The following is a 136,287-nucleotide window of genomic DNA, read 5'->3' on the forward strand; positions in this document are numbered from 1 at the left end:
GGGTTACAAAAAGATTGATGCTTGTCCAAATCACTGCATATTTCAACACGTTACACATGCCCGCCCCGTAACGATGATGGAGAACAAGTAACTGTAGCTGACAAGCTGTCGATATTTCAACCACTTAGGCATGCATTTGGTAGTTGCCGATCAAGGCTATTGACAGATCGAGAGCAAGATGCAGCACACATCTATATTCTTTTTAATTGTTCAGCGATCGACCCATACACCGAGTAAGTATATGTATATGCAACTCAATTATAAATCCTTTTATGTTCTATATGTGGATACATGGCTCGGTAATATAAGTATTTGTGGTTTGCAGACGATTTGATCTGGAGTTGCAAAGCAAAGTTTCACATCTCACTAATGCAGAAGTACAAAAAGAACGTGAAACTAAGTTTGTGGAGTGGTTGAAACAGTTGGTAAAGAAGCTAACATAAATTTTGTACTTATAAACAACACTAAGTTACTTAATTGATCGTGATCACAATAATTGTTTATGTTTGTGCGTAGGTTCGCCATGGTGATGTTAAAGATCAAGGAATATGTGATTTAGAAAATGGTCCGACCAAAGTTGTGCAATGCTACAACGGGTATATCGTAAATGGTTATCGATTCCATACAAAAGACTACGGTATAAACAAATCAACGATAAATAGTGGCGTGTGTGTCAAGGGTAGCAGCTACGGTGAAAATGAACATGATTACTACGGTGTTATAGAGAAAATAATGGAGTTGACTTACTTAGGCATGAATAACAGGGTTACGGTATTCAAGTGTCATTGGTTTGATCCAACTGCAACAAGACTCGACAAAGCTTCAGGCATTGTGGAGGTGAATCATAAATCTAGGTTTGGAACATATGAACCATTCATATTAGCCTCGCAAGCTCAACAAGTTTATTATACTTCATATCCGAGTATAAAAAAGTCAGATAGAAATGAATGGTGGGCAGTTTGCAAGGTGAAATCCAAACTATACCCCGAGTATGATCAGTTACAGGAAGATGAGTTAGCTGAAGACAGTGATTACTATCAATCAGATGATGTCTGTGACTTCGCTTATGGTCACGATGTTGCGCATGATATGCATGTCATATCTCCATTGGCTGATGAAACATTCATAGAGGAATGTGATCCAAATGATGTACCAAGTGGATGGGCAAACAATGAAGAAGAAGAAGAAGAAGAAGAAGAAGAAGAAAGTCAAACTAGTGACGAGGAAGAATTCTCAAGCTAGTGAGCAAAATCTTATACTACAAACCTTTATTTAAATGCATTGTAATACTTGATATGAGTTGTATTGCAATACTTGGTGTGAATGATTAAAAATTTTATTTCAATGTATTGTAATACTTGATACGAATGATTCGAATGCATTGTAATACTTGATGTGAATGATTTCAATTATCTGAATATATTATAATTTATGCAATTAACGAATGATTTGAATTAGTGCAATACTTGATGTCAATGATTTGAATTATTTGAATGCATTGTAATGCTTGATGTGAATGACTTGAATGCATTGTAATACTTGATGTGAATTATTTGAATGTATTGTATGACATATGTTATTTGTTAGAATATGGTTCGTGGAGGTTATAGTGGTCGCTCATCCAGTAATAGCCAGGCTCAACCTTCATCTTCACGGGCTCCTGTGATAGGTATATCATATAACTAATTAGATGCTTGATTAGTTCAAATGCACATTCTGAGAACTTGGTGTGTATTTTTTTACAGATGATGTTGCGCCTGTACACGACCCACCTACACCAGTTGATCGCACAAGTCAACAGCCAACACAGGAAACAGGGTCTTCTCAGGCTGGCACAAGAAGACTCATTCGAATAGTGTATATCGATAATCGACCGTAAGTATTTTGTTTTCAATTATTGCATATCTTTTACATATTTTATATTGATATTTACTGTGTAACAATTCATGTGCAGCATGAGGTTTGAGCCACAAGAAGTAGTACGGGAGATTAGGAATTCACTTCTTCAACATCTACCAGGACCAGTTGCTCAATGGAAAGAGTACCCAAAGGAGGTGTTAGACAGATTGTGGTCCTCATTCATGGTATACAGTTGTTCCTCATAGTTAATGTGTTTCATATTTAAGTTATTTAAGCAATGTCTACTAACTTTCTGAAAATATTTGTAGGCTTCGAATCGCTTTGCAACTACGGTGGAAGAAAATAATGCAAGGAAGGTGTGGCAGAAGGTGGCTGCCAATCGATTTGCAGACATGCTGCACACTATGAAGACTGCAGCAAAAAAAACATCTGGCGTAGTAGATGATCCATTACTGTGGAAGGGCCATGGTCCTATTACTATCAGGAGAGATTACTGGGATGAAATGTGCGATATGTGGGCGGGAGATGCATTTAAAAATCGCTCTGCGAAGGCTTCACAAAATCGATCGAAGATGCCCGAAGCCCATCTACACACAGGTGGATCTAAGACATTTGGGAGCCACCTAAAGAAAATGGTAACTCATCAATATATAATATTAATTTTATAAGTATTGTTGCAAATTTGTGTACTAAATCTTTTGTCATTTAACTTCGCAGGAAGCAGAAAAAGGAGGCAGTGTACCATATAAGGATGTGTTTGTAGAAACACATAAACGGAAGACCACGGGAGTCTTCGTATCAGAGAAGGCGAGAACGACAACGGTATGTATTAATTCTATTAATAATCATTGCAATATATATGCAAGTCATCATAATGTTATCATTAATTATTAATGAATACTTTAAACATTATTTTGTAGGAGGCATATGAGCAACAGATGGTAGAGCGATATGGCGAAGACGCTACTCAGCATCCATCATTTGATCCTACAGCATGGGTGACTGCAGCAGGTGAACCCAAAAAAGGTCGCGTGTTCGGGTTTGGGAGTAATATGAACACTTCACCAGTTATTGGTTCTTCCAGTTACGGCTCACCGACTTCTTGCGCCGACATAAGCTCCAAGCAGCCGACTATTCTTTCCGGTGATGATGTACGCGAGATCATTAATGAATCACTGAATAACTACTTCCAATACACCGTCGCCCCCTTTCTCCGAAATGAGATCAAGGCCGCTGTTCAGGATAGGGGATCTTCGATTCCAGGTCCCTCTCAGGTATAATCACATATATAGTTTTTTTGACTGTCTTAAAGCACATCTGAGCATGGTAGAATCACATATAGAGTTTTTCTAGATGCCTTAGAACACATATGAACATGCTATAATCACATATTCAATTTTTTTACTGCCTTAGCACACATATGAGCATGATAGAATCACATATAAAGTTGCTTTGCCTGCCTTAGAGCACATATGAGCATGCTATATTCACATATTCAATTTTTTGACTGCCTTAGCACACATACGAGCATGATCGAATCACATATATAGTTTTTTGCCTGCCTTAAAGCACATCTGAGCATGGTAGAATCACATATAGAGTTTTTTTATATGCCTTAGAACACATATGAACATGCTATAATCACATATTCAATTTTTTGACTGCCTTAGCACACATATGAGCATGATAGAATCACATATATATATATTTAACTTTTTGTCTGTCTTAGAGCACATATGAGCATGATAGAATCACATATAAAGTTTTTTTGATTGCATTAGAACACATAAGCATGCTATAATCACATATTCAGTTTTTTTACTGCCTAAGAACACATATGAGCATATTATAATCACATATTATGTTTTTTGACTGCCTTAGCACACATATGAGCATGCTATAATAACATATAGAGTTTTTTAACTGCCTTAGAACACATATGAACATGTTATATATCATTTATGATAGAATCACATATAAAATTTTTGGCTTTGCCTGCCTTAGAGCACATATGAGCATGCTATATTCACATATTCAATTTTTTGACTGCCTTAGCACATATACGAGCATGATCGAATCACATATATAGTTTTTTGCCTGCCTTAAAGCACATCTGAGCATGGTAGAATCACATATAGAGTTTTTTTATATGCCTTAGAACACATATGAACATGCTATAATCACATATTCAATTTTTTGACTGCCTTAGCACACATATGAGCATGATAGAATCATATATAGAGTTTTTTTATTGCCTTAGATCACACATGAGCACATGATAGAATCACATATAGTGTGTAATTTATTTCATTATATTTTGTTTATCAATACTGACTGTTCTTTTCTTGTGTAGGCTGCTAGCGATAATCAGGGTAGTGGAGCTGAAGGGACAGATAAAGACAATGAACAAGAAGACGCACAAAATCTTGGCGATGATTAGAGGACTGTGTTGAAGAAGTTCTATTTTTTTTATTTTTCCTAATTGTAATTGTTGAATTGTAAATAATTAAACTTCTTAGTTTTAAGGTGGAACGATTAATTATTATAGATACTTGTTATATGAATTTTTTTGTGTGGTTTGTTTTTTATTTACAGGAAATATAAATTGTACAGGAAATATAAATTGTACAGTTCTCGGTAATTATTTTTTAAATAAATTTTTTTTTTATTTTTTTTCGTTTTTGCGACGGATTAGCGACGGATGATTCCGTCGCTATTCATATTAATCTAGCGACGGCTTAGCGACGGAATTAAATCCGTCGCCACGCCGTGGTCGCCGTTTAGTACCGGCGGATTGGCGACGGAATATAGCGCTCGTTATTCCGTCGCAATTAGCGACGGACTTGGCGACGAAATTATTTCGTCGCCAGTTAGCGTCGAAATATTCGCGACGTAAGCATACTGTCGCCGCGTTGTCGCTAATCCGTCGCTAACATGGTTAGCGACGGAATGTGGTCGTCGCTAATCTACTGCTTTGTTGTAGTGTGATATCTACTCACCAACCCTACTGCATAACATATGTCGGATCGGGTGCACATCATTAGGTACATTAGGCTGCCTACTGCACTGGAGTAAGGGACTTTGGACATAGCTTCTATTTCTTTTGACTCATTTGGATACATCTTAAGACTTAAATCATTCCCTTTTGCAATAGGAGTATCTATGAGTTTATAATCTTGCATATGAAATTGTTCTAAGACCTTCTTTATATATAACTCTTGTGAAAGAGAAAGAAGTTTTTTTGAATGATTTCTCTTAATCTCTATTCCCAGCATAAAGCATGCTTCACCCATGTCTTTCATTTCAAAATGAATAGACAATCATTCTTTAATGGTTTTCAGAAACTCTAAATGATTACTAGCCAATAAAATATTATCCACATATAGAGTTAGGATTACAAATTTTTGACTTTGACGCTTAAGATAAACATAGTGGTCCTCATCAATCATGACAAAATCATTGCACATGATGGTCTCATGAAATCTTAAATACCACTGTCTGGATGACTGCTTCAATCCATAAATGGATCGTTTGAGCTTGCATACTTTGCGCTCAAATCCAGCAGTAACAAACCCCTCGAGTTGTTCCATATATATCTCTTCATCCAGTTTTCTATTTAGGAATGTTGTCTTAACGTCCATTTGATGTAATTCTAAATCCATATGTGACACTATGGCTAACAAAAGGCGAATAGAGGTCAATTTGACCACATGAGAGAATGTCTCTTCATAGTCTATCCCTGTCATCTGTGTGTATCTTTTAGCAACCAAATGAGCTTTGTATCGCTCGATAGATCCATCGACATTCCTCTTAATATTGAGAACCCATTTGCTCCCAATAGGTTTTCTTCCTTTTGAAAGATTAACAAGGTCTCAAACCTCATTTGATGCCATGGATTTCATTTCCTCTTCTATTGCTTTACGCCATTCATCCCTTTTTGAACAAGACAGAGCATCTTTAACACTCTTAGGTATCTCATCATCTTGGGGCATGACCACAAAGGCTTCTCCTTCGATTTGAAATCTTTGGCAATGAATTTTTTTTCTTAAACTCTTTCGAGTTGCCAGATCTTCTTCAAAATCGATATTCATTTGAGTATTACTCCCACTATCCAATAGTGGTATAGACACATCCTCTTGTGTCTCTAAAACATGATCAATCTCTTTAGACTGATCAATATCATCCAATTCATAGAATTAAAAATTACGCTCTATCTCTCCTCTTTTTGGAAAATCACTCTCAATAAATATGACATCTCTCAAATCTATCTCAGAAATACTCCCATCTGTATTCTCTCCTAAGAATACATATCCTTTTGAATGTTCACAGTATCTTATAAAGATACATTTCTTTCCCCTAGGACCCAATTTTTCATATTGATGGGAAAGATCATGGACATATGCAGCAAACCCCTAAGGTCTGAGATAAGTTAAATCAGGCTTTCTACCTATCCATAATTTATAGGGAGTTGAAGAAATAGATTTAGTTGGTACACGATTTAATACATGGGCTGCAGTCAACAAACAACTACCCCAAAAGGAAATGAGTAAATTTGTCTGCGCCATCATGGACCTGACCATCTATAAGAGGGTTCTATTTCTCCTTTCCGCAACACCATTTTGTTGCGGAGTTTGAGGAGTAGTCAATTGTCTATCTATCCCTTTATCATCACATAATTCCTTAAATTGTTCGGATAGATATTTACATCCACGATCTGTTCTCAAGGCCTTGATTCTACAATCAAGTTGATTCTCTACTATGTTCATAAAGGATCTGAAGTAATTCAATGCTTCAGATTTATGTGAAATTAAATACACATGGCTAAGTCGTGTATAATCATCAATAAAAGTAATGAAATAAGAGGCTTCATGCCTCGTTGCCACATTCATTGGTCCACATATATCGGAAGGAATTAATTGAAGATGATAGGTTGTTCTAATTGCCTTTCCAAAAGGCAATGGAGTTGCTTTCCCAGCAAGACAATGCTCATATATAGGTATTTCAATCTTCGCATAGGATCCCAAAAGACCCTCCCGTGCGAGTCTTTCCATTCTCTTTTGCCCTATATGTCCAAGTCGAGCATGCCATATAGATACATCCATATTCATATTACTAGCAGTAGAAACAAGAGAAAAACATTCATTACTCACATTCAAATTTTTAAGTTCAGTGTCCAACACATAGAAATCATTCATCAAGAAACCAGAAGCAACTAAAGTATGTCCACAAAAGATGTCAACATTGACATCTCCAAACACAAGTTTATAGTTTAACATAGACAAAGCAAAAACTGAAATCAAATTTCGTTGAATCTCTAGAACATGCAGAACATCATATAATAATAAAGAGCGCCCTTCTCGCAAATCCAATTTGCAAGTCCCAATCCCTTTGACTTCTGCTTTAGTGTTGTTCCCCAGAAACAACCACTTCTAACCAGATGACATCTTCCTCTATTCGATGAAGTTTGTACGATCTTTGGTCACATAGTCAGTGGCTCCTGAGTCTACAATCTACATAGGATTAGATTCAATAATTAGTGCACAACTACAAACATTTGCACACAGGAGTTTTAAGAGAATGTACCTTCTCCTGCTCATAACATTCACGAGCATAGTGACCCAAATTGCCACACTTAAAATATTTTGCATTTGCCTTATTTTTCTTGCTACCACGCTTCCCAGAGCACTGATAAGGCTTCTTTTTGTTCTCTTTGTCTTGTCCCTTCTTGTCACCCTTCTTGAACTTCCCTGGTCCATAAAATTTCTTCTTAAAAGATTTTTGCTTCTTCGAACTTTCTGCCATATATGCTCTCATGCTAGATTGTTGAGCCGCTTTAAGGCAGTCATTTTCTAGCTCTACATGACAGGCAATATCATCGAAAGTCTTAATACTCTCGTTATGAGTCATATTAATTTTCATATGCTCTCAACTGTGTGGCAGAGAGCGAATCACAGCCTGGACCTGTTGTTTATTTGTAAGGGTATGTCCTGCACTATTGAGCTTTCTTATCATATTTGTCATCTCCCTGAGATGTTGGCTCATAGTGTGTTGATGATACTTTTTGTAGGAATCGAACCTGATGATCAGCCTTCTAAGCTTTGTGACTGATGTTCTCCCAAACTTATCTTTAAGGGTCATCCACATCTGTTGAGCAGTCTTATAATGCTCAAATTGACACATTATGTCATCCTGCATAGAACATAACATGGTGACACATGCAACAGTATTCATGCACTTTCATTTCTCATAGGTCTTCATGTCCCTACGAGATTCTGCCCCATTACCAATTTCAGGTCGTTCCACAGTATGGTTGAGAGCCTCCAAGGCCTCAGCCTCCTTCAGTGTAAACTGAATCTTTTTATGCCATATATCATAGTTATCACCGTTCAGTTTCTCAAGTTGTGCTAAATCCATTATGGATTTATTTGGTGCAGCTATGTCCTTAAAAAGAAAAAAAAATATGTGCAACTATGTTATTCATGCAAGTTATGATCTAAGCATTAGCACATCTATATGCAGTCATAATCACACGATTAGATAACATATAGTTTTTCATAGGGTGTGAAATCAAAAGATCACTATGTTCACAATCATCTCCCACTTTCCCTAAGATGATTATATTTACCTACACGTGGAGTAAGTACTTCCAAAGTACTTCAAATTTCTCATCAAATCAACATGATTACATCATTTTCATTCACATTCATGAATAAAAAAAATTAATAAATAAAATTATTACTCGGACCCGCTCCGGGTATCCCGGCCTAGTAGTGGTTTAACCAAGGGGAGTTACGGCTCCAGCCGTTCCCCCAAAAAAAATTCTGGCCCAATCGCAATTCCCTAGCTTGTGGCTGGGGGGGGCAGGCCTGTGGCCTGTGCCGCAGGGTCAAGGGCAAGGCTGCCTGCGGCCTGTGCCGCAAGGCTGGGGCTAGGCCTGCGGCCTGTGCCGCAGGGCCAAGGCTTAACCTGCGGCCTGTGCCGCAGCATCTGGCCCAAGGTCGGGCCTGCGCCGCAACTGCCCTTCTAGTTGCAGGCCCATCATGCCGGGCTGGCCCATGCCCAGCCCACGCCCTGGCCTAAAACCTTGGCCCTAACCCATCCCATGGCGTGCGTTCACCATGAACCTCCAATGATCCCGGCCACTTGCACACGGGGATATATCCGCAAGCAAAACGGCATCCAAAAACCAAATGCTTTGATACCAATATAGGGTTTAAAGCATACATTTTCATTGAAGCAGAAGCGGAAACCCGGATCGGTGATGATCGTTTTGCTCAACGAATGCGTGCCCTCACTTGGAGAGAACGACGATTCCACGAGTCCAAATGCCCACTGTGTTGAACCACCAGAAAGACAATTTTTACCGTCTTCTTCTTCTTCTTTTCATTGTGCAGAGATCTAAACACTCACTGTGCACATTCATCCACTGTGCATGGTTTTTCGATTTTTGTTGAGATCCCTCTCAATCACCACCAGTGTACATAGCCTCTCTCTTTCTCTGTTTTACTGTATATACACTGCTACAGTGTCTCCTTCCCTGGGTCTCACACAAAATGAGAGTCCTCAGAAGATGGGGAGGTGGGTCCTCAAATGGTGGGCCAGGCCCGGATCTAGCCCATCATGGGCGGACCCAGTACCCAACCCAACAACATCATAAGCTAAACTGAGCATTTACAGGAATACCATTACCACGAGTCTACGATTGACATGGATGGATTTGCATTGATTATGATGGTCAGGAGACATGGTTTGATTTGCGTATGTGTGCACATACGTGCATGTAGGTGCATATGTGATGTCTGTTGTGAGTGTGTGTGTTGTTGAACTTTATAGGAAATTATGAGGCTAAGGGTACATTTGCTTTGGTTACCAGGATAAGCAATCACAGCTGAGAATCCAAAAGCTACAACTGTTGGCCACAAGGTCAGTCTTGTGACCAACTCTGACAGGATTCAGGGAGAAAGCATTCTCAAGCGAGAATTACAATCACAACTTACACTTTCTCATCTTTCAATAAATTTGAGAAAATGTTGATTGTGATTTGTGATCACAGAAAGCTGAGAAAATCCAAGAATCACAAGGTGCTGTAAACATGCCCCAAAACACAATTCTGAGAGCAGGACTACACAGAAGTCAGAAACTGGACTAAAATTGTTCATCTTGAGTATGGTTTATTCATAAACTGGACCTTTTCCCTGCATAGAAATGATTCAGGTCCAACACATCCAAAACATGTGTTGGTTCAACATAAGTACCAAATACTTCAATCATCAACCTGTACCTATAGTAGTCTCAATTTAGCAAATTATTATAAATAGTTTCCCAAGCTGGTATGGTCTAGACGCCTTATCTGGCATGTGTGCCTATGGGAAATTGCATTGAAAAATACAAAGAAATTTCTCAATTAATCCTACATTTCTGGGGAAATGTGTACATCCAACATGGGTAAGTGGACACAACCCAACGAGGCAGCTTGCACTCAGCTTTTAAGAGAGGGTTTTGGCTGTGGAGGAATCTGGCGATCCTGATGGTCGCCTCCCAAACAGAGACGTAAAGTTGCTTCACCTATAAAGTATGTTGTTTCCTTTATCCTTCTTGCCATGAAAATGTTTTAAATTTAACTTTTTTACCCATTTTCTTTCTCTCGTTAGATGGATGGATGGTAAACAAGATGCTTGGTTAATCTTTCTATAACTTCCTCAACCGTAAGTAGTATAGAAATGTATTTGTTTGATTTTACTTTTTTTTTCATACATATGTAATTAAAAATATTCCTTTTTGTTCAGCTCGAGTTGTGCTCGTCTCTGCAGGTAGGCTCGAGGTGAACATATTTAAGTAATAATTTTTTTTAAATTATAAACTCCCACATAAACAGCTAACAGTAGGGATGGCAGTGGGGCGGGGCGGGGGACAAGGTTTCCACCCCCGCCCCGCCTCAAAATTTTATCCTCCACCCCCGCCCCGCCTCCGCGGCGGAGATGGATTTTATCCTCCACCCCCGCCTCCATCCCCGTTTCATACCCTTCATCCCCGGTCCAAACGGGGATGAGGCGGGGCGGGGCGGGGATATTGCGGGGAAAAGTGGTCGGGGCGGGGTTGGGGTGGGGATCGTGGCGGGGACGGGGCGGGGCGGGGAAAAGTGCACGTCCACCCCCGCCCCGCCTCCGCGGCGGGGATGGATTTTATCCTCCATCCCCGTTTCATACCCTTCATCCCCGGTCCAAACGGGGCGAGGCGGGGCGGGGCCCCGCTTTCCCCGGTCCACTGCCATCCCTAGCTAACAGCTAACCCAATTGAGTAAAACTTTTTTCCGTTTTCTATTCAACAAAAAATGCACATATGCCTGAAGGGACTTTTTCTGTTTTCTGTAAAGTCCGATCAATGAATGCCCATATGCTTGAACTAAATTCGTATATTATCACATTGAATCAAGTTTAATCGGGCTCGACTCTTTTATTCACTCGGACGAGTTCAAGCCGAGCTTAAGTGGACTCAGCCCGAACCGAGCTCCCAGCTCATTGTGCAGCACTAGGTATTTTCTTTATAAAAATATAGAAAGCATAAAGACGGTGAAAGGGGTATCAGAAACTCACCCATCGGTAAGGTTATCAAGATCAAAGCCCTTAATTCACCAACTTCTGTCAAAGCATCTCTCCATTCCTTCACAGTCTCCTTTTTCGAATTTCTTTTCATGGTTCCTGAATGCGGCCTGGAAAGTCCCTCTCTGGTGCCAGACATCTGAAGGATCAACGTGGTCGAAGACGGGAATGATCTTCTTGTTGCATTGGACCATCTTGGCCAGCTCCATCAAGCACCACCTTGATTCAGCGTAACTCCGAGAGATGATGGGTATGCAGATGGACGATCCCTCGATGGCAACCCACAGATGCTCCTGAATCCTCCCACCACTTTCCAATCTCTCCTCGTCCATGAACGTATAGACTCCCTTCTGCTCCAGAGCAGCATAGAGGTGCCCTATGAAACCTTTGCGGGTGTCCTCTCTCCTGAAACTTAGGAAGACTTCATATTCCATTGAAGAAGAAGCAGCAGGAGACCCCCCCTCTCATGGAATTCATGATTAAGCCAAGTATTGAGATGAATGAAGAGGGCGGTAGATGATCATTTTATAAAGGAGATTCTTAGAAAGAAGGGGTGAGCCAAAGAGTCAAGGCAGCATTTTCTTGGTAACGAACAGAAACCAAAAGGCCCGGGCAGCATCTTCTTGGTAATTGCTGAGAATCTAATAAAGGACAACTTTAAGTTCTTGAATCAGCCACTACATAATTGAAAAGCCAGGGGGTAGGCCCACACCAAAATTGATTAGATCTGGCTTGGTTGGTATAGGGTAGGGCCCTAAATCCTGGTCTAGGTGTGCTACTGAGGGCACACAATTTTACGAAACTATTGAGCTGGAAATTATAGCCTGCTTTTGAGTTCAAAAACTCTTTTGCAGCCTACAACAATATTGTATTTAGGGTTAGAGACAAGTGCCCAAGCACTAATATGTTGATATTCATTGAGTTCTTCATCTAAGGCCAAACGGCAATTAGGATCCTAGGGGGCTTGAGTAAAGGTGGTAAGTGTGTAGCGGGAGGAAAGAGAATGAAACAGAACAGATTGGTTTTGGCCTGTTTCCCATCTTAGACCTGGTGATCAGAGTGAGTGCATTTGCTTGACACAATTTAGGAAGGTCAACTACCAAACAATTGGTAGATGAAGATAACTGACAAGTAGATCAGATTTGAGGTGTTGGGTTTAGAAGGAGAGGATAGAAGAGAAAGTGATATTAGCTAATTGATGAGAAATATTTCAAGCTCTTGAAATCTTATTCGTCAATTCATCTAGTCCTTTTCTTCAAATATTACTATGTTTTTTGTTGCATTGTTCTTAACCTTAGACAAGCAGCTTATGCTTGCCTTAAAATTGTCCACAAATTATAGATTGTAGTCAACCCCACAACTTGCCATAACATGCATTGAGGCTTCTCTCTTGATTTTTCCCATTATTACTAGGTTTACAACATTGCTTTCTGCCATCAAAACTTTCTAGCATATAATAGATTTTCAATGAGGGAATGAACCGGGATTCCCAGAGAACCAAGAAGTTCAGATATTGATTTGTCCATAGAAACTGTTCGATATTTGTTGATGGTTATTAAAGATGCAAACGATTGGGGTTCAAGTTATAGATCTGAGCAATTTTGAGTTCATTTTAATTGGATCCAGTAAGTAAATCTAGGTTCAAATATTGATCAGCTCATATTCAATTGTAGCATTCTTACATTTGAGTCCAGCTTAAAATCTGACAAGATCTGAGCTGATTATACGTTGGATGTATTAAGGCATATACTCTATTTGGATTTATAGATCTAAGTTGAAATCTGATTACTGTTAAAAAAAAAAAAGAGACAAATGGAGCATATAATAATACCTTCAATTTATGTGCGTCGGCCTATTATTGACCTACGACCAAGATGAAGGGCACTCTCGCTTTTTCAATCTTGATTGAGAGTGATAGATCTACAGTTATAAAGATGTATTGGGATACAATCACTCATCCAGATCTACAAAAATCATGGGATCTGATTGACATGGTTTACGAAAATGGTGTACGAAAATAGGAGAATACAACTGTCAAGAAGTCTTTCTCAATCTGTCAATCTTGAAATAAAGATCACCTTATCAACATATTAGATCTGGAAGATTCCACACTAGTCTGGATTGGACTTTAGTTCTTTGGATCTGGATCATATAATTCTACATGCCCTCTCAAGCTTATCTCCAGATATTTTGTCTCTAATATAGTAGAATCTTGGCCTAGGGAGAGGTTTTGTAAGAATATTTTGCCAAGTTGCTTTAAGAAGAAAAATTTTCACTTCTATCTCTTGTTTTGCAACCTTTTTCTTGACAAAATGGTAGTCGATCTCAATATATTTGGTTCTGGCATGGTAACGAGATTGGCAGCCACGTAAGTGGCTTTCACTATAACAATGAAGTTTGATTATGAGTTGTCCCCAACTCTTTTACTATGACATTTAACCACATCAACTTTGACACTGCTCTTACAAATGCTCCATATTTAGCTTTAGTGCTCAAATAGGGATGGCAGTGGACTGGGGAGGGGGCGGGAGACAAGGTCTCCACCCTCGCCCCGTTTCAAAATCCGGACCTCCATCCTGCATGGGTTTGGATTTTAACCTCCATCCCCATTTTATGTTCACCATCTCCAGTTCAAATGGGGCAAGGTGGGGCAGGTCCCCCTTTTCCCTCGGTCCATTAACATCCCTAAAGAAGGATTGGGGACAGGTTGGGCAGGGCAAGGCCAGGATTGGGACGGGGACGGGGTGGGGTAGGGAAAAGCATAAGTCCATTCCCGCCTTCATCCCTGTAGGGGTTTTGATTTTAACCTTCATCCCCGCCTCTATCCCGGTTTCATGTCCTCCATCCCCGGTTCAAACAGGGCGAAAAGGGGCAGGGCCCAATTTCTCCCCGGTCCACAGCCATCCCTATGCTCAAATGGGCTACTGTATGTTGTTTATTAGAGCTCCGAAACAATATGTTGCATCCCACAAATGTAAGGTAATTGTTGATTTCCTATCACCTGGACCACCATTTGTTGATTTTGAAAACCTCTACTAGTATTTCTCTCTATCACGACCTTTAAAATTATTTTGCACATCCTTTGCCCCTTTAAGAAAAGGAGGCAATGGATGTGTATTCAATTTGTTGAGGTTGTTTATTGTTCAACATTTGCAACCATTTTTTCTTTTTTTGGATATTCAAGCTGGGGTTAGTCCAACGCCTACCAGTTGCATTAGAACATTAATCACAAATTACATTCAAAGGGAAACCAGTCCGGTGGTTTATCCTTCCAACATCTATCAGAACCCTGGACCCCAAGCTGTTCAAGGTGTATCAAAATGTTGATACACTCTCTCTCGATGTCAATTGATCCTTTCAAACTTCAAGAAGAAATCTATAATACTAACATCTAGCAAATGACAGTCGGTTCTTCCTTCCAGTGCATTCTTCATCAACTTCACCACGTCCTTTCTAGAGCTCCCCACAATCCAGGATCTCCTTCCACCAAACCCACTCTGTAATCTTCACACTCGATTGCTGCACCAGGCAACCAATCTTCAAAAACTTGTCCTCATTCCTTAAGGTGTAACACACACGCCATACATGTGTATATCTGCTAAAAATCGGTAGCTTCATCCAGCCTGCAGGAGCGGGGCACCACCTATTGGCCTATATCCAACTAAGACAGATCAGATGAGGTGAATGACACATGAGAGGCAGTAGAATATCTTTAATTCTATTCATAATGCTGCTACACTGACTTTAACTGTAGCTTTCTCTCCCTATCAGCATGTCCGGTCAGGTTATCAGGGACACGTGGCCAAAATGTCATATATTCCTATGACATAGCTTCAACCTTTTCAGGAGTGTCCAGTCTTAAGATTCGAAGCTGCATCTCCATGTTAACAGTCAACACCCTTACCATTGTGCCAAGTAATTTCGTCTGTCTTCATTAGGAGATGATTATCAATGGGAGGAGGTGGTATTCGACGATCTCAAAGACTTATGTCTAAATAGATGAATAATGTCATAAGAGTTTACTAGCTTCTCCTAGCTCCCTTAGTTAATACGTTTTTCATGTGTTCACAGTTTATTATTATTAGTTGGCTCACATAAGATTTAGCTGGGATAGCAGACTGCATTGTTGATGCAGAAGCGGAGCAACGTGAAGTTCGGGTAAAAGATTCATTTGGATCCAGTTTAAGTTTGTTTAAGTTTTGTATTTTATTTAGATTGTGCTTGGATTTCCAATCTACTCAAAATCCGTCATAGGACTAGAGTTTTCTTTTCAAGTATAAATACTTTATCTTGGAGTTTTATAATTTGTCTTTTATAATGTATTATTCTAAACTTGGTTGATTCTTCCTCTTCTCTAAACCCTTTTCCCACATAATTTAATAGTGTAGTCGTAGTTCGTAGTTTGGTAGATTTTAGTGAATCAGGCAATCGATTGTCTTAGCCGAGAGATCTCAGGTTCAAATGCCATTGGGTAATAGGCCTCAGCCTTGGCTAATAAAGTCGACAAAAAAATTACTAACACCAGCTTGGATATATTATGAAAAGAAAAAGAACGGTCGAGATGATTTTATGTGCACGGTAGTTTTGTCATATTTGAAGTAATGAATGTACATGAAAATCACCATCTACGGCATCCATGGTCTTCGACAAGGTGACTCTTTGTTGCTCCTCTTTCTCATTGTCATGTAAGCCCTCACTTTCATGATTGATTTCATGATCGATGATGGGCCGTTCATTGGTGTGGAGTTGTGGGGACTTCCTATACATCTTTTTTGCCAATAATATTTTTATCTTTAGCAAGGTCACCGAATCAAACATAGGTCACCGAATCAAACATAGCAAACTTGTGGGTATTGCTGTGTATGTTTTTCGAGCTATTCGGATCATCTATCAATGGCTTCAAGTCAAGCTTTGTTGCTTTTAATGGAGGGGAGGAAACCGCGTTATTTGCATCCTACCATTTTTGGATGCTAAGTAGGTGTACTTCCTCTCAAGTACCTTGGTCTTCCACTCCAATGAATCACAAGAGATAAATTTTGGAAAGATGTTGATGACAAAATTCTTTCAAAAATGAATTCTTGAGTTGGTTTCAATCTTGCCATCGTGGGAAGGGTGATGCTCACGAAGCATGTGCTTGCTTCATTTTGTGCAAATCTTTCACATCCCAAACAAGACAATAAAAAGGATCAATAGAGCTTTCCAAATCTTCATTTGGTATGGGAAAGTACAAAAAGAAAAAAATCTTGGTGTCTTGCGATATCGTTACTCTAAGCAAAGATAGGGTGATTTGGAAATTCCAGAAGTAGGTAGATGAAACAAGGGCTTTATTAATAAAATGGATTTGGTTAATCTTAACCATCAACAAGCCATGGACGATAGTTTTTAAGCACAAAATATGAGCTCCTTGCTGGTTGTGGGAATGGTGTGGGGGTTCAAAATGTGTTGGAGGATCGGAAATTTGGAAAGGGATGATGAAGATCATTCCTGAATTTCTTGAAGCATTTTTTGTGGAAATGGCTCCAAAACGAGATTTATGAAGGATGCATGGCATTAAGAAGGGTGTTTGAAAGATCTATATCCTGCCCTTTATTGGGCTTCTCGAGATAAAGAAGAACCAAAATCATTTTTTTGGGACCAAATCCATGTTTGGGGTATCCAATTGGGGCGTAATCCTTCTCCTCAAATGTTCCATGAGTGGATGGATCTAATGAGAAAATTGTCTACATTAAGGCTTAATGATTCAATGAATTCCTTGTGTTGAAAATACTCCAATGATGGTGCTTTTATCATTGGCTCATGCTATGAGTTGCTCAGTCATCCAACCATGCTTTGGATGCCCACCAAAGCGGTGCGGGACATAACATTTCCAATCCATGGATCTATGAACGCTTGAATGATTCTATATAATCGGTTGCTCACCCAGCAAGTGCTCAAATCTAGAAGTATTCATATTGCAAGCATGCGTACTATTTGCAAAAGGGAAGAGTCTAAATTACATTTATTTTGGGAGTGAGAAGCCATTAAAGAGTGCTTAGCATTGAATTGCCAAGCACAGAACATGGACACCAGATTATACCTACAAAACTCTTGCCCTTATTATTTCATCGTGCTATACATACACTATTCAAACACCTATAAGGATGAACGCTTTATTATAGATATCTCATATCAGATCGTCTTCCTAATAGCTAGAAAATAAAGGATTCCGTTGCTGAAGGTGCCACATCTATATCGTCATCATCGTCATCTCCATCATTTTCAACGATGAACAGCTTCAAACTCTTCTCTCTAACAGCAAACCGCATTGAGTAATACATGCTATCATCATATGCAGTTTCCCACAGAGACTTCATCCCAATCATGGTGTGAGTTTACTAAGACAAAACGAGAAGCAAAACCTGTGAGTTGCATAAGATGGGGGCACCCTAGCTTCATACGTACTTATAGTGAGGGGGATCACTGCTGTTCCTTCTGTACATTCTTGAAATGGGAAAGGCATGGCTGGTGAGATGGCACGTGCTGGTCCACACACGTGTGCTTGCAGGGGATTCACTTGAGGGGAGCTCATGGAGGGAGGTGGCATACACGTTGGGCATGTGGAGACAACAGCTCTTGCACGCTCAATCCTTTGTTTAAGGGATGCCATATAGGATGGTCAAGGTGTGAGTCAACATGTCTTTGACTATGCAATGGCCGTGCCTTCTGTACTTCATTTTGAAGTAGGGATTTATTGTTAATGGTCGGCATCGGGTCCAGTGCGCGGCCCAGGCAGCCCAAACCTGATAAGAGTTGGCCAGCCATGCCCCCACTAATAAATGGGTTATGACGTGATCAGGTAGGGCCAAAATAAAATCATGTTTGAGCCCGTACCGACCCATCCCATTTATTGATCATGCTTCACAGGACCAAGAGTCTGACTCGGGCCTGCCAGGCCTTAACAGTAGGGCTGGTAAACCAGATGAGCCACTCGCAGCTCAGCTCATGTTAGAGTCAAAGAGCTTGCCCCAAGGCCAGCAGGGCTTGGCACAACAAGCGTGTCTATGTGATTATTTAAGAAAAGATTAAAGGGAAGTGGCTCTCTTTGAATATCGCCAGTTATTCATAGCAAATAGCATTGATTTTTTTTATAGGGAAAAATTTCATTTGAGGCTCAATCATTTGCCCTTAATTTAAAAAATGAGACTCACTTTTCTGAAGTTTCTAGTACGTGTCACGGCAGGTTTCCTAAAAACTGTAGAGTAGAGACCTCAGGTTAACCTCTAACATCCTTAGAGATGTCCATGAATGGGATTTTATCCAATATCTACCAAATTTGATTCCATTTAGTTGCATTTGGTAAACCAAGAACATATCCCATCATAATGGGATGCGTATGTGGTTTTGATTTTTTCTACAAATCTGACAAATATCCAAATTTGACGGAAATCCAAATTCGTTTATATGTAAAAAGGTGAAACTGGTACGAGCTTCACCATCGCAGTCTGAATATGAATCTGTTTAGCTAACATCTGATTAGTTGAATATGATATTGAACCAGAATTACTAATTCTCTCATGCTTCTCACATGTTTCTTCCCTGCTTCCCTACATTATTCTTATAGGCTTCTTTCACACTTCTTTTTTTGTTTTTCATGTGATTCCTTTCACGCTTCTCTCTCACTTCTCATGTACCTTCTTTAAATTGGCAACTATCATTTTTAGATTTTGAAAAAAAAAATTTACACAAAATCGCAAAATTTAAGAATAATTATTTTTATTTTAGTTTTAGTTTTTATTTCTTTCTCATTTGATCCTTTATCACTTTCTCTTTTATTACTATTTTTTCTTTTAAATTGATTATTCTTCTTATAAATTTTAAAATATCTCGCTTATCACTTTTGCTTTTCATTGCATTTCTGGCTTTTGCTTCCCAGCCTGGTAACCATGTATTGGCCACATCCGATCTGAATCCAAACCATTTATATTCCTAGAAAACCTGATCCTTTAAAGTTTTCTATATTGTCCTTCAGAGTTGAAAATTGTTTCTTTACATTCGCAGAAAGTGGTAGTGTAAGGGTAGGTATAACTACATATCTTCATTCAATGTAAAGTGGTGCAGATAGTGTCAAAAAGAGTGGTGAGGTTATTTGGTAGGAGAAGATTTCTACAAGGAGAAATTCACACTGAACTAGACAGATGGGGCAAAGTTCAGTTTGAGAACAGAAATATATCAGACGTGTCTGATATCGTTCCAAGTGGTGATCAGGGGCTTGGGGATTTATGAAATAGAATGGTGTCTCATCAAGAGACGATTAATTAGTCTCGAACATAATTGCTGGTATTCTCAGTCTCATTAGAGAGAAAGTGATTCCTTTGTTTAAAGATGTGAGCCACAATATTCATTTGATGGTATTATCATCATTTGACCCAATTTAACTGAGATTTAACCTGAATTAATGATCAATGGTAAGAGTAGGTCAAGATCAGGCTGTTTTAAACAAAAAGATAGGCCCATATCAGGAAATTCAGAAACATGAGAGACTCTTTTGGGACTATGAGCAAAAGTTTGGCTCCTAAATGGAATTTTCCCTTACAACTTGTCCTGGGTCACCTACTGTATATAACTCTATCCGCAAAACCTGATTGCTTTTTGAAAGTCTCATAATAGCATAAAATAGATTAACATTTGAGCACTATTCAGAATGAGTGCTCCATATCTGGCAAAACATTGAAACTGGATCTCAGCTCACGCTTGTAATCTTTTAATTGGATCTCAACCTTTTTAGGAAGAAAAAAAAATAAGAGACCTCAAACTTAAGCAGCAGTACACAAACAATAAGCAAGCAATCGTGCAATACAAAAAAACAATCTACAACAAAATCAGAAAATCCACAATAAGCTTCTCTGCAGCAAACAAATGACTCCAGAACGCACACAATACTGTAAATTTATTACAACTAAATCACACCTATTAACTGTGTCCGTGAAACTTGTGAATGGAATGGCTCCATACACAAGTACACCACACTGGAAATTTATTACAACTGCAAACAACTCTAACTAAATCACACCGGCAAACTCTCTGGGTGAAATTTGTCCTTCAAAAAGCATCCTAACAGGATCAGACACCAACATGCTCTCTAGAAGCAATATACCTTTTATATGGGATATGAAACACTAAACCAACCAGGCTACATGAGCCATGCAACCTGCTATACAGTATTTGATCTTATGATGGTGGTGGTGCCAAGAAAGGAATTGGATCGAGGAAACTGGAACTTGGGAATGGAAGGGAACGTGGGTATGAAAGGGATAGAAGGAATCGAGGGAATCTTGGTGATTGGGGGCAGAGATGTTGGCAAGGGTGGGATGGTAGGGATGGTTGTGGGCATGGTTGGCAATGGTAAGGTTGGCTGACAGCGTAGGGATTGAAGGTGTAGAGAAATGAAGATAACAAAAAAATATTCGCAGAAACAATATAGGATCTAACAAAGGCACAATCAAATTACAATATAAAGGTTTACGTGTAGGTTCGGTCAACACGACCTACGTCTACGGGGCACAAAGAGAATATTTCACTATAATAAGAGTAGAGAGTACAATGCCCAATAGCTGAACTAAAGCTAAAGAGAATAACAACAAAGAAATCACAAAAAAAGAGGGATACAAGATTACCTCTCGGTTGCACAACCCGAGTCAAAACCCACACCACAACCAACACATCTCTCTGAAGATCAATGTGTGGTAACGAACCTTCTTCCCTCATTTTCTTCTCTCTACTCTTTCTCTTCTACTTCTTTTCTCTCTGCACACTGTCACTCTGCTCACAACACTCTACACTTGCTCACAGCCACTGCACTCCTTTTATAAATAGCATAGAGCCTTCTAGACTCGTTTCAGAAACCGAAGAGATTTTAGCCCTTCAACTTCTTCTACGTTAATGAGAAGTAGTGGATGGCTATTTCACTTTTCCACATCATTAATGGAGGGATAGGGTTGGCCCTTCAACTTCTCCTAAGTTAATGTAAGTGGCGAGCAGCAGTGTCATTTCAACACTGAACAAGCAGAAGGATACAATGATGGTTAATTAAGAGGAAGAGAGAGTTGTGAGCCATGGCTAAGATGGGAGTTGAGCTACTGCCTTTTGCAATTACTTGAGTCCCTGAATATGAGATGAGCATTAGTGGAGCATTGGGGTTGGTATTTATAGATGTGTAAGTGATGAATGAAACAATGTGGTTGGCATATTTAGGTTAGCTTGGTAGTTTACCTTCCTACCAAAACTGTTAGTCAAGTCAACCATGAGTTTTGCCACCACCACCAACACATCCGACTCCCTCAATCAGTACTTTGCTTATAAATAATGAGCATGCCTCTTCTACTTCTACTCTATATTGAAAAACGCCATCAGTCGGGAGGGTAGTAAGACTTGAGTTTTTATCCATCTTCAATTGGCTGAATTGACAGGAGGGCGGCATGTGAATGGCGTTTGCTAAGGTTTTCTTCAATTTCAATTACCTAGCCTACGTTAATTAATAGGTATACTGATAAATAGCTCATTGAATAGGAATCTTGCCTAATTTGGCTAAGGTTTACATGTGGGTGCCCCACCAAGCCGAACTGCCACGCAGCGCATACTCTCTCTCTCTCTCTCTCTCTCTCTATATATATATATATATATATATATAAGAGAAAAGTTTTAAATGATCGATCATTTAATCGATGGCATTCTCTAACTACAGAGTTCTATCGAGTTGTTCATCTACAGGACTTTACATATTGGATTTTTATTATTCATTTAGTGAGCAACATGTCTTAGATTATAAATGTTTGATGTTTAGATTTATTTTTGAAAGTACTAAAATTCAACTGCTCATAATACTTTGTGTTGTAAAGTTTTAAATGCATTATGAGCCATCGATTTTTAAGCATATTTTTTATTAAATAAATTATAAAGAACAAATATATGAAATTGATTGATGAGATGCTTAATCATCGGAGAAGAAGAGCCGTCCAATCGTTGTTGGTTGTAGATTTTTTCCTTCCCTCTCTATATATTTATATATATAAGCATTTACTGCAATGCTCATATCGTTCAACTAACCAACCTACACATGAAGTAGAATGCTCAATAAGCTGAAAAGAGTATTTTTTTTAACGGAAAGGACATGATTTAATATATTGTATCTCAGTGGGGTCCTGTGTCAACCTGAAGGCTCAGGATCATATCCCACTGACGCATGAGGGCTACGATTGCTTTATCACGGTTGAAGCACTTAAGGTTGGGTAGTCATGTTCTCAGCATGGAGGTTTACCTCACAAAGAGGCGAGCCTACTAAGTGACCCAGTTCTCAATGAGGGTTTAACTTCGTCATAAGAAAAATGTAGATCAGTTTATGTTGCCAAGAGCTCCACTCAACTAGTAGGAAGAACTAATGAATGTCACCAAATTTGATGGGATGCCAGGAGTTCAACCTTCATGAATGCACATCCTTTACCACGAGGCTGAATTGTGGGCTCTCCATGGTGGGCAAGGGCCGGGCCCTAGATTTTATGCCAATAAACTTGGTAAGCAAGACCGTTTTTCCTTATTTAAAAAAAATGCCATTTGTAAGACCGTTTTTCCTTATTTTTCAAAAAAAAAATGCCGTTTGTCAAAGTACATTTTTCCAATTAGAGACAAATCTACTAGCTGGATGGTTAAGTCGCTCATAACCAGGAGTCAAATCCTGCAGAAGTTTCATATATATATATATATATATATATATATATATATATATATATATATATATATATAGAGAGAGAGAGAGAGAGAGAGAGAGAGAGAGAGGTGCTTGGGGAGTACCTACTCAATCATATATAGAGAGAGAGGAATTGGTTTCTCCCAATCGTCTATAAAGTGTGAACAGTATTGATTTTTCATATTTCAAGCCTTTGATGAATCAGACCCCATGGATGTGTTATCTATTTGCTAAGACTCGACTATTGAGTTATGTTTTTTTTTAAATAAATATAATTTTATGAGCTTTCAATTTAAATTTTATAAAAAAATCATTGACATTGAATTTTGAATCCTTATAAAAAGCTGGTAACATGTTATAATTGAATGTTTCAAAAGCCGATTCTTACTGAGCATACCATGTAGATCACATCTGTAAGATTTGATTCTAAACATGGTATCAAAAAATAAAAACTTGAGACCATTCACACCCTCCTACCATTAGGAAGAACCAATATATATATATATATATATATATATATATATATATAGATATAGATATATTCTTTAACGAGTGTATTCGTATTGTCGTTGATCAATTTCACGATGAGTACTGTTTTACCCTATGACTCTCTTGTTCTAAAGTCCAATTTCAAAGGTCAAAACATTGTCCAGCGTAGGCATTGACAATGGACTTCTTGTGCTGACCTGACCGGGATAGAGGGGCCTTTACCTGTGTGTGTGCATATGGGTAGCACCCTTTTAGGTTAGATAGAGAGTTAATGCAATAGTATGTAAGCCCGAAACATATCCGACTTTTGTGGGCCCTGCTAATGTACATAACTCTACCAACCGAACTGGATTGCTTTTTGAAAGTCCCACAGTTGCATAAAGTAGAGAAGCATTTGAGCACCATTCAGTATCTGATAAAACACTGTAACTTGATCTCAGCTATCTCTTGTATTTTTCTAACTACATCTCAAACCTTTTTTTTTCCTTTTTTAGAAAAAGGAAAAGGTGATCTCAAACTTACGAGGAAGTACACAACAATGAGCAATAAATCACCCCGTATAAGAAAACAATCTGACAGAAAAATCAACAATAAGCTTCTCTATAGCAAACCAATGGCACCACATACTGGAAATTTATTACATCTGCAAACAAGTCTAACTAAATCACACCGGCAAACTGTCTCCGTGAAATTTGTCCTCCAAAAGCATCATAACAGGATGAGATGATACCACCAACATGCTCTCCCAACAGCAATATACCTTTTATTATGGGATATGAAACACTAAACCAACCAAGCCACCTGAGCCATGCAACCTGCTATACAGTATTGATCTTATGATGGGGGTGGTGCCAAGAAAGGAATTGGAGGAAACTGGAACTTTGGAATGGAAGGGAATGTGGGTATGAAAGGGATAGAAGGAATCTAGGGGATTGATGGGATTGACGGCAAAGGAGGCATGGAAGGCAGAGATGTTGGCAAGGGCGGGATGGTGGGGATGGTTGTGGGCATGGTTGGCAATGGTAAGGTTGGAAGAGGAAGCGTTGGATTTGGCAGTGTAGGGATTAAAGGAAGACCTGGGTTTGGCAGTGTAGGGATCGAAGGCAGACCTGGAATGACTGGCTGCGCTGTTGGTGCAGGTGTCTGCAGTAAGTGGCGAGCAGCAGCTACCATTTCAGTGGTGAACAAGCAGAAGGATACAATGATGGTTAAGAGGAAGACAGAGTTATGAGCCATGGCTAAGATGAGAGTTGTACTGCCTTTTGCAATTACTTGAGCCCCTGAATATGAGATGAGCATTGGGGTTGGTATTTATAGATGTGTAAGTGATGAATGGAGCAATGTTCTCCTTAGTGGTTGGCCTATTTAGTTTAGCTTGGTAGCTTACCTTCCTACCCAAACTCTGTGTTTTGCCACTACCACCAAAACATAGGACTTCTCCAATCATTACTTTTGCTTATATATGCAAGTATTCTTGATTAGTTAATCAAGTTTTTGATGCAATATACTGTTGGTTTTTCATTGAGCTAAAAACACTTTTAAACATAAAAAAATGTTTAAACTGATACATGTTTTCTACTAAATAAAGCATAATGATCACATCTATGAATTTAAATTAAACAAAAAACACAGGAAAGCATGAGTCTATCATTTCCAACATTTTTTTTGCAATTCCAAACTAGAAACAAATGAAATTGAAAACTTTACTCATACGTAATATAAGTAGGTACTATGTGTCGTCATATCTTGAGTAAGCATGCATGCGGCTTGTGTAAACCATGGGCCCCCCTCTTTCTACAAGAGTAAAATAACTTATGAACAGAACTTTCTTCCATACGAATTTCATGAGGGTGAGGGTCTCGTACTTTCTTACTTTTGAACGTGGAAAAGCATGAAAATCGATTTCTATAAACACCTAATATTTGATTGGGCATAAAGGCAAGTTACAAGCGTTGACAAAACAATTGATGGTAGAACATGAATTTAGTTGTTGATGTTAATAGTAACCAATTAATCCATCCGTGTCACCAGCAAGTGGTTGTGAAGGTGTTGAGTTGAAAACCCCTGATCAACCCCATCCCCCCACCCCCACCCCCCCGTTTGGTGCACTGGTGTGTCCGTAGCTTTCAAAGGCGGGTCAGGTAAGGCAGAGTGGTCGTGGGGTTTTCCTTCACTTCAGTTAAGGTTCCTTGTTATAAAAAAAAAATAGTAACCAGTTAATCAAGTTTTGTTTTAAGCAATGTTGTCAGTCGGTTTTTGAACTAACTAATTTCCCGAAGAAAATCTTGAATTCATCTGAATCAAATCTAATCGGTTTGAATCAGTCCATTGAAAAAACAAGTTTTTAAAAAAAATAAAAACATATAATTGTAGAGACCAAAATTTTATGATGCTCAATTGCTAATAACTTTCGAGATAAATGTTTACAGGTGTACCCAACAAGAATTGGACACCCTCACACAGATGGCAGAACAAACTGTCATCTGCAACGGGACCACAGAACAGACCGTCGTCCATTACTAGATGGCAGAACGAGAATGTCGCCTGTTGCTAGATGGCAAAACACGGAGTGTTGTTCGCTATGGGACAGCACCATCAGTTCGTCGTCCGTTGTACCGAACACGTGGATAAGCCTCTAGGCTTATCCCAATCATCGTGCATGTCTTTCGGGGTTGGAGGACTCTTCTTGAATGATTTTTCATGCAGGAAGACTCTCCTAGATGAGTAATCCATATTTCATACTGAACTCTATAAATAAGAACTCACCCCTATATCTTGAACATTTGAAAATTATTAGAAAATCTGGAAGCTAGATCTAGATACCCACGTACTAGCCTTGCAAAAACACATCAACCTATGCCTTGCCAGTATGTTGTCCAAATTTCATCGAAGAGCACTCATGTATACATGAATCGCTAATAGACAAAAAAGAGCTTGAACGATAAAACAAACCTTCGAGTCTGAAAAAGGTATTTTTCCATATCTCTAATCAATTCATTTCAAATTTTTTTAAGCTTTAGACTAAGTGTTTATATGCATTTTTATCTTTGATTTGCATACTGGAATCTGTGGTTGCATAATTCGATCTAGATTGAGAAACTTTCCCTGTCTTTACCTTCCCGTTAGAAGAAGGACGATCAGAGCTTGCAAGAGTGTCCCCTACAATTTTAAAGAGGATTTCACAAATTCGGGTAAGTCTCATCTTTCCCAACTTCAAATATTTTTATCAACAATTTTTGGCGACCGAGATGGATGCCATACTTTTTCTTAATTGTTATAACTAGAATTGCATCATGGGAAGGTTTTGAGACCTAACGGGCCTGAAATTTTCATTTGTTAGGTTTTATCTTTGTCCAGATAGGAAACCCTATTTTATCGTCCACTGAGCTTTGGTCTTTCGCTGAGCTTTGCCCAACTGCTGACTGTCGTTGACTGAGCTTTGGTCATCCGCTAACCACCAAATCATCGTCCGCTATGTTTAGTTGTTTGGTTTCTGTCGTCTAAAGACCCTCGTGTCTGCATGTTTGGTCGTTCATTGTTGGACATCAGCGTTCGCAGACCCTAACATCTACAGGTTTTGTCGTCCACTGATAGGCAGTAATGTCTGCAGACCCTTGCATCTGCAGTTTTTGTCATTCGTTGATAGACAGTGTTGTCAGTAGACCCTCGTATATGTAAGTTCAATCGTCCGTTGAGAGACAGTGCCCATGTGAATCAATTGTTTGGAGTATAATGAAATACCTAATCTAAGACCCAAAAACTTTAAATCCAATTAACCCCAGAATGACCACCTCTAGAGAGTCTCATGTACGGAAAGTCACCCCATATTATGCAAAACATCATATTTGATTAAGATCCTAAAAAATGGCACATACTAACATCCCAGATGAGTTTATGGACGTCCAAAAAAGGGGAAAGGCCCTAATGTTTTTGGAGTCTAATTCACATCAGTACCCTCATCAATCTCATAAAGTCCCCCAAACGAGTTACGAGATGGGTAATTCTAGCATGAATGAGTCTACCAAAAGACGAATCCCCAAAACCTTGTATTTAAAAGTTTGGTTCAAAGAATAGCACACCCATCAGTCTCATAAAGTTCTTCATACGGGTTACGAGATGGATAGCTTTAATACAGGTAAGTTCACAAGAAGACGAACCCCTAGGACCTCGCATTTCAAAGCCCAGTCCAAGTAAGAGGATATACTAGTACAAGCTAGATGAAAGATAGAAAGGATAGAAGAGAAGATGAGAGAGATCCAACAACAGTTGAGACAGGAATAGGCAAAAGATGAAAAAAGATCCCAAAGAGTCCAATCATCAGAACATGAAAAGGCATGGTCTGATAGAGAGATTAGAAGGACCAGATGAACTCTTGATCCACAAGAGAATAGAGAGTACAACCAGTAGGAAGAGAACCAAGTATCTGATATAGAAAGGTAAGTCCACATATCTAGGTTGATCCATATAGTCCAAACCATGTCATCAGAAGCGGACAGAAAGATCAAATCATTGGAAGACATAGTCCAAAGCTTAACCTCGAGAATGAGATACATGGACATGGATTGAAGAAAATACTCCATGGATGAATTCCTTCCAGGAGCATACAATGATGAAGATAATGAGACCCCTCTAAAATTCTTAAGATTTAGTAGAAAGGGAGACTCAATGACTCACGTGTCGTTATTCATAGGAAGTATGGTCAAATATCGAAACAACGATAGTAGACTAATTAATTGGTTCCCCAGAAGCCTGAAAGAAGAGGTGTGAGAATGGTTTGCCACCCTGAACCTCCAAAACATTAGAGAATTCAAGCGGATCATAAATTTCTTCATAGAAATATTTAGATTTAATGTTGAGACCTTTCCTACCATAAGTTAGCTTTATGACTTGAAGCAGAAGAAAGATGAAAGCACCCATGAATTCATCAACTGATGGTGGTCCATGGCCAATATAATGAAAGAACAGATCGCTAACTCTTATGCCCTAGTCATAGTTATGAACAACTTCTTTGAGCATCTACGAAGCCTCATCAACATACCTAAGGTTAAAATATATGTTGAACTTATCAAGAAGGCTGCCGCCTTTGAGGTAGGCATCTGAAGAGGAGTGTATGATGGGTTCATGAAGCACAACAGGATCAACAATGTCTACAGAAAGTCGGACACATCCAAAGGTTAGGTTAACACTGTCAAAGGCCACCAGAAGTAGGGCAATAAGGGTCAAAAGGCAAGCAAGCAAATAACTACGCCAAAAAAGGCAAACACAAATGAAACTAGATATGGTGAAAACCTAAAATAAACTAAGGAGAGAGTGTTCTCTAAGTTCCAACAAGCTCAATCAGGCATTCTAGATCGCCTATTGAAGGAAGGTTTGGTGAAGTTATCCGAGGTATCAAACCCACCACAAATGAAAGGAAACGACCTGGCTGAATATTAACAATACCACAAAGCTATGGGGAACGACACCGATGAATTTTTTATTCTTTGACATGTCATTTAAAACAACATTGAAAGTGGTGACCTCCTCATAAACCAATAGCAAAAAAAGTCTGCAAAGAACGAGGGCGTAAACCACAATAAAGAGGAAGAAGTCCAAGACTGTGAACCCAGAGATGAATGGTTTCTGAAATGGGTCAGCGAGCACAGAGCATCAACCAACAGCATGGTATGCATTCCTTGTCATCTCATATAGTGGCAGTTTCTGTCAGTATGCTACCAAGGGGGCATGAAAGTACAAAAAAGATATTACCTAAGAAAGAAGAAATTCTAGGGACGTCCCTCAGATAACTGTGATTCGCCTGGACCCACCAGATGATTATACCAGGGTCTCCTCTCTTGTATTATATAAAAAAGATCACATCCTATAAAAGTCCTTGTTCTCTTACTCAAGAAAAAAAAAGTCTAGGAGACAAGGCGAACCAAATAAAAAAGGGCACACCATTATTCTTTCACCAAATCATCTCTCAACCCAAATGCCCCAAGCACAAGAAGAGGATAGATGATTCTAAGTTTAGAGGTCACTGTCAGGACAAACAAGTCTCTAAATGCCTAAGGATTGTATAGAAACCAGCACAGCATCACCGAGTCACTCTCAGCCACACCCAAAGTGGCAACCCAATGTCTAAGCTATAAAGGGCCTAAACAGAAAATGGGCAAAAAGGAAAAGCTCACATGGGTCCTAAATGAGTGTTTCATAAATTAATCAACAATTGTTAGCTCAGTAGAGAGGCCCATCACATCATAGAATATAGAACTCAACCTGGGACAGAAAAAGCTACAAGGAAGCCTAGACTTCTTCATCTCTCCTTCAGTAAAAGGAAGACACCGGCCTCAGAACGTAGCAACAAAAAGTCAAGGCAAAGCCACAATGGTATAGAAGAAAAGAGATATCTCGCATGAGTCACCATCCCACGGCCCCAAGTAAGCCTTCAAAACCTAGACTTTATATATAGTCTTTTTCAAAAATCCAAAAAAAAAATACAAAAGCTTTGAAAATCTAAAAAAATTTAAAATATTCCAAAAATATAAAAAATGCAAAAAGCCAAAAAAATCCAAAAATGTTTTCTTCTTCTAGGGTCCAAGTTATCATCTTCGTTGCAGAATCATATTATTCTTGTTGACAAGTCTAAAGAAGCCTTTGTCATACCTCTTTCTTTGTTTTCTGTAGTCATTTTGAACAATGTCTTTTTGTCCAAATCATGTCCATGTCAAAGGAGTTTGAACATATGCAAAAACTTAGAAATTGGACATTACAAAGTCATTTCAAAGTCTAAATCTTTTAAGCAAAAAAGAACTTCTAGTACTCAAGCATACAAACAATAGCTCTCGAACTGACTCGACCTCATTCGACGAGATCCAAATGGTTTTGAAAACCCGGTTTAACTCTAAACACTAGCCTGACCACGTTTGGCGGGACCCATAATAGTCTCTACATTAAAGTTGTCCTGGACACTAGCCTGACCTCATTCGGTGAGACCATAAAACGCTCTCCACACCCTAGTTGTCTTTAAACTTATCTGACCTCGTTCAGCAAGACCCAAAATTGTCTTGATAGTCCAGTTCACCTTGACTCCAACACTCATAGGAGGAGGATAGCCTCATTATGATGTTAGGCATATCACTGAAAGATTATTAAAAGTCAATGATCTTGTCCCAAAACAGATCTAGCTTTTTTCAAGATGGACATTCCTACAAGTATATCCCTGCACATGAGAGTCTACCATATGAGTCATTCAAATCTTAGGGAGGATAAGATAGCAATATAGTGAGGCTAAGGTATTTTAATTCAAAGATTCTGGCCTATGAGTCTATATTAATGAATTACAGGAGCACGAGATTATTATCGATGCATGAATGTAGATCCAATGGAAACCCACTTAGACAACCAACTCTCTGTAAAAAAAGGTTGGGTATTGAATACCTTCAATGCTAATCAGTTTCATAGGTTGGTCTCGTGAGGATCCTTTTCTTTTATCTTGATGAAAAAAAGTAAAAAAAAAAAGAGAGAGAAAAAAAAAGAAATCAATACTTACCTCTGGTCTATGGCATGGTGGCAAACTTCAGTCATATGATTGTTTTAGGGTAAAGGTTGGAATGAAAAGTGAGAGCTAGGAGAAAGCCAATATTTACCTCTAAACCTATGACAAGGTGGCAAGCTTCAGTCATATAGCCTTTGGAGGCAGAAGTTTGATAGCTAAGGGCATTTTCCTTGGACCGAAAAGTCATGAAACTCATAATTGTCAAACCTCAGGTCAAAGGATGGCAAAAGTGAGGAATAATTGTCCTTCAAGCTAATGACAATGACTCTAAAAAATTCACTTAGGGACAAGAGGTGTACTTGAATGCATTCTCATCAAGTCTTAGTGGAGACCATCAAACCTAACAGAAATGCCTTGAAACTTAATCCCATATCCCTATAACTAGTCACTTAAAAACTAAGGCAGAATTAGAGAAAAAAAATATTAGTGAAGAAAAGTGTTACTATCTTAGACCAATCTGAGAAAAGAAAAGTTTAAAGTGTAGCAATATCAAGTTCAAGAATCAACTTGTTAGAAAGATTTTAAATTTTAAAAAAAAAGCAAAAAACGATGACCTTATATAATCAATCATTCATGGTTGTCATAGGCTACCAACATTATTTGAAATGCATGAACTTCACTACATATCATAAAAGTTTATTGCATACATCAAAGAGTCTAGTCATATGGATCTTGAGTTTAAGAAGTACACAGAAAGATTTAGCTTTCTTTGGCGCTACCCAGCTGAAGTATAGCTGACTCCTCTCACTGGAGTAGGAAGTCTTACGTCTAAATTGATCATCTTAAGAAGGATATATCCACCCTAAGACCTTACTGGGGCAACCCCACCCTATCAATCAACCCACAAAAGGTGTAAAACTCTTTATGTTTACCCCCACAAATTCTCAAAAACATAATTATTAAAATGCATCAAAAATTAAAATGGACCTAAAAGGCATGAAAGAGCGCTACATTTCTCTTATGCTATCCTTGCCCGAAATATGACATTTTCTCTTTCTACTAAAAATAAAATATTTTTCTAGTATTAACACTGACCTCGCTCGGCAGGACCACCAAAATGGTCTTGACAATCCAATCATCTACAAATTGGCCTAACCTCACTCGATAAGGTCATAAACAGTCTCAAAAGCCTGGTTCACCTTTTAACATTGGCATCGACCTCACTTAGTAAGACCACCAAAATGATCTTGGCAATCAAGTTATCATTGTCTCCTCAATTCAGTTTGAGCCCATCCTTGCAGTCCAGACATGAAGTTGAAGAGTTTGTCCTCCTCGGACATGTTCTTGATATCAAGCATGAGCGAAGAGAATTGCTTGACATATTTCCGGACAGAACCAACCTGCTTCAAGTTTCTTAGAGTGTTCCTTGCCACCCATGTCGTGTTGCTGGGCAGGAACTGCTCCTTCATCTCCTAAACAAGGTCCTCCCATGAGGATATAGTTGGACGGTCAGTCTCCCCTGACCGGGTGCCACCAAAGTTTGGCATCTTCGGTTAGGTACATACTGGTGATGGAAACCTTCTCAGCATCCAATATCTTGATGCTCTTGAAATAATGGTCCATGTTCTACAAGAAATTCTCCAGCTCTTTGGTATTGCGCACACCCATGAATGTCTTGGGTTCCTACACCTTGATCTTCCTCATCCCAGTGATTGTCGAATGGCTGAGTAGAGTCAATTTTAAAAGCCTTACTTCGTCCCCCATGGACTTGACGTTATTATGCACCGTGGTCAAAGATAGAGTCTCTTCGTGAGACTCCTCAGATTTCTCTTCCCAGGACTCATCCAGACATCAATTTCAGCCATTCAGGTCTCCAAAATCGTCAAGTGAGTGCCCATGCGTTGTGATCGGAGACAACAACATTCAATCGATCCTCCAGATTCCTATCTTTTCTGATGTCTTGCTTGACATGGCAAGGAATCAGGCTTTGATACCACTTGTCACAAGGTCAAATTTTTATCTTGAAATTTGTCTTGTGTCGGTACGAGGATAACTGCGACCTCGTTCAGCCTCTCGATAACAGAAGACTCTCTTTGAGACAAGCTGAAGGTAAGGGACAGCAGGGAATAACAGGCAACAACCACTCTTGTATTACTCTCACATAGAATATAATTTCTCGAGTCTAGCTTGCTTCCTTTTGCAATGCTCAGACCTTACATATTTATAGTGTATAAGGGTCATGACCCCCAAGCACCAACTGATGTCATCCTTGCACATCTTCGGGTCGGTACCCTTTCAGTTATTGCAACCCCTCATAGTTATGGCACTGAGCCTTAAACCACTTTTGGTCGCAGCCCTTTGCAAATGTGAATGCCTCCTCGTCGCATGCCGTCAACCACTTTCGACCGCACCCATGTGTCGCTCCCTCCCAGCTCACCTATATAGGTGCCCGAAAGTGTTGCCATGTGACATACTGCAGTTGTGTCTCAGCTCCACTGCTATGTCGCTTTATTAAGGGCCTGACAAGCCTCCCCTACCAAATGAATCAGATGCCCTCATTGAGTTGATCTTTTTTAGGTAGGCCTGGATCAAATCCTCAAATTTCTATAGAGTAGTGTCATTCTCCCAAGTTGCTTCCTCTATCGAGAGTCCTTTTCATTTGACTAGAAAGTAGGTCATCTGGTTCTTCTTGCTTTGGCCATCCACCCTTCTGTTCATGATGAACTTAGCTTGCTTCTGAAATTGTGTTTATATGTTTGGTGGAGCACGTCGTGGCACCATCCGAAAGGGTTTCTCTGAGTCTTCATGGTACTCCTTGAGAAAATTAACATTGAACACTGGATGTACCTTAATCCTTTCTGAAAGTTTTAGCCTGTAAGACGAGCGCCTAATCTGCTTTGTTACCCAAAAAAGCCCATCATAACGAGGAATGAGTCCTTTGTGCACCGTCTTCCTTAGGATCCTTTTCCAAATCTGGGAAGTGAGTTTCAGCAATACTCGCTTTTTATGAAGTTGTTAAGGAAGACTCCCCAAATGAAAGAATAACCGGAGGACCTACTTCCTAATCAAATGGAAATGACTCCTAATAGAGGAAGCAACTTTGGAGAAGGACACTACTCTATGGAAGTTTGAGGATTTGATCCAAGCCTACCTAAAAAAGATCAACCTAACGAGAGTGTCAGATTAATCTAGTGGGGGAGGCTTGTCAGACCCTCAATAAAGCGGCATAGTTGTGGAGCTGAGACACAACTACAATAGGTCGTGTGGTAACGCTCTTGGGCAGTTGTGCAGGTGAACTGAGAGGGCGCGACACGCGGGTACGGTTGAAAGCGTGCGGCGAGGAGGCGCCCGAGCTCGCAAATGGGTGCGACCAAAAGCGGTTGAGGACTCAGTGCCATAGCTATGAGGGGGTATGGTAACTGAAAGGGTATCGACCCGAAGAGGTGAAAGGATAGCGCCAGTTGGTGCTTGGGGGTCATGACCCTTGTACACTATAAATATGTAAGGTTTGGGCATTACAAAAGGAAGGAAGCCAGACTTAGAAAATTATATTCTATGTGAGAGTAATACAAGAGAAGGTGTATGTTATTCCCTGGTGTCCCTTACCTTCGACTTGTCTCAAATACAGTCTTCTGCTACCGAGAGGCTGAACAAAGTTGCGGTGATCCTCGTGTTGGCACAAGGAAATTTAAGAGAAAAATTTGACCTTTAGAGCAGGAATGAATGTTGCACAAGGTCAGGTTTTCTGATAATTTTCACATGGGCCTATAACCCACAGGTCCCAGGTTCCTTGCCATGTCAAGCAAGACATCGGAAAGGATAGGAATCCTGGAGGAGCGATTGGATGTTGTCGTCTTCAATCACGCCGCATTGGGCACTCGCTTGACAATTTTGGAGACCCAAATGACTGAAATTGATGTCTGGATGAAGTCCTGAGAAGAGAAATTTGAGGAATCTCACGAAGAGACTCCATCTCTGACCACAGTGCAGAATGATGTCAAGTCCATGGGGGAGGAAGTAGGGCTTCTAAAATTGGCTCTACTCAGCCATTTGGCAGGCATTGAGATGAGGAAGATCAAAGTATAAGAACCCAAGGCATTCACGGGTGTGCGCAATGCCAAAGAGCTGGAGAATTTCTTGTGGGACATGGACCATTATTTCAAGAGCATCAAGACACCAGATGCTGAGAAGGTTGCCATCACCAGTATATACCTAACCGAGGATGCCAAACTCTGGTGGCACACCCGGTCAGGGGAGACTGGTCGTCCAACCATATCCTCATGGGAGGACCTTGTTTGGGAGATGAAGGAGCAGTTCCTACCCAGTAACATGACATGGGTGGCGAGGAACGCTCTGAGAAACTTGAAGCAAATTGGTTCTATTCGAGAACATGTCAAGCAATTTTCTTCGCTCATGCTTGACATCAACATGTCTGAGGAGGACAAACTCTTCAACTTCATGTTTGGACTGCAAGGATGGGCTCAGAATGAATTGAGTTGACAAGGAGTGAAAGATCTCCAGGTGGCAGTAGCGACGGTTGATGCACTCATCGACTACAAGGTGGCATCGTCTGGCTCGAATGACCAAGATGCCAAAGGCAAGTCCAAAGAGAAGGGCAAAAGCAAGGGAAAATATGAAAAGAAGCCCAAAGAAGATGGTGGATCCAAAAAGACAAATAAGAGTCAGAAGAAGGCTTTCGACTGCTACATCTGTGAAGGACCTCACTTTGCCCAAAACTGCCCAAAGAAGGAGAAACTAAATGCTCTTATGAGCGAGAAAGAACCCATAGGGAAAGCCAGTGTGAATCCACTCCAACTTCTCAATACGTTGAGAAAGGAGACTGTGTGGAATGAGCTAATCTATGTGGAGGCAAAGATCATTGAGAGACTAGTAAAGGCTATGGTCGATACTGGGGTGACCCATAACTTTATCTCTGCAGAAGAGGTGAAGGCTTTCGGCTTGTCGCTATCCAAGGACGAAAGCTGAGTGAAGGTGGTTAACACCCAAGCATTGTAGATCAGATGCACTACTCATGTCCAACTGCAAGTTAGGGAATGGGTTGGCGGTTGTTGTCGAATGGCGATGCAACTGGATGACTTCCAGGTTATCTTGGGGATAAAATCCTTGACAAGGAATGTGGTCATCATCATGCCGCATCTAAAGAGCATCTTCATCACAGGGACAGGGATGCCTTGTCTTGTTCGGGGCTTGAAAGAGAACCCGGTCGTGGGCTTGGTGTCAGCTCTACAACTCAGGGATGGAGTCCGAAAAGGGCTTCCTACCTATGTAGCGACACTGATAGAAGAAGATGGACCGGGCAGTGCGAAGCAACCAGATGAGGTGGTCGGCATTCTGCAGGACTATGCGGATGTGATGCCGAGTGAGTTTCCAAAGAAGCTTCCTAAAAAGCGAGATATTGACCACCTGATCGATATGGTTTCAGGAGTACTTCCACCAGCCCAAATGCCTTACAAGATGCCTCCTCCACATTTGGCTGAGTTGCGGTGACAACTCGATCAGTTGCTAGATTCTGAATTTATAAGGCCAAGCAAGGCACCGTATGGGACGACTGTGTTGTTCCAAAAGAAACAAGATGGATCCCTTCAGATGTGTGTTGATTATCGTACTCTTAACAAGGTGACCATCAAAAATAAGTATATGGTGCCTAACATTGAAGATATGTTTGATTGCTTGGGTAAGGCACGATACTTCTCAAAGATGGACCTACGGTCGGGATATTATCAAGTCAGGATAGCCGAGGGTGATGAACCAAAAACCACCTGTGTAACTCGGTATGGGTATTTTGAGTTCCTTGTAATGCCCTTCGGGCTGACAAATGCTCCTACAACTTTCTACACCCTAATGAATAATATCTTTCAAGAGTACCTCGATGTGTTCATGGTGGTGTATCTTGATGACATTGTGGTCTATAGTCAATCTCTTGAGGAACATAAGAATCACTTGCAAATGGTCCTGACAAAACTGTGGGAGAATGAACTCTATCTCAAGTGGGAGAAATATGAGTTTGCAAGGAAGGAAATCCACTTTCTTGGGCACATTATTGGAGAAGGCACAATAAAGATGGATCCACAAAAGATTCAGGCCATTACGGACTGGCCAAAACCACAGAAGTGCTTGGAACTACGGTCGTTCCTTGGCCTTATGAACTATTATCGCAAGTTCATGAAGAGCTACTCTAAAAAGATGGTGGCTCTTATAGAGCTGCTCAGAAAAGACAAGATCTGGGATTGGTCTGCTGAATGCCAGGAGGCATTCACTAAGTTGAAGAGGGCGGTAACGTTAAAATCCATCATTCATCTGCCAAATTTTGGGAAGGCTTTTAAAGTTCACACCAATGCATCAAACTTTGCAATTGGAGGGGTGCTGGTCCAGGAGGGACACACAATTGCCTTTGAGAGTCGAAAACTTAATGATATAAAGATGAGGTATTTTGTTCATGAGAAAGAGATGACGACGGTGGTACATTGCCTACGAACATGGAGGCACTACTTGTTGGGATCTAAGTTCATCATCTGGACAAACAATGTTGCTACAAGTTGCTTTGCGACTCATAAGAAGTTGACGCCTAAACAGGCCAGATGGCAAGATTTCTTAGCAGAGTTTGACTTTGACTTGCAGTATAAGCCAAGGAAGAAAAACTTGGTTGATGATGCTTTGAGCTGCAAGGAGGAATCTGAGGTGGTTGTCGCTTCAATCACTCAAGTATCTGGAGATATCTTGCAGAGTTTGAAGGAAGAAACACAGAAGAATCTAATCATTATCCACTTGCTTAAACAAGTTGAGGAGGGTATGACAAGGCGGTTCTGGATAGAGGATGGTCTTCTATATGCTAAAGAAAGGTGGCCCTATGTGCCTAACAGTGGCGGCTTGTGAAGGCTGTTACTAAAAGCGGTGCATAACACCCCTTGGGCAGGGCATCCCGGATAGGAGCGCACGATGGCTCTCCTATCATCTAGTTATTACTGGCCGAGGATGGAAGATGACATTGACTTATATGTCAGGACTTGTCTTGTACGCCAGCAAGACAAGACAGAGAGGAAAAAGTTGTTGGGTTGCTGGAACCCCTACCGATGTCGACCAAACCATGGGAGAGTATATCAATGGATTTCATGCCTGGATTACCCAAGGTGGAAGGGTTTACATCTATTATGGTCGTAGTGGACAGGTTTTCAAAGTATGCAACATTCATTCCTGCTCCAAAGGAATGCACAACGGAGATTACTGCATAATTCTTCTTGAAACATATTGTGAAGTACTGGGGATTGCCGCTAAATATTATAAGTGATCATGATGCACAATTCATAGGGAGGTTTTGGACAACCTTATTTGAAACGATGGGCTCCACACTCAACTTCTCGACAAGCAATCATCCACAAATAGATGGTCATACGGAACATATTAATGCCTTGCTGGAGGAATATCTCAGGCATTATATGCTGGCCAACCAACAAAATTGGGTGGATTTGTTGGACATTGCTCAATTTTGCTATAATCTATAACAGACCTCGACGACTAGTCAGAGTCTGTTCGAGTTGGCGATTGGACAACAACCCTTCACTCCTTATGAGATAGTGAAGCAGAAGGACCAGGGTCGTTGTCCTGCGGCATACTGGTTCGCAAGAGTGTGGCATGAAAGGATAGAGGAGACACAAGATTGTTTGGCAAGCGCCAACCGGCAGATGAAAAAGTAGGCAGACGAGAGGCATTGACCACTTGAATTCTGAGTTGGGGATAGAGTATTGTTGAAACTCACTCACGAGATTTGGAAAAAGATCCTAAGGAAGACGACATACAAAGGACTCATTCCTCATTATGATGGGCCTTTAAGGGTAACCAAGCGAATTGGTTGCTTGCCTTACAGGTTAGAACTTCCAGAAAGGATCAAGGTACATCAAGTGTTCAATGTTAGTTTTCTCAAGGAGTACCATGAAGACTCGGAGGAACCCTCGCAGATGGTGCCACAACGTGCTCCACCAAACATACAGACACAGTTTTGGAAGCAAGCTGAGTTCATCATGGACAGAAGGGTGGATGGCCAAAGCAAAAAAAAACGGAGGACCTACTTCCTAGTCAAATGGAAAGGACTCCCGATAGAGAAAGCAACTTGGGAGAAGAACACTACTCTATGGCAGTTTGAGGATTTGATCCAGGCCTACCTAAAAAAGATCAATCCGACGAGGGCGTTGGATTCATCTGGTGGGGGAGGCTTGTCAGACCCTCAATAAGGCGACATATCAATGGAGCTGAGACACAACTGCAGTAGATCGTGCGGTAACACTTCCGGGCACCTGCGCAGGTGAGCTGGGAGGGCGTGGCACACGGGTGCGATCGAAAATGGTTAACGGCATGCGGTGAGGAGGCATTCGTGTTCGCAAAGGGGTGCGACCAAAAGCGGTTGAAGGCTCAGTGCCATAGCTATGAGGGGGTGTGGTAACTGAAAGGGTACCGGTCCGAAGAGGTGCAAGGATGGTGTCAGTTGGTGCTTGGGGTCACGACCCTTGTACACTATAAATATGTAAGGTCTGAGCATTGAAAAAGGAAGCAAACCAGACTCAGAAAATTGCATTCTATGTGAGAGTAATATAAGAGTGGGTGTTGCCCATTATTCCCTGGTGTCCCTTACCTTCAGCTTGTCTCAAAGAGACTCTTTCGCTACCGAAAGACCAAACGAGGTCGCGGTGATCCTCGTGCCGGCACAAGGCAAATTTCAGGAGCAAAATTTGACCTTGTGACAAGTGGTATCCCTATAATAACACGTCTACCTATGCCTTGCTGGTACGTTGTTCTGACTCCATATTGAAGAGTACTCATGTATACATGAAGAGCTAACAGACAGAAATGAGCTTGAACGATAAAACAAATCTTCGAGTCTAAAAATATATTCTTTCAGATCCCTAATCTACTTATTTCAATTTTATTTAGTCTTTGGATTAGGTATTTATATATGTTTTTAGCTTTGATTCGTATATTGGAATCTGGGGCAGCACAATTCGAGCTACGGAGATTGAGAAACCCACCCTGTCTTTACCTTCCTTTCAATCCAAGGATGGTCGAAGTTTGCAAAGGCATCCCCTATGATTTCAAAGAGAATTTCACGAATTTGGGTAAGTCCCATCTTTTTCAACTTCAAATATTTTTATCAACACACACACACACACACACACACACACACACACACACACACACATATATATGAGCACTTTTATGGTAGCACCATACCACCATAGCTTATGGTGGCACACACTTTATTTATATAGATCCAAGCTCCAAAAGCAAAATCCAACCATTGGATCATGTTTAGCATATGCAATTTACTACTTTCATGTGTCAAAGTTGTCTCAAATATGATGTTTTATACTATTTTTAAACCACCCTTATTTTCACGAGTTGTGAGCCATTGATTTTTACCATCGCAAAAAATAAACTATTCTGACATATTAAACATGATAAAACCTTCTCATATAGTAAACAAATCATGCTAAACACATCTGTATAGTTAGATTAACCATTTAGTGGCTAGATCTATGCAAACAGGAGTGTGTACCACTATATGATCTCATGGTACAAAACTACCATGTATAGTCCACATATATATGTCTGTGGATTCAAGCCCAGCTCAGTCCAAATACCAATTACATATCCAAACCAATGTCCCTTCCTATCTAAAACTACACAATAGCATGCATTATAAAAACTTGAAAAAAGGCCCACACGAGCAGCACACCTTGTTAGATGGATCGGCTTAAAACATTCAAGTTGAAAATGATATCACAAGTTTGATGCCTAAGTGTGCATCCCTTGCCACAAAGTCGATGCTAACAGGAAACGAACCTCAGTGGGCAGAAGGCACATAACGAAATAGGGCCACGGTTAACTTGGCACCTCTCAGCCTGCAACAAGATGTCCAAACCAAAGCAATGGCTTCTTCCTTTTACTGAAAAAGGAAATCCAAAGAAAAGAAGCCAATACACATCTTTCAATTCTCAGACGAGCATACTTGAATTAATGAAGCACAATTACAACGGAATCATTTTCAATTTTTGCTCCCAAGCTCAACGTTTTGGCAATGTGTAATCCACCAAGTTGTTTGACAAGATCCAGTGAGTGGATGTCATTCACTAGATGCAATCAGTGGGTCCCAAGCACAGTTATGTTTCTAAAGATTCTTACGTGATGCCTGATCCGAAGGCTATGAGCCCATTACAAGGACAAACTCAACCGCGCCATCAGTTTTCTTCACTTCTTCCAATAGAATCAATTTGAAACCCATTACCTCCGGAATGAGCAAGATGCAGCCTTAATGTTACATCCCAATTCCTAAAGCATGGGGTTGAATCAAGTTTTGCCTTTGAGCAAAAGCAAATCTACCAAAAGGTTAGACTAGAAGAATCACATAAACCAATTTTTTCTCTTTATAAATAGCACCAGAGTCTAATAAGATCCAAGAGGAGACCATAGACGTGGAGAAGTTGGTCCTGTTTAGATGATCTTTACATACAAATCCAGCTTTCCATTTAAATATGTAGTTCTAAAAAGTCACCATCACATGCAAAAATAATACAGCATTAAAAGCTGGTAAGATGTAACGAGTAGGATAAACAATGAAGGGATTATGTACAGATAATTCAATCAAATTTCTTGTGCTTCATATTCCCTTTGGGTATTTTGCTCAGAACACCTGCATCCAACTTCTTGTAATTGCGCTGAAGCTCTCCCAATGCACTGTAAATAAACCCATCAACTTGATATTCGTATCTTTCATACAGCACCGGCAAGGTGTGAGCAGCAACAAACCCTGCTCAATTTCAAGACATGGTTTAGAACATGGATCACATGAACAGTTCAGATGTGACAGTAATAGTGGCAAACATTAACATTATTATATCAATGTTTGTTAGTGATAGTAGTACACAAGGGCCCAAAATATACAAATTTGTCCTGGGAGTAGTCAAGAGCTGTACAGAAAATCGATCCAAGCTATGAATTATCCTAAACATTCTCCACTGGGGACACCATAGACCAGTGGCTTCCAAGCTCTGAATTATCAGATGAAATCATGAAGAATCTCATAGAAAATGAAATTGTAGCTTCCAGCCTTCCCTGGTCCAGCAAGACTAATACTTTATGTGCTCATCCCAACCCCTGCTTTATATTTTCCATCTGGATCAGCACTTCATGTTTAAAGCTAGACCTGGTCGAGCCACTAACGGACTTGGAATGCTCACCTTTAATGTATTGTTAAAATCGGTCTGAATCGGCCGATTCAGATCAAATCGGCCCTTAGCCAATTCAAAAGGGGCCAATTCACGTGTTATTTCAATTCATTTTTTAATAATTTTTACGGTTTTTTGCAAATTGGTCCCTGCCTTGCACGACGATTTGCAAAATAGTCCCTGCCTTAGGTCATTTTCCAAATCGATCCTCGCCTTTCTCACCACCAGAAAGTAGAGATGCACAAATTAGCATGTGACTAAGGCCATGAAAAATGCAACTCAGGACCAAAGCAAACCATGATGTACCCAAAAGTGCAGTATAATGAGTTTAGCATCTGATTGTTAGACCAATTAATGGGGCACATTAGATGAAGTATCAATCATGGGGTTTTCATTTCAAATCTGCATCTGTAGTAATAGGCACTGATCTAACCCTGCTTGCAAAGAAGAAAACAGAGACAAGGAAAGCTACAATATGTTGCTCATTTCATAGAGAAATTTAAGTTTTATCTGATCTATACTTTTAACATTTGAACGGCCCTGGGGTTAGATGATATAGCCCAAGATAGATTAAATAGGAGAGAGAGGAACCAAAGAAAAGGAAAGACACAATATCATAGAAAAACTAACAAAATGCAAACATAGTGTAACAGCCAAAGTCGAAGCTCTTGATTGTTAAGAATGATGATCAGTTCCCCAGTATCGTTAGAGAATACTCAGGTTGAGTTACCACTGAATGGAATTTGTTCCAGCCGAAACCCCCCATTAAGCAAGATGACAGAAATCAAAGATTATTGAAATAACATGGATAAGTAAATAAGTTTCCAAAAGCTAATTAATATGATGATGCAGAAGGGAAAAGGTTCTTACCTACATAAATTACAGTAAGAAAATTAAACCACGTTCCAATTATGGCGGCAACCAACAAGCTTGCAACAACCTAAAGAAAGATTTTTCAAATTTCAGATTGCACAATAATATTAAAAGGTGGAACCCATAGATGCTGAAGGCAATAGCAAACAAAAAAGTTCTTGAGAAAAATAAACCTGGAAAGCATAAGAACCTGTATATCGAAATGGAAACATGTCGCCCAGCCAATAACTTTATGATGCCTCCATTGGAGACACTTCTACAAGTTTTACTTAAAAGCAACTCATCCCTAGCAACAGATAGACCTCAGAGAAAGAACAAGGCCATCAAGCCAATGTTTGCATTGAGGAGAGGCCATAACCAACAGTTTTATTTGTAAAGCTAAAAACTCAAATGAAATATGATTTAGAATGAGATCTACACCATGAAAAATGCTAAACAAAAATAAGATCTGTGTTACATGGACACTCCTAAAAAGGCATCGCACTCATATCAACACATGAGCACTTGGACACAGCTTCTACTGTCCCAAGTGTGGCCAACTGCACCCGGGTCCATTTCTGTCTGAAACTGGACTCAGCCAACCCTGGCCAAGTCTAGTTTCGCCTGCAATTTATATGCACTCATGTTTCTTGAATTGCTGTGTCACACCCATTTGTGATAGAACAATATATGAAGGTATAAACAAGCAGTCCAACTTGAACTGAACATGTGAAAAAGCAAACAGAGACCAGTGGCACATAATGTGAATTAGCATCAGGTTTACTTAATTTGGCCCAGTCAATACTCTGGTTTCAATTAAACAAGCAGATTCCTGCTTCACTTATCCCTTCCTTAAATAACTGAATAGCTTAAATAAGGGAAATTAAAAAACACATAAGAATGCTACTACATGCATATATCCATCCATCATCTAGGAAAGTTTTAGCAGACAGTGAATATTATACCAGAATAAACTGCTTCAAATTTCTTCCAGTTGCAACATCTTGAAGAAACTCCAAAAACCGGTTAACTTCAGTTCCAACAAAAACAGCTATGTTCACAAATAGCTCCTTAGGCAAAACAATACGAGGGACTTGTGATCGAGACCTGTGAAGATAAAAAAAATTAATCAAAGGTGCATAGTTCAGTATTATACTTCTTTGGAGATGTTAAAATATTTTAATAAAAATACTTATGATAATGATAGAAATGGCTTTACCTGTTAACCAACCCAGAAGCGTTGGACCATAGAAATAGAATACACATACCAATGACTAGCCCAAAGCAGATGAGTGATAGCAAGTGATAATCAAGCCATTCAAATAGAACCCAGATAGCTGTAGCACTAGTCAGCACCCCAACAGAGATCTTCTTGTTCCGCCATAATAAGACATCTGCAGCTGTTTGCTCCAGCAAATGAGCAAAGGAAAATCAGCAGAAGACCACTGTAATGACTAGGGTAAATAGTTGAACAGAAAAAGTAGCTTACATTTGCCACCCCCAAGGAGGTTGTGGACTGGCTTCTCACGTCCAAAAAGTCTATTACACTGAGACTTTACTGCATTATCTTCCTCAAAAAAGCTTACTGATTTCTGCTTAGGAACATTCTCTGCAATAGTTTCTACTATGCTATTCAAGAAGTTCTCAGCAGCGCTACTCGAGAATTCAGGCATCCTTGTATCTTTAATTAAACTATAGAATAACAATTCACTTAAATGTCAAATGTCGATAAGAGTATTAAATTAGAAGGTAAAAGTTCCAAAGACATGCTTTACAATGCATATATTAAAAGAAAAAAGAACATTTTGGTAGGAAAAGAACACAAACGGCAAGGAACAGGATACAAAATTAGCATCTTTGTAAGCAAGAATACAAAATGAAAAATCCTGCCAGTGACCCTCTGAGGCCACTTCAGAAGACTTGTAATAATTAAAATGATTGATAGCCCAAAAAAAAACAAAAGCGGCCATCTTATAATCTAAGAAAACAGCTGACATCCAAAGCCAAACACAGAAAAGAAAAGAGACATGAATCAGTCAATGTCCATGTAAAATGATAATAGTGAGGTTTTTGTTTCGAAGGAAGACAACCATAACACATCTAGAATGAGGTCTCACAAGCTAATTTCTTGTTTAACTCATCCATTATGATCAAGCAGATTTCTAACATGATCAACTTTAAAAGCCGTACTTGAAGAAAGCAAAATGTGAGTCTTGAATTGAAAAGCACATATTTCATTGTAGATGGTGAGGATAAAACAACTTCATCCTATGAAGCATTACTTATTGGAAAAAAAACAGAAATTAAAATGACCAAATTATACCTGACTTAAATTCCTTTGTTGGAGATGAACTAATGATTATCTATTTATTAATACTTTCTCTCATATTACTAAAGAAATTAAACCAAGAACTTCCAGATGTACAAGAGAAATAAAAATCGAAGTTTGTTGTTACTTTAGTTTTTCTACATGTAAGTTTACAAGTTCTGTCCTTAACATCCATTTCATACAAAGAATTTCCAAAATGACAGTCATACGATCTATCACATAGCAAACTACGAAGCAGATTTATAGAAGCGGCTGATAATCACATAACAGGGTTTGTGCAAAGAAACTCCAATCTTACTGAACAAGTTCTTGTGCAAAGAGAATTTAATGTCACATGGAAATGGGAAATGGATACGGAAACAGGATATGACAGATTTGGATCGTACAAACGGCAATTTCTGTAAAACAGGATTTGGGTATATATATATATATATTGGATACTAATGAAGGTACGAACTAATGAGTACAAATCACTTTTTTCTTCAAAAATTTCCAATTTTTTGTAGATCAAATGTTACGGATGTGATCCACATGGTTTTTTTTAGTAAGAAACTTGTTTTGAATCATGTGATTTTGACAAGTAATTAGGTTTTTAAAAGGGTCCAAAAATCAATGGCCCACAATGTGCCAAAATTTCATAACTCAAAAGATCACATTTTTACATAAGAAAAACACAATCAAAGGCTTGATCCTTAGCAAACAAACCATGTTGAACACATCTATGTGGTTAGATTGAGTCGATACAACTTGCACCTATAATTTCTAGCTCATTAGTTTTGTACCTTCATTAGTTTTGTACCTTCATTAGTTGCCAATATTAACCCTATATGTGTGTGTGTGTGTGCAAGAGAGAGAGAGAGAGAGAGAGAGAGAGAGAGAGAGAGAGATGTTGTTGATGATAGTGGCAGACTGGATTTAAGTGGTCTGGTCGGAGGTGCAAACTTGTTCCACAATGGAGTCAATTGTTTTTAGCTTTAATTTGATAGTGTTTGACCAACAGTTTAGCCTAAAATGATGGTCAAATGAGTCAAATATGGTTGTAGACAAAAAAAGGGTAAGAGTTTATGAGAGCCTTAACCAAATAATATTCTCTAGTTGAGACAAAAATGAGTTGAATACGGTTAAATCATGCTGGATACGGTTTGACCATATCAAAGCCATATCCATCCGGCACATGTACAATGGCCAAAAGGGTGTATCCCTGTGATATAGATTTTAATCAAAATGTAACACAGACACTTCTAAAAGGTCAATGAACCCCGCACCATCCCACAAGGGCTCCACTCATCTGGTAGGGGCAACTTGTAAATGTCACAAAGTTGACGGGATGTCACAAGTTCAAAACCCATGGGTGGCATCCCTTGCCACAAGGTCGCTGGGTGTACTCCCTGGGGGGCAGGGAGGACCTCAAGGGTTTTACCAACCGACGCCTAGCCAATGTTTGGAGGGGGCTGTGAGTTCCCTTGGATTATCCAATATATATCCGCAACCCACATCCAAGTTTTTTTAAACTGTCATGTCACCCTTTCATGCCTGAACTAGCATCCGCACTTATGTGACAAATTTTAATCTTCATCAAACAATCTGCTCAATTTGAACAGCAGTCATATATACCAAATGGTTAGCAACAAGTGAAATAGGGCAACTACAGAGCCAATGAAACACCATGTTCTGATCCCAGGTGAAAAGATTGGTCTCCTCCTGCCCCACTTACAAAAAAAAACTCTCGTCACATAAGATCTCTAATTTCTATATGGTCTAGATCCCAAAACAATGGAGAATGCCCTCTAGAGGCATAAGGCCACCTTGGCAAGCAGAACCAACCAGTTTGGATCATGTCAGTTTCTAGATCATCCAGGTGAAGGCTACAACAATCTCTACACTGACACTGCGGCATATGCAAAGAATCCTTTATAACAGTTAATGCTTCGGAAAAAAAGCTGTGGAACGACCCATGAAGTACTGTATATAGCCCATTTCATTCTCCAAATTATCTACATAATTGTGACACAGTTTCAATTCCAAAATCATGCTAAATATTACCAAAAAGAAACCTCAAGTTTTCAAGGTCTCACCATGTTGAAATTTGAACCTTTTATCCACACATCCTGACCAAGTAATCAACTATTTAGTCAAAGTGAAGGTTACAAGCCATTGGAAGACAAAAATATAACTGGAGGTTTTGTCCATAGGATCCTCGTTTCTTCAGCTTGGACATGAAATTAACATAATTAAATCGAAGAAAGCACAATATTTAGAATATCTCAATTCAACTAAAATCGTCACTTTTTACACTAAATAATCTGATGTTCAGCAAAAACAAGCTTGAGACCCACTGCAATTGGCAAGTGGCGACCGATTTATCCTCCTAAGCATCCTAAACAGTTACAAAAGGTCATTGTTGCAGGGTTTTTTCCTACTACAAACCTAAAAATGTGTTTATCATAGCTTATTTACTTAAAACATGCTTTGATCAAATCGATTTTCTTATGATAAAGTCTTAATGCTCCTCTCAGAAGAAATCAATAAAGGTTTTAATGCAATATGAGAAATTGGTCTTCATCTCTCTGAAGACACATATAATCATGAAAATAGCTACACGAAAGCTAAATTCAGATTCAGCAAAACCCAAGCTACAATCTATCCATGCTGTTTACCAACTGGGGCTTTTCAGCACTTATTTCTCAAATTTGATCCTGCAGATGTGTTCTGCATGGTCCATTTGCTAGGAAACTCCACTTGGATTATGCTTTTCTAAAAAAAAAAAAGGAATTTTGGACCATTGATTTTCAAACTCTATAAAAACCTAACGACATGTTGTAATAGGACAATATTTGAGCAGATTGTTATAAGCTCGTGCTTGTAGAACACATTCATACAGTCAGATTTAAAAAAAAAAAAAAAGGAACCCTCAAAAATCCGGTAGCCTACTCAAACCCACAATCTTCGCCCCTATCGGGCCACATTTGAGCTGAAATAAATATCTGAACAAAACTAAAGGAAAATAACAGAAACGCATTATGGCATGGACTGTAAATTACGGCATCCACTCAAAGAAACCAAAAGACAGCAGAGAACAAGCTCCAATAAGCGACAATAACTCCGATTTAATATGAATCTTCACTCTAACCTCGTGTTTTCATCCTCAGTTGAACTTTTCCAAAGAAAAAAATGGAAAGAAAGGCAAAAGTACGCGATATGCAGGGCTTTCTAATATGATTCAAGCATAATACAAGACACATCTGTAGTAAGATTCAAGCTTTATATGTTCACCTACGCTCGAAGAATAAAGGTCCTTGCAAAAATCAAGTCCCAAACACGAGAAAAGAGAACGCATCCGATCAAAACCTTACTTAGCCATATATTCAGCACAAACAAAAGCGTAAAACGTAAAAACATCAAACAAAACGTGAAACCAGCAACATCCCCCGGAGGATCCTAACCCAAAATCCTGACCTTATGCTCGAACAATCAAACTCTACGAGAACTTCACCGATCAAACCCCCCCGTTGTTCACCTCATCCTCGCACACATCAGCTCAAAATCTCAAATCAACAAGAACAGAATATAAAGAAAGGAATGATCAAAATCACAAAAAAAAAAAAAAAAAAACTTTCCACGAGATTTCAACCCCAAAAAAACAGCACTCTTAGCACAAGCGAAAGACGAAACGTTTCAGGTTTTTATGGAAATCCAAGCGCCGAACCTTTAGAATCTTTGTCCTTTTGCTTAGTGTACGTACTCTTTGGATATTAAAGAATTCAAAAAAAATCACAAAGAGAGAGAGAGAAGACTCACCGTGGACGACGACGACGACGAGAGAGAGAGAGAACGTAAATTTTGGAAGGAGAGAGAGAACGGCGCCGATTCTTAGACAGAGAAAGCTGGGGTTACGCTCATTTTCAGACAGAGAAATCGGATGGCCACGATGTCAGCATGAGCAAAAACGCTCATTTTCAGCATGACCTGATCTGCTTCCGACCCCTACCAGTTATACAACCATATACCATTGGGATTCGAACTTGCAACGTCCCAACAGAAGGTGACGTGCACTAACTGCTCCTTTCAGACAAGCGGAAGCCCCGTTGGTAGAACGGCGTCGATCCTCGCGAGGGAATAAACGAAACGTGAAATCTGAGAGGGTGCCGTTTGAAAATTTGTTTACCTGAACACCCTTAGATATTTTCATAATGACCTCCGTATCCCTCCACCCACTCCGTCAGGTCTCGAGGCTGAATGCTGTAATTTCTTGCTTCGATAGCAGGTAACTCTGCAGACAGTGATGTCATTGTATAAGCCAAAACTATATCCCATTATAATCGGATCCAGATATGATTCTAAATTTGCTATTGAATCCAACTGATATTTAGATATAGAAATATTTGGATATCTAATGAGTTCTTCTCCGTTTAAATTTAAATATTCTTTTGTCTGATTAGGCAGTCTCCAATTATAGTCAGATGATGTAAACCAAAATCGTGTCCAATTATAATTGGAGTTAGATATGCTTTTGAGTTTTGCTACTGAATCCAATGAAGATTCTGATTAAGGGATATCTGTATCCCTTTACAAATAAAAATTTTGAATATGATAATGAGTTTCCAACTCTTGTCAGTCCATATCCAATTAATCAGCTATGGTGTCTTGACTGTATCAGACCCGAATCCAAACCGTTTACAGCCTAGTCATTATGGCTTAAATTGGAAAAAAATGTGTGATTCTTCGACAATAGGTAGCAAGTTGTACAGTTCAAAAATATAAAATGTACCATTTTATTTACATTTCCAACAAAAAGAACATTAACTTAATGCATACAAATGCTGGTTTAGGAGTGATGCAAATATGCCAAATGGGTTTTTTGAGTCTTTTTCATTTTTTTTAAAATTCTGACTGGGTAGATGTAATCTACCTGCTTGATTTTATAGAGATCAGCACTTTAAGCATGGGGTTTTTATAAGGGTTAAAAACTAACAGTCTTTTTTTTCTCAAAAACACAAGATCAGGATGTTGATTCCTAGTAAATCGACCATGGGGAATGCATTTATGGTCAGAATCTTGAAAAAACACCAAAAAAGCAAAGAAACCCATTTACCATGTTTCATTTACAATATTTGCATCTCTCGTTTAGCATGTTCAAAAATGGTTTTAAAACCCGGTGACTCGGCACTTGGCTCGTCCTTGGTGACTTGTGACTCGATCGGGTCAACTCGACTCGGCCTGATCATGTTAAGTTTATATTTTATATAAAATATATAAATATATATACTATGTATATTTTATAGTATGTTATCAATATATTAAATATAATATGCATTATATGATCTTTTTTATAATATTTAATGTATAATATTATTAATGCATGTATAACTATATTTTTATATATAATATTTATATTTTATTTTATATAATATATGTAATTATGTATAAAATATATCATATATGTTTATATACATGACTCGGCTGAGTCATGGGCAAACTCGGCCAAGTCATGCTAAAACTCGGTTGACTCGTCCGAGTTTTGTATACAGATGAGTTGTACTAGATTTTGACCCAATACTTGGACGATCCAGGCTGAGTCAACCCCGAGTTGACCCAGTGAGTTTTCAAACTATGTGTTAAACCGGCAAAAGACCCAACTCCACACTATTTAACTGATATTCTGCCCCTGAGGAATATTAGTTAGATAAGCTATTGGGACATAAAATTTCATTTATCTATTTTATTATTTTATTTGTAAACAAGCAGCAGGAATCCACAGAAAGAAAAGGTTATGGGGCTATATGGGTCCCCCTCAGCCTCAACATTTTTTGGATCACTCCTCATTTTACTGGTGGGAAAGGATTTCAATAATTAATGCATTGAAAGGAAACATTTATCACACAAGAAACATGCCCCACAAAAAAGGTGATACTTTAAGGCCGTTGTCTTATATATTAAGTAGTTCTATGCATATGGCGCCATGTAAGCCACCTTCTCAAGCTATGAATATTAGGGGAATCAATGGATCCAGATCTAATAGGAAGAAAGTTCGGTAACAGAGGGCCAGTTAAGAATTCGGGTCAGGTTCATAGTTCTCCTCATATTTTAAATCAAAATAACTTTTTTACCCTTAGTTGTCCAGATTTAATGAAAATTACTCTTTTACCCTTAGTTGTAATTCAAGTAGGTTGGCTATTGCTGCCTTCTAAGGGCTTGTTTGATGGTGTCCCTTGTGTCATATGGAATGATGCTGTAAAAAAAAAAGGATGTGATGGACACGTAGAATGTGTCCGCCATGTCTGTTTTCACAATAATTTTTGTTTGACCCCCTATTACGGTGAAAACATCGACACGGGAGACCCTTTAAAAAAAGACAGGAGGAGTGGGGTCCCCCAACACTCATTTATCTCTCTCTCTCTCTCTCTCTCTCTCTCTCTCTCTCTCTCTCTCTCTTTCTCTCTTTCCTAAGAGGCAAGGGGCGTCAGACATATCCAACTTCAGGCCGATTTCGGTAATGGGTGCTCTATATCGCATTATATCTAAGGTGTTGGTTAATCGATTGCGCGCTGTCATTGATCAACTTGTTTCTCCGAACCAGGGTGCTTTTATTCCAGGTCGAAGTTTGCAAGGATCTTTTATTTGTGCAACTGAGCTTCTTCACTCTTTACAGTCGACTGGATCACCGCACTTCATGCTAAAATTGGATTTTCACAAGGCTTATGACAGTCTGGCATGGGATTTTCTGATTGAATCTCTAACAAATATGGGGTTCGGCAACCGGTTTATTGCATGGGTTAAGGAGCTGGTCACGAAATCAGTGTCGTCGGTGTGCATCAACGGAATGAGAGGGGAAAAATTCAAGTTGGCTAAAGGCGTGCGACAGGGTTGTCCCCTAGCCCCCATCCTTTTTAATATCGCGGCAGAGGGTTTACCTATTCTCATGAAAAGGGCAGAACAAACAGGTTTCTTGAATCCGTTGAGCATTCCTGGTTTTGTTGGTCACACAATTGAATATGCAGATGATACTTTAATATTTGGACATGCGAATGTTAATCAAATGTCCAGGTTGTGCTTTATTATTAAAGTCTTCGCTGCAATTTCAGGGCTTCGCCTGAACGAGAGTAAGTGTGCTCTGGTCTTACTCAATGCTGACCCTCTTCTCCAATCGGCTGCTACAAGGATCTTCAACTGCCCAATATCCGACCTTCCTGTCAATTTCTTGGGTCTATTGTTGCACTCTCTGCAGCCAGCAGGAACTTCTACTTGGATGTCTACCATAGAGCGGGTGCAAGGGAGATTGCAGGCTTGAAAGGCTCGATATTTATCTTTTGCGGGACGAGTGACGCTCATTCACCATGTTTTAGCCAGATTACCAGAGTTTCGAATGAGCATGTCTATTATACCGACGATAGTAGAGCAGACGATTAACCGTTTGCTTTCGCACTTCCTTTGGTCTGGGAATGTGTCGCACAAAAAGTACTTGCTTGTTTCTTGGCAACAGATCGTTCTCCCGAGGCAGCGAGGCGGCTTGGAGATTCCAGCTCTGAGAAAGAGGAGCATCGTTTTAGTCTTTAAGTGGGCTTGGGAAGCTTCCACATCTCAATCTTCTTGGGCTACGTTTGTTAGGCAAAAATATGGTAGTCTGCATGAATCCCTTCTTTCCACACCCAGTTCAGTGTGTCACTCGCCCCTCTGGCTGGAGTGGTGGAAGACACTTCGATCCTTCAGTGGCAGAGATCTTAGGCCGGTCCATGGCCTGCCATGGCTTCACTGGGCCATGGTGAACGGAGATAGGTTCTCCATTAAGCAAGTTTACCATTCCTTGTTGCCGTCCGGGATGGACTGGTTTCTCAGTGATTGTATGTGGGGTAAGGGGCCAGCTCCAAGAGCAAAAGCTTTGGCGTGGCTTGTGGCTCTAGATCGTATTCAAACCCAAATTAATGTCAGGAAATGGGGGATTCAATTTCCAAGCATGTGCGTTCTTTGCGAGAAGGCTGTAGAGGACACGACTCACCTATTTTGGCTCTGCCCGGTCATTCTAGACTTATTTTTTCAAACTTGGGGTGCGCCACCTGTTCAAACTCGTCCGTGCTCCATTATTCGGGACCTCTTGCTTGGTCCCAGGATTGTACGACACAAAAAAATGGAGATTATTGTGGCGGGTTTGGTTGCTTTCAGCATGGTGGGTCATATGGACCGAAAGAAACGACATCTTTTTCAGGGGCATCAAATTCGATTTCGGAAGGCTTCGGCAACGGGTCATGTCTGATGTGTATCTGGCTCTTAAGTTACATAGTAGGGGGAAGGGGCTGATCGGCTTGTACTCTGATCTCTGCACAATCACCATCTAGATTGTGGTTGTTTTGCTCTTATGTTTCTCTTTTGTCTCTCCCATCCAATATTATGTTGGATGTATTTTGGTAATGTTGAATGGTGAATGTTCTCTCTCTCTCTCTCTCTCTCTCTCTCTCTCTTGCAGTCAGGCGGCGAAGCCATGAGGCCAGTGAGGTCAGGCAGCATCGAAGGTCAGTGGTACTACTCGTGAAGCGAGTAGTGAATGCCTTTTCTTCTTCATTTTTTGTTCTTGTTAAAAAAAAATTGAATGAGGAAAGATGGGACTTACCTGGATTCACAAAAGTCCTTTATGAAATTGTGGGGATACCATATACAAGTCTTGATCATCCTTTGCCTGATGGGAAGGTAGGATTCAGACAAGTTCTTTATCTTTGTGACCTGAATTGCATCATCGAGATACTCAAGTATACAATAAAGATCAAAGTTTACTAGTATATATACTTAAAATAATAAAAATTGAAATAAAAGAATGAATACAAGAGAATAAAAAAAAAATCTATCTTTTCAAACTCGAAAGTTCGTTTAGCTTTTAGGCTTTTTTTTAGTCTAATAGCACCTCCACGTAGGTATGATGATTGCTGAAATAACATCTACAACACATTTGTGTAGGTATGGCAGCTTGAGAGAGAGAGAGAGAGTAATGACAATGCTAGGGTTTGTTCTCTCTAAGGTCACTGCTGAGACAAATAAATTCTAAATGACTAGATTCTACGGGAAGGCCCCTATTTATAGTTTTTCGAGTGAGATATAGATCATGGAGTTTTCGAATTCATATATGAGTGTGTCTCAAATGTGGATAGAGCTCAATCCAAAAGAGTCTTCCTTCTTAAAAGTTTCATCCAAAAGGAGTTCTCTTTCTTGAAAATCGTGTATAAAGGAACTGGATAAGATAAGATCTAGTGAGGATAAGTCAAATAGCCTATCCTCTCGCTCAAGGGGCAGGATGGCAGAGCAGATTAGTCATCCCAAGCAGGGACAACCAAACAAATAGTCATCCCATAGGTGAGACGGCCAAACCAAGCATCGTCCCAAGATGGTATGACACTAGTTGCGGTCGTCCTTGGGTATGTGCTAAGGGAGAGGGTCATCCTGGATAAGGGGATAAAGGGACTAGACGGCGGCGGTATTATCGTTCATATCCCAATGCGAAGACACAGGGGGTCGGATGGTGAGTGTGAGGTCATCTAGGTCCCAAGTGTGGAGACATAAGGGGCCAGACGACGGGTGTGTCATCGTCTAAGTCCCAAATGGGAGGTGAGAGAAGGCCAGACGATGAGTTTACTGTCATCCAGATCTCGACTGCAGAGAGAGAGGGATGTCAAACAATGATGTTGTTGTCATTCGAGTCCAGTTGGGCCATCGGATGACAGGGCTGCCAGAGTCCAAATCCTGGTTGCAGAGAGAGAGGGTTGTTGGTAGGCAGGGCTACCATCGTCTGGATCTTGATCGTGGAGAGAGAGGGCTGCCAAACGGCGGGAATGCCACCATCTGGGGGCCTACTTGGGACAAACTGGGGTCAAACGACAGTGGGTATGTCATCGTCTGAGATAAGTCCAAGATGACGAAATGTTGGTCTAGATAGGAGCATGACACAAAGTGTGCCATCTCCGAACAAGACCCAAAGTTTTGGGCATTTTGGAAAATTTTGAGTGCTTATAGTTCTTCTCTCTTTGTCTATCTCCCATCTTCGTCTTCTTCGTTCTTTATTCTTCTTCTTCTTCTTCTTTTTCTTATTTTCCGTTCTTTGTTCTTCTTCTTAGGTCATTTTTAGGTATTTTTTCATTAATTAGTGTTTTTATTTTCATTGATTAGAGTTTTTTTCTTTGATTTTCATTAATTAAGATTTTTTACTTTGATTTTTATTGATTAGGGATTTGAATCAAATTTCTTAAATCAGAGCTTTTTGTAGTTAATTTGATTATGATTTTCTTTGATTAGGGCTTTGAATCAAATTTTTTAAATTAGGATTTTTTATAATTAATTAGATTAAGATTTTCTTTGAATTGATTAGAAATTTTTTATTTTCTATTATTAGTGCTTTAAATAAAAAATTTAATTAATACTTTTTATAGTTAATTTGATTAGGGCTAGGTTTTTTTATTTTTCTTTGATTACGGTTTGAATTAAGGTTTTTTATTTAATTTATGGCTTATTTTTCTTATAGTTTAGGGTTTTTTTGTTTATTTATGATTTATTTTCATGCATTTTATTTTATTTTTATTTAATAAGGATTGATAATTTTATTTTTATAGTTAATTTGATTTTAGGGTTTGATATTTTATGATAAACTTTTATAATTATATGGAATATGTCATTGATTAAATCATTTATATATCAAAAAAATATTAATTTTTTTTTCTCAAATTACTCAAATTAATTTTTTTTTTTTAGTTTTTACATCCAATCTAATATTTATATCCAGGGCTAAAATCCATAATGTATTTGTTAAAATACTCATGGTTTGGTAGATCGAGTTGTACTATCCAAAATGAGGTTATCTAGCCCATTATTCATATGTACACAACCTAAAACAAACATTGGACACAAGAAGCACAAATTTTGTTAAAAGACTCATATGGTTTGGCAGATCAAGTAGTATGATCCAAAACGAAGTTATCCGACCAATTATTCGTGTGCAAACAACGTGAAACAAATGTTGGACAGAAGAAGCACAACTTCTTGTCTGGTCGAAACAAACGATGAATTAGTGAAGTTGTTACATAATAGACAGAATGGGAGTTATGTCTGTTATGTTCGTTCATTCTTTCCAATTTGGGATGAGCCATCAAACAAGCCCTAAGGGTGTAACTGGTTGACTATACATGACTTGATGTACCGAACCAATATTGGTGGACCTCATGTGGGTTTGGGTTGGTTTAAAATATAGACTCATAGTTAAAATGTGTCGGATCTTGGGTTTTGCAAATGAATACCCAAACTCGAACAGACTCGATTCAATTATGTACTCAAATCCAAATAGTTCTTAATTTTTAAAACCGAACCAACCTGAACCTAATCCGATTATGTAACCAAACTCACTTTGTACCCAAACTGTTTATACACTTAAACTCGAACTGACCCATACCTGACCAACAATATACCTGAACCGACCAATACCCGAACCCGCTTAGCTGAAGAGACAACCATTCTGATTTGGGATTCCTTTGGAAGCTAGGATACATAAGTTCGCTATAAAGATCATGTTTTCCTGAATCATATCAAAATCTCACTCGGACATGCACAGAGAGATCCAATGAGCTTGTTTGCTGGGTCTTAGAGGAGTATGGATCAGGTGAAATTAATGTGATTGCACAAAAAATGTGCTGCCCCGTCTCCTTGCATGACACGTCCAATTCAGTTCTGTTTTTTTGGTGCAATCACATCACACCTGGTTCCTTCCTCGCGTCTTGAATACATGGATCTTAGCATACTTTTATTTCTAAATTAGAGTTGGATGCAATCGGATGTCGCTACAAGTAAATTTTAGATATAGGAGTTCTAACTTCTAAGGCTTAAGCATGTGCAATTTATCCAAGCGATCTCTTCACAAGGGCTCTGCTCATCTGCTAGGGGCAACTTGTGAACATCGCTTAGCTGAAGGGACTTCATGAGTTCGAAACCCACAGGTGTGCATCTCTTGCCGTGTTATCCAAATAAAAGAAAAAAGAAAATCCAACATCATCCATACACATACCAAAACTAGTTAGGGCTGCTAAATGAATGTCACAAATATTGCACTGTTCAATCTTTACTTGTTTTGATCAAAGTCAGCCGGAGTATGAGACCACCCTACCCTATCTTGAGCTCGAGTGAAGCTTAAGCTGGCCCATTACAAGCATGACCTGAGCTCAAGCCAGCTCATTTGAAAAGGCACTACAAGATATTTTGTCAGTAAAGATAGGTCTACATCAGCCTATAAAGCCTTTACTGGCGCTACTTTTGCAGGGTCGGTAAAAATGTCTTTTCTGAAAAGACCATACTTTGCGCCAGTAATCTTAACTTTTTTTTGCTCATTTTAAACCCAAAAAAGTGCTCTTTCGCGCCAGTATAACCCACTTTATTGGATCATTTTTTGCACCAGTAAACATAGCTTTTTTGGAGCATTTTAAGGCCAAAAAAAGTTGTTTTCTGGTGCATATTTTGCGTCAGTAAAACCCACTTTTGGGAGAAGATCTCTCAAGCTGTTTACATCTTTTTCTCGCTAATTGTTCACATAAACTCAAAATAATTGTTTTTAAGCAATGAGATAAAGTTCAAACGTCATGTGGCTGTGTTGCATTTTTTTTTTATTGATAGCTGAGTTATGCTTAGCAATTATGTTATAAAATATATACATATTCAATTTTACGAGTCCATATATATGAGCTTATACCAGTCATGCCAAGATGAACAGCCATCGTTACCAAAATCATTATGATCTAAATATAAGCTCATTTAGAGTCCAAATTAGCTAATTCAAGAGCGATGAGCATCTCGGTTCATATAACACACCATCTAAACCCTTGAGATCCCTGTTGCTCACCAGGGAGTACTAGTATACTCAGCTTGAACCTTGAAGCAAAGGATGCCCCCAGTTGGCTTCAAACCCATGACATCCCATCAACCTGGTGACATTCACAAATCGCTCCTGCCAGATGAATGCAGCCGTTGTTTGGCCAGTTCTGAAGTGTTTTATCATAATTATCTGACCCATTTTAGCCACACTTCAAATGCAATCTAAGAATCCAGAAACTCTTCTTTTTTATTCAACATTCCAACTAGAGGATTCCTGATGGCACTTCAGGTGCACTCTGAGTTTGTTTGGATACACCAACTTATATAAAAAAAATAAAAATAAAAATAAAAAGTTGGGAATTTACCTTTTGGTAACACAAATTCCCAGCTTATCCTGAATTTCCGGATAAGTGGTCAAGTCCAAATACAAATCAAAATCGTCCACCAAGATTTGTTGTTTTGTGAAAGAAAAGAAAAATATAATAGGGACTAAAGCACAAACTTTGATTGTTCAAACTAAGGAAAAGGTTATACTGATAAGTAACTGAGGCGATGTTGGGAAATGGTACTTGGAGTGAGTATATGAATTTGGAAAAACCGCTGTCAACTCCTGGATTTGGCAAGCTGCCACCTCTTGGATATTTGAGGTCAGGTGCAATGTGATTGCACGCTTTAAGTGTGCTGCTGCACCTGATCACCCACCATCTCTGGGATACAGCTTGTCAGTTGTGGGGCCTGCATCTTTGGTATACAGTCTGTCAGCGAGACCCAACAACAGATGGTAGGTGATCACTAAAACTGTAAAATCACATTACACCTGATCTTCCCTCCCTCTAAGAGGTGATAGTTACCAAAACCAAAATAGAAGGGTGAGACAGTCTCACCTCATCCCTCAAATGCATAAACTACTTGGCCAATATCATTCTCTCAAGCGGTTACCACCAAAGTAATTTGACTAATTAAGTTTTTACCAAAAGCATAAACTCTCAACTAGAATTGCCAGTCGAGGAAGTGAGAGCGGGAAGCAAGACACTTCTAAAATTTTAGGAAGTAAGAAGCACGAGAGGACTTAGAAGCGAACCTAAAATCATCTCATAAGCGAGATGAAAAGCAAAGAGGAAACAAAGAGAGAAGCAACCTAAGATTCGAGTGAGAAGCAAATAGAAATCAAGTTTTTCTGATATCGAGCACAAAAAATTGTTAAAAGCTCCAAGCCTCAAAAAAAAAAAAAACTCACTTCATGATATTGAGAAGCGAGTAGGAAGCCAGTGGGAAGCGGGCTTCCCATAAATGGGAAGCATGCTTCTCATTTAAAAGGGTCTCTTCTCCGCTTGTTTTCGAGGAAGCACGCCAAGTCCTATAGCGTTTCCGATAACCCTTCCCAACCCAGGCCAAGTCACCACACAGCTTATAAAACTCGGTCAAAGGAGCCAAAAAAAAACTTCACACGAATCATCAAGCACCAATCCCCATAATCTGAGCTACTATTAAGGCAATTGGAATCTCCCAACCTTCAGTTGTTTTAGTCCCTCAACTCATCACAACAAAATTTCTAAGGGCTTGGAAAAGATTAGGAAATTCTTCTACCCTTTTTGTCCAATCACATATAGACATATGCATCCCATAGGAAACACACAAAAGCGATTTTGCAATAAGCTTCCAATATACAAAACCTTCATACATGCGACAATGGCTGGTTGCTCAAGCAAGGCTGAAGGAAGAAGCAGTGCTCTCAACAAACCTCCTAGCACCCTTGAACCATCTCTTGTCACCTGCTTGGGCCTTGCATATGTAGAGCTTGCCGTCGTACACAGTTGCATTGATGAGTTGGTGCTTGCCACCTTCATCGCCGTCTGCGGTCCGCGTCAATATGGCAAGAGAGTAGAACTGCTTGCCACCGATGACTGGAGTGGATGATTCTAAGATGTTTGCAGCTGCAACAGCATCACTATCAAACCCACCCTACCATTTTGATTGCCAATACAAACATGTAAGTGCCAAAATATAAGGTAGAAGACAGCTACAAACACTTGGAATGAACTTTGAATGAGTGTGATTAATTAGGGATGTCAACGGGTCGGACATGGGTCAGATCTAGGCATTACCGAATCTGACCTAATCGGATTCGGAGTCGATGGAAAAAGATAAAACTGAATCTGGATCCGACTAGCTTAAAATCCATATTTACAATTAATCGTGTTCGGGTCCTAGTCAGATTAAGTTTTAATTGGATTCTGGTTTTAATGCAAAACTCAATACGGAACCTGAATCCGAATTTTAATCAGATCCAGTTTTGGTGACCGAATCCAACTAATCAGATTCGGATTACATTCGACCCATTGACATACCTAAGTGTGACAAACATCAGTGTTGTTTAGAGAAAAAATATAAGATTTTAGTAAGCAAGCCGATGAAAAAGGTAATAAATGCTTCTAATTGTTTGATTTTTCATTTGTAAAAATGTGATTTTTACTTTTTTTTATTTTTTTTCCCGATATTTTGCTGATAAAGATGCGAGAAAAACAAAGATGCCCATTTTTCTCATAAGAAAAAGATAACATTTTAAACTTTTCCCATTTTAAACTTTTGCCACTGCTCAGAATGAAAGTCGGCTTTAGAAAGCAAATAATCTTTGTTTTTTAGAACATAATAGTTTTTTTTATTAAAACCATATTAAACCTGCAAGTGACGATAATTCGCAGCAGTAGAACAGATAAGAGAAAGAAAATCATTAATGGAAATACATTTTGTATATAATTTTGACAAGAAAATGGGAGCAACACTTAAAGCCATGCAGGTGAAGATCACAGAAACACAAACACACATCCAGAGAGCGAGAGAGAGAGATAGGTACTCCATTCTATCAGTTGTGTTCTTACCTCAGAATTAGTCTTGCCAAAGTAGGCCTGTTTCCCTAGAAGATAATCAACCTGCATAAAACACATAAGGTTAATACTATATATGTGGTTATCCTCAAAGACGCTTTTTGCTTTTCTACTAAGCTCTGTTTAGAACCATTAGACAAATCAGTTATTTTCATAGGAAAAACCAGTCACTTGAAAAATACCAAGAGATATTTCTCTAGTGTGAGTGAAACATAAGGTATTATATGCAGGAATTGGCTAGAGCATATTCAACCAAGAAGCATCATTTCAGTGCATTAGTCTCCTTTTTGAGCTTAGAATTGGACCTTACATGATGATAGCCAGCTCTCTTTGGTAGTTATATATACAAGTAAATTATCTCATTTTCTTATTTATAAGCCAGAGAAACCGCACCCGAGCATGGAGACACAGTCACTGTCCTGGGCGCGTAAATGGATCGGATTCGGGTTGGATGTAGTTAATACCAAATCTGATTAATCAGATGTTCCCTAAACAGATATATTTAGATTCACATAGTAAAAAAATCATATCAAATCCAATTTTTTATATGTAATCAGATTTTGATATCCATCAAATCCATATACCTGTCAGATTCAGCAGCAAAAATCATAATCAGATATGGTTTTAGCTTACCAAATCTGACTAAACACGATCGGATTCAGTCAGATATGGGATAAAATCCGATCTTTTGACATCCCTATGAACTTTTTTCTGGCTAAGCAACATTGATTGATTTTTCTGTCTACCTTGGATAGGAACTCCTCAGGGGAACCATAGTCTGCTATGCCCTTCTTGTCCGTGGGGGTGACCATCACTGAAACATTGCTGTTGGAATCGAAGTTGTCTTCATATCTAAGGACCTGACCAGGGTACTCCACCTCCTTGCTGGGGTTCCACTTTGAGGGAACCTGAAGCTTGAACCCATCCCCATTGTATGGCAAGAAATCTGTGTTTGTCTTTGGTTTCCCAAACACGTTGGCTGCATTTTTGTAGTGCATTAAACCAAAGTTAGCACTTGATGTCGATTATGAAATGGCAATCATGGTGATGATGCAAAGACAACAAATGTGTGTATACATTGACACAGATGTGATTCGAGTCAGGTCCAAAGTTTATCAGGCGCTTGTCTTTTTTTCTATGACGAGGAATTTAAGAGAGAGAAAACTCCTGATGGGGCCCCACAACCACTTTGCCTTACGTGACCCACCTCTGAAAGCTATGGACACACCGGTGCACCAACAGGGCTTGATCGGGGTCTTCAACTCAACACCTTCACAACCACCCCGGAATCTGGACGGCTTTACATTGGAATCAACAATATCTAAATTCTATTTAGACAATTCTACATGTCAACAATGTTGTCAGTATCGGCCCTGAATCATTTGGCCACCGTTTCAGCTATAATCGACCGATATCAATACTCAAGCGAATTGTTCTGTATCGGCCCAAAAATAATAAAAAATTATTATGTGTCAATCATAATGTGACATGTGTTAAAACTATTAAAATAATATTAACAATTATTTTTTGGTATTTTTTTACATTTATTAAAAAATAACTGATTCAGGCTTGCATCGGATCTATTTTCTGCCATGCATATCGGCTAATAGAGGCTGATGCGCACCTTACTGATAACATTGCATGACAATACACAATGATGAGAGGGAAATAATCAAATTTCTAAACATATGAATTAGGATTCTTGAGGGTCTCGGGATAACAAATCAAGATTCCCACATAAAGGAATCAGGATTCACATGACTAGGAATCAGAATTCTCAAAGTTGGGAATATGGATTCCTGATGCCATGGGAATCAGCATTCCCATCATTAGGAATCATGATTCCTGACCGATACCGTTTTCTCCTCCCCTCAATCGTGCTTCTCATGAATCATACGCGATTCCAACAACTATGATCGTAGGAAATTACCAGCTTCACCATAGGCAGCATCAGCAGGGGAGACCTTGGTGCCAACAGCAGCAGCACCAACGAGCAGAGTGAGTGCCAAACGGCGAGAAAGCCCAGCACTCTCTTCCTCCTCGTTGGAGCTCTTCTCTGCCTTGCATACCACAAGAGCAGGCCTGAAGGGTGGTGCACTTGGGGTCCTTGCAGACTGGACCTTGGTCCTAGCTGAGGGTGCAATGTGGTGAAGGAAGCAAGCAGTTGAGGCCATTCTCCCTACTCTGACAGTTTTAGTCTGTCAACGAACAGCCAAAGGATGTCAAGGAAATAAGAAAAAAGCCTTTTAAGGGATCCTGGATTTTGGATGGGGAATGAATGAAGGTTATAGGGGATGAGGTTGGATAAGGGGGTGTTTAAGTGAGGTTCTCATTGGACCACGTGGATTTCCATGAATTGGATTGGTAGTATGCTAATAGCATACCCTCTTGATGCAAAGAAAATGATCTGCATGCCTATGCTTAGTTGTAGATGTGGTTGGAGGAGTCAGCACTGTGGGATTGTGCTTACCTGCTTGGTCCCACCACGTCCATCCATTTTCGAGATGGATGGCCAGAAAACCTCAACATGGGGCCCAATTCTAGATACTTCAACTGAAACATTTGGAGTATTTGCAATGCTCCGTGATTCAAGATTTTTTTCCTGAAAACAATTTCTTTAATTTATTGCAAATTTTTTTTGGCCAAGAAAATCGAAAATTTGTGACTATGCCTCATGATTTTTTACCACCGATTTGCCTCCTATCCGAACACACCTTGTGGCGCTTTGTTTTAGATTCCAAAAGCCTAAGAAATTTCTTAGAATATGCAACAAACCATGTCAATGCACACCATTCAAACATTCATTTACGTGCCTTTCCACATGCACCCGAGTAATGGGGAGCTCGATAGAAACCCTTTTACACTGCCATACCAACATTGTCTATATCAAGAGCTGAAGTGTCTGTGTGGCATCGTTTTTCTGCTTTTCCTTCTTGTGGTTGGTTAGGTCAGGTTAGTCTATCATCCTTCCATTGAGAATGACAAAATGTTTTAGGAGGTGAACACGGATCTCATCATTTGAAATAGGATGGGTTTTATCATACATTCAATCTTAGCCATCCGATCAATAGCTGTAACCCATCCTATTTGGCATCCGTTTCCTCCGGAGGTCGATTAGAGATAGAGAGGTCAGAGTGCTTTTCTTGAGAGACTCAATGAGAAGTCTGACCGTCGTCAGAAATGCACAAGACCAAATCCATTTGATTTTCAAAAAGGAACATTAGCCCTTAACTACATTTTATGCTTACACCCGATAAAATTTTAGTCTAATTTTCAATTAGCTACCAAAGTTTGACCAAGGCTACATAGAATCAATGAGGAATAACAATATCGAACTTCACGCTATTTACTAAGTATTAGCTTGGGTTGCTCATATACAACTGCTTAGGGCCTGTTTTGGGATAGGTAGCTGGGATGGGCGTTTATGGAGTTTATGCATTTGAGAAAGTGGTAGCTGCCAAATCCATCCTTTAGTGTAAATACAAAGGAGAAAGGGCCTCACTTCCCATCCCAAATGCATAAACGCCCATACTAACACCGAGATTTCAAACGGAACCATCATGGGCGTTTGACCAAGATTTTGCCACGAGAACACCAAATGCATAAACACCCATCCCAGCGCCGAGATTCCAAACAGGCCCTTAATGTCTTTACATAATCTCACAAACATACTTGGCTGAACCATTTTAGCCATACATCAGCTGTTATATATCTTAAAATATTTTGTATACATTTTCTAAATGAAAATACACAGATCAAGTACTTTTGAGATTTCATGGATGGATTTAGGCTTCCATTTCGACCAAACGATCCAAATTGGCCCAACTATATATATATATATATATATATATATATATATATATATATATATATATATATATATATATATATATATAATTGGGTCAAATTTTAGTACCCCCAAATGGTTTTGATATATGACCAAATGGCAGCAATGCTTGTAAGGTGGGATAAGCTGAAAAGCAGAGAGAGAGAGTAGCATAGCCAGGTCTTTTGTGAAGAAGGTGGGTAATATTTGGCAACTGCAAAATGAAGAAGTGTTTTTTTAGGATAAAGGAAAACATTTTATTAATCAAAGTTGTGTCGATGAGGAGTCGACCAATAACATTTCCATGATTTGTTGTTTTCATTCATCCTCACATAGGCTTATATTTTTTACTATATAAGAGAGGGAGGTATATAAGGGAGGGAGGGAGAGGAACTGCCCTTCTATCCCAACCCTGCATTGGCTTGCTTTATCTTCCACACAAACTTTTTGTCCCTCTCCTGCTACCCATTCCAACTACTACAGCATGGATTCTTCTTGGCTCCTCTTATCTTTCATCTCCTGTCTCACCTTGGATGCATCCGCCCTTCGCCCCATTTCAACGTACATGTTGGCCAATACTGCATAGTACCCCCCTTCCTCTGGTTTCAGTAAGATCAACTGTTTCAAGACATGTTGTGCCATCTGGGCGTTGCCATTGATCCTGCAAGCACCAAACAATGCTCCCCACACTTCGTCATTGCAGGGAATGGGCATGCTCTTTACAAGCCTGTATGCGTCCTCGGCTCGACCAAGAAGATCCACCATGCACCCATAATGCTCGATCCCCGCCTCAATGCCATAGTCCTCCTTCATGCTTTCGAAATGCCGTCGTCCCTCGTCCACCGATACGCAGTGAGTGCACGCAGATAGAACCGCCAGAAACGTCACCCCGTCCGGCCTCGCTCCGGTTTCCTTCATCCTCTCAAACAGCGCGACGGCATCGTCGCTTCTTCCATGCACCGCAAGGGCGGATATCATCGAATTCCACGTGATCAAACTGCGGCGCGGCATCCCATCGAACACCGCCCGCGCTAGTTCGATGCATCCGCATTTGGCGTACATATCAATCAGAGCATTGCAAAGTGAAATCATCCACCCGAACCCATTCTCTTCGATGTAACGATGGAGGCCCAAGCCGAGTTCGAGGTCTCCCGTACTCGAACAAGCAGAGATCACGCTGATCATGGTAATTTCATCCGGCCTGACACCCGTGGATTGCATCTGATGAAACAACTCGAGTGCCTCCTTGGGTAACTTCGATCTCGCGTAGCCATTGATCATAGCCGTCCAAGAGACGACATCCCTCTACGGCATGTCATCGAATGTTCCAGGTCATCTGCTTTCACATAACCAAAAACTAAATCATACCAAGAAACCACGTGTGGCTCGCGCATTTCATCAAACAGCTTGTGTGCAGAAGACACAAGCCCATTAACAGCATTCAGATGAACCAAACCGTTCTGCAGGTAAATGTAGAACTGAAACCCAGACTTGATAACTTGTACTTGAATTTCTTCTCCTTCAGAGACGGCCGAGACCATCCTGGAGCAGGCCTTGAGAACGAAACGGAAAGTGATGCCATCCGCACCAACAGAATTCTGCTTCATTAGTTTGAAAACAGAGATGGTTTCTGTCGGAGTTTTCCTCAGAGCGTAACCCTTGATCATGGTATTGTAGAAGACGACGTTGGGGTCATGGAGGAGGTTGAAGATGAGCCTTGCGTAGTGGATATCGCCCCGCGTCGAAGTGGCGGAGAAGGTGAGGAGCTTGGCCATGACGAGGGCGATAGGGTGATGGAGTTGGTGCCTGAACAAGCGAAGCGACCATGGATGTGCTTGAGAATGGTGCATGCTGATGCACAAAGTCTGTACCAGTGAAGCCAGTGTCAGCTCTACTGTTTGCAGGGCCTGCCGCACCACCATTACCCTCACGATCCCTTTGCTCTGTCCAGCCCACCATGATGGTTGGCGTTTTCCTTGCAGAAAATACCTTTTCTAAGTAGTGAAATTTTGGTATATTTACGTTTGTTATATTTCAGAATCACCAAAAAAAACTTGAATCCACTCCGTATTCCAGTGATTCGAAAGTCGATGCCCATCAAATAGATCATAAACTATACGGTTAGATTCACATAATAAAATACGAGCAATATGTTATTGCTCATTTCAACTTATTGGTATGCTACAGGATCCAGTGACATCCTATAACATTTGTGCAGAAAAAAGTAAAATACAAAATAAAACATCAGTGCATCTGGATGCAAAACAAATTGCATAATTTTCTAAAACAAGCATTTCATCCCTATCAATTGCAAAATGTGTGTGAAGCCTCCTTTATTATTAAATAAGCCTCCAGTGATGCATATTTTGATTCATGTATACACCTCTATATTTGTCTATATCTTCAATAAACAGGAAGGGCTCGGCTTAGGCTTAGCTTCTCCTTCACAAAGGGAGTTGATTCGACTCCCCAAGACTGCTAAATTTTTGCAGTTGACATGATTCTTGCGAGAAGCAGAATCTGGAAATTTTAGATCAGCTGTATCTATCCAAAGCTAGTCTAATCTATAAAGCTGCACAAGTTCAAGGATGCTCTCATAGGCTGTCTTCATGGTGATGCAGAAACAAACCTGAAACCATGTTTCTATGATTCAGGCTTGCTCTACCATTGTCAAAACACACCCTAAATCCCTGTTGTTGAGATCCTTCAGGCTAATGTCATTAAAATCTGTTTAGTAAGTGAATCGATTTTATAAAAGAATGATAAAATCATTACCAATCGAATCAGATCATTTTTCCTATCCTATCCTATCAAAGATTGATTTTTTATTTAATTTTACTATTTATGAACATACCTTTTAAGCATGAGAATGAATCCACTGGGTTCTGATTCGGGCCAATTCTACTGATTCAACAAAAAAATCAGCCGATTTTTGAAGAGGGCCAAATTGACTCCTGTATTGTTTTGACAAAGAGCTGACTTGATTTGAATCAGCCGATTCAAAATGATTTTAACAACATTGCGCCTAGCTAGAGGAGAAGGTGCATGTGCTCCCCGGTGAGCAGAGGGACATCAAAGGTTTTACCAACCAGAGGCCAGCCAACGTAAGGTCGGCGATCAGAGGGTGGTTCCCTTGATCTAGCCAGAAAAAAAAACAATAGATTAGGTAGTTTCCCTTGATCTAGCCAGAAAAAAAAAACAATAAAAACAAAAGCAGTTTTACCAATACTTTAGGAACCTCGCATATTTGCTTTCGGAACGGACACATCATACACAGAGTGAGAAGCAAAGTAGCACCACAAATATTGGTGAAAAGAGAAATAGCACTAACCAAATTCATCATATATTTATTTCATTGATATTGTATAGTTGGCTCAAGAAAGGTAAATGCTGCACAAATTCAGGACAACATTTTCACTACGACAAGCACATTTTCAGATGTCAACTAAAACCTCACAGAGGTGAGGAGGAAATGAAAAAAGTTATGGGGCGAAAGTAGATGGAGGCAACGGCAGTGAATGAATCACAGGGATGTCAAGTGGTGTAGCAGAAGAAGCCGGAGAAATGGTGATCAATGGTTTATCACCACCCCATTGTGCTAAAGCCTGCCTGTTTCCACCAAACGCTCCCCCGAGTCTGCGAGCCTCTGCTGCAAATGTTGACAAAGATATGATCAGCAACAACAAACACATGAACCCCTTAGCCATCGTTATCTCAGCAACACAAGTTTGTCCGAGAAACCTGAACAAGGTTGAATGAAAATAATGGCTCAGCATATGCAGGTATTTATAGGAATCCGAAAGAGCCAAGAGGGAGTCAGTTACTGCATTCTTAGTGGTGTTGGACATTTGGCAATTTCTACCACCGTCTTCACTTTTGCAGAGGTCAGAAGAGCTAAAAAAACAAGGGTGGTCATTACCGTGCCCTTTAGAATTTGCAGAACGATTATTGTGGTGTTACGTGAGTTTATAGATAATGTAGTTGAGGTCCATAGGAAGGGGGATAGGATTATACTTATTAGATTAGTAGTAGGTACAGATATTATTAATTTTATTACTGTTTATGCACCTCAAGTCGGTTTAGACGATTCCATTAAGCGGCAATTTTGGAAAGATTTAGGCGAAGTAGTATAAGGGATATCTCATGGAGAAAAGATTTTCATCGGCGGAGACCTTAATGGACATGTAGGCATTAGTAGGGATGAATTTGAGAGTATCCATGGAGGCTATGGTATAGGAGAAAAAAACGAAAGTGGAGAAAGGATTTTAGATTTTGGTTTGTCCTATGAATTGATCTTAGCCAACATGTGGTTTAGGAAAATGAAGTCTCACCTAGTAACATTTAAAAGTGGGGTTAATAAGAGTCAGATAGATTTTTTCCTACTCAGAAAGAGAGATAGGGGTTGTTGCATCGATTGTAAGGTTATACCGGGAGAAAGTGTAGCTACACAATATAGAGTCTTAATTTTAGATCTTAAAATTAGAAAATGCCACAAAAGGGATAAACATAGGATAGATCCTAGAATTAAGTGGTGGGCACTGAAAGAAGCTAAACAAGGAATGTTTGTAGAACATGTAGCTAAGAAAGCTAATTGGTGTCTCGAGGAGGATGCAGAATCAATGTGAAATAAGATAGCGGGTTGCATGCGAAAGGTGGCGAAGGAGGTTTGCGGTGTATCGCTAGGTAAGGATACATCATGGTGGAATGAAGATGTCAAATTAGCTATTAAGGTTAAAAAAGAGTGTTATAGAAATCTAAGTAAGAGTTGGGATAATGAGAATTTGGAGAAGTATATGGTAGCAAAGAAGGAAGCTAAAAAAGTAGTTCGACACGCGAGGGATAAGATATATAAGGAGGTCTATGACAAGTTGGATACCAAGGAGGGCGAAAAGGATATTTATAGGCTTGCAAAGATGAGAGATATGAAATCGAGGGAGCTGAGTATGGTTAGATGTATCAAAGATGAAGCACAAAGGGTTTTAGTTAAAGATGAGGAGATTAAGGAGAGATGGAAAGATTATTTTGATAAGCTATTTAATGGAAGTCATGCCCAAGATCTTGGAGACTTCTTCATTCTTTTTCAGGAGATGAATCGTGACTTCGTGCACAAGATTCAAAAGAAAGAAATTGCAGAGGCTTTGAAGAATATGAAATCCAGAAAGGCAGTTGGCCCGGATGGTATACCTATTGAGGCTTGAAAATGCTTGGGTGAGAAAGGTTTAGTATGGTTGGCAGATCTTTTTAACAAGATTTGGAGGACAAATAAGATGTCTAATGAGTAGAGGAAGAGTATTTTGGTGCCTCTCTATAAGAATAAGGGTGATATACAAGATTGCATAAACTATCGTGGTATAAAACTCATGAGTCATACTATGAAACTTTGGGAGAGGGTGATTGAGTATAGGTTAAGTAAGGTTGCCATGATATCAGAGAATCAATTTGGTTTTATTCCTGGAAGATCAACTATGGAAGCTATACATCTTCTTAGACAACTTATTGAAAGATATAGAGAAGAGAACAAAGATTTGCCTATGATTTTTATTGATTTAGAGAAGGCATACGATAGAGTACTTAGGGATGTTCTCTGGTGGACAATGATGAAGAAAGGTATTTCTCTCAATTAGTACATTAGTATAATTAAAGATATGTACGAAGGAGTAGTAAATAATGTCCGCACTTGTGGAGGGGTGACAAACAATTTTCCTATAATGGTTGGGTTACATCAAGGATCTGCATTAGGCCCTTTCCTTTTTGCTATAGTGATAGATGAACTTACGAGATCAATTCAAGAGAATGTTCCATGGTGTATGTTGTTTACTGATGATATTGTTTTGATTGATAAGTCTAGAGCTGGGGTTAATGCTAAGTTAGAATTATGGAGACAAACTTTGGAAGCAAGAGGTTTTACGTTGAGTAAGAGTAAGACAAAATATATGGAATGTCAGTTTAGTAAGCAACGAAGTAGTGATGAGAGTGTAGTGAAGCTTGGTGAGCAAGAAATAGCAGTGGATGACTGTTTCAAATATTTGGGATCTATCATTCAAAAGAATGGAGAAATTGATGGAGATATAAATCATAGGATTAAGGTTGGGTGGATGAAATGGAAAAGTGCAACTGGAGTGTTGTGCGATCGTAGAATGCCATTGCGGTTAAAGGGGAAGTTTTATAGGACGATAATTAGACCCGCTTTACTATATGGTACGGAATGTTGGGCTGCCAAGAGACATCATTTTCAAAAAATGAGTGTAACTGAGATGCTTATGCTTCGATGGATGTGTGGAAATACACTAAAAGATAAGATTCAGAACGAGGAAATACGTAAGAAGGTAGGCGTTGCATCCATTGAAAATAAGATAAGTGAGAATCGTTTACGATGGTTTGGGCATATTCGGCGAAGGCCTGATGATGCTTCGGTTAGAAGGATGGAGAAATGGGAAAATATATTAGCTAAAAGAGGTCGGGGTAGGCCTAAGAAGACTTGGATGGAGATGATAAGAAAGGATATGAATGCTTTGAACCTCACTGAGGACATGACATTGGATAGAAATGATCGGAGGAGAAGGATTCATGTGGAGGACCCAAAATGATTTTCTTTTTGGTTCATATCGTCGACCCCAATTGTTTGGGATGAAGGCGTTGTTGTTGTTGTAAAGACATTCTGTAATTTTCACCACCGTCTTCACTCTACATTGTTAAGAATTCGGTTTCCAAGGGGAATGGTGCATGCACCGTGCAATCTCATAAATATTCTCAAAAGTATTACCTGAAAATTAAAATGAAAACTAAAATAAACAAAATCAAGTAACGAGATGTCATAGTGTAAAGTGTTAGAAGAATTGGTTATGCTAAAGATAGTAACAAGACAGATCACGATCAGCCTTGTCATCCTGGGACTGACAATCGTATCCTCAATTCCAACAATAATCATAAGGAAACTGTCAAGCAAAATCGAATCCACGATTTCAAAAATATCAAAACTGAAAGTAATCAAATGAGTATCGATAAATCTAGCAGGACTGAGCTATGCAAATCTATCGTTAAGATTTAGGTTATTTTTGGGTTGTGCCTATTTTGCATTGTATTTAAGTTGTTCTTAGCTTTCAATAATATATATATATGAGGATTGTTTGGGCCGTTGACGTAGGTTCTTATTGAACTGAACCACGTTATTTCCTGTGTCCTCTCTTCTGCTCTTTCTTTTCTATATGGTATCAGATACAGTTGGTTCCCTGATTTTTCACTATGTCATCTTCAAACCAATTTCCTTACCCTTTGACTCTTAATGTGTCGAACTTTGTTTCTTTAAAACTGAATCAGGACAACTATCTTTTGTGGAAGACGCAGATCTTGGCACTCATTGAAAGCCAGGACCTTCAAGGTTTTATAATAGGAGAAGTTCAAACTCTATCATAGTTTTTTCTTGAAGATAATGGAACGTCGACCAAAGGGGATGTCAATCATGTCTTTGTTCTGTGGCGTAAATCTAATCGTCTCCTTAAAGGGTGGATAACTAGCACCCTGTCTGAAAGTGTATTGAGACTTGTCGTCGATTTAGACACATCTCGAGACATTTGGAACGCTCTTCTTGAGTCTTTTGCTCAAGAATCTCTAGAGTGTGAGTTTCACCTAACTCAACTCTTAACCTCCTTGAAGAAAAATGATGATCCTCTTTCTCAATATGTCAAAAAATTCAAGAGCATATATGACGACCTCTCTGCTATTGGAAAACCAGTTTAAGATAGAGCTCGAGTCTTTTGGCTTCTTCAAGGATTAGGAGAAGGATATGAATCCTTTGTCACCAATATGTTAAAGCCGCCAATTCCTTTATATAAGGATGTTGTTCCCCTTCTTCAGAGCTTCGACACTCGACATAAGATTCAGGTCAATCCTCCCTATATGGCCATGTTCAATTAAAGAGGAGGCGGTCGGCGAGGCCGTGGTGGCCAATTTTTTACCCGCAGGTGAGGTTTCAATCAATTCAAAGGCAATTCTGAGCAATCTTCTAAGCCTAAGGACGATAAGAAAAGTAAGGAAATCATTGTCTGCCAGATTTGTAGAAAGTGATACCACTCGGTCATCAAATGTTTTGAACGTTTCAACCATGCCTATCAAGCTGAATCCTCTTATACGGCTCTTGCTTCCATGACCCATGCTGATAATCAGGATACTGAGTGGTTCGCCGATACAGGAGCATCAGCTCACATGACAAGCAATCAAGGTAAAATTCAAAACTTACATCCCTATCATGGTAAAGATGTTATTATGATCGACTATGATAAATATATGTGCATTTCGCATGTCGAGGAAGCCTCAATCGGTACTTCAAAAATGCCTATTCCTCTGAACAATGTTCTTTATGTTCTTGAGTTAAAGAAGGATTTACTTTCAGTTAGTTAACTCACTAAAGATATGTCTTATAACTTTGAATTTTCTGCTACTGGTTGTGTCATAAAGGACAAGAAAATGGGGCAGATAATAGCGCAGGGGAATAAAAGAAGAGGACTCTATTCCTTTCATGGAGATGTAGTAGCCTTATTTTCTGGTCGATTTAAGCGTGTTTCAGCTAAAGCTTGGCATGAGCGCCTCGGGCATCCACACATGGTAATCGTGCAACGCCTTCAGAAGAATAATTTTATTGATGCTATTTCTCAAATAGATAAGCATTTTCTTTGTTCTAGTTGCCAAATGAGAAAATCGTGTAGACTCCCTTTTATGGATCATGATCATGTTAGTTAAGAACCTTTTGAAAAAAAATATTATGACGTGTGGGGACCTACCCTCGTGATCTCCCATCTCAAATATAAGTTTTATGTTATCTTTGTTGATGATTTTAGTAGATTTACTTGGCTTTATCCGATGAAAAAGAAGTCATATTTTTTTTAATGTTTCTCTCACTTTAATTCCTATGTTGAAAGGTAGTATGGCAAACACATTAAAATATTCCAATCAGATGGGGTTGGAGAATTCGCTAGCAAAAGATTTTCTACTATTCTCAGAAGCATGGGTGTCAAACAACAATTTTCTTGCCCCCACACCCAACAACAAAATGGGGTGGCCGAAAGGAAACATAAAAATATAGTTGAGCTTGGATTGACAATGCTTGTTCATGCTAACGTCCCTAAGAGTTTTTGGTTTGAAGCTTTTAGTTCAGCAGTTTTCCTAATCAATTGGTTACCTCATCAACTCTTCAAATGATTTCACCATATCAGAAGTTGAATCATTAGCAATCAGATTACTCTTTTCTCTAAGTTTTTGAGTGCAGGTGTTTTCCTTATTTAAGGGACTATGCCAAGAATAAATTTGACCCGAGATCTCTTCCTTGTGTTTTTCTTGGCTATAGTGCTTATCACAACGGATATATTTGTTTGTATCCTAGAACTGAACGATTTTATATTTCTTGACATGTGTTTGATGAAAGCACTTTTCCTTATCAAAGTTCTTCCTCTCTTTATGATAAAAGCACCACTGAGATAGATTATTGTACTTTCAATGATATGGACTGTTGGCAGATTTATGATTCCTCTTCATGTGATACGGACATTGCCTATACAGATCCTTGGCGTACCAACCGTGGGGATGTTGAAGCTTCCAATGATCACATAAGCCGATCGATTTTCCAAGCTCGCAATACTGTTGAAGATATTGAGCCTATCGTTGATCAAGGATCACAACTTAACGATGAGACCAACTTGGAAAATGAAAGATCAACTCACCATGCTTCCAATGATCCTAACCCAGATGTTCCTAAACTATCACTTCCTTCCATTCCAGATGAGAATGAAAACTTACCCACTCAAGGGTCCATTGAAAAACCAAACAGAAGCAATCAGTCCACCATTGCTCATGAAAATTCTATCACCCCTCCTCGAAGCGTGGTAACTAGATCTATGACAGGTATTTATAATCCCAATGCTAAATATGCCAACTTGCATGAACTTTATCAAAGTATACCCAAAGAACCCACGAGTGTTCAGGAGGCATTATCTCACCTTGGGTGAAAAAAAACTATGGACGAGGAAATGCAAGCCCTCTAGTCCAATAACATCTGGGAGCTTGTTCAATCAACCCCAGACATGAATATTGTTGGATCTCGTTGGGTCTTTAAAACAAAATTGAAGGTAGACAGGACTCTTGAAAAACTGAAGGTACATCTTGTCGCAAAGGGTTTCACCGAGGTAGCAGGCTTCGATTTCCAACATACTTTCTCACCTGTTATCCGACCTAATAGTATTCAGATAATTCTCTCAGTTGCTACGGTTAAAAGATGGAGTATTCGACAACTTGACATTAAAAATACCTTCTTGCATGGTTCTCTCTCAGAAGAGGTTTTCATGAGACAACCAGTTGGATACACTACAAGAAACCTGTGGATTAGCGACAACCTAAATCCGTCGCTAATCCGACGCTAATTCGTCGCTAAACGGTTTAGCGACGGATTAGCGTCGGATTAGCGATGAATAACTTTCATCGCGAATTTTTCGACGCTAAGTAGTGACAGAACTTATCCGTCGCTACTGTCGTCGCTAATTTGCGACGGATTAGCGACGGACATGATCCATCGCTAGTCCTTCGCTATTTTAAATTAGCGATGGATAATCTCCGTCGCTAATCCGTCGTTAAATTTTTAAAAAAAATTAAAAAAAAAATTGCTCTCTGCCGACGTGTTCTCCGGCAGGAAACAATTTTTTTTGCACAGGCGGGTTCCGGCGTCGGGATGCTCTTCCGCAGCGAGCCAATCACGGCGGACGGCCTCAGGCGAGGAAGCGGCAGGACGGGCGGTGGAGACCGGCGAGGGACACCGCCGGGAGGAGGAGAATGGCACGGGGGAGAGGTAGCGTGAGGAGGAGACCGGCGAGGGGCACCGCCGAGAGGAAGAGGACGACGCGAGGGAGAGGTAGCGGGAGGAGGAGGACGGTCTGGGGGCCGACGCCAATCACGATCGGAAGGCCTCAGGCGAGGGAGAGGCAGGACGGGCGGTGGAGACCGGCGAGGGGCACCGCCGGGAGGAGGAGGATGGCGCGCAGAGGAGAGTTAGCGGGAGGAGGAGGACGGTTCGGGGGCCGACGCCAGTCACGCTCGGAGGGCCTCAGGCGAGGGAGAGGTAGGACGGGCAGTGGAGACCGGAGAGGGGCACCGCCGGGAGGAGGAGGAGGACGGCGCGAGGGAGAGGTAGCAGGAGGAGGAGGACACTCGGAGGGTTGCTGCGCATCGTCAGAGGAAGGGCGATTTAAATCAAACGGGGGGGGGGGGGGGGGGAAGGAGGGAGGGAAAATTTCGCGCCTCAGGCGGGATGGTTTAAATCGAAAATTAACGACGGATTTAGCGAGGGAATTTTTCCGTCGCTAATCCGTCGCTAATTAGTATTTTTTTGTAGTGTTTTGGCGACAGAAAATTTTTGTCGCTAATTCATCGCTAAGTAGCGACGGATTTAGCGAGGGAAATATTTCCGTCGCTACGTTTGCAAATATTTCAAATGTTAGCGACAAATAGTTTTCTTTCGCTAATCCGTCGCTACTTTGCGACGGATTTTTTCCGTCGCAAATATCCGTCGCTAATTAGCATTTTTCTTGTAGTGATATGAGGATGTTATTCATCCCAATTACGTTTGCAAATTATCTTGAGCCATCTATGGGCTCAAGCAGGCTTCATGAGCCTGGTTTTCCTGACTAAGCACATTTCTCCTGGATTATGGATTTTGTGTCAGTCAAGTTGATCCCTCTATGTTCATATATCATGAATCCGAAGCCATTTTGGTTCTCTTAATTTATGTTGATGATATGGTCTTGACTGGAAGTGATTCTAACCTCTTAAAAAAGTTTGTCAAAAGTCTTCAACAAGAATTCTCTATTAAAGACTTTGGAAAGCTTCACTACTTTCTTGGGATAGAGGTCAATTAGAAGGAGAGTGGACTTCTTTTAAGTCAAACAAAATACGCTACAGACATTCTTGAAAAGGCAAAAGTGATTGATTGCAAGCCTTGTCGAACTCCTATGAGTGAGAAATACAAGGATATTAAACAAGGAGATCCCTTTTGTGATCCTACTTTTTACAGGAAAATTGTTGGATCCTTGCAATATTTAACACTCACAAAGCCAGAATTATCCTTCGTTGTTAACTATGTCAGACAATTTATACATGAACCTCTTGATAGCCATTATCAAATTGTTAAGAGAATCCTTTGATATGTTAAAGGAACCATTGATTTTGGGTTGCATATAATATCTCAAAGTTCTCTCAAGTTATATGACTTATCAGATTCTGATTGGGTTGGGTGTCAAATCACAAGGAGGTCTACATCTGGATTCTGTGTATTCTTGTGGGGCAACTGTGTGTCTTGGAGCACCAAAAAGCAAAGGACCGTGGCTCGATCAAGTGTTGAGGCTGAGTATCGAGCCATGGCCTCGACAACAACAGAAATGACATGGTTGCAACTTATTCTTAAATACCTTGGAGTTCGAATTTTAAAAGTTCCTATACTTCATTGTGACAATATGAGTGCGATTCATATGACAGCCAACCCTATTTTTCATAACAGATCCAAGCACATACAAATTGATTTTCACTATGTGCGAGAAAAGGTGGTTGAAGGGCAACTAGCTACAAAGTTCATCAGATCTCAATATCAATTAGCATACGTCTTTACTAAATCTTTCGGTGAAAGGCAATTTGAACAACTCAGAAGCAATCTCGGTCTGTGCAGATGACTCAATTTGAGGGCGATTGTTAGAAGAATTGGTTATTTTAATGATAGTAACAAGACCGATCACAATCAGCCTTGTCATCCTAGGAATGACAACTGTATCCTCCATTCCAACAATAATCATAAGGAAACTGTCAAGCAAAATTGAATTCACGATTTTAGGAATATCAAAACTGAAAGTAATCAAATGAGTATCGATAAATCTGGCAGAACCGAGCTATGCAAATCTATCGTTAAGATTTAGGTTATTTGCGGGTTGTGCCTATCTTGCATTGTATTTAAGTTGTTCTTGGCTTTCAATGATATATATATATATATATATATATATATATATATATATATATATATATATATATATATATATATATATATATATATATATATATATATGTGTGTGTGTGTGTGAGGATTGTTTGGGTCGTGGATGTAGGTTCTTATTGAACTGAACCACGTTATTTCCTATGTCCTCTCTTATGCTCTTTCTTTTCTATATAAAGTACCTTTTATATATCTCAAAATACCCTTAACCAGCTGAAAGTGAAATACCGAAATATACTGACAAACAAAGTTGATGCCATACGATGAATCCGGTCGAGTGATGGATACTACATACTACCAACAAGACTTTGGTAATAGCGAACATCTTCAAATGGAACAAAATTATGAGGCACATGTGCTCGGTCGACTATAGGTGTTAAAATCGGCTTACAGTCTTTCATCAAAAATATCAAATGCGTAAATCTAAGAAAATGCCTTAAATACCCAAGAAATGGTGATCACCAAGATCTTTTATATCTAACACTTTACTCAATTGTTGATTGGTGTATGCCAAGAAGTGTTGATTGCATAATAACAAATATATGCAGCCTCTGGAGCATCGACAGATGAAAAGTGAGGATTCTGTAACGCTGAAAAAAATCCTATAGCTAAGAGAAAGGTTTTGAAACTATTGAACCATCTTCAAGAAGATTGCCGAAGGCCATATAATATCCATTGAAGTTTACAAACATGATTAGGTTTAGATAGATCACAAAACTCAGGTGGTTGGTCCATGTAAACAGGTTCTTCATGAGAGCCAATAAGGAAGGTGTTCTTGATGTCAAGCTGACAGATCGGGCATGAAGCGACAAGAGCAATAGACACGAATGGTTGTAGGCTTGAAGATGGGAAGAAGGTTTCAATAAAATCGACACCCAGTAACTAGGTAAACCCATTTGCGATAAGACGAACTTAAAGTCTATCTAAGGTTTCATCAACATGAAGCTTGGTCTTGAATACCCATTTACAACCAACAATATTCATGTTGGGTTGTCTAGGGCCAAGGGTCCAAGTTTGGGTTTGAGAAAGGGCTTTCATTTCATCTTGCATGGCTTCTGACTAGGGATGGCAGTGGGGCAGGGGACAAGGTCTCCACCCCCGCCCCGCCTCAAGATTTTATCCTCCACCCCCGGCGGGGATGGATTTTATCCTCCACCCCCGCCTTCATCCCCGTTTTATGTCCTCCATCCCCGGTTCAAACGGGGATGAGGCAGGGCGGGGCAGGGATATTGCGGGGAAAAGTGGTCGGGGCGGGGTTGGGGCGGGGATGAGGCAGGGATCGTGGCGGGGCGGGGAAAAGTGCATGTCCATCCCCGGATGGGGATGGATTTTAACCTTCGTCCCCGCCTCCATCCCTGTTTCATACCCTTCATCCCCGGTCCAAATGGGGCGAGGCGGGGCGGGGCCCCGCTTTCCCCCAGTCCACTGCCATCCCTACTTCTGACTAGCCTGGATGAGCGAGAACGGTTTTGATATTTTTTGGCTCATTTGAGAATATGCAACTCGGCAAGGAAGTATTTGGGGTTAGGTTTAACGATGTCTACTTTGGCTCGGGTGACCATGATGGGTATTGGACGTGGTTGGAGCGGAGGAATTAGAGAGTGGGGATGGCAGCCTGACTCGATGGTATGGCCTATTTGAATGGTGGTCGACTGATCTGAATTTGATGCATTAGGGTTGGGGGTGTCGGCATGGATTTCTTTGTTCACTCTGCTTGGGCTTGGTTCCACAAGTGCGGGTAGCAGCTCGTGTGTGCTAGTGAAATTCTAATGATCAATATGCCTTACGATCTGCTCATCATGTCACCATTTAGATGGATCTACATCATTCAACCAGTTATCTTTGAATTGGAAACAACTTTCATAAAAAACAATACACGTCCAGTTTCAACATAAAAACAACGATATCCCTTATAGTTGTCACTATAACCCAAAAAGATGCATGACATTGATCAGAGTGATAATTTATTTTTGGCATAATCACGCGAGGAAAACACCTTGAGCCAAAGACACGTAAATAATCATATGTTGGTTTCTTATGATAAAGCTTTTCATATGGAGAAGTCATATGCAAAACTAAGCTGGGAAGACGATTTAGAAGTCAAACTGCCGCAAAAAATGCCTCAACCTAAAATTTTATAGGTAAGCCAACATAAAGAATCATAGCAAGGCCCAGCTCAACAATACTACGATGCTTCCTCTCAGCACGTCTGTTTTGCTCGGGCGTGTGCGAGCAAGATATATTGTAATGAATTTCATTCTCTCAAATATGCTTGGAATTCATTACTCACGAATTCACTGCCATCATCAGATTGGAAAGTTCTAATAGAGCCTTTGAATCAATTTGACACCAATTTTTGAAACTCACAAAATCGATTAAAAAAATCATACTTGAGTTATAATGGATATATCAAATTGTATCTAAAAAAATTATCAACCATAATGGCATAGTACTTAAATCCTTGATGAGAGGTTTCAGAGGGCTGGTCCCCAAATGTCAAAATGGACTTTCTCAAATAACTCGCTACAAGTTTTTTCAAAACTTTGAAAAGAAAGGCGACATTATTATGCCATGAGACAACGGTTACAAATGCTTTTATTTTTGCTACCACAAAAAGAAATAAAGTTTTTATTATGCAAAAAATAAACTATATCCATGCTAAGGTGTCCCAATCAATGATGTCAATCATCTTTTCTCACAGTACATTGCCTATTAGAGAAAAAATGTCATCTATGTAGGCTCCAAGATGTAAAGGTCACCACTCCTACGCTCTGAAGCTATCACTCTCTTGGTCATCTTGTTCTTTATCAAAAATTGATCATTATGAAACTCAAAGAATACATTTTAATCAGATATCAATTAACTAACAAATAAGAGATTTTTCTTCATATTTGGAATAACCAAAACATTTTTCAAACAAAGCTTTTCTGAGCCGATCCTTAGATCTGCCGTACCAATGCGAGTAATTGAGAATCTTGCTCCGTTACCGACCGTGATTCTTTCATGGCCAAAATACTTGTAGAGGTTACGAAATATGCAAAAATCAAGCTTGCACTTGTAATGAGAAACCAAGCATGGTCCTAGTTATCTGAAATAGTCATGGCTGCTAGGGCTTGAGGGATATCTTCAGCTTGGTACATCTGGTTGAACCTATGATAACACTTGATTGCAGTGTGATTTGGCTTCAAGCAAATTTGGCATACCATGTTCTTATCTTTCTATTAGTTACCTTACTTATTTTGATGATTTTGGTTATTTGGGGCTGCTAGGTTGAATTTTTATTCATCTAGCAAGATTATTGGTTTCCCATTTGTGAGAACCCTAGGCCTCAGGTCGAAAATTGAACTTGAAAACCCCCTCTTCTATTATTTTGATTTTGGTCCTAGCATAGGTGGCTCATGAAGGCCACGTTTTGATAAGGCCGATTCTCTTGATCAGGAGTCTGAAGATACTTAAAAGTCTCATGAGATTGCAGCAAAGAGACTAGTTTCTTGTAGGTGGGGACTGATGGCTTCATCATGGAGATAACGAAGGTTGAAGCCTTGTCTGAAGCCGTTTAAAAGAGAGTACTTTGGACCTATTATCGACGGGCTTCTTGATGGCTGTAAGCTCATCACAAGTGTTCTTGAAGGTGGCAATATATTCTGATAAAGATAAATTACCTTTGTGAAAGATCTACAACTTTTGAAGGAGATCACACTCACGCTCTTGCAAGTCGAGAGCAAACACCTCTCTCAATGTTGACCACACTTGAGCTGCAGTGTCAAGGTCAACGATGAAACTAAGTAATTCTTTGAAAAGAGTACCGGTTATCCACCCTCTCAACAACCAATCTGATTTCCTCCATGCAGTGAAATCAGGATTTTCAAATTGCACTCTACTAATGTCGACCACATATTGCTATGGACCAGACGTCATTGATTATTAACCCTTGAAGATCTTGACTTTCAATTAGACCCAAGAGCTGAGTTTGCCAAAGGAGGTAATTGGTATGTGTCAGCTTGAGAGATACAAAGTTTGCAACGTTTAACGTTGCGGGGTATTGGAACTTGGTAGAGTGAGTGGTGGAGGATGCGGCAGCCATGGATAAGAGACCGAACCAACTGCACGACAAAGCTCTAATACTATAAATGAGTTCTCGACTCATTCGGAAGGAATCGAGAATGAATATAGAGGGGGAAGAGATGAAAAAGAGAGAACACGATGATGTAAGTGGTTCGGCTAGAATGACTACGTCCACGGGTGATTTGAGCTTCTTCTTCTTAATCAGGTCAAATGGCACCATTACAGGTTTTTATGCTCCTTCTGGAGTCACCATAAGGATAGAGTCCTGATTTACATTCTTTCTTATCTAAACACATTTCCTTCTTTATTGGACTCCCTGTTATCTTACTAACAGTCTTCCTTTCTTGGCAGGTAGTAATATTTGGTGGATAAGATCGAGTCTCCAGCTGCTGCGAGTTATCTTGAAGATCACGTTAAGGATCAACGTGATCTTGCTGCAATTGGCTAACGGCTTCAGCTGTGGATGAGGATCAAATGTGTTGCATTTGGCTAACGTCTTCAGCTATAGATAAGGATCCAATAGTGGATCGGTTAATAGACATTTTGTGACCATGATGCATGAATTGCCACGGTTTGCATCAGTCTTATTTCCAAATCTTGTGGGGCCAACGTTGAAGGAAAAATGAATTCTTGAGGTAATCATCTCTTTCCACAGTGGTGTGAGAGGGAAGCAGCTTAGTCCAGACTGAGTCCATCATTATCATTATTCTTCTCTATTGTTCATCATTATCACTTCATTGTTCTTGAAGGTGGCAATATTATTCTTCTCTATTGACGACAAGAACAAGAAACACAAAGTCCAAAAACAACAATGAAATGATAATGATGATCTAACTATTATCAGAATATAGCAAACCAATTAGTATTACTAACAAACAAATCAGTATCAACAGTTACAAAACATATGCTTCATTCTTTACAACAAAACTTTCAACAAAAGTCACAGACCAGACAAAACAACAAAACAATATATCAAGAAAATGAGGGAAAAAAGCTATCGATACATGATCTTTTGTGCAAAAGTGTTATCAAACACAGTTTTAGAAATCACAGAAATGGGGATGTTTAAGACGTGTCCATGGCTTCCATACATCCCAATCCTTCCGAAGCTTGCAACTGTGCTGTTCATTGTGGCATTCATAAACACTGTCAGATTCTGCGTCTGTCCGCTTGCTATGAAAAACTGAGTCGGAATTATGGCAACTGATACTCCAAAAGGAGCACTACAACTGATTTTATAAGTCTCATCACCAGCAATGTTCGTCACCATTCTATGAATAGCTACAGACTGGTTCAGTCTCGCTACTGTAATAGAAGGTAAGTTGAGGTCTGTTGCAGCCATGGTGTTGAGCCCACAAGTCTGGCCTGTGTAGTTCAACACAACTGGGCCAGATCCGTTGATACCACAAAGAAAAGAGAAGAAATCATCATAGCCTGGAAAGACAAGCAGCAGCAGTAGAGAAAAGCTTGTTAATATTGTCGTCCTTCAGCGAGCATCAACAAGTAAGCTCATAAAACATAATTTGCCAAGAAATAGGCATAACTAGTTTTCTAACCATTCTTTACAACAAAAGGCATATAATGAAAACTAAATTATTTGATGTTACTTTCAAAAGAAAACTAATTTTTTTATGCATTTGCTGCTACTCAAGCTGCATTAAACAAAGTGATGGATGACGTGACACAGTGGCACTCTTTTCAGTAGGTTGACGGGAGTCAATATCACCGAACTATCAGATAAACTAAATACACCTGCTTTATCACTTGATGAGTGTTGCAGTTGAATCATAGTTCAATGAATAGTAAGGATTTCTCCATTCACTACAAGATCATACGGGACCTCTCAGGTGAGTTCATAATTTCTTAAAGTGCTGAGTAGCAAAGAATCAAACAATTTAATTGATCTTGATCCAAAAAAAAAAAAAACCTTTTAGTGGATTCATGCATAAATCAAGGAATGCCCATAACTTGACCGTCAAAGCTTTGGCTCTATACACAATGTACCAAGCACATCTTTGCTTGAGGTTGAGTTTGCTCTGACAGCCACCTTAGAGGTTTGGCTCAGCTAAGCATGTGCCAAGACAAGCCAGGTAAAATTCATTTATTTAAAAGAGAAAATGTATCCCCAAAGTTGACAGAAAGAATGGGAATGGAACCTGTGACCTCTTAACTGTAAATCCAAGGGCATATCACTACACCAACAATAATTTTGCACACACACAGACCATAACTGGCTGAGAAGAACCCATGCAAAGCTCAGGCTCAGCTTGTTTAATGGATAATGCAAGATTTGGCTCAAGCCTGGCTGATTGAGCTCCAAACACATGATTTCATACATGAACACCTACAACTAGACATGCTAGGAGAAAAGCCGTCAACAGTTTCACATTGGCAAATACAAAGAAACTTACTGGCATCAAAGATCAGACCAGGGTCCAAAGCAGCAGTCACATTGACAAAACCACTACCCATATCAAAAGGAGTAGCAGGAGACTGGCTTAAATCTGGATTGGTGTAAGTATGTTGTGCCATTATTGGACCTCCTTGCTTGTCATAAAGGGATGCAGTAGTAGAGAGTGCAGATGCTATGGCTGAAGGACTAAAACTAGGGAACTTCTGCTTGATCAGAGCAGCAAGCCCTGCAATGTGGGGTGTAGCCATGCTTGTGCCCGATATCATTGCAAAACTTTCACCTGATGTAACAAAATGTTTGAATGAAGTTAGACAAACCACCTGAATTTACAAATTCCCATGGCTAAGAAAACATGGATGATACCTCCAAATTCTACCGAGTCAGTTCCTCCAGAACTCCATGCACCCCAGATCAGGTTACCAGGAGCTATTAAGTTGGGTTTCATAAAATCTGCATCATCAAGAAATGCATTTTCTGGATCTGGCCCTCTTGCAGAGTAAAACAATACTTTTGGTGCAGAATTGTTGTATGAAGGTTTCAGTCCTCCTGAAATTCTAGCAATGCCTCCAAACTGGACAATTGTGTTTGATGATGTATTTCTCACCAACGAATCATTGTAATATTGGAGAAGAATCTGCGCATAAACAGTTGCTTGAGATAGCAGAAACATGAAATTCCGGCTAATATGTCAAGCCCAATAATAGTTTAATATATGCAAAATGACAACTAATAAATCTTTCTGACACTCTACTTTGGTTCAAAGTTCTCTATCACTGGTGACATGCAAAAAACAACATATCCAACAAAACTAATTATTTTCAACAAGTTGGATCAAGCAGTTAAAGTCAAGCTATAGCAGTTATGCAGTATAAAGCTAAAAGAGCTGAACCAGGAGACACGTCCAACAGAAATGATTATAATTTCAAATGCATAAATTTTTACATCACAATACCCTTAGAATAACAGGTAGATGCATGGAATGAGGAAGAGCACAGCATGTAGGCCTTTCACCTTTTGCAAAAGTGAAATGATCACAGAACAATTCATGATATTGAAAAGCCACAGTACAGGTCACAAATAAGTCATTCCAACAACTTCTGGTCTTGATAATTCTGCATCACGCAAGACCGTCCAAATCTTGCATGATGCAGCATTATCAAGAGCATATCCTGATAATGCTTGTGTTTTGCATGAGAGAGAGAGAGACCTTCGAATTATCTAGAGAAGGAATTATCAAGCCTGACATTTTCATCGGCATTGGGTTTAACTGAAACCCAGTAACAAAAGGATCTACTAAGAATACCACCCCTGCTGCACTGAGATTCTCAGCTGTATCAAGAGCCTGTTTGATGGAGGAGAATCCTAGCACGAAGCGAACAGAGTAACTGCATATCAAGATGTTTCCTTCAACCAACTCCTGCTTCAGTTGAGTGGGATCTTGGCATTCACCCAAATACAAATCTGTTGAATCTACAGTCTCGTTCAATGCATGAATTGCAGAGACCAGAGTGTACATTACATCTTTGCCTGTTCCAGCTGCAGACAATATACAGACGTTAGTGTTTTGATGCATAATGTCAGCAAAATAGACCCATTGATTCTTAGAAATAAGCTGAAGCCAGAATAAAATGCATCCTTATTGTGAAGGAACAAAGTTTCATGCCACGAAATGTGAATCATGCATCTCAATGCAGATCCAATTCATCGTTGTGTTTGGTCAAAATATTGGAGCAGAAACAAGAAAAAAAAAAAGCAAGCCTCACAACACTAGATGGTAATTACATGTCCAACTTACGTGCAAGTCCAACTCCTGGGATAGTCACATTATTGCCAAGTACAATTGAATTAGAATAAGTTCTATCATGAGCTGCAGCACCTACTGTGAAGATCCACGGACTGAAGGAAGAAATACTCTTGAATGAAGGTCCACTATTTCCAGCCGCCTGGATGACAAAGATGCGAGCCTTTACAGCTGAGAGAAGTGCCATGTCTATTGGATTGAAAAAAGTTGCAATTCCAGGAGGGCGTCTGTTTGGAGTGATTGATAAGCTTATAATATCCACTCCATCTTGAGCTGCCTACAAACATAAATATATTATCACTCTGGATGCTAAATTAACATAATATGACATTTCAAAACATGTGAATTGATAGAAAAAAATGCAAGATGCATCTATCTCACAGTGCACAGATACATATCTGAAAACACAGGCTGTGCATGAGCAGAGCCAAGGCCAACTTCCCAAGCCTAGGCCGCTCAAGCTTGGCTTGGTAATCCCAGTACCAGGGTCGAGATTGACTTCAGACAAACTCTGTTCCAGCCATTGTTGGGCAAGCATGAACGAATACAATAAAATAATACATCACCCTTGCAATTTTTTTGTATCATGTGCTAACATCAGAAATTAACCCCAGAAAATATAAAGTGATGCAACATATGAAGTGATGAACCCTACAACTGATATGGACTAGCAACCCACCCACCGATTTTGATTAGTCACAGCACATGACATAGACTAGTTTCAATTATGGCTGGATAAGTTGATAAGGTGATGTCTTCATATTATTAAGGTAAATTCATAAGTTTACATGTTCATATTAAGATTATGTTATCATATAATAACATATTCTATGTTTTCTTGACAAAGTCACTAGGATGATCGTGTTTTGCCCTGTTATGGCCGGGATGGGGTGTGTTGAGTGTCATGAGGCCGCTTCCGGGATGGACTTAGTGACAAAATCTTGTTAGAAAACCGCACTGTATGGTTTGGCTAACTATGATCATTTAGGCACTACAACGACGAGGCTACTGGTAGTAGTCATTGTGGGGATACAGGTCTCATAGGCACTTCGGTCAGAGCCAGTCAGTCATGACTGGTAGTTGTCACCGATTTACATCCAATTGTATCTCATCAGGGATCGTTGTTACATAAGAAACGAGTGAGTCATTCACATACAATGGAATTTGAAAAGATGTCTGAAAAACATAACATAGTTTTAACATGAACATTGTAAGCTTATGAAAGGATCTTACAAAGTAATATGAACAGACATCACCCACCCAATTCAATCATGGAAAATACGACAATAGGTAATAATATTAATAATAATGAAAATAATGAAGATTCATTAATTAAGAAGGCTCAAGTAATTGAATTTCCAAAATATTTGGAATCTTTAAACAAATGGATTATTCCATTTGTTAATCCTAAACAGATATATAATATAGGATTCTTTAACTATAAAACTTTAGAGGAAACGATTCAGTTGTCTGAATTATCTCAGACCCTTAGGTTGCTTAGTCTAAGGGATTTACAACACTATTATGGAAAATATGAATTTCTTCACATAGGAATGATCCAAGTTGCTTTTAAGCCCTTAACCTTACTTGGACTAAATGCTAGCATACTAGCATATGTCAGGGATGAAAGATGAATGAAATGCCAGCCTTCCTTAGCAGCCATAATAGAAACTAGTCTATGCCATGGCCCAGTTTACTTCAATGTATTCCCTAACTTGAATTTATCACTTACTGATAAAAATATGTTAGATGCAGTACAGTTAACTATACATACAAATGAGTATAACTTTTACCCAGGAACTGAACCTATAACCATCTGCTATAGAATCCATTACAAGGTCTTGAAAACCTTAACCCCAAATGCAAAACATAAAATTGTTTCCAGTTATGTAACACAGACTCTTTTAACAGGGCACCTCACCCGCACCCATGCGGGTGCGAGACTTGGACATGGCTTCCTTTGTGTCAGATGAAATCAACCACACTGAGGTCCATTTCTGTCCAAAAGTAGATTCAATTAACCCTAACCAAGTCCAGTTTTATCTATATTATATATATAAATACACACACACACACACACACACACACACACACACACACATATATATATATATATATATATATATATATCCGCAACAGTGTGGTGTTATTTTTTATTGATGAGGAATAGCAATTGTAGATTATTAATTTGATTTATTGCATGAATTTATGCATGATGAATTGTTGATGTGATAATTGTTTTTATTTCATTGGTGTTAACTTAAAATTGTTAAAAATTATATATATGTATATATATATTTATTTATTTATTTACCCTCCCTGCACCCCCGTAACCAAGTTTTTTTAAAGTGCCGCATCGCTGCATCTGCACTCGCACCTATGTGACATAGGTTTCCAGGTAAAACTACGTTAGTAGAAACCAATTTGTTGACTTCAAACATAGCAACAAATAGGATGATTAAATGGGAAGAAATTCAATTCCCAGAATCATGGGATCCACCACAAGTGGTAGCACCTAAACCTGTAGTTCATAAAGATATTGAACAAATAATACAAACTACAGAAGGAGATGTGGAAATTAGATTTGATTCCACTCGAAGGGTTAGACCACCCAGCTTAACTAGATCTAACTCAGATAGATCATTCCAGACTTTTAAATCTGCACAATAAACTATTCCTTCTAGATCATCTATTTCTCAGACAGAGAAAGAAGAATTAGAAATAGTAGAAGGAATAAAATTAATCCAAAACCAAGTCCCGTATGAAATTCACCATAAGGAACTAAAGAAGGAAAGTATGAATTCCCCTACACCATCTGAAATGAGTTTTCATACTCGAAGAAGGTAGTGAAATCAGGGAAATTCTAAATCAAGATTTTTTCTTAGAAAAGTATAAAAAATTTAGAGAATGGTATTTTCAGAATTTTTTTGAAGTTGAACTTAAATATTTCAAAGATCAATATTACAAAAATCTAAATGAAACACAGAAAATAAAAGGTTTTGTTTCTTGGTTTTTAAAATTTTATTTAAACCAAAAAGAAAAAAGCAATTTTAGTTGTTCAAAAAAATTGGACAACGATAAAATATGATAAAATATTATCACACTTTCCTCCTGAAAAAATAATAAAGTTAGATTCAACAGAAGCATGTGCTTATCTAAATTTACACAAGTTAGAGGAAGCACATGTTGCCATTAAGGAAATAAATTCTTTAATTAAATCACAAAATTACACCAAGAATAGGAAATCTTTATCATTACTATTTTCCTCGATGACATCTATTTTAGCCGTTGGATCACCAAGAATCATATGGTCAATGCTGATTGGAACCTAGTGCACATAACTGGTTCCATTTATACCCAGTACACATTTGCACTAACTTCAAGGTGAATCTGACCATTTTATGCCAACCTTGATAACTCAATTCATAAGAATTAAACATAGCTGTGCTCAATTATATATTGGAGTTGATGTAACATAAGAACTGCCTGCACTGACAAAAGATACTGTCAAGATCAAGTTTTGGCAGCACATATCAAAGTCCAACTAGTAAAGACTAAACATGGCAGCACAGGAATTCTTAACCAACAGACTGATCTAACAGCAACTCATATGAGCATGTAAAATGATTAACAAACTACAAACATACCCTATAACAACAGTAGTGACATCTGAAACTAATCAATATTCCCGTCGCTCGATGTTTACTGATTGACTTATTTTTGTAATCGCATATCACATTCTTCAACCCAATTTCAAGAACATTGAATTCAAAAAAGTACTACATTCAGAAGCATTTGAATCAACATCCACTTTCGTTTGATTAAAAGAATTATCCAAGGGACAGTGAAGCTATTGGCATGGTGAAAAACACAAGAAAAAGCCAGAACCAGTAAATTCACCCACAGACCTGATCTATGGCCGCAACCACATCTGCAGCAAAGCCACCAAATCTCTTGTAAAGAGCCTTGTAGACAGCAATGCTGCAATAGAAGAGCGGATGCTTGTCATAACTCTTACAGAAAGTGATTAGCTAGTTACAGCCAAAAAACAAAAAAATCAATTACTGTGCACGGGGTGCCATGCCACTCGCATTGCCAAAATGCTGGCCTGCTACAGTCACAGAAATCCCATGGTTCCCAGCTGCAATGGAGGCTGTGTGCCTGTACATCGAAGAGAACTAATTAACTTCCTCTATAAAGGGAAATATGTAACATACAAAACCCATATATCAATTACAAGTAAAAGTAAATTTAAAAAAAAAATACTCAATACTACATAGTATTAAGTCCTCATTCCATTTTTCAAACAATGCAAAAAACTACAACTTTTTATCATAGATTAACATAATAGGCTGCATATTACAAATAGCAGCCATAAAGAGCCATTGTTACCAAGACTAACAAAGAAAACATCAAATCCACATCGGACATTAAATCAAAATCTTCATTAATAGTCACACAATTTCCAAAATGGATTTAAGTTTCAGGTTAATGTCTAGATTCCGGTAAAAATAATGGATTTTAGTATCTCAATTTTTTCTTTTTCAGAAATAACGAAAAACAAAACTCACGTTCCATGGCCATCTCCATCAAAAGGAGAAGCATAATCTTGAGTAGCATTGAAGATCCCCCTAGTAATAGCAGAAGCAGCAAAGTGACGAGCTCCAATAAGTTTGCGGTTACAAGAACCAGATGGAAAATCCCTGGTAACTTCACAAACACCAGAAAAGTGTGGCGGGACTGGATATAAATTACTGGAAATGTCATCAGCAAAACTCAGATGTGTGGGATCAATCCCTGTATCAATAAATCCAATCACTATTCCTTCCCCTGCAACATCTGGACCACCTTCCACGACCCAAGCCCCATCAGGTAGGCCCAAAAAATCAGGAGTGTGTGTTGTTGCAGTTCTGACAGAGAAATCTGGCACAACATTTGCAACTTCTTTACTTTTTGCAAGCTTCTCTGCCTACAAAATACATTAAAGAGTTCCAAATTAAAATGTGAGATAGATAATTAATGTTAGATGTGGTTATCAGTAAGCAATCCATACTCAGTGGCCACTGGTCTTTCAAGTTATTTGTGGATAAAGTTTCTAAGTTCATGAGAAACTTGACAGGACTCTGGATCCGGAATCTGGATTCCGGAGTTCAAAGGCAAGTCATCCAATGGCAGAAAGACAATACATCCATAAAAAAGGAAAAAAGAGCCAAACGATTTGCTAAATCAACATTATGTATATAATGTCATTAGAGAGGGAAATGCAAGGATCACTATGATAACCAACACAACAAACTATTATGAATAGCCCAAATACAAACCCTACTGAAAATGGCAGTTTTCTGAAAACAACACCATAATGCATTAGCCTATACACAGAGTACCAGTAATCAGGAGAAAAAAAAATGGCATCAAGCTATCAAAAAACCATAACTAAGAACCAAAACAAAAACGCAAATTGCTGCCATCAAATGAAAAGTACTTAGACCCTTGGATGTAAAGTTCCACCATACCAAAATCATAAGCTTGAACAGATCACAAAACTTAACCGGGTAAACTACAATTCACATTAAAAAAATCATAAGAATCTTAAGGACAATATTAGCAACCTGAACTCTCACAAAGTTACTAGACCCAGATTATCCAAAACATTTTCAATTACTTAAGAAATTGGGCCTAAAAGGAGATATAATACATATCGTACCGGTAAATCAACTCCTAAGCAGCACAGAAATAAGCAATGAGTCACAGGTCAGAATATAGGAATAGCATGAAAACGAAACAATAAACATGTGTAATAGCAACATGAGACAACAAAAGGGAACACTTAATACAACGATCAGAAAACATGTAAAAAACCCATGATCAGAGACTACCTGCTGTGGGGATACAAGAACAGCAAATCCATTGATCAAGTAATGGTAACTGTAGAGCTTCTGATAACTCTCTCCCTTGAAAGTCCTCTTCAAGAGTGAATCTTGGTACCGAATTAGATAAGAACCGTAATGTGGATCGGCCCTTGAACAATTACTGGTAAAAAATAGAATACAAAAACGAGTCAAGTAGAACTTTTAAAACGCAATTTATGTTACAACGAGCATTAAAGTTTATATGTCACAACATTTCGTTAGTAAACTGTGGAAAAGAGTACTAAACCAAAATCACATAAACTATGGACCAAAAAAACTGCAGCCTACACAAATCAATGTTTCAATTAAATATTTCTCAGGGAGTAAAAGATAAAACCATGTAAAAACTTTCAAAGTTCACATGCAAGCCAACAACTCGCATAGCATTTATCTTAAATCAAATAAATAGAAGTAGCAATTGTGAACACCTTAATGAATCAATTAAAGAAGAACCTTAATGGACCGACTAAAGAAGATTTCAAGTAAAAATGTACAAGTTTAAAAAAGAATCCAGCCATACAGAAGCAATCGAGAGAGAGAGAGTCTAAAAAGAAGCCACATGCGTGTTCCTTTCAAAACCACAAACACAAAACACATCAAAACAACAATCTAAATGATCATGGTGGTGGAGGTCTTCGTTGAATAAAAAGAAATCTAGATGGTACTATACAAATAATCTGATTTGCGCAATAAGAGACCCGAAGATGAGGAAAGAAAAACTAACCATTGCTTGAATCTTCTGATACAACACTTAGAGGAAAGAAAAACTAACCATTGGTTCTGTAGCCTGGTTAGTCTGCCTGCCGTCACATAACTAACATCATCAACACTCTTCCTCAAACCAGACAGATAGTGAAGAGTCGGTGCCTGTTTTAGTGTTACAATATACACCATGGGCGTCTCATTCTGACCCAGGACCACCCCACCCATCCCCAGACACACAACCAACAAAAAATGAACCCCATAACAAAAACACAACCTTTTAGTACTATGCTCCATTAATGGACCGCCAAAAAACCAGAAGAGAAAGGCCCCTCAAACACGCACCTCCACTCCTCAATGGCCCATAAAACTCCCAGCTTTTTCTCTTCCACTTGTGCATGTGAAGAAGACAATAGTTGAATCGGACTATGGAGAAAGAAGTGTCGACGGGAGGAGTCGGTCTCTCTTTCAGTTGGCATGTGAATAAGAGGGCGGGGGCTTTACCGTGAGGACAAGACGGAAATTTTGGAGCATTGTAGAAAAGCTTGCAAGTGAACGTTGGTCATCTTTTGTCTTTGGATGGAAGTGTCACAGAGGTTAAAAGTTAAAACAAACAAACTAGCCAGTAAAAGATAAAAGGGGACCCACAAAGGTAATTTGATCTGATCCGGGACCCAAAAGTGTTGGTAATGCTGTGGGAGAGAGAGATTCAAACTATAAAACATCAAGATTAAGAAAAGGGTCAACAAACATTCAACCCGGCGGCAAGGCAAAACAGGCTCCAAACAGACCTAGAGCACAAAAACAAAACTAAGAACAAAACTGTAGCACAGAAACAAAACTAAGAACAAAACTGTGAGAGAGAGATTGGAAGACGTTGATGGGATGAATACAACTACAGAGTGAGGGGTTACTTTATACATATAGCTCTAGACTATAGAGTAGGATATATGAAGATGGAGTATATATAGTACAAGCTGGAAGAAGGGGACAATCTTGTGGTCTAAAGGGTAGGCGGTGAATTAAACGAAGGTGGCAGAGAGAGAGAGAGAGAGAGGCGTGTGGGTGTGCGTGTGTGTGAGCAAAGGTAGCATGCGTGTCTCTGACATTAACATGTTTGTGTGCGAGATTAAGAATCAAAGAGAAGGTTGATCCAGGACACAGACTTCGTTTCTTCTTTTGTGCAGGTCGCTAATGGCTGGGCTCCCAAAGTTTCATTAAATAATTAATATAGAGAGAGAGAGAGTGTGTGGAATTGGTTTTGTTGCTGTGTTGATTTTGTTGGTAAGAAATGGAATGTAAGTAACAAGAATTGATGGGACCACCAAAGACAGGGAGATTCTTGCCCATTGCTTCTGTAAATGCGTATTGCGTCATAGCAAGCATTTGGTGCGCTTCCTTTCCTTTGTCTTCTTCGCTATCATTGCACCATTTAATAACCAATATTAAATGCAATCAAGAGTGGTGGTCCTCTCGTGACTGTCTATGCCTTTAGTTTACACTTTCCATAGTTATAACTAAGTAAACGTTCATCATAAAAATAAAAAACTCATTAAAAAAAGATGAAAGAGTTGTGAACTTGTGATCGAACACTGTATTTCAGCTTCACCTTTTTCTTTTATGAAAGGAAAAGAGTTCCATGGCCCACGACTACAGTGAGATAAAGTCTCTCTCTCTCTCTCTCTCTCTCTCTCTCTCTACAGTGAGATACTATTTCTTTTCTTCGTAGTGGATCATTTGATTAGGTAGAGCGAGGTCAAAAGCTCGAGGTGATTAAAGTAATCGTGATAACCTTTCGAGGTGTCACCATGTAACTAAATTGGTTAGCTTAACGTTAGTTGCAGTCCCCCATGGTCCAATGGGGTGAGACCTTTGTTGCAACAAAATAATGAGAGTTTATTAAATATCACTTTATAGCATATATAGTCATGCGTATGATTATTATAAAAGGTAATGTATTCAAACATTTTATGGCATTAATTTGTAGTCCATCCTCCCTATTGTCATATTTGACAAAAAAATGGCACAATAAATGCTTCTAAAATATATAAAGAACGTGCCTACGAGGACTTCACTTTCTTGGTTATGGGCAACAATGGTTTGTCACTTGACATGGAACGATCACGGTTCGAAATCTACGAGAAGCATCTCTTACTCCAAAGTTGAATCTGTGTGTACTTTCTCAATAGGCCCTCAAAGATTTTACCAACCAGAAACCTGTCAATGTGCCATCGGTGACAGGAGGTTTCTCACACACCAATGCTCAAAGAGTAAAAGTATATACATAGCAAACTTAGATTCGTTGGGATTGATGATTGCATAATATTAGGATTCAATTCCAATAATGGATGATCATTTGGACCATTATGGCTTAGCTTGACATGTGAAATAGTATTCTTCGTTTCATTTAGCAACAAGACCCATAAAAAGTGTGGCAAAAAAAAAACACTTCAAAGATTTTCAATTGTCGTTGCCTCCCCAATAATGGCAGAGGGAAGCTATATATGCTCATACAACCCCACCTTATGTTGCTTATAAAAATAAAAATTGGAAATACTTTCATGGATGTCATTTTCTATCTTGGAATGTGCTGTTAATCCAACTTATAATCAGAATGATGTGCAAAATGGATCCGAACACGTGTACCCATTGAAAGCACTTTGAAATATTATGTGAATCAAAGTATTTGGTACGCCATGGAAAGTGTCATTCAGTATAACAGAACCGACCCACAGGATGCTGTGAACCATTTGTGATGTAGTACTTTAACTGTGTCGGTATGCAGTGAAAGCAGAAAGAGCCTTCACTAACTCTTCTATTTTCGATTCAGAGTAATTTACAAAACGCTGCTTAACTTATGAGTTATTTAAGAAAAAAGCCTTTAACTTTTTTTATTACATTTGAGTACCTATCTTTTTTCATCTATATTTCAAAAACATGCTTGGACTTAAAAGTGATTGCGTTGACACTTGCTTTAGTCAAACCCACAGTATCAAATGCCCTGGTTATTTATTTCTTTGTGAAAGAGAATTAGTTGAGTTATTCCATCACAAAAGCCCACAACGGTCATTCTATACTTCAAGCATGTATCTGGAAATGCATTCGATAAAGCAAGCATTTAAAATATAATAACTGAAACATAGGGAGGCTTTTTGTGAATAACTGATAAGTTAGTAGATTTTTGTAAATTACTCTTCCCAATTCATCATCATCTAATTTGACTTATAAATGATATTTCAGATAAAGCTAAGAATTGTATGCCAAACAAACATGACTGTGAGATGAAAAGAAAAAATGACCTAGATATTATAGGATTTTTGCTCTTAGAAGCTGTGTAATTTGGCAAATCAAATCAATGCCAACAAGTTTCGAGTGGTGGTGTGATTTTTTAGTGAGGAAAAGTCTCGCAATATATGGCACATAAAAAATTTGTTAATATAAGAAAGTACTTAAAATATAAATAAAACTACGAAAAAATGTAAAAACATTTCAAGATATCCTTAAAATATCGCCAACATTTTGTAACTATTGGCAAAATACTACATTGTGCTATTTACGCAAGACAACTTACATGACAACTTCAAAAATGTTAATATAAGAAAGTACTTAAAATATAAATAAAACTACGATAAAATGTAAAAACATTTCAAGATATCCTTAAAATATCGCCAACATTTTGTAACAACAACAACAACTACGCCTTCATCCCAAAACAATTGGGGTCGGCGATATGAACCAAAAAAGAAAATCATTCTGGGTCTTCCACATGAATCCTTCTCCTCCAATCATTTCTATCCAATGTCATGTCCTTGGTGAGGTTCAAAGCATTCATATACTTTCCTATTACCTTCATCCATGTCTTCCTAGGCCTACCCCGACCTCTTTTAACTAATATATTTTTCCATTTTTTCATCCTTATAACTGGAGCATCATTAGGCCTTCGCCGAATATGTCCAAACCACCGTAAACGATTCTCTCTCATCTTATTTTCAATGGGTGCAACACCTACCTTCTTACGTATCTCCTCATTCCGAATCTTATCTTTTATTGTATTTCCACACATTCATCTCAGCATACGCATCTCAGCTACACTCATTTTTTGAATATAATGTCTCTTGTCAGCCCAACATTCCGTACCATATAGTAAAGCGGGCCTAATAGTCGTCCTATAAAACTTTTACACGACAACATTTTGTAACTTTTAGCAAAATACTACAGTGTGCTATTTACACAAGACAACTTACTGGAAAGTTGGCCTCATTGAGAAAGAAATTTTTCACTGCTTTGTAATCAAGAACTTCTCGTACCTCTCCACAGATTTCATTGTTTTCTCTTGTTCTCGTATCATTTGTTCTTATTCATCCTATACAGCAAAGATTTACTCGTGAGAAGGCATCTTAAGAGGTGTATATAACAACAAAGTATCCTTTCTCTTGGGGAGGAGTGAGGACATTCGGACGATTCCCCTCTAGATCACGTTCTCTCATATGGAAGAACTTGGGTACAGATCTTTATGTCACCGTTTGACTGAATCAATGGACTTGATCCTGTGGGACAAACGGATCCAAAATTCTGCAAACTTCCAAAAACGATACTACTAACAAGTTCAGGAACTCTGAGCTGAGCATCTCGTGAAACACCATGAACTTGGATATGTTTTCACTAGATGCCAAACACAAATAGAAGCCATGTTCAGGTGATACCGTCAATGCCTCGGTTATGGGATCACCATCACACCATTTCATAAAAGCCTATACGTCAGGCTGCTAAAGTTCTAAAATGGAAAAACTCCATATCATGCAAAGAACCAAGGTATTAGGTGAGAGCAATGTTGCCAGTATCTGTGTCGGTACTGAATCGTTTGGCTACCGATTCATCTGTATATATTGGCAGATACCGATACTCAAGTGAATCGTTTGGTATTGGACAAAAATAATAAAAAATACTACATGTCATATCATAGGACACATTTTTAAATTATTAAAATAATACTAAAGATTATTTTTTGTTTTTTTTATTTATTAAAAAATAGCTAATTCAGGGGGTGAAGCTCGTATCGATATGCACCGATACTGATAACATTGGGTGAGTGCACTTTTACTCCAACCTCTACTTCTCAGAATAAAGCAATGTTATCAGTAACGGTGAGTATCGGCGGAAATTCGATATGCTGAAAGCCTGAATCGGCTATTTTTTAATAAATATAAAAATACCAAAAAATAATTTTTAAATATTATTTTAATGGTTTTAACAAGTGTCACATTATGATATTGACACGTAATCATTTTTTATTATTTTTAGGCCAGAGTATCGGCGGCCGATACAGCTGAATCGGTGGCCATGCTATTCATGGTAGATACCGACGTTAGTGCCCTAGTGATACAAGGTTAGATCTAGGGGACAGGATCCACTGATTTCACGACCATAGAGAATCTAATGTCTTCAGAAATTGGTGATATTTTTGGCTGGTTATAAAAAAAGGTGATATTTATATAGCATGTACTAGACACATGAGACATGTCTTCTGTGGTACCCACATGACAGGAAGATACAATCCTATAAAGTGCCTAGGGCATGGATGTGTTCAGCATGGTAAAATTAGTAGGAATCAACCCTTGATTCATAGTTTTTTATTGGAGATGCTGATTTTTCAGCCCTCATAAAATCTGATATATACATCAGAAAAACATGATTCGAAGGTTAATTTTTTTTATGAGGGCTGAAAATATCACCCTCCGGATCAAAGATTAGTTATGCTGGCTAGTGTTGTGATTATCAGTGTGTATTGGCCTGAATCAGCCAATACGTATCATATCACCAAAAATTCTATATAATAGTGACCTGAATCAGCTATTTTTTAATAAATATAAAAAATAGCTTAAAATTAATTTTAATATTATTTTAATGGCTTTAACATGTGCCATGTTTTGATTGATGCTTAATATTTTTTAATTGTTTTTTGGCAATTCAAAATGATTCACTTGAGAATTGGTATCAACTGATTCACTTGAATCGTTGGCCAAATGATACAAGCCTGATTTCTATACTTATAACATTGGCATTGGCTAAGCCTATCGTACTTACGATTGTGTGTAAATTGTTGGTGTGTGTGGCCATGCGCTGCACGTTGTGCTTATCTATGAGTAAGTCTGCTCATAGATAAACTAAGTCTGTTTTACAAATCAACATTTTTATTTAAATTTCAAACTCTAGTTTATCAATAAATTGGACTCACCGATATTCTCTCAACCGTTTGTTGAGCCGAGAGAGGGAATCTGAAGGCTATATAAACATGGGACTTGACCCCTATAGTGATATGCAATACAGCACACCGTGAAGCCTTTGAAGCAAACCTCCAAGCTTCAACTATCATCTGCTCTTTCTTTACACTCTTTACTCTCTGCTGCCGCACCTCAACCTTTATGTTGCCGTCACCACCTGAGGACCTTCCGTTGCGCCACCTCAACAGTGGTATTAGAGCTAAGGTTCGAGGACGCTCATCAACACCTGCGGCCTTCAACCTGCAAAGAATAAACAAACACAAAAAAAGAAGGGAAAGGTAAGAGTTATTGCTCTTCTTACTGGTCTTTAAGCTTCCCATTTTTTGTCTCTAAAACAGAGACCTCTGTTTATTTTTGCCCACCTCTGAAAACCCTAACCAGAAAAACAGAGACCTGCATGTTTTTATATATTGTCTATCTCTAAAAATTAAACCAGAAAACAAAGTTGATACTTACTTGTTCGTCTTTGTACACCAAAAGAAAAAAAAATGAGGGGAAACAGAGAAACAGACCGAAGAAAAAAAATAATATATAGATTTGGCCTCACGTTTGAGTGCAGGGAAAGCCTGCGACAAGGAAAACAAACCCAAATAGGAAGTCGACCCATCACCGTCGGAGAACGGGCATAAAATTTTCTGATCGTTTCATCTTCCAAGGAAGCTCCGTCGTAGAAAGAGGCCTCAGACCTGTGTCAGAGGGAGCCTGCAACGAAAACATCAAACCCAACCATAGAGTCGGGCTATCGCTGCCAGAGATCAACCGAAAAAATTGGTTTCCCATTTTTCTTGAGCTTCAGGGAAGAAGAGAGAGAAAACCCGATGCCCTTTTTAGTCGGTTTCAACCTGTTCGGGGCTTAAATAGCCTAAGGGGTAAAAAGACCCCTTTGTCCCTAGATGTTGTACGTATTTTAAAAAAAGGGTTAAATAAAATATTCTATAATCTGCATACCTTTTCAAAAGTACTTGCTAAAAAGGGGCTGTGACTTTGAAATTTTTGAAAAATTAATAGAAATAGTTAGATTTTCCATTTAATACCTGGAATAATTTTTTAATTTTCAAAAAACCCTTTTCTCCTGTTAAATTAAAAAAAAACTCGTTTAAATTTTGTTTAAGACCAAAATTAGGTCTATTTAAAATAAAGAAACTTGTTTAGTCTGACAAGATCTTCCTTTTGTTTTTTATTGTTCATTTATGCTAACTTGCCATAAATAAATTAAATTAAAATTAGTTAGTACAAAATGGCTAGTCATGTTTGTGCCTCCGAATTAGCGAAAACATACAAGTTAAACGAGACCAACTTTCTAGTCTGAAAAAAGCAGATCCTTTTAGCTATAACCCTGGAAGGACTGGAATATGTCCTTAGTATGTCTATAGAAAAATCGAATGAAGAATCATCTCAAGAAGTAATCAAATTCAAAAAAATTCAAAAAGACGATCTGGTGGCAAGAACCATCATGCTCACCTACATGGACGATAATTTGATCAGAGTCTTTGAAGATTATAAAACCGCTAAGGAAATGATGGAGGCCATCGCCACCAAGTATGATACCACATCCAAAGTTCATATTCAATTGTTACTCGAACAATACAACTGATATAGGATGAAAGAGAGTGACAGTGTGGTAGATCACGTTAATAGGATGTTGGTCATGGCTAAAGACCTAGCCATTGCTGGAAATGTAATTCCAGATAAAATGCAGGTGTTCACCATACTGAATAGCCTCCCACATTCGTACAAAATGGTGACCATTGCCCCTGTAATTAGCCATAGAATAAGAACACATGGCTAAGGAGAAGAAGTCTGAATTGATGGTGGTTCAAGACACACCATCTCATAGCCAAGTACCTGTTAAGCAAAATAACTTAAAAAAGAAGGGTAATGGCAAGCTCCATAAAAGACAAAGTGTAGGTTTCAAACCTCAAGGCCACAAAGGCTCACAAGTCAAGTGCTTCAAGTGTGGCAAGATGGGACACATCTAGAAGAACTGCAGGACAAAATTTTCAAATAATAGGAGCAACTAGAATGGTGGGAGATACAACAACAATTCAAGCAAAAAGCATGACAGAAAAGAAGTCATCTGTATTGTATCTGAATGTCACTTTGCGAATAAAGAACTCTTAAGGTGGTGGGTGGACTCTGGGGCTACTCGACATATAGCTAAATCTACTGATGGAGTTGTAGATCTCAAAGAGCTAGGACCAGGCGAGCACAAGGTCTACATGGGCAACAACTCCTATAGTGATGTTCTAGGAGTTGGGTCCTACAGACTCAATGTAGGAGGGACTAGTGTGTTACTGAAAGATGTACTTTATGTCCCTTCACTGAAGAGAAACCTGGTGTCTACACCAGTTTTGATTAGAAAAGGTTTTAAGGTCCGGTTTGTTCCTTGGAAGGTCACTATGAGAAACATGGTAGAATCCCGTTTTAGGGTAAATTTGACAAAGAACATGGGATGTTTAAATTATCTAAAAATAAAGAGAACTTTTCCTCGTGTATTGATTGTGCCTTAGTGATTGATGTAAATGCATGGCATAAAAGAATTGTGCATATAAGGCTAAATAAAATAAAAAATCTGGCACAACAAGGACTAATCCCTAACTTTAAAGAATCTCACTTTGAAAAATGTGAATTTTGTATTTTTGAAAAGTTTGCAAGAAAACCCTTTTCACATAATGGTATTCGAGCCACTGAGCTATTAGAAATAATCCATACGGACATTTGTAGAGCTTTTAGAGTCTAAACTCATAGTGGCATGTTATATTTTATAACATTTATTGATGATTTCTCAAGATATCGATATTTGTATCTCATCAGAAATAAATCAGAAGCACTTGAGAAATTTAAAGAATACAAAAATGAAGTTGAAAGACAACTTCGTAGAAACATTAAAATTATGATATCTGATAGAGGTGGTGAATACACCTCAAATGCGTTCAACAATTATTGCAAAGATTTTGGTATTAATAGGCAAAGAACCATACCAAGGACACCGCAACAAAATGGTATTGCTGAAAGGTGTAACAGAACTCTCCTGAACATGGTAAGATCCATGTTAGCAGGTGCTCATCTACCCAAAGTTTTTTGGGGTGAAGTTATAAATACAACTATGTATACATTAAATAGAGTACCTTGTAAGGTTGTCCCAAAGACTCCATATGAAAGATGGACTGATATGAAACCAGACTTAAATCATCTAAGAAGATGGAGATTTGTAGCTCATGTAAAAATCTTAGATCCAACTATGGATAAATTTGATAACAGATCAGCTAGATGTATCTTTATTGGTTATCCAAAACGGTCAAAAGGCTACAGATTGTATCATCAGAGTCTGAGACTGATAGAGGGTAGAGATGTTGAGTTTCTGAAAAATCTCAATAATGAATTTGGTGATCCAACTGAGGATCCATTTGATTTGCTAGATGATCATGATGATCAAAATGAACAGTTAGGTAATGAACCAACTGTAGAACAGTTAGGTAATGAACCAGCTGTGGAACAACCAGACAATGAACCAACTGATTTTGAACCCTCTATTTCCCAAGGACTAAGTGGTCGTAAAAGATCTAGAGCTCCTCCATCCTACTTGGATGACTACTATGTGTATTTATGTGAAGAACTCTGCTATTTTGTAGATCTTGATGAGTTGATCAATAATCTCTCATATGTTGATGCAATTAATTCAAAAGATGTATCAGAATGGGAAAGAGCTATGGTTGAAGAAATTGAATCCATTGAAAAGAACTAAGTCTGGAACTTAACTGATCTTCCTGAGGGAAGAAAACCAGTTGGTTGTAAATGAGTTCTTAAGAAAAAATATAAAGATGATGGATCTATAGATAAATTTAAAGCAAGACTAGTAGCGAAAGGTTTTTCCCAAAAAGAGAGAATCAATTGTACAGAAACCTATTCACTGGTTGCTAAATTTACGTCCATCAAGATAATATTATCCATAACTGCTCATCATGATCGGAACATATGGCAAATGGATGTAAAGATTGCCTTCCTAAACAGTGACCTAAAAGAAGACATATATATGACTCAGCCAGAAGTTTATGCGATAAATGATGATAAAGTGTATAAGTTAAAAAAATCTTTATACGGATTAAAGCAATAGCCAAGACAATGGTTTTTGGCTTTTCACAAAGCCATAACAAAGATTGGATATGAACCAAATCAGTTAGACCACTGTATATATGTATAGAAAAGTGAGTCTTTTTTGTATCTTGTCATTATATGTTGATGACATTCTACTGATTGAGAATGACAATGAAAAGATCGTCAATACAAAGAAATGGTTATATACCAATTTTGAAATGAAAGATATGGGTGAAACTTCCTATATTTTGGAAATTAAAATCACCCAAAACAGAGATTCAAGGGCTCGCTGTTTAAGCCAAGAAAGGTACATTGACCATATTCTTAAGAGATACAAAATGCATGACTCCAAACCTATTAGATCTCCTATTGCAAAAGGAGTAAACTTAAGCAAAAGCGATTGTTTTGGTGAGGACCAACCAAATCTTGAAATTCCTTATGCTCAGGCTGTTGGAAGCCTAATGTATGTGATGCTATGCACAAGACTTGACATAAGCTTCACCATAGGTCATGTTAGCAAATATCAAAGTAATCCATAATGGCCTCACTGACAAGCCGTAAAGAGAATTTTTTGATACCTAAAAGGATCTAAAGGATTGCAATTGAGTTTTCAAGTTGACAACCTTGATTTGATTGAATACTCTGATGTTGACTTTGTAGGGTGCAAAGATGACAACAAATCTACTTCTGGCTACATCTTCCTCTTTGAAGGAGGAGTTGTTGCGTGGTCCTGTAAGAAACAGAGTTGTGTGGCTCAGCATACTTAAGAGGCTGAGTATATCGTGTGTAATGCAACTATGACATTTGCAGTATGAATCAACAAGTTCATTAAAGATTTAAAGATAGAAATATTATATAAGCTTGTACAAATATACTGTGATAGTCAAGCTGCTATTGCTCTAATGAAGAGTGGAGCTGATAGCTCCAAGAGCAAGCATATAATGGTAAAATACCACTACATACATGATATGATTGAAAACAATGAAATAATTGTAGACTATCTTCCTACATTGAATATGGTAGCAGATCTCTTAACTAAGGGTATTGCAGAAGACTTGTTTACCAAGCATGTCGCCCGAATGGGATTAGGATATATATGATTATGAAGAAAATTCTTAACGAAAAATTTGTAATCAATTCAAGGAAGCCTACAATAGTGAGAGCAAATTGAGCAGTCTCATGTCTAAGTGGGAGATGTTGGTGCATGTGGCCACGCGCTGCATGTTGTGCTTATCCATGAGTAGGCTTGCTCATGGATAGTTTAAGTCTATTTTATAAATCAACCTTTTTATTTAAATTTCAAACTCTAGTTTATCAAATACATTGGACTCACCAATATTCTCTCAACCGTCTGCTGAGCCGAGAGAGGGAATCTGAAGGCTATATAAACACGAAACTCGGCCCCTATGGTGATATGCAATACAATACACCGTGAAGCCTTTGAAGCAAACCTCCAAGCTCCAAACTATCCTCTGCTATTTCTTTTCCCTCTTCACTCTCTGTTGCCGCATCTCAACCTCTTTGTTGCCGCCGCCACCTGAGGACCTTCCGTTGTGCCACCTCAACATAGACTTATGTCCAACCCTTTGCCCTCAAGAAGTCATTGAGCAAGGAATACGCAAGGGCTTATCCCTCGACTTTTATCCCTTACCCTCATTAATCCAAAGGGTTTCACACTTTTGAGAATGAAATCCTGACCACCCATCTAGTGCCCAAGGCCTTTTTCACAACACCAAACCCCTTGGGGCTATGATTCAAAGGTTAGTTTCTACTGAACTTAATTTGTAGATTACATCAGAAGGGTCAAATGTGCAAAAAAACTTGAAATGGACAACACTACCCTTGGATCATAACATGTTATCTTGGAATCAATTAATAGGAATTTGGTGCATCATATTTTTGTTGTTCTAGAAGGCAGCAGACCTTGTAATAATTATGTGAATCTCTATGCTTCAAGTGCTTTAGGTGTTGTTGGTGTAACACCTCAAGATTTTAAAATCCCAAAAATATGAAAAATTTAATTTTTTCTTTATAAAATATCAGCAGAAATTTTCTTAAGGTTTTGTTCAAAACCTCGAGTGGGTTACAGAATGATCAAATACAATAATATTGAATTTTAAATAGCTAACATTTAACAAAATAATTTCATTCCATGTATCAAAGTGATTTATAAAATTTGGAATAAATAGAAATGTTCAAAAGCAACCAATAAGATTTATCAAAATTTGCTTTTCGAGAAAAAAAATGGTTGGATTGGTGACATCATCTCAACTTTCCGCAATCCCTCATGTTCAAATACTCTGTACCCAAAATGGTTTAAGTAGCGGGTCAGAACAACCCCCATCAAGATTACAATAATAAAACATATATAAAAATAGACATACATGAAATGACAGTCTTTAAATAAGCAATTATCAATGCAAATGAATAACAGTTCAATATCATATATAATGATCATCTCATGCATGATTTACCAGTGTAGCAATCATCGTAGGCATGGATAATTTATAATTATTTACAATTATATTTCTTTCTTAGATGATGCATCTCACGTGACACTATATGCATAATGCAATATTGTTTCTCTTTCATAACTCTTTGTGGGTATGTCACAGATAAATAAAGTAGAGGTTTGACATAGAAAGTACATTCAAGCAATTTATGGCTTATTACCCTAGCTGCACACATCTAATCTAGTCTCAAGGTGAGAGACGATCTAGTCGAGAGAGAAACCCTAACACCCAAAACATGATATATTAGCTGAAACAATTTCACCACTAACCTGCGGCATCTGTAGTAGCTATCCCCTATCTCCGTGGTTGGGAAAATGACCTTATGTGCTTAAGAGCCATATGTACCACATACTCTCTCATTGTAAGTTTTAAAAAAATTATTATATACATTTATTAGTATTTGATTAACTCTCTTGACATGCTTTAAACAATAAATAAATCTTTAATAACCTCTATCGGGCATGAACATATATGATTTTAATCAACCTTATCATAAGGTTCTTGGCCACCTATGTGGGTTTCTACACATATAGCTCCAGTTGACCGTAAACATGGCCAGAGCCACTCATCCAGGCTCGAGACATAACAATATCATGATTTTCATGCAACATTAATGAATATCACTCAATTAGCAGTTTATCAATCATAAGCATAAATATCATGTGATTATGCATCATAAATTCAAATTATATTTGTGCATAAAAATCTAATTTTTATTTATACACAGAGTCAAAAGTATGAAAACATTCTTAAACATGCATATATACAAAGTTTGAGTTTCATTCATGGAGTTAAAAAACTTTATAAATGCATTTATATGAATAGGTTCATAAAATTGGAGTTTCACAACTTTGCTCAAAATCTTGGACAATTACGTATTTTTATTTTGAACCTATTCAAGATAATCGTACTTGGATAATTTCAAAACTTTTTTTTACACATGTTCATATTTTTATCTATCAAATCTCATGGTTTCGTAAATATATATTTTCTTAAAAAGCATGAAATAGATAATTTTAGAAACTATATATATATATATATATATGTGGAACTTAAGCATTTCAAAATACCTATACTTATGCATGTGTGTTTTATGATTGTAGACCTAGGTCGGTGCACATGCAACTTTATAAGGAGAGTTTTTTGCGGCAAAAGTGATGATATGGGCATCTCTGTGAAACCGAAGCAGAGGAGGTCATGAAGCGGCAACTGCGACATTCAGCAGCAACTACGGCATTCATTAGCAATAGAGGGGGTGTTATAAAGGGTGTGGGTTCAGGTGGTTTTTGCCCACCGTGGTGTGGGGCTGGCCACCAAAACACCCGAGAGAGGGAATGGGGGAGAGGGTGAACACGATAGAGGGAAAGAGAGGACTGTATGAATGAGGTTTGAGGGTGTGGTGAGGGTATTTATAGGTGATAGAATACATGGGAGGGTATGTGTGATGTGATGTGAGAGAAAGATTTTGAAGTTTGGGATTTTTGGAAAGAGAGTTGATGTGATGGATCCTTGAGAGGTGAGTTGATTTGATGAAAGAAGGGTCTTTAGAAAGGCAGTTGATGTGATAGATGATGGATCCTTGAGAGGTGAGTTGATGTAATGTAAGGGGAGTTTTGAGAGTTTGGAGTTGATTTGATGGAAAAAGGATCTTTGAGAAGAGAGTTGATGTGATGGATCCTTAAGAAGTGAGTTGATGTGATATAAGGGGAGTTTTGGGAGTTTAGAGTTGATTTTGTGATAAAAAAACATAATATTTTTTATATTTATACGGTCCTAATATATGTATGAATTATGTATGTGTATGTATATATATAAGTTTAAAAATATGTTTAAATATACATATACTTCATGTTTTAAAAATATGCATATCTTGTATTTTAATTTATGTATTCATGAGATTTTTTATTTTAAAAATATGCATTGTCTCACATTTTGATTTACGTATGCATGAGATTCTCTATTGTAAAAAAATATGCATGTCTCATATTTTGATTTTTGTATGCATGAGATTCACAATTTTAAAAATATGTATTTTTCGTTACATATGTATGAGATTCTTTGTTGTAAGAAAATATGTATGTCTCATATTTTAATTTACATATATATGAGATTCTTTGTTGTAAGAAAGTATGCATATCTCATATTTTAATTTTTGTATGCATGAGATTCCCTGTTTTAAAAATATGTAGGGCTCGTATTTTGAGTTATGTATGCATAAGATTCCTTGTTATAAGAAAATATGCATGTTATTTTGATTATAGTATGCATGTTATTTTCTATTTTAAAAATATGCATGTCTCGTATTTTAATTTATGTACGCATGAAATCGTTTGTTTTAAAAATATGCATGTTTCATATTTTGATTTTGTGTACAATTTATATATGCATGAGATTCTATGTTTCAAAATAAGTGTGTTTTGTATTTATTCATTTCATACACAAATACGAATACATGAATAAAAAAGGTTTGAAACATTAAATACAAGTTATAAAATACATACATGTAGATTTCTGATATAAAATATTAGTTATGCAGGTTTGAAGTTTTAAATATTGTGTATACAAATATTACATATTTCTTGACATTAATATGTGAGCTTTAAGTTGTTCAAAAGTGGGTTGTTAATATATATGCATTTAGAAATTCTAGATTATCCTAACTTGTGATTCAAGTGTTAAATGATATAATTCTATATTTGTCCATATAAAATTCTTGATATGCATGTGTTGATTTTTTTTAGATACGAATGTATTGATTTTTTGAAAAACTTGAATGCTTGTAGTGGATTACTGTTGAAATATAATATTACATGTGGCTATATTGGCATATTGATGTACGTTATGGTATGCTTTACTACTATGCCACATTAAATAACATATGAATTGCATGAATTGTGACTTGTATTGGAGCATGTGGTTCAAGAAATCAAATTACTGTCTTGATGATTTAAATTGCATGTGAACTATTATTATTGTTGTACTGTAAGACATGTGAGGCATGCACATATACTTATGAACTCATGAATGAGTTGAAGTTTTATGACAACCCTAAGGTGTGAATATGCACCAAGTTATGAAAAACACATGCATACTTAATTTTCGGGATCACCTTCATAGGCAAGATGCTGAATCAGTTTAAAAATACTAAAGCATATTAAATGAATTATGAGAATACACAAACATGAGAATCTACCCAGAATGAGTAAATGATGCCTACTTGTATGGGGCATATGTAATATGTTAAACCCTTAATAAAGAGGGCTCAATAACTCATTCATATTTTGGTCTTACCTAGAAAGATGATAGGTGGTACATGCTCCAATGAACATTGTTTTTAATTATCATGTTTCTCTGAGTGATACTGACTAGACATCTTCAGTCATCGTAGTTAGGAGGTTGGATCTACCAAAAGTTTTTCTAGGTTGGTAATTTTTCATGACTTTTGCAGTAAGTTTAAGATGCATCCTTATTATTATTTTTGCCTTTAGGGAGTTTTCTCTTACTCATTACACCATCCTCTTTTGGATCGGTTTCATCTAATCATACTAAGTATTAAAATACATGGAATAGTAAACTCTTGTATGACCTCAGTTTAACTCGATGACTTCATCATGTGAGTACCTACAGGTGGGATAATATCAAAATAAAGCCTTATATTTACACTCTTAATTAGAATAAAACACATTTCGTGTTTATACAAATCAGCAAATTGTATAATTACATGTTTTATAACATTTATTTATGTATATCATATGATTGAATGCATGATTGCTAGCCATATATGTGTTAGTTCTTACAAATATGTGACATTATTATACCTACTATATTAGATATTGTTTGATCCCCTAATTATATATGGTGATGAGTAGACTATTGTTACAGGCGATGGTGAGATGGCGTAGACAAGTCACGAAACCATATTCTGTTTATTTTTGTTTCCCAGATATGCTTGATGTTTAGATATATCATTTGTTATGTTAAACAATTTTCAATTCAGTTATGTTTTGAAGTCCAGTTTGAAATGAATCGTCTTTGAAATTCTACCTTCTCAATATCAAAATCTATGTGTATGGGTTCATACCCAAATCCAATAAGATCGTGATCCATTCTTTGTTGTCGTATATTTCTCTGTAACCCACACAAGGTTGTTAACTTGGATATTTTGAATAATTTTTCATTATGCAATCGATTTGACTCTGAAAAGTAATCCATTACAAAAAATTTTGAATTTTTCCTAAATTTTTCAAATTAAATTTTTTGAGGTGTTACAAAAATTGCATTGGAATAGTGTAATTACATTTCAATAACATGGTCTTTCTAATGTATTTTTGCAGTTCAGAATAATTATTGCAAACTATAATTACACTATTTTGGTACAATTCTCACCAGATTCTGGTAGTGAATGTTTGGAATTTGAGCTCAAGCACACCACTATGCTGAATGATGGCAGATCTATGCTATAAAAGCTAAATCTGACCTTAGAAAATGCAAAAGAGAACTCCAGATTACACGGGTCTTCAAAGAGATACAAGAACTCACCAAAAAATTCAAATTCTCAATGGAATTCAACTCCAACTTGCATTACTCATCAAACTAGCTACAAAACACCAAATCTAAACCATAGATTAGACTGATTTGATTATGAATTTTAGTCAATCTGATCAGTATTTAAGCAAATTCACCCAATCTACTCATATAGTACTCTCATTGTTTTAAATAAGAAAATCTCTTAATTTTGATAAAAACAAACTGCCTATTTAAATAACCTTCTAAAAAGATAAAATTTATTTTAAAATTATGGATCAGATACAAGATTCAAATATAAAAATATTTCAAATGCAAATGGATCCAAATGGACCCTTATGAATTCAAGTCTTTTGCTCCACTCATGAATCATTCTCTCCAGATTGGAGAAAACTTGTCCACAAGTCTGAATCCCACTTGGGCTTTTTAAAATTTTGTTTGACCTTATGGGTTATGGGTTCACAACCTAGAACCAAGTCTTTATGTTGCTTTATAAACTGAATAAACAAAGCAGGATCTGCCTTAATGTGCATATTGAAGCCATAAACATTCTTTTCAAACCATCCAAAATCATCATGATGTCCTTATATTGGTCTGGATGGAATGGATCTGGAGCAAGAGGTTGAGACAAAATCTGGATCCATTCTAAAGGAACCTCATCTGTAAGTAAATGAAGAACCTCATATTGATATGATTTGAACAAGTTCAAGGTAAATATGGGTATAGGTTGGTTTCGGGATCTGATTATTAAGATTTAGATCCTGAATAGATGGGTATGGATAGGTTTTGAAGAAGTTCACTATGGTTTGGGACAAGTGGTCTTGGTTCAGGTCTAAATCACAGGTTTGCTTAGGGATAGATCTTGGGGACTTAAGGTGGGTTCAAGAAGATCCACTAAAATAGGTTAGGATACACTAATTGATTTTGGATCCAAATAATCTTTAATTAGATCTAAAGCTTTAGGTAGGTAACGGTTCATTTGGGATAAGTTATAACAAGGTACTATCTATCTGGCTTTGGGTAAGTTTTAGATCCAAAATAGTGGGTGGTTATTATGCAAAATTGATTCATGTCAATTGCTTCATCATGATTCATGTTGATTTTTTGTTTATTTCTTTGTTCTCACGGTTCTTATGTAACTCGAACCATCACATCTTGGCTACCAAACGAAGTTGAGTAGACATTAGGATGACTTTGCCAAAATTTGAGAGTTGGTGGTGCTTTAACAAGTCATCCTATCACATGAGTCCATTCAATGACGTTAATTGGATCTTGGTAGCCTGAGAACTTTAAAAGACCCAACTTGGTTGCAATAAATACCTCAATGCTGTATAGAACTTGAATTTTGAGTGAGGTTGATGAGTTTGTGCTAAAAGTTTGAGTTTCATTTGGTTTAGGGTCCAAAAAGGGGTGTTCTCAATTGGTTTGAGATCCAAAATAATATAGGATGAGTTAGGTAGGTGCTGAAACCGGTTTTGGTTAAATAAAGCGGTTCGTTAAAGTGGCTCAAATGAGATATTAGGGATGTAGGGGTGAGCCAGGGCAGTTTAAGTATGAACCAGTTTGGTTGGACTCATCAGTGTGGAGTCTCCCACCACTCTCATTTAAAAAAAAAATAATGAGCTACTGATGGATTAGGGTTTGCAAGTTGAAACTCACTCATCCACTATAATCGGCCATGATCAGCGGCGGTTTGTGTGTGTTGCAGAAGCGGCAAGGGGTGGCATTGGTTGGGCATGGCTGACCGTTGCTTCCCAGTGGTGCTATTGTTTGGGTCAACAATCCGGGTGGTTATCATAGCTTGCTATAAAGTACGACTCAGACCAACAAGTGATGGGCCATTTGATCACGTAACATTACTCATTGACGGCCATGCTTGTCGTCGATCTTGGAAGTTGTAACACATGATTATTCGATGTTGCTCCCTAAGTTTAACTCAAACTTTTGATGAATCTCAAATCCAACAAGATTGTCTAGGCAAAATATTGAGCTTTGATATCAATTGATGTAAATCCATGGTTAGGTTTACCAAGAAAGCTACCTACTCTACAACTATCTCTATCAGATATTTAAGAACAGCCGAAAAAAATAAGAAAATAACAAGAAATTGAAATAATTAAAAAAAAATTAACTAAAGTTTCTCATATCAACAATGATTTTACATCTAAAGCTCTCATCCTTGTAAAGAAAAAAATTCTTAATTTTAATAAAAACAAGTTGCCCATTCAGGTAACCTTTTAGAAAGATAAAAGCTATTTTAAAAATATATATAAGATACAAGATTCAAATATAAAAAGATTAAAAAAACCCAAAATGCAAATAGATGCAAATGAATCCTTATGAGAAACCACTCGGGTCTTCTGTCTCATACCTACAATTAATTCATAAAGTAAAATTACTTAGGTAATCATCTTGACAATATTTTAAATAAGTTTTTATCTTAAATATTTGAAAAACAAGGTAGCTAAACATAAATTTTATGTATGTTCGATCCTACATATGAATTACCCTATGTATGATGTAGGGTTAGGGTTAGATTGTACTTGAGTACAAATTGATTTGGTTTTTTCGTATGTATGGTTATGAATTGGTTTGGGTCAATAATTTAGGTTATTACGACCATAAAAGTATGAACACAAGTTAATTGGACGAATAAATTCGGTAGGGGTTCAGGATAATTCCTGTGCATCTTATAAATTCTCAACAACCAACTGAGTTGGATCATAGAGATGTTCATACTCAATAGTTCACCCGTATTTTCTAAAATAGGTCTAAGTTTTGGACCTGACCCGACTCGACTCATGGCTCTATTATATCAGATTTGGGTCGGGCCCAACCTTCTGTATTAAGATCATTATCATACCCCGCCTCCTCGTTAGATCGAATGACGAAAACGCTTAGAAGTAACATTCAATTGACGAAAAGGTGCCTCACACGCAATGCCTTAGAATAAAAAGACGGTACATTCTAGTAATTTTTAATAAATAAGATACCCCAAAGGTAATCTAGGGTTAGGGTTCTCTTCTTCCGTTCCCTACAAAAGGGCGGTCTTCGGCCCTTCCTTCTCTGTGGTCCTGAGGAGAAGAAAAAGAAGGGAGAAGAGTAGCCGTCGAACGTTTCAGAGAGGGAGAAGATGAGAGCAAAGGTCAGTTTCTGCATCCTCTAGATCTCCTGATTGTTGGGTTCCTTGTTTTGAGGGTTCTTGTTGGGAAATCCTAGAATCCTAATCTGATTGTTGCTGGTTTTTGAGTTTAGAAGTTGGGAAGATCGGTCTTCTTTTAAGTTTTTTGTTTTACTTGTTATCGGAATCCTGATGGATATGATGCCTGAGTGTGTTTTGATTAATTTTTTGCCTGCGTTATTTGTTTTCGGAATTCTTTTTTTTTTTTGTTTTTCTTATCTGGTTCAGAATATGGAATGCATTGGTTTGTTTGGGATTTATTCTGGGCTTGGTTTTGAATGATAAACTGTTAAATCTTATATACATTGAACTCTTAACATCGATCTGTTTGTGATATTTTTGTTGGCCTTTTGTTTAGAACGGAGTCATCCACCAGTTACCATTTCCCTTATTTACCCGTTCCTCGAGCAAAAATTTATAAAAAACTCTTTTTTTTGGCCCCCGTTACCTTATTTATCAAGATTCAGTACGATTTTCATGTTCATTTTCTGTATTTTGTTCTGCAAAAGAAAGAACCTTATGGTTGAAATTTGGAGCATGTGAATTTGTTCTACGCTGGCTAAGATCTTGAAGTTTGTATTGAGGATGTTGATGCTTTTGGATTGAACTTTATTTTTTCCACCATCACCATTGCCATCGTTATGATCTGTTCAGAAGTTCAATTTCGTCTCACACTTCAGCATTGTGATTTTTTTGTTGAATAAGTAGCTTGGCTTGTGATCTTGTGCAAGCCTTTTACCGTGTTTGAAATATGGTAGCTGGACCAGTAAGAGTCACGTTTCCTTGACTGAGGGATCTTGGTTTTAAATCCCTTTGTGGTCATCCCAGCTTAATTATTAAAAAGATGCTAGAATTTGATTTAACATATGCCTCTCCTTTCAGCTTCAAGAGAATGATCATGCATCTATTTCTTGCTGGCTTTGTTCTGGAGGCAGATAATAAAACTAGAGGACGGGACTTATTTTTTCCTTGAAATTGTTTTTCTTTTGGATGGTTCCGACTCAGACATTTGTTGTCTTATTCTTTTTATCTTCAATCAACTAAATAGTTAAATTGCTGCAGTACTTTTGCATTATTTCATCATAGTAAGAAAATGTTCTTTTAGGTAAATATCGTTTGCCAAATCTCATGATAAATTGAGAGAGGGAGATGGATGTTGGTGGAATCGTTGGGAAATTCTGGTGTTTGGATGAGCTCCTTCCTGATGTGCTTGGGATGATATTCAGGCAAGCTCCCCCCTGCAAGAGTTGTTGATGGTGGTGCTCAGGGTCTGCAGAAGAGAGAGAGAGAGAGAGAGAGAGAGAGAGAGAGAGAGAGATTCAAATGGGTAGGGACTCATTCTGAATCGTCCGATTCAGGCTGATTTTAGCAACATTTGGAAATAGAACTTCGGATGTGAAGTTTTTTCTACAGTGGAACGAATTTTGCCATGGTATTCTGCAAATTCGTAGTTTATGTTTTGCCATCCATGTGATTCACGTCGGTTTCTGCAACCGAAAAGGCTCTTTTGTTGCTCATTAGGGTTGTCCTTTCTTTCTTTTCTATCTTTGCATTATTTCGTTTTACATATTTCATCTCTCAGCATGTACAACAATAAGAGGTACTTGCCATCTGAATCAGTACGATTTCTTCCTGTTTTTTTGGCCTTGAGAATTTCCGTTGATTACCTTGAATGTTGTTTCTCGAGTCATTGGTGCTTGTACTTTTTTTATGGCAATATTCTCCAAGTGTCGTTATAACTCTGGATTTATATTGACTTGAAGATACTCCGTTTGTTTCTGCAGTGGAAGAAGAAGCGCATGAGGCGTTTGAAGAGAAAGCGCCGAAAGATGAGGCAGAGATCGAAGTAGGCGCAATGGGCTTGTAACCGAGGAGTGGCATCCGTTTGACACCATTGCTTGCTATCTTAATTGCGGGTAGCTGGGATTCTGGTATGGATTCCTTTCTACCTGTACTTGGGGTAGGCCGGTGTTTGAGGGACTACTAGACCCTCTTGCCCTGTTTTTTTACCCCCTTTTTTGACAGTTGTTAGTCTTAGGGTTAACTTAATCGAAAAGCTTTTTCTTTCAGTCCTGCAGTTTGTTGAGTGAACGGTTGGAATGAACGAGTTTTGTTTAATCATCTTCGTCTGTGTTTTCTTGATATATGCGTTCATGTTCTTACAAGAAGTACTTATTAATCTTAGTGTTTGTTTGGTGATCGTGGTAATTGGAGTGATTTTGAGTATTGATTCATGTGGTGTCATTCTGTTTTTTTTTTTTCGGTCTATTTGACGTTTGATTCGAAATAATTGGAGTTGGCATGTGTCGTGAACAATGTATCGCTCGCTCTTACAGAAGTACCTATGATATTCATATCGGTTAAGTTGGAACTTGGTTGATGAAACTAATGTATCTCTTGAGAGAGAGAGAGAGAGAGATCAACATTACTTTAAAGTGAAACTCAAGCACAAACACAATAGCAAAACATGAAAACACCATTTACACAAAATAAAAAAACCCGGAACACAATAGAAAACTCATCAAGGACCACAAACATCTAAATGAGGATCGATTGGAGGCAGAGGCAAGTCTTTGAGATATATGCGTAAGATAGCATACACATCAGCCAAGACCTTATGAGTCAAACAGTTAAGGTTGAATGGGACATCTCGAAAAGTAGCATCATTTCTGGCCCACCACAATGTAAATAACCAAACTCTCCAAGTAGTCCTCCACTTCTTTTTGCATCTAATTATAGTAGGGTCAAGGATAAGATCTAACGCAAAGCGGTCCTTCCGCACAACTAATGGAGCCTTCCAAGTTTTAGAAAATGATTTTTGAAACATGTCACACGACCAAAAAAGATGTGTGGTTTCTTCAGCCTGTCGACAAAGCATACACCAATTGGAAAACTGAAACCCCATCCTCTTGATATTGTTATGGGTTTGTATCCGGTCATGAAGAATCAACCAAGCCAATACCTTAGTTCTTGGAGATGGTCTTTTCACCCATAAAGCATTTTTGGGGATGCCTATTGAAGCCAAGATCTGTCTACTCTCATGTCCAAATCTCTGTCAAGAAACAAACACAATGTCTTAAACCACATTTTTCTCAAATGCGATGTGTGTATGGTCCACGAGCCCTCCGATGAACAAGCGAATCGATTCGACCATATTTCGGTCGGAAGAAGTTTGCATATGCATCTTGTGAAATATGAACCAACCAACACTGCTTCACAGCCAATGCCACACTCTTTTTTCGCAAAGCAAAAATTTTTAAGCCAGCTATAGTCCTTGGCATAATGATGAAGTTTCATCCTACCAAGTGCCTCTTATAGGGTCCATTTACACCATGTAACAAAAACCTTGACAAGATGCGCTTAAGTTGTTGCTCAACGTTGATTGGCATGATACAAACTGACATGAAGAATTTCGAAATCGCTAACAAAACATGTCTGATTAAAGTAATTCTGCCTGCAAGAGACAAATATTTGACGTGCCAAGACTGGAGCTTATGACACACCTTGTCAACAACCGGTGCTTATGATGTTTTAGAGGTTGGCTTGACTTGTAGGGGGAGCCCCAAGTACTTGATCGGCAACGACCCTAAAGCGCAGTTGAAAATTTTTTCTGCTGCGTTTTGACTGGTTGGATTGCCATTCAGAAGCGTGACCGAACACTTATTTTCATCGAGTTCCAGTCCGGACAAAGCTGCAAAAAATATGAGAACAAGCCTTACGCGAAGCATCTGCTGCAGTGAAGCCCTTCCAAAGACTAGCATAATATGCCCAGAAAAACCTTGGATATCCAACTACGTTTCGAAGCCTCTTGTTTGCACGCGTTTAAGAACCATCGCAAGCCCTGCCACTGTATTAAACAAAAGTGGAGATAACGGACATCCCTGTCGCAGGCCGTGTCGCAATGAAAATTGCTCATCCTTTACCTCGTTAATGGACACCATGGCTTGTGCATTGGTAAGGAGCTCTGACACCCATATGGAAAAATGGTTGCTGAATTCCATATGATTCATCACTTGCAAAAGAAAAAGCTAGTACACAAAATCATATGCTTTATTAAAATCAAACTTCAATACAAAGTAAGGAGTACGACTCGCGTGTATGAAATGAATGACATCTGAAACTGAGATATATGCTTGTTGAACTCTCCTATTAGGAATAAAAGCAAACTGAAAATCAGAAAATAGATTAGATGCCACCAAATTTTGTCTTGATGCTAAGACCTTTGCCACTATACAATACAAGACTTCCATTATAGAAATTGGACGAAAGTGCATAATATCTGTGGCAACGCTTTTTTTGGAATAAGAGAGATTAATCTGACATGATACTGCCTAGGCACTTTAAAGTTACGATGAAACTCATCAAACACTGTACACAAATCACTCTTCACTGCTCTCCAAAAAACTTTAAAAAAATCTACAGGAAAACCATCTACTCTCGGTGTTTTTCAACCCGACAAATCTTTAATTGCGTTCATGATTTCTGCTTTCGAAAATCTACGTTGCAAGGTTAAGACCTGATCCGGTTGAAGAGAAGAAAATAACTCTTGCCCAATATTACCCCCCGTATTTGGCGGAATAGAATAAAGCTTCTCAAAATAGTTAGAGACCGCCAACACAAGATTATGCCCTTCCCACAACACCTCGTCAATTGTGATCGATTGAGGGATACTTTGTCTAAGTCGATCGGAAGCAAATAAATGAAAAAAATGAGTATTTTCATCTCTTGTTGCCAACCATTTCACCTGAGCACGCTGCTTCAATTTCAACTCCTCTTTTATCCTCCAACGTTTCAATAACGTCGTCCGATCATCCAGTCTGCTTTGCAACCCCTTTAACTGCGCATCCGACAATCTTTTGGTGAAAGATAATAGGGTGAACAATGATGAGATCTCTACCTTCCATTCAGTCATCTCATGAAACTTACTCAGACCGCTTTTGCAACCAAAGTTTAATATTCTTAGCTAGGCGCAAAAGTTTCTTTTGATATCGGATAGCAGCCTTGTCTTCACGAACCCTCGAACTCCACGACCCCTCAGTCACTGAATGAAACTTTGGTTTAGTTAACCACCATTGCTCGAAAGAAAATCAACGAACTTATCTAAAGCCTCTTCCTCGTTGCACGATCACTTGACCATGGTCGGACACGTTTGGGAGAATAATCCACCCTTTTATATTTGGGATGATTTCGAGGAATCCAGTTGAAATTAAGACTCTATCTAGCACCCTACAACATGGTCATGCTCGTCGATTAGACCAAATAAGCCTTTCTCCAGATAATGGCATGGGGTATAATTGATTAGCGGCAACGAAATTTTGGAATCCTCTGATCGACGGATTGGGCATCATTAAATTGTTCAAATCTTGAATGAATAATAAACAATTAAAATCTTCTAATAGAATATGGCTATCACCAGCCAGAGTGAGCACTCGATTTAGATCCTCCCATAACCAATAATCTCCTAAAAGCGTAATTTGGGCCATACATCGCGGTAAGCATGACCATACGGTTCAGAGCTTGTACAGTGAAAGCGATGAAAATCGAAAACTGACTCAGGTCCACCTGAGCCGCCCCCAATAGAGACTTCCACAAAATTAAAATAACCCCAACATGATTAACAACTGCTTTAAAACAGAAACTCACACCTCTTCACAGCTCTAAAATCGAAGCAATAAAAACATCTTGCATCTTTGTTTCACAAATAGCAATCACATCCAAATTTTTTTGTCTAATCCAATTAGACAAGAATAAGCGTTTTGTCGGGCAGTTTAGGTCCCGAATATTCCAGCAAGCCATCTTCATTGGACACAATATAGAAAAATCCGAGGTCTGCATGTCCGGGGTGAACGATGTGACGAGACAACATCTCTCTTTTGCACGCGAGATATAGTCGTGCTGACATCTCTTCCATTTCGTGTATGTTCCATTTTGTGTATACCCCAAACGAGTAGACGTTGAAGACACATCATCCGGAGAAGGCTGATTAACTAATGAAACCACAGCTGTAGCACGAACCGTAAGATTCTTCGAGATTTCATGTAGTTGCGATTCAGATAATGAGAGAGAGAAAGAGCTCGTACTGCAGTTCCAAAAAGGGCATCCCGGTCTGCTATTATCCAATCCGTAAACTTAGGGCATGTTTGTGTGCCACGGAGATCTGAGGCTTTCTGCTGGAATGCACAGCTTTTGATGTGTTTCTGTGGGATCCCACTGCATCCAAACAAACATAGTGGCTCCCTTTCCTCGCAGAAAAGGAGCCCCAAAATCAACTATGAACCCTCTTTCAGCCGAAACATTTCCTTCCGGGACGGGGTCCGATTTATTTACCGGGGAATGAGGCTCCGTACGGAGCCTCATGCTCATACCAATGCCCCCTTATGGCTCGTTCGCATGTCATGGAAGAGGAAGCCGGGGCACCTCTTCTGCGTTTTCCTCTTCCACAGACAAAGTTGTCCCCCCACCACGGGAATGCTTCCAGCGGAAAAGGAGGGTCCTGCGTGTATTTTGGCATGCCTGTTGAGTCCAATCTGCGTTTCTGTGTTTGTTGGGTCCTGCTGAAACGTGCACCCGTCACGGAGCGCGCTCACTTTTTGTGACAAACAAACAGGGCCCTTAAGCTCTCTCTCCATTGAGCAACAACTTGAGCAATTTTAAGAATTGGAAGATAGCGGCCTGCAATTGCAGTTGGGGACCCCTATTTTGCACTGCACCCACATTCTCTCTCTCTCCATTTGGTTCCGTTAGAATGGAAAAGGTGCATTGGGATTATCTATTTTACCCCAAACATCGTAATTTGCACGCATTTTTATATTTGCAATTGTTTAAATTTCAAGTGGCATTACAAAGGTTTTATCAACCAAAGGCCTGCTAATGTATTGTTAGTGATTAGGGATTTTCTCTTAACCTGGCTAAAAAAATATTAAAAACGTAAATAGTGTTGGATAAGTAACATGGCCATGTCGTGTCGTGTCTTCTAGACACTGAACTGCTGCAGCTTTGGGGTGCGCACTTGTGGCCTTAGGTTCTCTCAGGGTTTTACGCTAGACAAGCCAAGCTCGGTGAGCTTTCCTTGTTCATAGTGTCTTTTTTCTAAGGAAATCACATTCATTAAACATCAGAAACAAGAAAATGCAGGTGATCCACCTGTGTAGAACAACATAAGAAAAGATACAGCAAGTATAAGAAGAGGCTTCCATTCCAAATGGCTTGTTCATAGCCAGTCAGATGCCTAAATAAGCTGGTTTATGGCTACGTTCACCAAGCTCAATTTTTGAGCTAAGCTGAGAATTTCACGAGCAAAAGAGCAAGCTGCTCATCCCGTTTCCCAGGCCTACTCGTAGCCCAATTAAGATTCAAGGACTCCCCAAAAGTTTATGCCTGACCTTTGAGGATGCAACTCTCCAAAATAATACGAGCCTTGTGCTCATATAAAGGAAACTCTACCAATAATTGACGGTGAATGGCACCCATAGGGTGTGATAATGACATACATATTTGGTGCAACCGATGGCACCAAATTATATGGAACTATTGAGGTGAAATCATAGGCTTTAGTATTTTTTTTTATAAATTAATCTTATGAATGTGATCTACATTGTTTGTTTAGTGGGAAATGAGTTTGAAATTATATGACGACATAAAGTTTTTTAAGGAATTAGAAAATTAATGGTCCACAATGCATTAAAATTTTATTAAATAACACAATCCAAGGTTTGATCTTTAGCAAACTGATATGGATCTGGCAAGGGGTTAATCTGCAATCCAAGGTCCAAATGGATCTTGATACGCGGAAGCTAAACTGGATAGCTTGAAAAACTGACAATTTTTAATATGGGGGTGTTTGGACCCTGTTGTGCTCCAAATAGAAGGATAGTGCCAAAATAGATTATGTAGTTAACAAATTTTCCTTACCAACAAATCCAAAAACTTACAAATCCAACCACAGATGGTTGAGATATGGACGAAAAGACAAACCAATGGGTCGGTGTTCACAAGTGGGTCTACTTTAACTGTCCAATATGGACAGGTCAGAATATGACTGTTTTCTACGCATTCAGTCAATAACACAAAAATAAAAGTTATAAAAAATTTAGTTTTGATACCATGAATACTGAAATCACTCAAATCGAACACTGTATGATTTTGATAAAGACCAAGCAAGTTGGCGGACTGGTACAGTCACTTATGAGACTGTTTTGTCCATTCTAAGATACTTTTGACCATATAAACGATTGATTCAGCAAATTTATTTAACATAAAAGTTGTAAAAAAAATAATTATCAAACCAGAGCAATAAAAATCACTTAAATTGGAGTTCGGATGAGTCCGCTATGAACCAAACAAGGGGTCGAACTATTATAGTCCTGACAGTCATATGAATGACTTCTTTTTTCTAGACCGGTTTTGATAGCCAAAATGAATGAATCAGAAAATGAGCTAAACATATAAATTGTAGCCACATATGTTAACTTTTCAACAAGCTATTATACACTTTTTTATAGAGTAAATTAAGAGTTATGCTTCAATTAGTGCGACTGTGTCTGATACACAAACAATCACAAAATCGAATAGTGTTACATGATTTAACAACACATTTAGTTTAATCTAAATTTTAATGTTAGAGGTTTATTATCCAACCTGCACACACAAATACTTTTACAATATATTCTCTAATGCTAAATCCTTTCTACCTTATCCCAACTCCAATGAGGCTAAGTAAGGATTATAAAAAAGCCACAAGTACCAAACAAACTAACAGAAAAATTATATTCAAGATCCAATGCTTAGAAGGTAACCTCTTAAATCAAACAAGATATATAACTAGTTCAAACCAAGACAAGTTTAATCAAACCCATTTTAGAAGTCACTAGATAAAGTTCTAACAACAATATCAAAAGTTACTCAAACACGAACAATCACGATGCTACTTATTTTCAATTCGACAAGGGTACCATGGACAAGGAAGTACCCACAATGGTTGGTACAGATTTTGAACAGCTACTATGGACACACAAATCGGTTCACACACAGCTTCATTTCACACCCAAATGGAGCTATAGTCTGCACTACGGTTTAGCTGCAGCAAACTTCGACAAAACGTCCCAATGTAGGAGACGACTAAGTAAGATCCACAAAGATTTTTCTTCAACAAACTTTTCTAGCAAAGAGAGAAGACACCCCTCAATATTTTCTAGGCACATTTAAGAGAGAAAAAAAGGTAGCATGACCTCTCATTGGCCATGTTAGAGGCCACCCCCTTAGTGGATAATGAGAAGGCTAAATTTAAAATATTTTCTTTTGGATGGTCAATAATGAGGTGACCACCTATTGGCCACCTTGGAGGTGACTTGGGCTTAGAGAGACTTCAAGTTCACTTCTATCTGCACCAATAGGGAGTCAAGCTACACTCTTCTTGACTTTGGTCAAACAAGAATATATGGGGTCCATATTTGTCCAACCATGGGGGGGGGGGGGGGGGGGGCAATATGGATCCAACAACAACAACAACAACAACAACTACGCCTTCATCCCAAAACAATTGGGGTCAACGATATGAACCAAAAAAGAAATTCATTTTGGGTCTTCCACATGAATCCTTTTACTCCAATCATTTCTATCCAAGTCTAAGATCCAATTTTGCAAATAGATTTTGAAGCATTTTAGAGCAAAAATAAAATAAAAATCTACCCTGATACTCCATACACCCTCTAGTGCCCTAAAATAATCCTACTGTATATCAAAACTATCCAAATTTGTAAGATCCAACACTTAAAAAAGTAAAAAAAAATACAGAACTGATTTCAATATTCGCAAAAATGGAATCACCACATAAGGTAATTTTTGAGAAGCTAAAAACAAAAATCTCAGAAGTTGAGATGGGTCAAAATGAAGGAGTCACCCTGGAGATCCATTTGGACCCGAATTGTTTTGACAAAAAATAAATATTTTAGGGTATCGTATCCTAGTTCAGGTCTGGAGAGTTGGATTCACATTCAACTCATCTTCAATGCTCTAATCATCTGGATGCTCTGTATCATCCCCCCCCAGGTTGAAAAGGCTTGATCCACGGAGTTGGATCCTCGTCAAGCATGCCACTATGTTATCGCTCCAAAGTACTTGACGTTAAACACATCAGAAGTCTTAAAATGTGATGAAAACTTCACCCTGTAAGCATTGTTATTTATAATATTAGTAATTTCACAGGGACCAATGCGCTTATGCGCTAACTTACCATACATATCAACTGACATTCTTTCTTTTGTTAAAGTAACCCACACAAGATCTTTAGTTTTGAAAATTACCTGTCGATGCTTCTTGTCATAGCTAGATTTATACTTACTGATGCTCTCTTGTATCTTCTATTGTACTTATTCATGAATATCTTACAGAAAATAAATGTGATCTTGTACATAATTTAAAACAGGTCTAATAATAGAAATATGGGCTAAATCTACAAGAGAAAATGGGTCAGAAACTATATAAAATAGAAAATAGACTAAAACCAGTTGATCGATTCACAAACTTATTAAATGCAAATTCAGCTTGTGCAAGGATGTGTGGCCAAGACTTAGGCTAATACCAAAAATGATGTAAATCCAGCAAGGGGTTGATCTATGATCCAAGATCCAAATAGATTCTAATGCGCGAAAGCTAAACTAGATAACTTGAAAAACTGACGGTTTTTAATACGGGGGTATTTGGACCCTCTTGCGCTCCAAATGGAAGGATAGCACCAAAACAAATTCTATAATTAACAAATTTCTCTTTCCAACGAATCCAAAAAATAACAAATTTAACCATTGATGGTCAAGATACAGACCAAAAAACATACCAATGGGTCGGTGTTCACAACTGGGTATGTTGTAATTGTCCAGTATGTACAGGTCAGAATAGGATTGTTGTTTATGGATTTAGTCAAGGACCCAAAAACAAAAGTTATAAAAAATTTAGTTTTAAAACCAGAAACACATAAAATTGCTCAATTCAGACACCGTATGATTCTGATATGTCCCAGGCAAGTTGGCAGACTGGTACACTCTTGAACAATCACTTGTGGAACTATTTTGTCCATTTCAAGTTACTTTTAACCATATAGAAGATTGATTCAGTAAATTTGTTTAATATAAAAGTTGTGAAAAAATTAATTAGCAAACTAGAGCAATAGAAATTACTTAAATCGGAGTTCGGATGTCTCCGCTACAAACCAAACAAGGGGTCAGACTGTTAAAGTCCTCACAATCACTCAAAGGACTGATTTCGCTATTCTAGACCAGTTTTGACAGCCAAAACAAATGAATAAAAAAATAAGCTTAACATATAAGTTATAGCCGCAAATATTAGCTTTCTAACATGCTATCATACATTAATTTTTATGCAGTAGATTAAGAGTTATGTTTCAATTAGTGTGACTATATCTGATACGCAGACAGTCACAAAATTGAATGGTGTTATACGATTCTACAACATATTTAGTTTAATCTAAATTTTAATATTAGGAGTTTATTATTCAAACTACACACAGAAACACTTCTAAAGTATGTTCTCTAATGCTAAATCTCTTCCACCTTATCCCAACTCCAATGAGACAGGATTATAAATAATCTACAAATACCGAATAAACTAATAGAAAAATTATATTCAAGATCAAATACTTAGAAGGTAACCTCTTAAATCAAACAAGATATATAACTAGTTTAAACCGAGGCAAGTTTAATCAAACTCGTTTTAAAAGTCACAAGATAAGGTTCCAACAACAATATCAAAAGTCATTCAAACACGAACAACATGAACAATCACAATGCTACTTCTTTCAAATTCGGCAAGAGTACCATGGACAAGGAAGTAGCCAAGACGGTTGGTACAAATTTTGAACAATTACTATGAACACACGAACAGGTTCACACACAGCACCAGTTCACACCAGAGGGATCTATAGTCTACACTATGGTCTGGCTGCAACAGGCTTCAACAAAACATCCCAATGTAGGAGACGACTAAGAAAGATCCACCATGATTTTTCTTCAACAAACTTTTTCAAAGGGAGAACAAACTTTTTCAGCAAAGAGAGAAGATCCCCCTTAAAATTTTCTGGGCTCATTTAAGGGAGAAAGAAAGGTAGCATGGCCTCTCATTGGCCATGTTGGAGGCCACCCCTTTAGTGACTAACGAGAAGGCTAAATTTGAAATATTTTCTTTTGGATGGTCAAGAAGGAGGTATCCTCCTATTGGTCACCTTGGAGGTGACTTGAGCTTAGAGAGATTTTAAGTCCACCTCCATCTGCACCAAAAGGGAGTCAAGCTACACTACTCTTGACTTTGGTCAAACAAGTTCAAATGGGGTCCATATTGGTCCAACTTTAGGGGGTCAATATAGATCCATTTATGATGAATTGGATCTGGTCTAAGATCCAATTCTTGCAAATAGATTTGGAATCATTTTAGAGCAAAATAAAATTGATAAAAAATAAAAATCTACCCCGATATCCCATACACCCTCTAGTGTCATAAAATAATCATACGAGACAACAAAACTATCTAGATCTGTAAGATCTAACACTTAAAAAAGTAAAAAAGAAATACAGAATTGATTCCAATATTAGTAAATATGGAATCGCCACATATGGTAATTTTTGAGAAGCAAAAAACAAAATTCTCAAAAGTTGAGATGCGTCAAAATGAAATAGTTATCCTAGAGATTCATTTGGATGCGAATGGGTCTGATGAGAATTGGATATTCTAGGGTATCGTATCCCGGATTGGGTTTGAAGAGTTGGATTCACATCCAACTCGTCTTATATGCTCTGCATCACAAACAAGCCTTCTTTAATACATCTATGTTGTCAGATTGAAACGATAAAACTTGAACATATGATTTCCAACTCAATATTTTCATACAATTTGGTACCTTTAGTAACACCAACTATTAACACCATAATTTTTAGTTTTAAACTTTCAAAGTCTACGACATTATTTTATCTTGTTAAAGCTTCCCATCAACTAGATGCGCACGTGAAAGAGACCATGACTGTCCATCATGTAAGGCCGCTCTTTATCATGCCACTCATTATAGTCAACGAAGTTGGAGTTGCAACAAGGAGTAACAATAGGGGGGCGTTTGAATTGCGGACAACGCTGAATAGGACAATGCATCCTGTCTTGTACTGTCCATAGACAGAACATGATGCGTTGTTTGACCCTGTTCATGTGCTATTAAAAAACCTTTTTTTTTGCTTTTTTGGATGTATCTTCTTGTCTGTCTGCAGCTGTTGATGGGCACTATTTTTAGTTTCGCAGGCATCCATTCTCCCCGTGTTTGCATGAGCACGCAAGCACACATGGGGTTCGTGCTTGGTGCGTCCGACATAAGGGGATTCAAAAACCCCCTCGTATCCGTTCAATCGCACTTTAATTTCAAGTTAAAAAACAACACCGGCTCAAATTGTCAATGCCATGAACCATCGACCATAAAAATTTAATACCTTCATCCTCCACTTGACCCTTGTAGCTAATTCGTCACTTGATTTCCAGCTCTCTTCAATGTTTTTTGTTATTCCAAGGAGAAAATTGCCATCGTAAGGGCAGATCCAATATAATTGCACCTCATCTGCCATCACCCTAGCCTGATGGCTTGCTTATAAAGGCACAACCTCCTTGCCATTGGTTACACCAATAGGCTTTCCATGAAGCCCATCTCTCTCTCTCTCTCTCTCTAGAGAAGACTGTCCCTTGCTTCCTGATCATGCATAATTTTATGCATAATTTCATTTATTTTCATGCATGATCATGCACAATAATTATTTAAAAATGCTTGTTTTCACAGGTTTTCATAGTTTTTCATTAAATTGTAATTTGAGAAAATTGAGCCTCTTTAGAGTATTTCGAGGAAAATAATTAAGTTTTTAGAAAATATTTTAGAAATAGTGGTCTTTTGAAATATTGAAAACTTTTTGAAATCTTTTTAAAAGATTTGCTAAAAAACATAATTAACAACTATAAAAAAGGAATTTTTGAGCCAGCGGAAAACTTTTTTCCCTCTTGGATCTTGCCCCCCCCTCTCCTCTCTACCTCTTCTTTTTCCCCTTTCTCTTCTTCAGCCAATTTCTTCCTTCTTCTTTTTTGTTCTTACTTCTAAACCTCATCATCATCGGTTCTTTGTGCCCTCATCATCGGAGAGATTGGAGGTGTGTATGATTGTAATCGAGAAACCATATTCTTCTTTTTGACCCATTCGTCGGAGGTAGGTCGCAAGGTATACTTCTTCTCCCCCTTCTCCGTAGTTTTTAGAATGATGGCATGCATTGTTTTTGAATTTTTCTCATCATCCTTGCATAAAACATAATATGAGTTTTCTTATATTCTTTGTTTTGCATATTAGATTAGAACTTATACATTAAAAAGAAAAAGAAAAAAAATAATAGAGAATAGTTTAGTTATCATTTTTCTTGAATTGTGTGTTGAGCGGATAATCATAGGTTTAGTTAATTTTCAAAATTTAATTCACGTTACTTGTTGTTTATTTTGTTAATTAGTTTAATTTTGTGAAGTAGTTTAATAAGAAATAGATTAAAATAATCATGTTAGCCGAATAGTTTTTTTATAATAGTTTATTCATTTTTTTTATTTTATCTTTTTTGGTTCATAGATCTCACACTTTTTTTGTTATTAACAAATTAAGTAGTTGATTTTTTCTTAGTTAGTTTGATTTAACATGCCAAATTAGTTATCTGATCGATTCTTGTTAATTCTTTGAATTATAGAATAGTTAGATTACTTGTTCGATAAAGTAGAGTAAATAGTTCATTGTTTTATTTCAGTAAATTAGAGTAAAATTATTTATTGTTTTCAGCAATTAGTTGAGTCTATTTACAATTCCAGAATTTATATTTTCAGTATTTAGATCATAATTAATTGTTGTTTTTTTTATAATAGTATTAGCTGATTTAGGTAGTTTTAATTTTTTTGTTCATTAATCAATTTTAATTCAATCTTAGCAATTAAATTAGTTTAGGTTTAGTTTGATGTCATTAGAATAATTAGAATTTATTTAGTTGATTTAATTACATTAATCACTTTTATTTTCTTACATTTAAATTATCGATTTTTGTTAGATAGTTAATTGATTGTTTGCTATATTAATTAGTCAATTCAAATTCCTTTTACATTCAGTTAGTATAGCTTTCACGATTGGATTAGTTTATTTCATGTTAATTATAGTTCACGTTTTATCGTTAGTTAATTAGTTTAGTTGTTTCTTGTTAATTAGTTAGTTTATTATGTTAATTCATCTTTTAGTTAGTTTGTTTCATGATTTGACTCATGTTAGTTTATGTAAGTTATAGAGTTAATGATGCTATTTTGTCCTGTAGTGTAGTGTTATTTCATAGCTTGTTTAGTGTTTTGTGATTTTTTTTCAAACTAACCTTTGATTTTCTCATAGTTTTTTATCGTATTTTTGTGTTTCGTGTTTTTATTTTTACAAGAGAGTGTGTAGATGTGTGGTGAGCTCCAAAATGAGCCTTCAAAGAGCTCTCTGAGGTCCCAAAAAGGTCTCCTCAAAAGGCCCTTTAGGCCCCTTAGAGCCCTCAGAGGAAATTAAAGAACGAGAGATTCAAAGATCAAGCACTTAAAACCTTTTCTTTGCTTTTTAGTTTAGGATTTATTTTATTTAATTCATTGGGTTTGTAATAAAATCATTATTTTTTTTGTAAGCCCTCCGCAGAGAGCAACACTCATTTATTTATTTAGTTAATTAATATTTTTTAATTTTGAGGCAACAAAAGTAGTTTTGTGTGGGGTACAAAAGTACTTATCTCGTTCCCTGAGTTCGACACAGACTTCACTACTAGTATGAACCAGTTTTTTTGATTTGATGTACGGTTTGCCCAAACATTTTTATTGAAAATATATTTCAAAAATACTCTATTGAAAAAGATGCATCACTTCCCTGGTTGGCTCTCCATCTCCCATCTCCTCTCATTCTCACGATTTTGAAGTGTTCTTAAGTTTTAGGGGGGAGGTCAGTCGTAGTAGTTTCACATAGCACCTTTACGACACCCTCACCGATAAGGGAGTGGTGCGGCCCTATTCCTAGGATCTGATGATCTATGGTTGGGTTTCAAAAGAATTTTGGTTTGTCGGGCAGCATAATGATATTTGAGCTCAATGCCAATCAAGTCTCGCAACTCACAATGTTGGGCTCTAGTAGTCGATGCCAGCGTGAGTGTGCGTGCAAGCACGCAAACCACAAAGCATAAAAGCAACTCACGCAAGAAGGATAAAAGGCTTGTTGGATGGGCTTCATTTAGTCAGAGCTAGGGTTACAAGTTTGATACGCAGGCGGGCAGGCCCGGTTTACAAGCTCGCAAGAGACACCCCTAGCACACGCAGGTGCCCACTCAAAAGAATGCAAAAGACTTACCGAGTGCCGACATGGGTGGAGGGAGGTTGCAGTGAAGTGGCTGTTGTAGACAAAACATGTCTCTTTGTTACATAATTGTAGACAAAACAAGTCTCTCCATATGGTGTACCTTACCATATGAGATATCTCACATGACCCAACAAAATTAAATCACGTAAATCGGGACTGAACCTAAGATAATCTATAATGTGTAGTTCAATGTATGTAGGCCCACACAATTTTTCCAAAAGAGTGTAGCTTCTACCCAAGCTCAAGCTGTCAAAATCCTTTCACAAAAATCTCTTGTCAAGATTAATGAGAAGAACAAGCTGGTAATGCATGACCAGCTTCAAGACATGGGGAGAGCTATAGCTCGAGAAAAAGGCTTTTCTGATACTAGTTTGCATAGCAGACTATGGATTAAAGAAGTATTGGATGTATTGGACTATTGTAAGGTAATTTTTTTATAGAAAACTTTTCTTTTCTTTTTTTTATTTGGGGAGTTTTTTAAAACTTACCAGATTCTACAAGTGCACGTGCTTTTATTTTCGGTTATCATTTTAATCACCAGGAAACCGGAGTTCTTCAGGCAATTACAGTTGAATCTGAGAAAGGACCCCTGACAAATTTGAGAATAAATTCCTTCAGAAACTTATCGAATTTGAGGTTGCTTCATGCGAATTATGCAAATCTGATAGGTGAATTCAAACACATGCCTGCAAAATTTGAGATGGTTGGAATGGCATGGGTGCCCATTGGAATCTCTTCTGGATGACTTTAATCCCACGAACGTTGCAGTAATTGACCTATCAGGGAGCAACATTGCACGGCTGCGGCGCAAGACGTGGAGTTCAAGAAATGAGGTCAACTGTGACATCAATTTTCCCCATTTTAGTTTGCAAACATAGTCGGCTTTCTTATGGGAAAGAGTTCTACTTGACAGATTTTCAGTAGATTGAGGGTTCTTGATCTCTCAGGTTGTGTACAGTTGAAGGTCACTCTTGATTTTTTTCGGCTTGCTGATGCTTGAGAAGTTGATTCTTAGATCATGTACCGAGTTGGTTGAGGTGCATGAATCCATCCATAATCTTACCTGATTAACTGTCTTAGACATGTCCTTTTGCTGCAAATTAAAGAGCTTGCCACCACAGTTGGTGGAATTGCAATCCATGAGAATGCTTCACTTCAACACTGCTTTTCTTTTAGGCAACTACCTGGCTCAGTGGGCCTCCTAAAGAACCTTCATTGACTTTCATTGAGTGGTTCTGAGTATTTGCAGGAGCTGCCAGACTCAATAGGGAGCTTGTCCAACCTTGAGGAGTTGCACTTGGTAGTGTGTGCATCATTAACTAGATTACCTGATTCCATTGGCAATATAAAAAACCTAACTAAGCTTTAACTCCACTGTGTAATGATTGAAAGGCTTCCTGATTCTATTGGAAGGCTTGGCATGTTCAAGGAATTAAGGTTATTTGGATGCGAAAAGCTGACGGCCTTGCCATATCCAGTTGGGAGGCTGACAAAGGTAGAGAAGTTAGACTTGCGTTATTGCAAGTCATTAAAAGAAGAATCCTTGATTCTATGGGTGATATGAAAAGCCTAGAGGAGCTTGATATCTCTGAAACTTGGATCGAAGTGCTTCCTAACTCAATAGGATTTCTTGTGAAACTAAAGAAATTAGTAGCAGTGGAATGCATTAAGCTGAGCGGCCTTCATTGGGATAAGTTGAAAATTTTGAAACATTTGACAGTGGGGATGCCAAGAGAGAATAAACACGAAGTTGATGACCGTTTTCAAGTTATTACGACCATGATGGCTATTAGGGGGTATTCTCAGCACAACCAAGAACACAGGATGATCAATTTCATTGGCGATGAGGACACTGTGAGCATACAAAATCATTGGTGGAAATTGTTGATCAGTTCAGAGAATCATAAGTAGGAGATTCTTGTGGAGAACAGAACATGTTGAATATTGGGGTCGTGATCGAGACATGCAGTGGTTGAAGCTCATCTATCCCACAAACTTTATTGTTACTCTGTAGACTTGTTCTATTTTGTAAATTTTGCATGTGGCTCTATTTGGGCCTTTTAATAGGGAAGACTCCTTTAAAGAGGCCAAGTTGGGAGGGTTTTCGGCGACTCGTTTGGTTCTGGGAAGCTTCTCCAAATAAGAGTATATTACAAGTGAATGAGAATATAGTGAGCTTTAGGATGTGTAGAAGATTAAGCCCGTTGATAAAGTGATTGCTAATCACTTTTTTAAACATTATTACAAGAGCCTTGCAAACCAAATTGAATAACAAAGGGATAGAGAGCAACCATGCCTCATATCTCCACTGAATACCAAAAAAGTTGCTCATTCACCATTTATGTTCACTAAGACTGGGGGAGCTCCTCTATCCATTTTCTCCACATCAGCCTGAACCCTATAATCTTCAAGCATTCTAACAGAAACCCAGTTTGTTGGATTTTTTGGGTCGGATCGAATCCAACCTAGATGTGACCCATATTGACTCAAGCACATCAAATGACCAACATGAAAGTGACTCTTGGCTCTTGAGTTTTGGGGGTTAACCACATGTCATAACCACCCATCATGAGCCTCCCACCATATCCTACTATAAATAGGAGACCCATGGTAGTGCGATGAGAACTACCTCTGTGTCATCTCTTTCACACACACACACACACACTCTCTGGGTTCAAGGATCTTGCTCACCTTTCAACATTGTGGCATGGGCTCGTTGAAAGCGTTGATTGGTTGATGAGAACGTTGGCCACCCACCTCCACCGAAGTCTTGACCAGATCATCCATACCCGCTTTCGGTAAGTGGTGCTTCCTAATCCATTTAAGCTAACATTAGGTCATGTGCCCACACCACCCGTTTGCAAAATATATTTAGGGTGTGGGTGTGCCAGCATCCATACGATACTTGTCAGAATTTTTGTCGTTGTTGTTCTTCCTCATCGAACTCCTGTTTGGTTTTGGAAAGTCGGACGATGACAGGAGAAGCATTGACAATGCCCCACCGACTGCCAATCGGTAGCAAGTGTTGCTCTCCCGCCAAAGGCGTAGCTAGGGGGGGCAGGACTGGGCTGTAGACGCGGAAGCTTGAAAGCACTTTGATCGTACTCATCAGAACTTCACAATGAAAGTGAGAAATGTTAGGCTCGGTTTATGTATAAATGGATTTAATCCATTTGGAGGTAGATCAACTTCATACTCGTGTTGTTCAATATTTGTAACTCCATACAACCTTCCTCCAAGCTTGTGTATTAAGCATCAAAATTTTTTCTTGTCTCTATTGATCCCTGGTCCGACCTCTCTCGACCAAAATCTTGATGTATATTTAAGGCCATTGATTGATGAACTAAAAGTATTGTGGGATGACAGTGTTCTCACGTATGATGCCCACAAAAAATAAAATTTCATTATGAAGGTCATTGTTCTATGGACAATCAGTGACTTCCTTGCATATGGTATGTTATATGGTTGGAGCATACATGGGAGGTTGATATGTACGTACTACATGGAGGATACAAAATCATTTAGATTGACGCATGGAAGGAAGCCGTGCTGGTTTGAGTGTCAGTGTCAATTTCTACCCAGCGACCATCCATTCCGACAACAAAGAAATGTGTTTTGAGCAAGTACAACTAAAATGGAAGGTCCACCCACAAGATTGTCTGACATAGAGATTTTAAGAAGATTGTGATACTTTTCATATGGACTGACAGATGTCCGGCTGTAGCTCGATGCCCTCCATTGGATTTGGGAAGGATCACAATTGGACAAAAAAAAAACTATATTTTGGGAACTACCATATTAGCCGACCTTATTGATACGACATAATTTGGATGTGATGCATGTGGAGAAAAATGTGTTCAATACAGTAATGAATGTTAAAGGGAAAACGAAGGATAATCCGAAGACCCGTATGGATTTGAAAGTAATATGTAAAAGATCAGAATTGGAACTCAAAGAGTACAATGACAAAGTATTGAAACCAAAGGCAAGGTACGTGCTTGGACCAGATCAAATAAAGAGGTATGTCAATGGTTGAGACAATTGAGATTTTCAAATGGATGCGTCTCTAACATTGCTCGGGCTGTGAAGATAGATGAGGGACAATTATATGGGTTGAAGAACCATGATTGTAATGTCTTTATGCAACGATTGATACCCCTAGCATTCCATGATATGTTAGACAAACCTATATAGAAAGTATTATCTGAGTTGAGTAGGTTTTTTAGAACATTGTGCACATCGAAAATCGTAGTATCTGAGGTAAAGAATCTCGATGATTCTGTCGTCACTACTATTTGTCAACTAGAGAAGATATTTTTGTCAACATTTTTTGATGTTATGGAACATTTGATCATACATTTGCCATATGAAGGGTTGGTGGTCCTGTGCAATATCGGTGGATGTACCCATTTAAAAGGTATATGTTTTCTTATATTTGTCTCTTCAAAGCTATTGGGAAATTTATTGTAATTCGAGATGTATATTTTTGACAGATGCATGTTTGACCTAAAAAAAAAGGTTTGGAATAAAGCAAGAGTAGAGGGCTCTATTTGTGAGCCATACACTTTAGAAGAGATTTCAAATTTCTAATCTATGTACTTTGAACCTCACATTCTAACACATTACACATGCTCACCTCGTAACGATGATGGAGAACAATTTACTGTAGCTGACAAACGGTCGATATTTCAACCACTTGAGCATGCTTTTGGCAGTTGTCGGTCAAGACTCTTGGAAGATTGAGAGCAAGACGCAACACAAATCTATATCATTTTTAATTGCTTAGCGATTGACCCATACATCGAGTAAGTATATGTAGACGCAACACAAATCTATATCATTTTTATGTTCTATACATGTATACATGGTTCGGTAATATAAGTATTTGATAAGTGCAGACGATTTGATCTGGAGTTACAAAGAAAACTTTCACATTTCACTGATGTAGAAGTACACAAAGAATGTGAAACTAAGTTTGTGGCATGGTTGAAAGCGTTGGTAAGGACGATGACATAAATTGTCTCAGTGTAAACAACAATAAGTTACTTAATTGATCGTGATCACAATCATTGTTTATGTTTGTAGGTCTGCCATGACGATGTTAAAGATCAAGGAATATATGATTTACAAAATGGTTTGACCAAAGTTGTGCAATATTACAACAAATACATCATACATGGTTTTTGATTCCATACAAAAGACTACGGTGTAAACAAATCAACGATGAATAATGGCATGTGTGTCAAGGGTAGCAGCTACGATGAAAATGAACATGATTACTACGGTGTTATAGAAGAAATAATGGAGTTGAGTTACTTAGGCATAAATAATAGGGTAACTTTATTCAGGTGTCATTGGTTTGATCCCACTGCAACAAGAGTCGACAAAGCCTCAGGCATTGTGAAGGTGAATCATAAATCAAGGTTTGGAACATATGAACCATTCATATTAGCCTCACAAGCTCAACAAATTTACTATACTTCATATCCGAGTATAAAGAAATCAGATAGAAATGAATGGTGAACAGTTTGTAAGGTGAAGTTCAAACTATACCCCGAGTATGATCAGTTACAGGAAGACAAGTTAACTGAAGAAAGTGATTACTATCAATCAGATGATATGTATGACTTCTCTTATGGTCACGATGTCGCGCATGGTATGCATGTCATATCTTCATTGGTCGATGAAACATTTATAGAAGAATGCGATCCAAATGATATACCAATGGATGGGCGAACAATGAAGAAGAAGAAGATGAGTAAAAAGAAGAAGAATATGAAAGTCAAACAAGTGATGAGTATGAATTCTCGAGCTAGTGAAATAAATATTGTAATACAAACCTCTATTTGATGTGAATGATTTGAATTATTTGAATGTATTGAAATGTATTGCAATGATTTGAAGGTATTGCAATGTTTGAATGTATTGCATGCCATTTTTTATTCTTTGATTATGTATCTTCGATACATATAGAGTTATGATTTGAATGTATTATAACGTGTTTGAATGATTTAAATGTATTACAATATTTGATGTGAATGATTTGAATTATTTGAATGTATTGAAATGTATTGCAATGATTTGAATGATTTGAAGATATTGCAATGTTTGAATGTATTGCATGACATTTTTTATTCTTTGATTATGTATCTTCGATACGTATAAAGTTATGATTTGAATATATTATAACATGTTTGAATGATTTGAATGTATTGCAATATTTGATGTGAATGATTTGAATTATTTGAATGTATTGAAATG

General features: G+C 38.4%; 5 protein-coding genes, 1 long non-coding RNA gene and 2 pseudogenes across 7 annotated transcripts; 1 reads left to right on the forward strand and 7 right to left on the reverse strand.

Moving 5' to 3' along the window:
* Window positions 1-11,488: 11,488 nt before the first annotated feature.
* Window positions 11,489-11,893, reverse strand: LOC149834431 (TMV resistance protein N pseudogene; annotated as a pseudogene).
* An 8,756-nt stretch (window positions 11,894-20,649) lies between these two features.
* Window positions 20,650-24,678, reverse strand: LOC149834432 (uncharacterized). The gene is made up of 2 exons (XM_090009366.1): window positions 24,601-24,678; window positions 20,650-20,850 (listed from the first exon to the last, which is right to left on the reverse strand). The coding sequence occupies exons 1-2, from the start codon at window positions 24,676-24,678 to the stop codon at window positions 20,650-20,652; spliced, it is 279 nt and encodes a 92-aa protein (XP_089865492.1).
* Window positions 24,679-41,559: 16,881 nt separating this feature from the next.
* LOC149834433 (reticulon-like protein B8) lies at window positions 41,560-49,487 on the reverse strand. 2 transcript variants are annotated; one of them, XM_090010127.1, is made up of 6 exons: window positions 49,358-49,487; window positions 44,720-44,922; window positions 44,450-44,630; window positions 44,196-44,337; window positions 43,249-43,318; window positions 41,560-41,960 (listed from the first exon to the last, which is right to left on the reverse strand). In XM_090010127.1, the coding sequence occupies exons 2-6, from the start codon at window positions 44,901-44,903 to the stop codon at window positions 41,791-41,793; spliced, it is 747 nt and encodes a 248-aa protein (XP_089866253.1). In that variant the 5' UTR covers window positions 44,904-44,922; window positions 49,358-49,487; the 3' UTR covers window positions 41,560-41,790. The 2 variants fall into 2 exon arrangements, with proteins under 2 accessions (XP_089866253.1, XP_089866254.1); XM_090010128.1 differs by lacking the exon at window positions 49,358-49,487 and adding an exon at window positions 49,266-49,285.
* A 10,544-nt stretch (window positions 49,488-60,031) lies between these two features.
* On the reverse strand, window positions 60,032-63,532 carry LOC149834434 (oxygen-evolving enhancer protein 2, chloroplastic-like). The gene is made up of 4 exons (XM_090011401.1): window positions 63,203-63,532; window positions 62,019-62,251; window positions 61,267-61,317; window positions 60,032-60,349 (listed from the first exon to the last, which is right to left on the reverse strand). Exons 1-4 carry the CDS (start codon window positions 63,444-63,446, stop codon window positions 60,089-60,091), a joined length of 789 nt encoding a protein of 262 aa, XP_089867527.1. The 5' UTR covers window positions 63,447-63,532; the 3' UTR covers window positions 60,032-60,088.
* A 2,043-nt stretch (window positions 63,533-65,575) lies between these two features.
* On the reverse strand, window positions 65,576-66,379 carry LOC149834435 (putative pentatricopeptide repeat-containing protein At3g49142 pseudogene; annotated as a pseudogene).
* Window positions 66,376-67,020, reverse strand: LOC149834436 (pentatricopeptide repeat-containing protein At2g36730-like). Its single transcript, XM_090009368.1, has one exon. The coding sequence runs from the start codon at window positions 67,018-67,020 to the stop codon at window positions 66,376-66,378; it is 645 nt and encodes a 214-aa protein (XP_089865494.1).
* A 16,011-nt stretch (window positions 67,021-83,031) lies between these two features.
* LOC149834437 (subtilisin-like protease SBT2.2) lies at window positions 83,032-101,036 on the reverse strand. Its single transcript, XM_090009369.1, has 11 exons — window positions 100,918-101,036; window positions 99,339-99,527; window positions 92,272-92,413; window positions 90,967-91,364; window positions 90,461-90,556; window positions 90,304-90,376; window positions 86,390-86,672; window positions 85,802-86,130; window positions 84,958-85,228; window positions 84,593-84,874; window positions 83,032-83,615 (listed from the first exon to the last, which is right to left on the reverse strand). The coding sequence occupies exons 1-11, from the start codon at window positions 101,034-101,036 to the stop codon at window positions 83,176-83,178; spliced, it is 2,622 nt and encodes an 873-aa protein (XP_089865495.1). The 3' UTR covers window positions 83,032-83,175.
* Window positions 101,037-113,484: 12,448 nt separating this feature from the next.
* LOC149834438 (uncharacterized) lies at window positions 113,485-115,834 on the forward strand. The gene is made up of 2 exons (XR_016432773.1): window positions 113,485-113,564; window positions 115,385-115,834. It is a non-coding gene; the product is annotated as an uncharacterized LOC149834438 (long non-coding RNA).
* Window positions 115,835-136,287: the final 20,453 nt, after the last annotated feature.

This window comes from Nuphar pumila, chromosome 6, assembly GCF_984573655.1.
Source record: "Nuphar pumila chromosome 6, dmNupPumi1.hap1.1, whole genome shotgun sequence".
NCBI lineage: Eukaryota > Viridiplantae > Streptophyta > Magnoliopsida > Nymphaeales > Nymphaeaceae > Nuphar > Nuphar pumila.

Coding starts and splice junctions, on each gene's coding strand:
- LOC149834432 (XM_090009366.1), bottom strand. CDS start 24,678: ATGCCCACAACCATCCCCACCATCCCGCCCTTGCCAACATCTCTGCCT. Junction 20,851..24,600: donor CTTTGCCGTCAATCCCATCA/ATCCCCTAGATT, acceptor CTACGCTGTCAG/CCAACCTTACCATTGCCAAC.
- LOC149834433 (XM_090010127.1), bottom strand. CDS start 44,903: ATGCCTGAATTCTCGAGTAGCGCTGCTGAGAACTTCTTGAATAGCATA. Junction 44,631..44,719: donor CCTCCTTGGGGGTGGCAAAT/GTAAGCTACTTT, acceptor TGGAGCAAACAG/CTGCAGATGTCTTATTATGG. Junction 41,961..43,248: donor TCTTACTGTAATTTATGTAG/GTAAGAACCTTT, acceptor GAAATTGAGCAG/GGTTTGTTGCTGCTCACACC.
- LOC149834434 (XM_090011401.1), bottom strand. CDS start 63,446: ATGGCCTCAACTGCTTGCTTCCTTCACCACATTGCACCCTCAGCTAGG. Junction 62,252..63,202: donor TGCTGCCTATGGTGAAGCTG/GTAATTTCCTAC, acceptor ACAAAAATGCAG/CCAACGTGTTTGGGAAACCA. Junction 60,350..61,266: donor TTGGCAAGACTAATTCTGAG/GTAAGAACACAA, acceptor TCAAAATGGTAG/GGTGGGTTTGATAGTGATGC.
- LOC149834436 (XM_090009368.1), bottom strand. CDS start 67,020: ATGGTGGTGCGGCAGGCCCTGCAAACAGTAGAGCTGACACTGGCTTCA.
- LOC149834437 (XM_090009369.1), bottom strand. CDS start 101,036: ATGGTCACCATTTTGTACGAATGTGGGAGGCTATTCAGTATGGTGAAC. Junction 91,365..92,271: donor TTCTTGTATCCCCACAGCAG/GTAGTCTCTGAT, acceptor TGTATTTTGTAG/GCAGAGAAGCTTGCAAAAAG. Junction 85,229..85,801: donor CTTCTCTAGATAATTCGAAG/GTCTCTCTCTCT, acceptor GTTTATGCGCAG/ATTCTTCTCCAATATTACAA.